Source organism: Pipistrellus hanaki (assembly GCF_964339955.1).
Source record: "Pipistrellus hanaki genome assembly, chromosome: 1".
Taxonomy (NCBI): Eukaryota; Metazoa; Chordata; class Mammalia; order Chiroptera; family Vespertilionidae; genus Pipistrellus; species Pipistrellus hanaki.
The window spans coordinates 22,157,074-22,301,252 of NC_140503.1; the positions used below are offsets into that span (position 1 = coordinate 22,157,074).

At 43.8% G+C, this 144,179-nt stretch overlaps 4 protein-coding genes and 1 pseudogene across 20 annotated transcripts in view; 3 read left to right on the forward strand and 2 right to left on the reverse strand.

Moving 5' to 3' along the window:
• Positions 1–4,808: 4,808 nt before the first annotated feature.
• Positions 4,809–40,497, reverse strand: LOC311627129 (acyl-coenzyme A thioesterase 1-like). Of its 8 annotated transcripts, none has more exons than XM_084893394.1 (4): positions 35,457–35,764; positions 9,214–9,619; positions 8,589–8,791; positions 4,809–5,463 (listed from the first exon to the last, which is right to left on the reverse strand). In XM_084893394.1, exons 1-4 carry the CDS (start codon positions 35,628–35,630, stop codon positions 4,861–4,863), a joined length of 1,386 nt encoding a protein of 461 aa, XP_084749520.1. In that variant the 5' UTR covers positions 35,631–35,764; the 3' UTR covers positions 4,809–4,860. The 8 variants fall into 8 exon arrangements, with proteins under 8 accessions (XP_084749520.1, XP_084749521.1, XP_084749516.1 ...); XM_084893395.1 differs by lacking the exon at positions 35,457–35,764 and adding an exon at positions 19,757–20,526 and having other exon boundaries at positions 9,214–9,385; XM_084893390.1 differs by lacking the exons at positions 4,809–5,463; positions 8,589–8,791; positions 9,214–9,619; positions 35,457–35,764 and adding exons at positions 15,769–16,867; positions 17,893–18,095; positions 19,585–20,354; positions 20,534–20,618.
• On the forward strand, positions 26,648–92,578 carry HEATR4 (HEAT repeat containing 4). Of its 2 annotated transcripts, none has more exons than XM_084892655.1 (17): positions 26,648–26,747; positions 50,854–51,793; positions 53,717–53,904; positions 54,884–55,024; positions 60,739–60,939; positions 62,049–62,192; positions 65,374–65,553; positions 66,779–66,939; positions 68,915–69,019; positions 70,360–70,478; positions 71,395–71,575; positions 72,111–72,180; positions 73,035–73,224; positions 73,865–73,943; positions 74,719–74,878; positions 76,934–76,989; positions 92,249–92,578. In XM_084892655.1, exons 2-17 carry the CDS (start codon positions 50,919–50,921, stop codon positions 92,405–92,407), a joined length of 3,009 nt encoding a protein of 1,002 aa, XP_084748781.1. In that variant the 5' UTR covers positions 26,648–26,747; positions 50,854–50,918; the 3' UTR covers positions 92,408–92,578. The 2 variants fall into 2 exon arrangements, with proteins under 2 accessions (XP_084748781.1, XP_084748780.1); XM_084892654.1 differs by lacking the exon at positions 26,648–26,747 and adding an exon at positions 40,492–40,584.
• On the reverse strand, positions 76,631–78,986 carry RIOX1 (ribosomal oxygenase 1). The gene has a single exon (XM_084892966.1). It carries the CDS (start codon positions 78,907–78,909, stop codon positions 77,155–77,157), a length of 1,755 nt encoding a protein of 584 aa, XP_084749092.1. The 5' UTR covers positions 78,910–78,986; the 3' UTR covers positions 76,631–77,154.
• LOC311627347 (large ribosomal subunit protein eL21-like) lies at positions 89,365–89,976 on the forward strand (annotated as a pseudogene). Its single transcript has one exon. The product of its transcript is annotated as a large ribosomal subunit protein eL21-like (transcript).
• Positions 92,579–113,157: 20,579 nt separating the features above from the next.
• NUMB (NUMB endocytic adaptor protein) overlaps positions 113,158–144,179 on the forward strand; it is a 119,056-nt gene continuing 88,034 nt past the window's right edge. For 4 of the 8 annotated variants that reach the window (XM_084892823.1, XM_084892827.1, XM_084892826.1 and 1 more), the window contains exons 1-2: positions 113,182–113,288; positions 140,193–140,321. The gene's annotated coding sequence lies outside the window, so the exon portion shown is untranslated. Of the gene's footprint in view, positions 113,289–113,470; positions 113,525–140,192; positions 140,322–144,179 lie in introns of those variants that run through there. The other 4 variants (XM_084892825.1, XM_084892830.1, XM_084892828.1 and 1 more) reach the window with 3 other exon arrangements.

The following is a 144,179-nucleotide window of genomic DNA, read 5'->3' on the forward strand; positions in this document are numbered from 1 at the left end:
CTAGAAACATCGATGAGAGAGAGTCATCGATCAGCTGCCTCCTGCACACCCCCCACTGGGGATATGCCCGCAACCAAGGTACATGCCCTTGACCGGAATCGAACCCGGGACCCCTCAGTCCCCAAGCCGACGCTCTATCCATTGAGCCAAACCGGTTTCGGCAGAAAAGGTTTTTTTTTAAAAGTACAAATACAGAGATAAACTGTAGAGAATCTAAGTATTTCTTAGTAACTGATTGCCATTTTTAAAGCAGTATTTTAGGATTTCCAACTTTTCTTTCTTTTTTTCTTTTTTTTTTTTAAAAAATATATTTTATTGATTTTTTACAGAGAGGAAGAGAGAGGAATAGAGAGTTGGAAACATCAATGAGAGAGAATCATCGATCAGCTGCCTCTTGCACACCCCCTACTGGGGATGTGCTCGCAACCAAGGTACTACATGTGCTTGACGGGAATCGAACCCGGGACCTTTCAGTCCGCAGACCAACGCTCTACCACTGAGCCAAACCGGTTTCGGCTCCAACTTTTCTTAAAGATCCTAGAATGGGTAGAAACTAGAAAAATATCAAAATCTGATTAACAACAGAAAGGATTCTATGAGTTCGGTCTACCACCGATTAACCTCCAAGTTATCTTGTTAGAATTTATTCCGGCCTCTGTTGTGAGCAAGTTATCGTAGGCCAATTAATTGTTCCCCATGGTAAAACCAGGGACCTATCTTTATTTTGTTCAAAATAGTTGTAAAACCTCTGGGACGGATATAGCAGCCTAATTATATCAGGGTTTTTTTTGTGTGTTTTTGTTTGTTTGTTTGTTTTTAAATCCTTGGAAGGGTGGGGTAAGTGGCAGATTGAAAACCGGTTTTTAGCAATTAACCTTGAGTTCAAGCTCAAACATGGAGAAACGTGGATAGTACCAAAGCTTCAGGCTCTGATGAACTTGGAGTGTTTTTACTTCTGTTTAAAGCTTGCAGAGGCCATGAGAGGTCGGATCTTCGCAGATTTGACCCGGGGACTGGGGTACCTGCCAGACGGAGCGTCAGGGCTCCAGGATGTAGCCCAGCAGGGCAGGCAATGGCACGAGGGAATGGGGCAGGGCCAAAGGGGCAGCGTGGTCGAGAGGACTCAGCGAAGGACTGCAAAAAGGGGCGACCTCTGCAGGTCCTGGACGCCGGAGAGAGGTACAAGTTCTATGCGAACCTACCCCTCTACCGAACGAGAATGAGAAGCTGATAGCTGACAGACAATGCCGCCAGTTACCTTCTCTGAAATCCCTCCTGGCTACCAGGTGACACTGTTCCCTAAACCTAAAGGAGGCAATGTGTACTAAGCTCCAAGGTGGAGCATGGACCTAGGAACCCTTCCAGGGCTTGCCAGGCAGGGTACATGCTGGGGTTGCGGGCTCCATCCCCAGTGGGGGGTGGGGGGGGGGGCATGCAGGAGGCAGCTGATTGATGTTTCTCTCCATCCCTCTCCCTTCCTCTCTCTGAAATCAATAAAAATGTATTTTTTAAAATCAGCATTGGCTCAGTGGTTAGTGTCGGCCCTCGCACTGAAGGGTCATGGGTTTGATTCCCGGTCAAGGGCACATACCTGAGTTGCAGGTTTGATCCCCGGCCCAGATCCGGGCACATGTGGGAGGCAACCGATCAACATGCCTCTCTCACATAGAAGTTTCTCTCTTCTCCCAACCTCCTTTCCACTCTCAATGGGGGGAAAAATAACCTCAGATGAGGCCTAAAAATAATAATAATAAAATAAAAATCAGAGATATCTTTTTTAAAATATATATTTTATTGATTTTTTACAGAGAGGAACAGAGAGCTAGAAAGATCGATGAGAGAGAAACATCGACCAGCTGCCTCCTGCACACCCCCTACTGGGGATGTGCCCGCAACCAAGGTACATGCCCTTGACTGGAATCGAACCAGGGACCTTTCAGTCTGCAGGCCGACGCTCTATCCACTGAGCCAAACCGGTTTCGGTAGCAGAGATATCTTGCTATAAAGATGCCCCCTAAGGAACGAGGGATCCCAGCACCACATCAGAATCCCCAGCAAAGCATTCCAGTGATGGGAAAAGAAGTCCCCAGAACTTCTGACTAAAAACCAGTGGGGATTGTGGCTAAGACAGAGGGCTCTGGAGTTCCAGGCATTCTTCTTTTTTAAAAATGAATATATTTTTATTGATTTTAGGGAGGAAGGGAGAGGGAGAGGGAGAGAAGCATCAATAATGAGAGAGAATTATTGATTGGCTTCCTCCTGCATGTCCCCCTCACTGGAGATAGAGCCTGCAACTAGGGCATGTGCCCTGATGGGGAATCGGGAATTGAACCATGACCTCTTGGTTCATAGGTCTGATGCTCAACCACTGAGCCACTCAGGCTGGGTCCAGGCGTTCCTCTTAAAGGGCTGGCACATGGACCTTCTTGGACTCCCTCCCTCTGAGCTCCAATGCTGGGGCAGCAGCTCAAAAGAGCCAGGGTCATAAGGGGAAGAAATGAATTGTCTGGCTTCAAGGCAAAGGCTGAGGGCAGCTTTCTCCTGGACAGACGTGTTGGCAGAGGCCATTGTTCTTTGCTGAGCCCTCCCCACGGACCCGACAGGCAAGCCATACCTGAGACTCCATCAACTTGGCTTACACTGATAGCCCCACCCTGATGATTCTCTGAGACCCTGTCCCACCCAATTTCCATTGGCTTTTCCGTGCAAATGGCCTCTTTTGCCTCATACAACAACCCTGTTTAAGGCTCTCTGTCTTTAGAGAATACATATATATGTGGCTGACAACCCCCCACACCCCCGTTTTAGAAAAACAGCTCAAGATACTTTTACTTCTGCCCCCCACAACCATCATTATAGTGCCCATGAACTTTGGATTTTGTGCATCTCTGCATGTGCCATCTGAAAAAACGAATGCCTTTCACAAGCTTTTATCTTTCCAGTAGATGCCTGAAACCATGGATTGTACCAAACCCTATATATTCAGTACTGTTTTTTCCTATATGTATACATACCTATGATAAAATGTACCAATTCGGCACAGTAAAAAATTAATAATGAACTAGAACAATTATAACAATACTAGAGGCCTGGCTCACGAAATTGGTGCTCGGGTACCGTCCCTAGGCCTGGCCTGCGATCAGGGCCATCTTCCCTGGCTGCCCGCAGCTGCCCCATCCCCCGCTATCACCCACCCCCGTTCCCTGTTCACCATCAGGTGATCGGAGCCTGACGGCTGGGGGAAGGGAGCAAGAGGTCGGCTGTTCCCACCCACTCACCTGCCCTGTCCCCACCATGGGTTGCCCTCTGTGTGTGGGGTGATGGGTGGGGTGGGGGCCTTGGCCTGGTGCCACCTGCATCCCCCGCCACCCACCCCATCCCGTCACCCACCCCGTTCCCCATTTGCCATGGGTGATCAGAGCCTGCCGGCCAGGAAAAGGGACCCAGCGGTGGTCAGTGCACTTCATAGTGACTGATCAAGCCGTTGTTCTGGTCCTTCTGCTGTTAGGTCAATTTGCACGTTGCCCTTTTATTATATAGGATAGGGGCTCAGTGTGCCAGTGGGGGCCAGCCAGCCTGGCCTGATGGAGGTCCTGGATAGGGGTGGGGGTCCCCGCTGGGAGTAGGGGCCGGCTGGGGCGAGGAGCCACAGTCGTTCTGGTCTCTGGTTGTTGCACCGTTTCAGTCGTAGGGCTTTTATTATATAGGATACCATAACAAAAGTTATGTGAACGCACTGCTCTCTTTCTCAGAATACCTTATGGGACTGAACTCACCCTTCCTGTGAAGATGTGCGATCACATTGTCTATGTGATGAGATGAAGTGAGGTACTCAGAATAGCATGCCACTTAAACATTGAGTTGTTCATTTCCGGGATTTTTCTTTTAGTATTTTTTAAAAAATATATTTTATTGATTTTTTACAAAGAGGAAGGGAGAGGGATAGAAAGCTAGAAACATTGATCAGCTGCCTTTTGCACACCCCCTACTGGGGATGTGCCCGCAACCAAGGTACATGCCCTTGACCGGAATTGAACCCGGGACCTCTCAGTCTCCAGACAGACGCTCTTCCACTGAGCCAAACCGGTTTCAGCATCTTTTAGTATTTTCTGACCACTGTTGATCACAGGTAACTGAAACTGCAGATAAGGGGATACTACTGTATCCATGTCCCAACTGCAATTCAAAAACAAGTCTTGAGCACACGTTCGGGAATGTGTACTGGTAAGAATTAAGCAGAGTCATTCCTTAAGGAACGTGAGTGGGCAGGTTCCCAAAGCTCAGGTAAGGTCAGTTAGGGCCCAAGGCAATACGGAATCTGTCCTTAGAACAAGAACACAAGGCCACATCTAGGCCAGCCACTGAAAGCTGGGCAAGCACTTCTTACGTTTTTCCTGCTTCAGGTTAAGACTGTCCTTACAGATAAGATCAGGGTTAAGCCTATACACTGGATACAGTTCAAGGGGACAGGAAGAAAACAGGGTTGCAAAGGTTGAGAATCCAATAGGACCCGACAAGGAAGCCAAGATGTTTGCTTTGTTACAAAAAGACTCCTAGGTGCTCTGGAAAACCCAATACGTGTTGCATTAATAGGATTTTAAAAATATATATATATTTGATTTTTCACAGAGAGGAAGAGAGAGGGATAGAGAGTTAGAAATATTGATGAGAGAGAATCATCAATCAGCTACCTCTTGCATACCCCCTACTGGGGATGTGCCCGCAACCAAGGTACATGCCCTTGACTGGAATCAAACCTGGGACCTTTCAGTTCGCAGGCTGACGCTCTATCCATTGAGTCACACTGGTTTCAGCTTGAATAGGATTTTTATTAACAGTATCTCACCTTTGATTGTAATGTTACATTTTGCTGTTGACAGATTTTTTTCCATCGAGATGCTTATGGAAGAAAGTTTGAATTTGCTGCCAGGCATCTACCTGTGCCCTTGAATGCGCTTTTGGCTGGCCTCCGTAGTATATTGCTAGGCCCAATACTGCATGCACAGAGGCTGTGCTAGGAGGAAAATAAGGTGGGTCGATGCAGTGGCCAGTTCCTGGGTAGTGGATTATCTGGGGTCTGTCCTTCCCGTGGGCTTGTAACCGTTCAGAGGCTATATCAGCATAGTAGTCACTCCTCCAGCTGTAATCATCCAAGCCAACAATAAACAGGAAGGGTCCCTGGGCCTTTTCCAACGGAATAAGACTCTGGCGGTAGGGTTTTTCCAGTGGATCATTCCAAATATCCATGAAATCTAAAAGGCCTGACTCGGTGGTTGTATGCTTTCCTAGGTCACTGCCGAGGTCGGGAATAACCATGTCCTTGTAACGCAGGGGAGCTATGGTGTTGGCCACACAGGAATTGATAACCACCGTGGCTGTGATGCCCTTCAAGAAAGAGGCCATGGAGAGACACAGGTCACCTCCTTTGGAGAATCCAAGAAGCCCAAGACTAGGGCCTTTCACCTGATGAGGAGAGAGAGAGAGAATAAGCTTAGAATTCATAAGTAGAGGACATAAACAGTGACTTTATATTCTCTAGACAGTTTTCTCAAATGTCATTTGCTTTCCTTGTCCCGACCCGCGGGGCAACAACGGGGGCCCGCAGGAACCACCTAAGAGAATGAAACAAACAAGGAACGCGAAAGAATGGAGGCAAGACAAGGTTCTGATCAAGCCTCGAAGTTTATTCTTTGAAATGGCTGTATATATACAGCAGAAACAAAGGGGGGCAGGGTTGCCTATGCAGAGGGGTCTTTGGCAGTGTATAATTGGTTTAGACATTGAGTGACAAGGTGGTAAGGTATCTGGCAACACAGGATTGGCTAACTGCCAGGGCGGCTTAACATCCGAAGGCTGGGCTAGCTATGGGGGAGGATCAGGAACGGGAAGTTGCAGAGATGCTAAGCGACAGGTTAATCTTAGCTTCTGGCCAAACCCTCAGGGCACCGCATAACTTCTGCTAGAAGGAACTTAATTCTATTTCCTTAAGACTGAGTTGCTTGTCTCAACTCTGATGGCTCCCAACATTTCCTTCCTTATGCAACAACCTACTGCAGTGTCCAAAAGTGTCTTCTAATAAGCAGATTAATTGATCTCCTAGTACACAGGCCTTCCACTAATATTTATGGGGTCTGGGTTAGGAATATACACAAAGAGCCATACACGCTATACCTAAATATTTAAAAGTTAGATATCAAGTGAACAAACTATTAAATAAAATATATTCTTTTCTCCTACCTTGATAATATGCCTCCATAACAATTTACAAGGTTTGAATTTAAAATCTTGGAACTCATTTTTATATTGGAACATGACATAGGGGAGAGCCAGGCCTGGCCCCAATCCCTGGGCCCTGGCCCACCACCCTTCTCTTCCACCCCTAGCTCTCTCATGCAACTCGAGGGGTCTTTCACACGTGTGTGAACAACCCAACCAATATGTTTAAAGCTCTATCAGTGGATAGAGCGTCAGCCTGCAGACTGAAGGGTCACAGGTTCTATTTTAGTCAAAGGCACATACCTTGGTTGCAAGCTCGATCTCGGGCCCTGGTTTGGGGGGAATACAGGAGGCAACCAGTCCATGTGTCTCTTTCACATTGATGTTTCTCTCTCTCTCTGTCTTTCCCCCTCCCTTCCACTCTCTCTAAAAATCAATGAAAACTATCCTCGGGTGAGGATTAATAAAATGAAAACAATTTAAAGCCTGGTTGGTGTGGTTCAGTGACTGAGTACTGACCTATGAACCAGGAGGTCACGGTTCAATTTCCAGTCAGGGCACATGCCCTGGTTGTGGGCTCTATCCCCAGTGTGGGGCCAGGCAAGCAGGAGGCAGCCATTCAATGGTTTTCTCTCATCATTGATGTTTCTATCTCTCTCCCTCTCTCTTGGGGGGTTGGGGGGGATGGAGAGAGGAAGACCCCAAGGAGAGGCACTGGGCCTGGAAGCAGGAACAATGCTGTTTGGCAGATGATTATGGGGTTCAAGATCCCAAAGGCATAGTGAGCGAGGGGCCACATAGGATCCTGGTGGACACATTCCCTTGGTCCCTTGGTCACTTACCCTGTCGGCAGAGATGCAGCCAAAGAAAGGCCAGAGTGTGGTCATCTAACACAAAGGGTCCAAGGAAGAAGCCCCTTTTGCCTATGTTTGAGGGCAGAACTAATAGTACATACTGTTCTCTTCTTTTTTCTGGGCCCTTATGTCCCCTAGGTAACCAGTCATCACAGTTCAAGATCATCTAGGACTCAGGGGTCTTCAAACTACGGCCCGCGGGCCACATGCGGCCCGCAGAGGAGTCTGATCCGGCCCGCCAGGTTTTTTGGGCAGTGAGCGCAGCCGAGGTGTTACAGTAGGAATTAGTAGTTCATATAGTCCGGCCCTCCAGCTCTCTGAGGGACCGTGATCTGGCCACCACTTTAAAAAGTTTGAGGACCCCTGATTCTAGGTTTTAGCCGCTCTGCTAAAAGACCAGCCCATGAATTTTAGCAGAGTTAAATCATCCTACAGACCTTGTAGAACACCTTATTCCGTAACATAAAAATGTGTGGGTCTCTAAGTTTAGATAGTAGCAAAGAGTATGTATCCCATTCATTATCACTACCAACATATTTTAATTCATTTTTTCCACTACCAGATAAGAACTTTCTCTACAAAACCCTAATACCATGATCACACTTAACAAAATGAATAATGATTCCTTAATATCATCAAAGACACAGTCCCCATTCAAATGTCACCAATTGTCTCAAAGATGTCTCTCTAGTCAAACTTTTCCCTCTACACATTTACATTAATCTTAGACACGAGAAAAACTGAATCCCAGAGAGGGCAATTGCCTTATTCAGGATCATAAGGTTACTTGGTAGTAGATATAAAACCAGAATTCAAGGTTAGTCACTTTTTAGTCCAGTTCTTTGAATTGTGGTCAAGAATTAAAGGGAACGCCCAGGTGAGGGCGGGGTGGGAGGGAGGATCAGTTGATTGGAGCATTGAAGGTTGCAGGTTCCATTCCTGGTCCGGGCACATGACCAGTTTGCAGGTTTGATCCCTGATCTGTGAGTGTACAGGAGGCAACTGATGTTTGTTTCTCTCTCACATGAATGTTTCCCTCTCTCCCTTCCTCTCTCTAAAATCAATAAATATATCCTTGGGAGAGGATTTAAAAAAAAAAAAAAAAAGAGCCGGGACCGGTTTGGCTCAGTGGATAGAGCGTCGGCCTGCGGACTGAAAGGTCCCAGGTTCGATTCCGGTCAAGGGCATGTACCTTGGTTGCGGGCACATCCCCAGTAGGGGGTGTGCAAGAGGCAGCTGATCGATGATTCTCTCTCATCGATGTTTCTAACTCTCTGTCCCTCTCAATTCCTCTCTGTGTAAAATCAATAAAATATATTTTTTTTAAAAAAGAATTAAAGGAAACTAGACAGTCAACTTTTAAGGAATTAGAGAGAGATGGGTAGACATTGAAATAATAATCCTTTTCATAAAAATTTGGAAGGAGCCTTTGTGTCTCATGCCATACGTGGGGCCTTTGGAACCAGCCCTGAGTGCGTTCTGCCTCTCCCCTGCACACACAGGAGCAGCAGCACCCACCTTTGGATGCTGCAGCATGAAGTCCACGGCTTCTTCAAAGTACTCCAAGTGCACAGCGTTCAGACTTTCAGGGAGGTCCTCAAATCTGAAATAAGCCAGAGCAAGCACAGCAAAGCCATGTCCTGCCAGGAGGCTGGCCCTGTATTCACAAAGGCCACCACCACTTCCAAACAGATCAATGACCCCGGGGAAGGGCCCTGCACCTAGAAGGTACCACAAATCGAGAGGAGCTTTAGAGTCTCAAAAGACATCCTTGGGCTTCAGATTTTGGCAATCAGGAAAGAGACGTTTTTGAAACAAGGAAAGTTGAGATTGTGGGGGAGGTTGGTGGAAGAAGGATCCTTTTTAATCTAACTTCAATATATTATATTTAATATAAATAGCTGGTCCTTCACCTGAGGACATGCCTGAGTGCCAGGGCCTCAGGAAGTGCCATTGAACTTGAAGAAAACCTTCCACCCAGAATCCACACTAGACTCTGGAGCGCGGGGGACCAATTTCGGTTAAGGGCCACAATCACGTGGTTCCCAGGCCAGGCCAGAGGCCGGCAAGGTCTCGCACTCCACCCACCTCTAGCCCGGAACATCCCAGGACAGACTGACAGCCACGGAAGCTGGGGGCTCACCTGGCGGCAGGAAGAGCGCGCCGCGCACCCGGCCCGCGCGCACCGGCTCCCGCCGCACCCCGGGCGCAAGGAAGTGGCGCTCGTGCACCGTCCGGCCCAGCAGCCGCCCGCCCTCGGGCTCGTGGCCGTCGAGCACCTCCAGCTCCACGGCGAAGGGCGTCTCCACGTCCCGCTTCACCAGCCGACCCCACGGCTTCTCCGCCTCCAGGGCCCAGAAGAGCCCCATGGGTTCCAGTCCCGCGAAGCTGCCGCCCAGCGCGGGCGCGCGCGCCAGGTCCAGCTCGCCGCCGGCGCCGGCGCGGTAGCGCGCGTGGGCCCGGAAGCGCGCGCCCTTCTCGTCGCGCAGGGACGTCCGCAGCGTGACCGGCTGCCCCGGCGCCAGGCCGCGCACCACGATGCGCACGGGCTCGTCCCAGCAGCTCCGGCCCGCGGGCTCCACCGTCACGGCTGCAGCCATCTCGGCCTCGGAGGGAAAGGGGCCGCCTGGCTCCGTGGAGTCGAGGGCGGGGCCTGGCGTCCCTTCGCCTCCCCGGGGACCAGCCGCTATTGGATGGACCCTTTGCGCTCACTCAGTGCGCGCCCCTGGGCCGCCTTGTGGACACCCTCTCAGCGGCCGTGCGGAGTCTTCCAGAATCTGTGCACATTCACCAGGGCCGGAATAGGATAAAGTATCTGCTAAGAGTTAATTACTAACCCTGCAATCCGACGTGGTGAGTGTTGCAACAGAGGTACAAAGACTGCAGAAAGTTACAGATTGGGAAAGAGCCCGGGCTTTTAAAACAGCTTCTCGGACGTGTGCGAGTTGACCCTTGGACCAGGGGCGGGGTGCGGTTAGGGAAGTCAGCCTCCGGCACGGTCTAAATCTGTGTAACTGGTAATTAAGGGGATCAGTGGAGAAGCAGAGTCCTAATCCCTCCCTTCTCCCTCCGTCCTGGACCGAGCCTTTCCCCCAGCGCCCAGGGTCCCTAAAGCGGGATGTTCATGGGGTGAGTTTGACCCTGCTACTTTTAATAGTGTGGGGTTTCTCATCTAGGTACATAATTAAGCCCGAGAATCCAGTTTCCTTATCTGTAAAAGTTTTATTATTATTATTATTATTATTATTATTATTATTAGATGATCACAGTTCTGGTCAATACAGGGTTGAGTTGTATCAGATTACTGGCAGGAAAAAAGTGGCACTTCCAAACTGGGTAATTTGAGGAGTGCTTCATAAAGGGACTGTTTGCAAAGAAATGCGCAAGGTAAAAAAAAAAAAAAAGGTCTGAAGGCTCATAGAGGGAGGCAGGCACCCATGGTAAGGGGGCAGTGAGTTTTCCAAACAGCCTCTTGTTCTTTGGCTGAACCTACCATACAGCTCTGCCTGGGTATGAAGCAGGGCGGAGAACAGTAGGTGGAGCCATGGAAGATGCCCAGCAAATGGAGGCTCAATAAATTTTACAAACTGAACAAAAAGATATCGGATGAGGACCCCAATCTCAGAGTTCCGAACGAGAGCTTTCCCCAGTCCACCTCCTTAAGTAATTGCTGTAACATTTTTTTTCCCATTTAAATTCTTTATTGTTGAAAGTATTACACATGTTTCCTTACCGCCCCATTGAACTCTTCCCGGCGCTCCCTGAAACAGGTTTTAAACACCTGTTGTTTAAAGTGTTTCAGGCTAGCCGAAACCGGTTTGGCTCCGTGGATACAGCGTCAGTCTGCGGATTGAAAGGTCCCAGGTTTGATTCCGGTCAAGGGCATGTACCTTGGTTGCGGGCACATCCCCAGTGTGAGGTGTGCAGGAGGCAGCTGGTTGATGTCTCTCTCTCATCGATGTTTCTAGCTCTCTATCTCTCTCCTTTCCCATCCTCTCTGCAAAAAATCAATATATATATATATATATATATATATATATATATATATATATATATATATATATATATATATATTTTTTTTTTTTTAACTAAAGTGTTTCAGGTTGGCCCTAGCTGGTTTGGCTCCGTGATAGAGCATCAAACTGAGGACTGAAAGGTCCTGGCTTCAATTCCTGTCACGTTTCCGGCTCAGTCCCCGTGCAGGAGGCAATCCATCAATGATTCTCATCATTGATATTCCTGTCTCTCTCCCTCTCCCTACCTCTGAAATATATATATATATATATATATATATATATATATATATATATATATATATATATATATATATACATATATATATATATGTATATATATATATGTATTTTAAAAATAAAAAGTGTTTCAGGTTGTCCTCAATATAGAAACACAGCTTCCAAAACTTTTATGTGGGCCGCTGCAGTCAGCAGCACAATAACTGTAGATAACATGATAATATATGTATATATAAATATACATATATACCTAAAGATTCCACCAAAAAACTATTAAAACTGATAATTCAGTAAAGTATCAGGAGGCATAATAAATACCCAGGTGCATTTTTATATACCAATAATGAACTATCAGAAAAAAATGCAATGGGATACATTTTTTTATTGATTGATTTTAGAGAGAAGAAGTGAGGGGGGAAGATTTGTTGTTTCACATTTTTATGCATTTATTAGTTGGTTCTTTTATGTTCCTTGGTTAAGGGTTGACCCCGAGGCATTGGCATACCACGGCAATATTCTAATCAACTGAGATACCCAGTCAGGGACTTAGAATAAATGTAACCAATGATATAAAAGACCTGTACTAGGGAAATTATAAGACACTGAAGAAAGAAATTGAAAAAGATACAAATAAGTGGAAGCAGCCCTAGCCAGGTAGCTAAGTGAAATAAGCCAGTCAGAGAAAGACAAATGCCATAAAATTTCACTTGTATGTGGAATCTAATGAACAAAATAAACAAAATAGAAACAGACTCATAGAATAAAAAAAAAACCAGACTGACAGCAAAAGAGATTAAGCAAAACAACAACTACAAACACACACACACACACACACACACACAAAAAAAAAAAACAAAACCAACCCTCATAGATACTGATACTTTCCCCCATCTTTAACAACTTGCATAAATGTGGCAATCTATTATTTGATGAGTTAATATTGGTACACTATTATTAACGAAAGTCCATATTTTATGTTAGGGATCACTCTTTGTGTTGTACATTCTATGGTTGTTGTTTTTTTTATAATATTCTTTTTAAAAATATATATTTTATTGATTTTTTACAGAGAGGAAGGGAGAGAGATAGAGAGCTAGAAACATCGATGAGAGAGAAACATCGACTAGCTGCCTCTTGCACACCCCCTACCACGGATGTGCCCGCAACCAATGTACATCCCCTTGACTGGAATCGAACCTGGGACCTTTCAGTCCACAGACTGACGCTCTACCACTGAGCCAAACTGGCTTCGGCCATTCTGTGGGTTTTAACAAATGTGTAATGATGTATTGTAGGGAGCAGCTATAAGGTTAAGCCTTGGACTGACCTGGTGGCAAAGCCACAAACAAGTCCTAGCTTAGAGGGCACAGCCCTTTTAGCATAAATGAGCTTGACCTTTGCAGTTTGACGCTCTGTTGACTAATGAGTTTGCCTACCACTGCCCTAGATCCATCCTGGTTAGCTAATGGGCTATGGGAGGTGCAGCAAGTGCTGCCAAAACAAGTGAAATTCACAAGAACATTGTAACTATGTTGACAACTGCCTTGTTTACCTCTGGCTATAAAATAAAGCATTAGCATGCCTCTGGATCTGTTCTCTGAGGCCTCAGCCAGGCACAGGAGATCCATCTAGACCCAGCTTATTTTCTTTGTCTGTCTTTTCTACATCCTTTGCCGCCCTCCCTCAGGCTTGCCGAACCCTTGTCTATGCTGACACTGCACAATGTATACACACCATTACGATATACACAGAATAGTTTCACTCTGAAAATTCCTGTAATGTTCCATCTATTCCTCCCTCCCTTCCTTCCTCCTCCCCAAGCTTTTGGAAACCACTGATCTTTTTGCTGTCTCCACAGTTTTTGCCTTTCCCGGAATATCACCTAGTTGGAATCCTATAGTATATAGACTTTTCAGATTGACTTCTTTCATTAGCGATATGCACTTAAGTTTCTTTCATGTCTTTTTGCTGCTTGATAGCTCATTTTTATTAATGAACTAGATGCCCCTTGCAGGAAGATTCCTGTAATAGGGCTTCCTGCTTTGGTCTCTGCTGCCCCGCCTGCTTCCCTGCCTTCGCCGCCGCCCCACTTGCTTGCTTCTTCGCAGCTTCGCTCCCTTTGCAGCGCTTGGCTTCTTTCTACGCTGTCTTCAGTCTTCACTTTGGCCTGGATATGCAAATTAACTGCTATCTTGGTAGGGTTAATTTGCATACTCACCCTAATTGGCTAGTGGGCATGGCTTGTGGGTGTATCGAAGGTACGGTCGATTTGCATATTTTTCTTTTTTAAAACAATATTTTTATTGATTTTTTTACAGAGAGGAAGGAAGAGGGATAGAGAGTTAGAAACATCAATGAGAGAGAAACATTGATTAGCTGCCTCCTGCACACCGCATACATGCCCTTGACCGGAATCGAACCTGGGGCCTTTCAGTCCGCAGGCTGATGCTCTTCCACTTAGCCAAACTGGTTTTGGCTGCATGTTTCTCTTTTATTAGAGAGGATGATATTTCATTGTATGGATGTACCACCATTTGTTTATTTATTTATCTATTAAAAGCTATCTTGATTGCTTCCAAGTTTTGGCAATCATGAATAAAGCTGCTATAAACATCTGTGTGCAGGTCTTTGTGTGGTCATGGATTTTCAACTCCTTTGGGTCAATACAAAGAAATACAATTTCTGGATTATATGATGATAGTATACCAAACTGTCTTCCAAAGTGGTTATACCATTTTGTGTTCCTACTAACAACAAATGAGTTTCTGTTGCTTTTAGAGAGTGGGAGGGGGAGAGACAGAGAAACATAGATGTGTAAGAGAGACATCGATTGGTTGTCTCCTACACACACCCTGACCAGGGCTGGAGATGGAGCCTGCAACTGAGATACATGCCCTTGACCAGATCGATCCCCAGACCCACCAGTCCGAAGGCCTAAACAACCAACTAGGGCTTCATGACCTTATTTGCTATGAGAGGTCCAATCTTATGCCTATTAAAAAAAAAATCTTTTTTTTATTGATTTCAGAGAGGAAGGGAGAAAGAGAGATAGAAACATCAAGGATGAGAGAGAATCATTGCATGCCCACAATGGGGATCAAGCCTGCAACCCTGCCATGTGCCCTGACCAGGAATTGAACCATGACCTCCTGGTTCTTAGGTCAGCACTCGACCTCTGAGCCCTGCCACTCAGACTTGTGCCAGGTTTTTAATTGGGTTGTTTGTTTTTCTATTGTTGAGTTTTAAGTTATTTGTGTATTCTGGATACCAGTCCTTAATGAATATGTGTTTTGCAGAGATTTTTTTCATAGTCTATGGTTGTCTTTTCAATCTCTTAATAATATACTTTAAAAAACCAATTTGAGACAGGTACATTGATACTATGTACTAGATGCTAGAGACCTTTATATCTGTAGGGATCTCACATGTAGAGGGGAAACTGACCCATGAGTGGTCAGTACAAACCTGTTATAGTAGCTGCTATACACAGGTACATAGACTGGGAACCAGGGACAGAATGGCCAACAGCACATGTTGTGGGTCAGAGAGAGATTTACAGAGGGACAGCTTATGTAAAGGCAAGAAGTTTGACATGATGCAAGTGTGCTGTTTTAAGAGGGGAACAGTGAGGGATGTGGCTAAGAGGAGCAGGAGGCAGATTATTGAGATTTTAATTAGATAAGCATACATGATCAGAATTGTATTTTAGGAAAATTACTTTGGCATCAGAGTGAAGATGACTTGGGAAAAGATTAAACTGTAAGACCAGGTAGGAGTTAAAAAGAGTGCCCAAACTGAAGCATGGCTTTGCTTTAGATATGGAGGAGACAATCTAAGGAAATAAGTAGTAAAATCGGGTTTCACTGATGGGTATAGGAAATAGGGGGAAAAATGGTAAACAATAATCACCTGCCTTTTTTGCTTCTCCTGAATACATTTTGCTATACGTGTGGAGTAATATATTGTCTCCAGTAGTAATATTAATTTCACTTATACTAAGTCAAATCAGCTAGGGCTATCAACACTTCTTGATTCCACTTTTGGGAATATAGCTGAAGAAACCCAAACACTAATTTGAAAAAATACATGCACTCTTTGTTCATTGAAGCATTACTTACAATAGCCAAGATATAGAAGCAACTCTCCATCAGTAGAGGAGTGGATTAGAAAGCCATGGTACATATATACAATGGAATATTACTCAGCCATAAAAAAGAATGAAATATTACCTTTTGCAACAGCACAGATGGACTTGGAGAGTATCATGCAAGTGAAATAAGTCAGTCAGAGAAAGACAAATACTATGTGATCTCACTTATGTATGTACTCCAGGGCCCTGGCTGGGGAGGAGCCTGCAACCGAGAATTGAACATACCCTTGACCGGAATTGAATCCTTTTGGTCCACAAGCTGACACTCAATCCACTGAAGCAAACTGGCTAGGGCTTTGTTGTATATCTTTAATTGAATCTTCTATAACAGGCATGTGCTACATTAGTAAAATTAGTGAAAAAAATAACATTAAAAAAAGTTACTACCTTGGTTGTGGGCACATCCCCAGTGGGGAGTGTACAGGAGGCAGCTGATTGATATTTCTACCTCTCTATCCCTTTTCCTTCCTCTCTCTAAAAATCAATAAAATTTATTTATTTATTTATTTATGGATTGATTATGGTATTACATAATTGTCCTCATCCCCCCCATTCCCATCCCAAACCCCTCCCCACATACGCCCCCACCCTTCTGTTGTCCATGGCCACTGGTTAGGATTATATGCATGTACACAAGTTTGGTTGATCTCTCCCCTTTACCCCTAAATATTACACAGTAATACCAATGATAGGAAGTTGATATTCTTCAAGGAATAACTTATTCCCTTAACGATTATTAAACACTAGACTTGGACTTGTATCTCTCATGTCAACAACAAACCAATGCATTACAATTTGGGGGAAGCTCCCTTCTGGGTGCCTCCAAGATGTGTGCGGAAAAAGGCCAGAATTTGCTTCCAAGCATCTATCTGGGCCTTGGAATGAGCTCTGGGCTCCCCACCCCAAACCACAGGCTTGTTCAGTAACCTGTGCAGGGAAGCTGGGCACATGGGAAAGTAAGGAGGCTCAATGTAGTGCCCCGTGCCAGGGTAAGCGATGATCCGAGGCTTTTCCTTCCCATGGGTCTGCAACCGTTCAGAGGCTATTTGGGCATACAACTCACTCCTCCAGTTACGGTCATCCTGCCCAACGATGAAGAGGATAGGCCCCTGGGCCTTCTCTATTGGAATCATGCTGGGGTGCTCACACCCTCCCACAATGTCGTTCCGTATGTCCACAATGTCCAGGAGGCCTGAGAAGTCTGTCTTGATTCTCCTCAGGTCATGGCCCAGTGGGGGGATGCAAGTATCCTTGTAGCATATGGCTTTGCTTCCACTGAACCCAGATCCATTGATGGAAACTGTAGCTGAGATGTTCTTCAAAAATGAGGCCATACAGAGACAGATGTCAGCCCCTAAAGAAATGCCCAGAAGGCCAATGCCTGGGCCTCTTACCTGGAAGAAAAGAAGGGAGAAGAGTCAAGAACCTACCCAATAGAAAAGTGTTTTTCTAAATGCTGCCAGATGTGCCGCTAGATTTAATAGGTGAACTGGGCACAAGAGAATCAAACTGACAGAGGAGTTTCTTCCCACAGAGTAAAGAAAATCTGGCTGGACACACGGCAAACACACCTAAAACTCACTGGCAAGTTTGGGAATTGGTTATACACATTCCAGAGAATCGACTGTCCATTAGAGCAGCGTTTCCCAAACTTTTGACATATGTGTACCCCTTCTATAATTTTCGTAACGCTGAGTATCCCTCGTACTCATGAGAATGTAGAATTAGGCGCAGCTAAGCACGGTGCAGTGCATATCCCCACCAAACTCCGGTGCAACCGTGTACCCCCACCAAACTCTTCCCGTACCCCTGAGGGTATGCGTACCACACTTTGGGAAACACTGCATTAGAGAATGCTGAGTCATGGAGCCTGTCGAGTGTAGGTGGGCATGGACACTGTCTCAACAAGCCTGGGTATCTAAGTTCTGGATACAAGTATCTAAGTTCTAGATTCAAGAAGTGAATCATTTATCAGATCCCATCAAAATATATCAGCAAATGATTAACTTTATACAAACAAAGTGAGATTTCAGAGTCTAATTAACTTATTCTTAGCTTCTGAAATGGGTGGGCCAATTCTGATAAAAATCTGAGAACATACAAATCTGTTTTCAGAAAAGGATGAAAAAAAAAAAGTATGCAAAACTAACAAACCAGAAGCTCCATAACAAAAGGAATTTTAATATTACTAAGTACTTCCTTTAAATAAAATCTCACATGTATTTTATGGTTAATTCTGCATGCTGAATCCGACAGGGAAAGTGGAACAAGGCACATAACGTCAAGGAAGTCTCCAAGAGAAATCTCTGTGAGAGAAGAGTAGAGCACCATCTGCACCTGGCACAAATGCGTGCAAAGTGATGCCTTCTGGAGATAGTATATGGAGAGAGGATGATACAATAAAGGACATTAGGAGAACCTGGGGATGTTGAAGCATGTAGCACAGGGCTTCTTCAAAGTAGTCTGTATTTCTGCTGTCGAATTCCTTGGGGAGATCTTCAAAGCCATAATAAGCTAGAGCCAATGTGGCAAAGCCATGGCCAGCCAGAAGGCTGGCTCGATATTCCAGCAGGCCCCCTCCAACACCAAAGAGATCAATGATTCCGGGGAAAGGTCCAGGTCCTAGAGGAGGGAATATTATAAAATGAAGGTATTAATCAAGACTCCAGAGACTAAACATACAAAATGAAAAGGCATTTGGGGGGCCACAGGAGCGTGGCTACAGAAACCAAGTTCTCCCTTATTCTCAGGACCCCTTGCTTTTTATTAACACAAATTGTCCTAAGGCAAGGTAGATATACACATCTAAAGCTAGGGTTTAGTATGCAGAATCCATTGCCAGATTGGAAAATTGCCTACAGCTGTTCAAGTGCTTGGCCAGGAGGAGGCAATAGCATGTAGATTAAGATGCCTTTAGCTGTCTGGCAGCTATCAATCAATTTATGCATCCCTTTCAGGTTTGGGGAAATGCCCTCAGCCATCTCCAGATGATTCAACCTTGCTGACATTCTGGAATTGGCTTCTGGTAGTACCTTCTCATTGATGAGTTTACCCTTCATATGATTCTATGGTAAATTATCTGCAAGAGAAGGAGACATAGAATTAAGAATCTTAAACCCTAGCAGGTTTGGCTCAGTGGATAGAGCACCTGAGTTGCAGGGTCAATTCCTGGGGATCAAGCAGGAGGCAGCTAATCAATGATTCTCTCTCATCATTGATGTTTTTATCTCTCCCTCTCCCTGCCTCTCTCTGAAATCAATGAAAATATATTGAGAGAGAGAGAGAGAGAGAGAGAGAGAGAGAGAGAGAGAGAGAGAATATCTTAAAACAAAGTTTTGGCCCTGACTGGTTTGGCTCAGCCTTTGGACTCAAGGGTCCCAGGTTCGATTCTGATCAAGGGCATGTGCCGGCACATCCCCTGTAGGGGGTACAGAAGGTGGCTGATTGATGTTTCTCTCTCATGGATGTTTCTGACTATCCCTCTCCCTTCCTCTCTGTAAAAAAATAAAATAAAGTGTTAAAAAAAACAACACCCTAAAAACAAAAAAGCAACAACAGTTTTGTGTTGTATTGCATCAACCCTTGGCTTTTTTGTTTATATTCATATTTCAGCTGCCTATTTAGATCGAGGAAAGAAAAATATCTAGAGATGACTTTAGGCGAAGAAGGCAGGAAAGTCTGAAGTCTGTTCTGTGGTAGAGAGGAATGTGAAGTGGAGGACAGGCCCAGGGTACCCAGGCCACTAGGGAAGGGTGGCATGGCAATAGCTTCCTTGACCATCTATTATGCCGGAGACCTGTGGGGCTGATGCTGAGAGACCTGTAGAGTAAGTTCATAGCAAAGTGGACAACATACCTACCGACCTTGGTCCGTTTTCTAGTGTGTGTTTTTTTAATCTGCATAACAGTACTCACCTCATTGAAATATCATACCAATGAAATGAGATTATGCAAACGAAGTGCATAGCATAGAGCCTAACAAATCCAAATGCTCTGTTTTGGTTGTGCGACCACTTATTAAGTCAAATGCCAACTTCTCTGACCTGCCTCGGAGCCAAACTCTCCTCACGCAGCACAGAAACGAAGTGCCAAGCGCACCTCCAAGGGCTCACCTGGCGGCAGGAAGAGCGTGCCGCGCACCCGGCCCGCGCGCACCGGCTCCCGCCGCACCCCGGGCGCAAGGAAGTGGCGCTCGTGCACCGTCCGGCCCAGCAGCCGCCCGCCCTCGGGCTCGTGGCCGTCGAGCACCTCCAGTTCCACGGCGAAGGGCGTCTGCACGTCCCGCTTCAGGAACCGCCAAAAAGGCTTCTCGGGCTCCAGGGCCCAGAAGAGCCCCATGGGCTCCAGCCCCGCGAAGCTGCCGCCCAGCGCGGGCGCGCGCGCCAGGTCCAGCTCGCTGCCGGCGCCGGCGCGGTAGCGCGCGTGGGCCCGGAAGCGCGCGCCCTTCTCGTCGCGCAGGGACGCCCGCAGCGTGACCGGCTGCCCCGGCGCCAGGCCGCGCACCACGATGCGCACGGGCTCGTCCCAGCAGCTCCGGCCCGCGGGCTCCACCGTCACCGTCACCGCGGCCGCCATTGTGGCCGCGCGCGCCGCGCTGTCCGGACGACGAGCCGGAGCACCGGCCGGGGAGCACCCGGAACCCGGAGACGCCCGCGGGGGCGCGCCGCGCGGTCGGACGGGATCGGGTCTCAGGCTCCGGGGGCTGTCGTCGGTGGAGGAGTCCGGTCTCTTCGGAGCCGGGCACCGGGGACTGCGACTCCTCCGAGGCAGGAGCACCGGGCCCGGCGGCTCTCCTGTGCGGGGCCGGGGGCGCAGGGTGGGCCCGAGGGCCGGGTTTGGCGTCCGACCCGAGGGCCGCTTCTCAGCCTCACAGCGCTCCCACCTGTGGAAGTGAAAGTGGTTGGGTAATAGATTCTCGGGGAAAGGGGAACTGAATGAGTTCAGGCAGAATTCCAAGAAGTCCAGCTCCTCCCACAGGGAAGGGTAACTAAAAAAAGAACTCCCAGTGGATTCTAAAAAACGCACAGACCCGTCCCATGAATTCCCATCCCCTGAACATACCCACATTACCAAGCATCCAGATCCGGGAACACCGTGACCGGCGCCCCAGAAGCCACTTTCACCGCCCCTTCCCGGAGGAACTCTCTCCTGGCTCCACAAAATGTTGTGGGGTTTTGTTTTTTTTTTTTGTTTTTTTTTTTTGTTTTGTTTTGTTTTTTTTCCCCTGATCGCTATTTATGGGAATGATTCCTTCAGTGTGGTTTTTTTTTTTTTTTAGTGTCCTTTCGTTTCTTCCTTTTTATTTTTTTTAATTAATCCTTGTTCGAGGATATTTTTTCCCATTGATTTTCAGAGTGAGTGGGAGCGAGGAAGGGGGAGGAAGAGAGAAACACCAATGTGAGAAATTCCCATGGGGGCACCCCTGACTGGGGCGAGGGATGGAACTGCAACCCATGTACACTCCCTTAACCAACAATGGAACTCTGGACCCTTCTGAGAGTGGACAAGGCTCTAACCACTGAGCCACCAAAGCTGCTTTGGTGTCTGCTTTTGCTCAGTGAGGACACCACCATCTGCTCTCTGTCTGCTCTGCCTTTGGCGATATCAGAAGGAGGTGGCTGTTAAAGTAATTGGGCTCTGTGCTTTTGTTCCTGTTTAGTGAGAGTGAGAATTCCAAGTGTGTGACCTAAATCACGTACTCTCCACGGAGTGGGATGTTGTAATGGACATTACTGAATACCTTTGCATCAGGGTGGGGTTGGCTTACCCTGAAGCCCTAGGGCAGTGGTCAGCAAACTCATTAGTCAGCAGAGCCAAAGATCAACAGTACAACGATAGAAATTTCTTTTGAGAGCCAAATTTCTTTTAAACTTCTTCTAACGCCACTTCTTCAAAATAGAGTCGCCCAGGCCGTGGTATATTTTTAAAAAATATATTTTATTGATTTTTTACAGAGAGGAAGAGGGATAGAGAGTTAGAAACATTGATCAGCTACCTCTTGCACACCCCCCACATGCCCTGCCCTTGACCGGAATTGAACCCAGGACCTTTCAGTCTGTAGGCCAATGTTCTATCCACTGAGCCAAACTGGTTTCAGCTGGGCTGTGGTATTTTGTGGGAGAGCCACACTCAAGGGGCCAAAGAGCTGTATGTGGCTCACGAGCCGCAGTTTGCTGACCACGGGCCTACCTGAATGAAAGTCAGGTCCTCTAGTAAAAGGGAGATGGGTAATGGATGCTGGGTAAGAACTTGACAATATCCTTAAGAGCATTGGAGGAGACGCATTGTATTGGTGGCCTTTTAGAAATGAGGGCAAGAAAGGAAAATTTTTTAAAGGTAGAGAAAGAAAATAGGTTAACAGAAGTTATGACTATTAATGGGACTCATGATGGAATTTTGAGGTTGACTTTTAGAAGATTGTTGTGTATTTAAATTTGAACAAGGAATTTGACATTAAAAAATACATTTCAGAAACATGAAATTAAGCACATAGCAAGACAAAAATTCTCCATCAGTTTTTCTTCAATTTTCAAAATCAGGTGGGGATGATAGACACTGTGGAAACAAATCAGATGAAGGAGGGAAAGATTCCTCCAAATGTGTCATTATGGGATATTGATAATTTTGAGCTAAAGGCACTTGAAAAACAACAGGTTCAAGAAGGGCACATATTCCATCCCTTTTCCCATTAAAAGCAGAAAATGGAATTCAGTCTTATCACCAGAAATTCTGTACAAGATCTTCTATGCTAATAAAAGGGTAATATGCTCATTAGACCAGGAGACCTTCTGGACAAAGCCATGGTGGCAGAGCTGAGGCAGAGACAGTTAGGAATAATCAGGCCATGGTGGGAGGTGAGGGAAGCAGTTGGGGGCAAGCAGGTCAGTAGGCAGAATGGTTAGGAGCAATCAGGCAGGCAGGTGAGCAGTTAGGAGCCAGCGGTCCCGGATTACCAGAGGGATGTCTGACTGCAGGGATTGGACATCCTAAACCCGCAGTCGGATGTCCCCTGAGGGGTTCCAGAATGGAGAGGGCGCAGGCTGGACTGAGGAATACCCCCCACCCTGCATGAATTTCGTGCCGGGCCACTAGTATTAAAATAATTTCCTTTAGTCATCTCATGTATTTTACCACTCTGTTCAATCTAGTATGTAAGTACTTAGGTTTTGCCAACTCTTTGGGTCTTTATTTTCTTGTGGAGACTTTCTGTACATGTAACAATAAAATTGGTATGCTTTTTTCCTGTTAATCTGTTTTTATGTAAATTTAGTTCTCAGGCCCAACCAGAAACCCCAAGAGGACAGAAGTGAAGTTTCTGCATAGCAGTGATTTTTGTGATATTGGAATAGTAACAAGTATTAAAATAGAGAAAAAATGTGTGTTGTGAAAATGGTGGGGAAGAAGTCCATGTCATGTTCCTAGAGCCTATTTCTGACCAATCTCTCCAGTATGGAAGAAATAAGATTGTCAGTTAGCTCAATCAGCAGTCTGTCTTGACGCTCTGAAGAGCTGATGCAACGAAGAGATATCCAAGAGTGATGGGCAGTTGATTGTGAGGCTGACGAAATCATCTATTTTTTTCTACACCAGGTGGGGTATAATTGAATCTATAATAAAAGCATAATATGTTAATTATACTGGATGACCTTTTGGATGAAGCCGCGGCTGCCGGGTCCTGGGTGCTGACTGGTGGCTGGAGGGAAGCCCGGGTCCCGGGTGCCAGAGGGAAGCCCGTGCCGGCCGCCAGGGGAAGGAAGTCCTACTATTGCACGAATTTCATCCATCAGGCCTCTAGTCTATAAAAGGCTAAGTGACCGGCCAACCGATGGGGCCACAATGCTCTGCAATAGTGGTTCTCGGGTGACACACCCACAACCAGAGAGGAGAGAGCCAAATTTCTCGTGGGCGTGCGATTCCACCTTCAGCTGTGGGTTACATTGTTGCTGGTGCACTATCGCCAGAATCTGGTTTCTAATTAATTTCCTTTCAATGTGTATGAATCCGTGCACTGGTCCACTAGTTTATTTATACTAGTCAGGAAGTGAAGTAAATTCAATATCTGTGATAATATCACCACAAAACTAAGACAAAAAAATAAGAACAAAATATTAGACACTGGTGAACTTCAACTCTAAGTAAAAAACAATGAAATTTTTTTTTATGAATAAAACAAAGAGATTACACTGGTTGGATAGTTTACACATCCTTGAAACGCCAATGAGCTGGTTCAACTTGGCCACTATCCTCCACAGTTCCCAATTAGTTATCCTGCGGAGAGCATGGATGGGCTTTAAGGAAATTCACGACGATATACCTGAAGAACACACAGGGTGTGTGAATGTGAACAAACTTACACAAATGTGCATTCCACTGGGTGGATGAGAAGAGGCAGAAATTGATGGACCAATGGCTTTGTGCTCACATGAAATGAAGATCCACAGAGCTAAGGGAAGCAGTTTAACAAAGAGAAAAGAAGCCGGATTTGGGGATGTGAGCCCCAGCTCTACATATATTTTACTACGTGAAGAACTTCTCTGAGACTCTGTTTCTGCATTGGTGAAATGAGGATGACACCTGTTTTACAGGTTGGTGAGGATTACATGACAAGCACACAGTAAGTAGTATATAAGAAAGAGCTGACAAAACAAAAAGCATTGTACTGTTTTTGAGTTTCAGGAGGAAAAAATGTCAAGAATTGCTTTATTGAAAAATGTAATTGAGGGAATAACACCATAATCACAAGGTGAAGCATTGTTTATTTTAAATACAGTAAGCTTTAAAAAAAAAGTGTTGTAAGTCTATTGTGGAACTATTTATATCAAGTGTTATATGTATTAAATCAGTTTATTTTCACACTAATCATTGTTAAAATCCCTTATGTAATTCATCCAAATAATGTTTTGCCAGCTTTCAAAATAACTAAATCTTAAAGGCCCTTATGTGTAACCAGAAACATAACTTAAAATTTATTTACACTAGGACAATACCTATTCATCTAAGAAGATATCAAAGAACTGGAAATATATTTGCTATGAAAATTTTTAGTAGTTTTACAGCTAAGTAGTAGTTTAACTAGTAATTTACAGCTAAGATGTTCACTTCCACTTTTTTTGTTTATTTAAATACATTTTTTATTGATTTTAGAGAGAGAGGAGGGAAATGGAGAACAAGAGAAATATTCATAAGAAAGAAACCTCAATCATCTGGCTCCTGCATGCCTCCTCCTGGAGACTGAGCATGAAACCTGGGTATGTGCCCTCTCTGGGAATCTAATCTGTGCCCACTTGGTGCATGGGACAACGTTCAACCAACTGAACCACACTGGCCCTGTTTACTTCCATTCTTTTTGTTGTTAATCCTCACCTGAGGATATTTTCTTTTCTTTAAAAAAAAATAAATAAATTATATATATATATATATATATATATATATATATATATATACACACACACACATATATATATATGTATATATATATATATATTTTTTAAAATTGACTTTTTACAGAGAGGAAGGGAGAAGGATAGAGAGTTAGAAACATCAATGAAAGAGAAACATCGATCAGCTAGCTCCCTCCTGCACACTGCCTACTGAGGATATGCCTGCACCCGAGGTACATGCCCTTGACCAGAATTGTACCTGGGACCCTTCAGTCCGCAGGCCAATGTTCTATCCACTGAGCAAAACTGGTTAGGGCCCAAGGATATTTTCCAATGATTTTTAGAGAGAGTAGAAGTGAGGGGGAGAGACAGAAACATCAATGTGAGAGAGACACATGGACTGGTTGCTTTCTGTAGGGCCAGGGATCGAGCCTGCACCCAAGGTATGTGCCCTTAACTGTAATTGAACCCTCCAGCTGACACTCTAACCACTGAGCCAGACTGCCTGGTAATATTTTTGGTATTATATGCTTTTCTTGTATGGTAGATAATCATTTATTTATTACTAGAGGCCTATTGCATGAATTCAGATCCCTTGGCCTGGCCTGTGGGATCGGGCCGAAACCAGCTCTCTGACACCCCTTGAGGGATCCTGGATTTCTAGAGGTGACAGGCCAGGCTGAGGGACCCCACCAGTGCATGATCAGGGTCAGGGAGGGATTGTGGGAGGACTATAGAGCATGTCCACCCATCTTGCTCAGTCCTGATTGGCTGGACCCCAGCAGCAAACTAATTTAACAGTTGGAGTGTCTGCCCCCTGGTGATCAGTGCATGTCATAGCAAGCAGTTGAGCAGTCTTAGCATATCATTAGCATATTAGGCTTTTATTGTATAGGATTAAACAAATTCAATAAGTAATAGTAAATAATTAAGTAATTACTGAGCATCAATTATGTATGGGTCACTATTAATCAGCGTTCTCACTTTTCCTTTCAGAACTAAAGCCTTGTGATTTGGGAGAGACTGAAAGGTATGCCTTGTCCATCTGTTATGTCTTCTTTTCCTCCTAAACAACTGAAAAGGCATGTCGTTCATAAAAATCTTGAAAAACTCATTGGTAAGTTCGTTTTAACAGTAAGGAAGGAAAAACTAAGTGCTTATTAAAAAGAAAAAAACAAACACAATACATTTACACACTAATTGCAACTGCTGTTCCCAGGGTACAGTAACATCGGAGACGCCACACAAATGAAAGATCACAGTGTTGGCGGGATCACCCTAGGTGTTTGTGGAAAAAAGCCTGGAGTTGCTTCCAAGCATCCACTTGGGCTACGGCATGAGCCCGGGGCTCTCCTCCCCAAACGACATTTTTGCCCACCAGGGCGTGCGGGGACGCCCGGCACAGGGGGAAGTAAGGAGGCTCAATGTAGTGCCCCGCTTGTGGGTAACAGATGACCTGCGGCTTCTCCTTGCCGTGGGCCTGCAAGAGTTTGGAGGCCTCGTTGGCAAAGAATTCACTCTTCCAGTTGTGGTCATCCAGGCCTACCAGGAACAGGAAGGCGCTCTCGGCCCTTTCCACAGGGATGAGGCTCTTCCGGTCAGGTCCTTCCAAAGGGTTGTTCAGGGCATCCAAAATGTCTGCAAAGCCGTCTTTGGTCACCTTGACGCGAGCGAGGTCGAAACCTAGCGGGTTCAAGGTCTCATCCTTGTAGTGTAGGGCCCCCCCGACATTGGCCACGGAGCCGTTGATGACGACTGCCGCCGTGATGCCCTTCAGGAACGAGGCCATGGAGAGGCAGAGATCGCCTCCTTTGGAGATCCCGAGCAGCCCAACTCCTGGGCCCTTCACCTGAGAGGAGGACAGAGAGATAGTCACGAGTCCGCAGGCCAGTCCGGTGAGTAGTGCGTGGAGTTGGAAGTCAGTTGGAACTGACCCTCATCTGGGTTCTGCCATTTACCAAGGCTCGCAACCCAGGATATTTCCTTACTCCTCCTTTCCACAGTGTCTCCGTCACCATTGTTGGTGACGTTGGCCTCTGGGTTCCTTGACCTCCATACCTCCAAGGACCTTTTTTTCCTACCCTGCTTCAGCCACCCATTCCCGTTGTCAGAACCTCTACCAAGCCATCATCAGTAAACACCTCCATCTCCAAAATCTCAGCTGCAAGCGCTCTACTCTCTAATCACCATCTTAAATACTTCTGTTCAGCCATTTTATGCCACCTGCTCCCATTTCTTTGAGACCTTGACTACCATCATTTTTTTTTTTCTTCTATCAGTATCTCTCATGCTCATTTCCTACCCCTTCCAGTTTAGATTCCAAACTTCATTGTTATTATCCCTCCCTTGTAAGCACTCTTAGCGAATACCTTTCTTCCTTTGGCCTTACTTGCCTAGAAAAGTGATAACCTTGGTTAAATCCACCTTCACTTCCTCTAGGCCTGCATTTGTACAAATAAACACTGAAGGGGGGAAATACACATTTGTGCTGGCAAATCTTTAATTCCATGACCACAAATTTCAAGTGTGCATTCAGACTGCCTATCACTTCTGCCACACTTCACACTGTGTTTGCTTTTCACTTCTCCCATGACAATGTCATAGCTTCTCCTATTTGCTCAAGCCTCTTGAATCCTCTCTGTTCTGCCAGAAACCAATCACTGTTTCCTGATGTGGACAGGAGGCCGGGAAGGCTGGTCAACAACCTTAATTGCTCTAACCGCTCACCCTTTAGTTGAGACATTGTTAACTGAAGCAGCCTCCACCTCTGTTTGTCCTATGTAAGTTTCTGTTATTTCCTGCCTAAGCGCTCTGGGTGTTTTCCCCATAGCCTCAACACAAGAGATAGCAGGGCCAGAGCTGCGTGTAGTCCTCCCGCTAGAGGTGGGCTCCCGCCTGGCCCCCAATATCACCAAATTAATATTTTTCTAGTCTCTTTTGTGTGTGGCCTTCTCCAGAACCCGAACCCTGAACCATGTGGGACGTGAAAGGGGCTCCTGCACTGTTCCCTTTCAGTTTCAGCTCTTTGTACTTAACGGAGAAAATAGAAGCTGTCCAATAGGAACTCGTCCTCATTCACCCCTGCCAAGTATTCATAGTTCCGAATGAATTGAAGCTCTCTGCCTTCCTTTCTGGTTCCAAAAGGATCTCTGTTTTATCAAAAGCCACCCCTCTGCTTGGTTTGGGATCCCATCCACTCTCACTCTCATAGCCTTTGCTCCTGCAACTGCTTCTCTCTTTCTCCTCCTTCATAATTTTCTTCTCTCCTGGCTCATTCCCATCAGCGTACTACATGCTACAGTAACCTTACATTTTAATTCCAATTCCTTGTCTCCCAAAGCTACTCTGCCATAGTTTTCTCTCTTTCACAGCAAAACTGTGGGAAAAGTTGTTTGGAGTTGTTCTCTTTCTTGTCTTCTAAACTCTACTTAGCCTCCTCCAGGGTAATTTGGATTTGCACTATTCTACAAGGACTGATACTGTCATAGTTTCCAAAATCCTGTATTATAAATAGCTATTTGATTGACTTCTCAACAGCAGTCTTTTTTTTTTTTTTTTTTTTTTTCTTCTCAAGGCTTCTACAACAGCATTTTTGATGGTTTCAAACATTTATCCATCATGAAAGTGCTAGGAATTAAATGATATTATTATTATCCCTGTTTTTCAAAGGAGGAAACATAAACCCCAAAGCTAGTATTGGACAAAATCAAAACTCAAATTTAACTTTTCTCTATCCACATCTTATTCTGATTCCACTTTTTCTAAGAGCTCCTATACTTCCATTTATCATGAGCTCTAAGTGAATTGCAAATTAATCTTCTGTCCCTCTGATCCATTAAATTGGCGCCATCTGGAGGCAGTGATTCCTTTCCCCCTTTCCCACTTCCTGTGTCAAACCTAGGGTTCTCAAAGGTGTTGGGGCTTATTATGAAATGCTATAAACCACTGGAACTTAAAATCCCATAATGCCGACTAAGAACTTCTTTACTTGTAGGAAATTTGTCACAGTAAAATATGAATGCATAGAAACTGTATATGGGAAGTGACTATAAAAGTTGGTATGTTGGGGTTAAGGAGCGGCTGTCATGAATTAGTCAAGTTTTTGAGGACCAAGGGCATTTATGAAGAGGAGGCCTGCTATGTAGACCACAAAACTTAGAGAAATTCCAACCTGAGGGTGATTAAGCAGGTAGTTCACAGCTTCTTCAAAGTACTCCAGGTGGAGGGTTTCTACGCTCTTGGGGAGGTCTTCATAGCCATAATAAGCCAGAGCCATCACAGCAAAACCTTTCCCAGCCAGGAGACTAGCTCGATATTCTGGAAGGCCACCTCCCACTCCAAAAATGTCCACAATCCCAGGAAAGGGTCCAGGTCCTTTGAAAGAAACAAAACACAAAATTAAACTATTCCTTAAACACTTTTTAACAAAATTAATTTTAGAGAGACAAGAAAAGAGAGATAGAAATATCTATTGGGTGCCACTTGCACACTACATACAAGCCCACAACCTGAGCACATGCCATGACCTGTGATCTGGTGCGTGGAAGAACGCTCAACCGAGCCACACCAGCCAGGCTATTAATGAAACTGTATAGCAAGCATGTCAAACTCAAAGGTTAACACGGGCCAAATAAACAGGGTTTAAGTTTATGTGGGCCACAAAAAAAAAAAAAAAAAAAAGCTTCAGTTTTCATAGAAACGTAGGTTTATTTCAATAGAGACATGCTAAATACAAAGGGCAGAAATAAATGAGTAATCGTTAACAAAATAACAATATTTTAATAAAAACTAATATTTTTCTTGAACATTTACTTACCAAACACTGAATAATTGCATAAATTAGTAAGCATAATACAAATAAATCTATTTTTCTTGTTCTGCAAAAGCAAAATATTTCTTGTTGTGCACGCCAAACAAGTCAGTACAAGAATAATGGCATGGCAATCAGCTGCTAAAATATTCACTGCCAGTATTAGTGGAGAGAAATGGTGCACCTGTGCGTAAGGCACGTAAGGGAAATGAATGCAACACGATTGTAGTAATCAATCAGTCATTAGCGGACGTTGTAGTTCATTATTAATAATTATGCATAACTGGGTATTGTAAGAATTAAGTTATGAAATGTGTATTAAAATGTTTCTTACATATTATTATTGACTGTGCTACAAAAATAGTCATTGTGATCCCTGGGCTACGAGTTTGACATGCTGGCTCTACAGTGATGTCAAAAGCCAATTGTTGCCTACTTGGTAACGTCAAAGTTTTCTTCATAATCAGAAATGCGGAAAGACCCCTGGTCTTTAGAGATCCAGACAATGGCATAGACTAAAGCCCCACAGGTTTTCATGAAGATTATGAATTACTTTGTGGTTAAAAATAATTTACGGACAATGAAAACAGCAAAATCATTGCCCTCCCCCCCCAAAATTGACAATGCCAAATGCTAGTGAGAGTGCAGGGCAATTGGAACCCTCACACATTGCTGGTAAAAAGGCAAAATTGTACAGCCACTTTGGAAAAACAGTTGGGCAGTTTTGTATAAAGTTAAACATAAACTTACCATATGATCTAGCAATCTCACTCCTAGGTATATTTACCAAGGAGAAATGAAGATTTGTATCCACACAAAAACTTGTATGCAAGGGTTTGTAGTGACGTTATTCATAATCTTCAAAGATTTGAAACCCACATGTCCTTCAAGTGGTGAGTGTATAAACAACCAGATAATGGAGTACTACTAAAAAACAAGATACAGCCGAAACCGGTTTGGCTCAATGGATAGAGCGTCGGCTTGGGGACTGAAAGGTCCCAGGTTCGATTCCGGTCAAGGGCATGTACCTTGGTTGCGGGCACATCCCCAGTAGGGGGTGTGCAAGAGGCAGCTGATCGATGATTCTCTCTCGTCGATGTTTCTAACTCTCTATCCCTCTCTCTTCCTCTCTGTGAAAAATCAATAAAATATATTAAAAAAAATAAAAAAAATAAAAAAAAAAAATAAAAAACAAGATACATCAAGCAACACAAATGAATCGCAAATGCATTATGCTAGACAAAAGGCTACATACCCTGTATGAATTTGATTGTTTCATTCAATTTATCATTTTTATTGTTGTTGGACAGTTGTTTTTGCTCTTAAAAACAATACCTCTTGGTGCACACGAACCAGGAGTAGAATGATACAGTCAACTTTCTAAGTAAAACATTGTTTTCTTGCCCTGGCTGGTTTGGCTCAGTGGATGGAGCGTCAGCCTGCGGACTGAGGGGTCTCAGGTTCGATCCAGTCAAGGCCATGTACCTGGGCATATCCCCAGTAGGGGGTGTGCAGGAGGCAGCTGATCTATGTTTCTAACTCTCTATCCTTCTCCCTTCCTCTCTGTAAAAAATCAATTATATATATAATTGTTTTCTTGCCCAGCCAGCGTGGCTCAGTGGTTGAGCATTGACCTATGAACCAGGAGGTCATGGTTCGATTCCTGGTCAGGGTATATACCCAGATTTTGGGCTCAACCCCCAGTGTGGGGCATGCAGAAGACAGCCAATCAATGATTTTCTCTTACCATTGATGTTTCTATCTCTCCCTTCCACTCTGAAAGCAATAAAAAAATATTTTAAAAGAGTTTTTAAATTATTTCCAGCCCTGGTCAGTGTTGTTCAGTGATTAGTATTGGCTTGTGGACTGAAGGGTCTCAGATTTGAATGCCAGTCAAGGGCACGTACCTGTATTGCAGGTTCAATCTCTGGCCCCAGTTGGGGAATGTGCGGAAAGCAGCCAATTGATGTGTCTTGTTCGCATGGATATTTCTCTCTCTCCCTCCTGATTTGCCCACTTGCTTAAAAAAAAATCAGCCCTAACTTATTTGGCTCAGTGGATAGAGCATTGGCCTACAGACTGAAGGGTCCCAGGTTTAATTCTGGTTAAGGGCATGTACCTTGGTGCTGGGCACATCCCCAGTGGGGAGTGTACAGGAGGCAGCTGATTGATATTTCTACCTCTCTATCCCTTTTCCTTCCTCTCTGTAAAAAGTCAATAAAATAGATTTTATTTATTTATTTATTGATTGATTGATTAATTGATTATGGCATCACATAATTGTCCTCATCCCCCCCATTCCCATCCCAAACCCCTCCCCACATATGCCCCCACCCCCCTGTTGTCCATGGCCACTGGTTAGGCTTATATGCATGCACACAAGTTTGGTTGATCTCTCCCCTTTACCCCCACCCTCCCCTACCTTCCCTCTGAGATTTGAGAGTCTGATCGCTGCTTCTCTTTCTCTGGGTCTATTTTTGTTCATCAGTTTATGTTGTTCATTATTTCCTCTAGATGTGTGAGATCATGTGACCCTTGAAAGAACCGAAACTGAGACAAGCCATAATGGTTATGCTGAGAGAGAAATGAATCAGTCTGTAGTGAGTTCCTTTCTGAGCCAACAAAATATATTTTAAAAAATCAATGGAAAAATATCCTCAGGTGAGGATTAACAACAACAAATCCCCCCCCCCCCCCCAGGAATAGATGAATATATTCCTTTTAGCAGTGTGAACTCCTTTTCCTCTACATACTTGTTAACAATTGGTAATACAGTATTAGCCGAAACTGGTTTGGCTCAGTGGATAGAGCATCAGTCTGCGGACTGAAAGGTCCCAGGTTCGATTCTGGTCAAGGGCATGTACGTTGGTTGCGGGCACATCCCCAATGGGGGGGTGTGCAGGAGGCAGCTGGTCGATGTTTCTAACTCTCTGTCTCTCTCCCTTCCTCTCTGTGAAAAATCAATAAAAAAATATATTAAAAAAAACAAAAACAAAAAACAATTGGTAATATTAGACTTTTAAATTTTGAGGGTTTGAAATGTGTAGTTTTATTTTGCATTTCCCTGATTCCTAATAGTATAAGTATCTTTTAAAGAAATCCTCACCAAGGACATGTTTGACTTTAGAGAGGAAGAGAGAGAGAAAACAAGAAGTGATGTGAGAAAGAAATATTATAATAGTTGTTTGCCTCCCATTCTCTCCCCAACTGGGATCAAACCCTCAACCTAGGAATATGTCCTGATTGAGAATAGAATCTGCAACCATTTGGTGTACCAGACGACACACCATTTGGTGTACTGAGCCACTTGATAAGGTCAGGATAAGCGTCTTTTTATTTTCTCATTGGCCAATTGCTTTTTATGTAATGGAGAAATTATCCAATAACTTCAAAAGATTTCCAGTTAATAGCAAGAGGCCTTCCTCCTTCATGCTAATTTTCTTAAACCTTAATATATATATACTGTGGGAGCCTGGCCTGTATGGCTCAGTGAACCTAGGAACCAAGACGTCATCAGTTCAATTTCCGGTCAGGGCATATGCCCAGGTTTTGGACTCCCCACTTGAGGCTGTGCAGGAGGCAGCCAATTGGTGATGTTTCTCTCTCATTGATGTTTCTATTTCTCTCTCCCTCTCTCTAAAAATCAATAAAAACATATTTTAAATATATATATAAATATATATATATATATATATATATATATATATATATATATATATAGTGGGAATTATAAGCAAAATTGTAAAATTGAGAAACCTTTAGGAAATTAAAAACTTGAAACTTCCTATAAATGTTTTTTTTTTTTTAAATATATTTTATTGATTTCTTACAGAGAGGAAGGAGAGGGATAGAGAGTCAGAAACATCGATGAGAGAGAAACATCGATCAGCTGCCTCCTGCACACCCCCCACCAGGGATGTGCCCGCAACCAAGGTACATGCCCTTGACCATAATCAAACCTGGGACCCTTCAGTCCGCAGACCGACGCTCTATCCACTGAGCCAAACTGGTTTTGGCAGTTTTTGTGGTTTTTTGTTTGTTTGTTTTGTTTTGTTTGTTTTAATTACAACTGACTGGAAAATATTGTGCTAAGTGAAGCTAAGTGAAATAAGCCAATCTGAGAAAGACAAATATCACATGATCTCACTTATTTGTGGAATCTAATGAATAAAATGAATTGACCAATAAAATAAGACCCAAAGCATGGAGGCATGGAACAGACTGACATACCTCAATGTGTGACTAGGACGAGAAGAGATAAACCAAAGAACTTATATTCTTACTAGAGTCCAGTGCATGGATTCATGCACCATGGGGTCCCTCAGCCTGGCCTGTGGGGATCGGGCCAAAACTGGCTTTCTGACATCTCCCCAGGGGTCCTGGATTGTGAGAGGGTGCAGACCAGGCCAAGGGACCCCACCAGTGCACTCTCGGGCTGGGGAGAGACCACAGGAGGGCTCCCGGGGGTGTCCAGCCCGGCTTGCCCAGTCCCCATGGACTGGACCTCAGCAGCAAGCTAACCTATGAGTGGGAGGGTTTTCCCTCTGGTGGTCGGTGTACTACGGTGGAACACTTAGCATATTAGGCTTTTATTATATAGAACTAGAGGCCTGGTGCATGCCATTTGTAAGGAGCAGACCTAAGCCAGCAGGCAGACATCCTCCAGGGGGTTCTTAGTGCTGCAGCAGAGGTGAGAGAGGCTCCCACCACTGCCCCTGGACTCACCAGCTGTGAGCCCAGCTTCCGGCTGAGCAGTGCTCCCCCTGTGGGAGCACACTGTCCACTGGGGACAGCTCCTGCATTGAGTATCTGCCCCTGGTGGTCAGTGTGCATCATAGCATCTGCTTGTTCTGCTGTTTGGTCAATTTGCATATTAGGGTCTTATCATATAGGCTAGGATAGGATATGCATAGTCCATGGACAGGGGCAATAGGGTAGTGAAGACCTGGGGGGTGGATAGCGGCTGGGAGAGGGGGATAAAGGGAGGGAAATGGGAGATATCTGTAATAGTATCAACAATAAAAAAATAACTTTAAAAATTACAACTGTTTTTTCCTTTTCTTTAGATCCCTCCAGTTGGGGGATGGAACTTGCAACACAAGTATATGCCCTGGCCAGGAGTCCTACTGGCAGCCCTTCGGTTCACAGGCCCATGCTCAACCAGCTGGGCCACTCAGGAGGGGCAGGGTATCTTTTAACTGATCTCTCAGCTTTGAAACTGGCAGAGCCACCTCCCAGCCAGCCTTACATTCCGTTCACGTCTCCTTGACATTTTAAGGCCCCAAAGACCTCCTGAACATTGGGAGCTACCTCCATCCTCTCAGTGGAAGCGGAGGAAGTAAAACATATATATATATATGCAGAAAAAATGGGAGCGATGTCACTCACCTGGCGGCAGGAAGAGCGTGCCGCGCACCCGGCCCGCGCGCACCGGCTCCCGCCGCACCCCGGGCGCCAGAAAGTGGCGCTCGTGCACCGTCCGGCCGAGGAGCCGTCCTCCGTCAGGCTCGTGGCCGTCGAGCACCTCCAGCTCCACGGCGAAGGGCGTCTGCACGTCCCGCTTCACCAGCCGCAGGAAGGGCTTCTCGGGCTCCAGGGCCCAGAAGAGCCCCATGGGCTCCAGCCCCGCGAAGCTGCCGCCCAGCGCGGGCGCGCGCGCCAGGTCCAGCTCGCCGCCGGCGCTGGCGCGGTAGCGCGCGTGGGCCTGGAAGCGCGCGCCCTTCTCGTCGCTCAGGGACGTCCGCAGCGTGACCGGCTGCTCCGGCGCCAGGCCGCGCACCACGATGCTCAAAGGCTCGTCCCAGCAGCTGCGGCCCGCGGGCTCCAAGGTCACCGATGCCGCCATCCTGGCAGGGGCCCAAGAGAAGGGTCCTTGAGCGCCCAACTTTGGAGTTCTGCGCGGTGCCCAGCACCTCAGGCCCCATCGGCAGAGTCCAGACACTCGCAGGACCGCGAGAGAAGAGTCCATCGTTTTTTTGCGACTTAATTTCAGACCTCGGACCAACTGAATGTGGGGATCTGGAGAGAGTTAGAACCGGTGCTTGACAGCCTCTACTGGCAGGCTGTCCATCTGCAGGCTGAGAGCCTAATAGGCCAGGGCAGCCTGCTGCGTGGAACCTGGCCCTGCCAATCAGCAGCCCAGTCTGTTTTTTGTTGTTGTTAATCGTCTTGGGGGGGCGGGGGGCGGGGGAATGTTCCCATTGATTTTTAGAGAGAGTGGAAGGGAGGGGGAGAGACAGAGACGCATCAATTGGTTGCCTCCCTCATAAGCCTGACCAGGGCCATGTAGTACATGTAATAGACAGGAATCGAACTTGGAACCCTTCAGTCCCAGGTCAACGATCTATCCACTGAGCCAAAATGGCTAGGCTGTAGCCTATGTTTGAAAGCAAGAGAGATCAAACACACAAGAACATGCTCAAAAACTCCTGGCTGGAAAACCTCCACCCTTTTGGGGGAAGAATTTCCTAGTTCAAAACACACACACACACACACACACACACACACACACACACACAAAGAGAGAGAGAGAGAGAGAGAGAGAGAGAGAGAGAGAGAGAGAGAGAGAGAGAGAATTTCCTCGTTCTGCCTCTCAAACGCCCTTGGGCCTGGGCAGAGGATTGTGCCAGGGTTGCCACTGAAGGAGCCGGGCATAAAGCCATCTCCAGTCCCCACTCTTAATGGCTAAATAGTGCAGGGCTGGAATCGAGTTTTAGCACTTTGTTGATAATGATCATAGGTCTTTTAAAATGTGCAGCAGGGTATTTTGCTTGTATTATCTGTGCATCTGATTACCTTCCACACCTTGTCACATCTAAGGGGCCTGGCATATTACTGTGTGAGTAACAACAGCCAAACGAGGTAATAATTATTGTTATATACTGGATTCTCATGTTATTTCTAGGCGAATGGTATCTCCTCCTCATCCTGGATTTTCCTACTTTTTCATGAATTATAGATTTTTACTCTGTGGTGGATTTTTTCATCAAATTTCAGTTCAGGCCTCTTCCAATGCTTTGTACTTGATTTTACATTTATAATTTCACTAGAGGCCCAGTGCATGAAATTTGTGCACGGGAGAGGGGTTGGTCCCCTCAGCCAAGCCAGTATCCTCTCCAATCTGGGACCCCTCTCACAATCCTGGACCGTTGGCTCCTAATTGCTCACCTGCCTGCCTGCCTGGTCACCCCTCATTGCCTCTGCCTGCCAGCCTGATCACCCCTAACTGCCACATCTGTCGACCTGGTTGCCCCTAACTGACCCCTCCCTGCTGGCCTGGTCACCTCTTACTGCCCCCCCTGCTGGCCTGGTCACTCCAACTGCTCCCCTCTGCCGGCCTGGTTGGCCCTAACTGCCACCCCCTCTGCCACCTAATCACCCCTCACTACCCTCCTGCCAGCCTAATTGCCCCCAACTTCCCCACCCCTGCTGGCCTGGTAGCCCCACACAGCCTACTGTTCAGTCGTTTGGTTGTCCCTCACTAACCCCCCTGCCGGCCTGGTTGTAGGCAGCCATCTTGTGAGGTGTGATGGTCAATTTGCATATTACTTCTTCAATATATAGGATATCCTTTTTAGTAGAGAAATCTGCAAACTGCATATTCTTTAAGCACCCTATTGACCTCAAGCAAATTACTAACCTAAATTGTCAGGAGGCAAAAATACAGAAAAGCATTTATTTGGGGTTTAAAGGAGCTGCAAATCTGGGGACACTGATTCAGGTAGCAACCCAAAGTGTCTGCCAGAGAAGTCAGGGGATTTTTATTTTATTATTATTTTAAATATATATCTTTATTGATTTCAGAGGGGAAGGGAGAGGGAAGGAGAGACAGAAACATCAATGATTAGAGAGAATCATTGATTGGTTGACTCCTGCACATCCCCTACTGGGGATAAAGCCCACAACCCAGGCATGTGCCCTTGGCTGGAATCGAACCTGGGATCCTACAGTCTGCAGGCTGACGCTCTATCCACTGAGTCAAACCAGCTAGGGCAGTCAGGAGATTTTTAAAGGCAAAAAGGGAGTTTGCATAAATCATTCATAAAGAATTTAAATTGGTGCTGGGGACAGAAAACTAACCTTGGCTACACAAAATTAATTGCTAAAGCTATCTCGAAGTAAAAAGTGCATCTCTGCGAGGAGTTGCAGGTGTTCTTACAGCATCCTAGAATATTTATAGTTTTGCCTATTTCCAAAGTTCATGTTCTGTCCAGTAAGGATGTGCATAAGACACCCCCCCCCTTTTTTTTTAATGGCCTCTAGGCTCCATTTTATTTATTTTTTATTTTTTAATATATTTTATTGATTTTGTACAGAGAGGAAGGGAGAGAGATAGTTAGAAACATGGATGAGAGAGAGTCATCGATCAGCTGCCTCTTGCACACCCCCTACTGGGGATATGCCCGCAACCAAGGTATATGCCCTTGACCGGAATCTAACCCGGGACCCTTCAGTCCCCAAGCCGACACTCTATCCATTGAGCCAAACCGGTTTCGGCTAGGCTCCATTTTAAAGCTCCTTAACACAAGTGACTTCATTTTATTTCACTTTTGACAAAATAGCCAGATATTTCTCCAGCAAAATAGCTTTAATCGGGAACAACAGAAATTTGTAATTTGAGACATGCGATCGAAAGGAAAACCACTGTGAGTCCAGAGACACCAAGGAGAGAAAAGCTCTCTCATGGACGTGGGAAGGCAAAGGGTGTTGCTTAAGGCCTCTGCCTCCCTGGAGAGCACTGTGACGATTGCTCAATCAGAACATGGTTTAATTTTATTTTTTATTAACAGTGCCGAGTGGGTTTTAGTCAAGCAAGCTGTAGCCACCCACAGGAAAGACTGTCACACATGGTTTAGATTAGGTTAACACCTCGTCTTGAGACTATTGTCCAGACGATCCAAATTCAACATACCTGGCTAATCCCGAATCCCTTTCTACCTGCTCAGTTAAATTTTCCTTGTTAATCCCAAATCACAATCATCTCTTTGCCTCCAAAGTCACAGCTCCCTTGAAACCACCCCCCTGGTCCTATTCCGCTGCCTTGGAAAGGGTAAGAGCACTGGCCTCTGTAGCAGTAAGAATTGGGCTTGAACCCTCGCTTACTTGAGTAAATTTTTTAATGTAAGCCTCATTTTTTTTTTTTTTTCATATTTAAAACAGAGATAATGGCCGAAACCAGTTTGGCTCAGTGGATAGATCGTCAGCCTGCAGACTGAAAGGTCCCAGGTTCGATTCCGGTCAAGGGCATGTACCTTGGTTGTGGGCATATCCCCAGTAGGGGGTGTGCAAGAGGCAGCTGATCGATGATTCTCTCTCATTGATGTTTCTAACTCTCTATCCCTCTCTCTTCCTCTCTGTAAAAAATCTATTTCTTTACAATAGATTTTTAAAAATATATTTTAAAAATAAAAATAAAACAGAGATAATGGCAGTATCTATGTCACTGCATTTTTGTGAGTACCTGCCATTAGTTAGACATGCAGCCCTACCCGGTTTGGCGCAATGGATAGAACTCAGCCTGTGGGATGAAGGGTCCTGGGTTCAATTCTAGTCAAGGGCACATGCCCCGGTTTTGGGCTAACCCCCAGTAGGGAGCGTACAGGAGGCAGCCGATCAATGATGCTCTCTCATCACGATGTTTCTACCTCTTTATCCTTCTCCCTTCCTTTCTGAAATAAAAAAATATACTTTAAAAAGTAGTAAGGCATGTCATACTCCAGCAAAGGGCACCTCTTTTCTCCGAACCCTTACCCTGTAAGCCACTCCAGAGCAAGAAGCCTGCCTGCAGTGTCTGTATCTTTATTCTTCCTGCCTGCAGTGTCTGTATCTTTTTTCTTCCTATCGCATAGAGTTGTACCAAACAAGGTAACATATCTGAAATACTGAGCACAATGCCCAGCATAAAATGCTCAGTCAACATTAAAGGTTACTTCATACTTTTGTTCCTTTGCAACGACTAACACAGAACCTCATCTAGGTGACAAACCAGGGTGTGATTGCCAAGCCTTCCCTCGCTGGCACACCTCGGTTTCCTCATTCCCATTAGGGTAGGGGTGTCGAACTCAATCAGAGAAGGGGCCAAAATCTAAAATCCAGCCTAAATCGCGGGCCGAATGGTTTACTGAACAGTCATAAACTGACAATGTCATAAACTGACAGCGGAGTGCAGTGATGACAGCGCGGTGCGGGCCACATTGCAAGGCCTGGCGGGCTGGATCTGGCCCGCGGGCCTTGTGTTTGACACATGTGCATTAGGGTGATGACACACAGCTGGCAGCCTGTGGATGCTCAGTAAATATTAGGCCAGCTCCCTTTCCCGTCTTCTATTTACCCCTGAAGGTCCTGGTTCCTTCAGATGGTCTGCAAGCTGGCAGCTCCTCAGGATGAGAACCTGGAAGATGTCAGTCTTTTCATCTGTAACGCTGACATTATTTTAGGTGCTCTTCTTGCCCCCGCTTTGCCCATCACTTTACCCTCTCCTCCTGCCGCCTCCCAGGGCTCTGAGGTCCTGAGGAGTCCGCTGGACCACACCCATCAGAGCACAGGCCCCGCCTGGTCCCTCTGTCTTCCTGCCTTCCGCCCCATTTCCTCTCCGCCCTCCCCAAACGCCAGACTCCACTATGGCCTTTGAGTTCCCAATGCTGTTCCTTTCTCAGTCTCTGGCTCGCCTTTCCGCACCTCCCGGCTCCCCAACTGCCGCCCCCCCTCCACACACACCCTCCGGCTCCCTCCCCGCACTCACCTGCACTTTCCCAGCGCCTCCACCGCCTGCCAGTGCTGGGTGCAGCCCTGCAGCCAGGCCGCCTGGGGCTGCGCACCTCCCGCCGCGGGGAGGCCTCGCCAGCTGGACCGGCTGCACCAGCCGCCTCCGGGAACAGCCACAACAGCCTCCGCCAACGTTCCGTCCTCGCGCCAACTCTCTGGTTATTATTATTTTTAAAATTATACTTATTATTTAAGTATATTTTCATTGATCTGAGAGAAGAGGGAGAGAAACATCTGTCTGTTGCCTCCTGCATGCACCCTGACAGGGGACCCAAACCACTCACTGGGCATTGAGCAGGGAATGGGACAACACTCAACCAACTGAGCACACCGGCCAGGGCTTTTTTGTTTGTTTGTGTTTTGAGAGTATTAAAGCTGCGGACACTGGAACAAGGAAGCGCCCAGGGTAGAGGAAGTAACAGGAGAGAGGCTAGGCGGGATGTGAGCCTCAGGCGGGCTGCTTAGGCTCACTGAAATGGCAGAGGAAAGGGTGTCTTTGGGAGAGGTCCAGAGGGGTTAGCTCTGGAGGAGCTGCTGCTGCTGCCCATTGCTCCCCTGTTTGCAGTTCCCTGTTTGCCAGCCCCCCCAGAGTTTAGGAGAGGCATGCCTGCGGAGGAAGAGGAGGTGGAAGGGAAAGACAAGGATGGAGTGTGCACCAAACACAGTTAATTTTGATAGAGGCATCAGCCTGAAGGGTCCTGGGTTCGATCCTAGTCAAGGGCACATGCCTGAGTTTCGGGTTCGATCCAAGTACAGGGGCGTGCAGGAGGCAGCCAATCCGTGATTCTCTCTCATCATTAATGTTTCTGTTTTTCTCTTCCCTCTCCCTTCCTCTCTGAAATTATATATATGTGTGTGTATATATATATATATATATAATTTTAAAGAAGCCACTCACAATCTCTACATATTAAAAAAAAAAAAAAAAGTTCATGTTATGGCCCTGGACTGTTTGCTCACTAGTTAGAGCATCGGTCTGCCAGGGATCTTAGGTTCAATTCCTGTTCAAGGTCATGTACTTCTTTTTTCTTTTTAAATATATTTTATTGATTTTTTACAGAGAGGAAGAGAGAGGGATAGAGAGTTAGAAACATCAATGAGAGAGAATCATCGATCAGCTGCCTCTTGCACACCCCCTACTGGGGATGTGCCTGCAACCAAGGTACATGCCCTTGACAGGAATCGAACCTGGGACCTTTCAGTCCACAGGCTGATGCTCTATCCACTGAGCCAAACCGGTCTCGGCAAGGTCATGTACTTCTGATGAAGGTTCTGCAGCCCCAGAAAAGCTGTGTGTGGGAGATAACCAATCAATATGCCTCTCTCAAGTCCATGTTTCTCTCTCTCTCTCTCTCTCTCTCTCTCTCTCTCTCTCTCTCTCACTCTCTCTCTCTCTCTCCTCCCTCCCTTCCACTCTAGAAATCAATGAGAAAAATATCCCCTGGTGAGGATTAAAAAACAAAACAAAACAAGACACGAAGAGTCTCCTTATAAAAAGAGTACAATTTGTTGATAATCTAGCCAGGATCTGGGGAGCAGGGGAGGTGGAACTGAACTGTGAAAGGAAGCAGATTAAGTGGGGACAGACATGAAAGGGGAATGGAAAAGGCCCCAAGACTGAAGCATGCCAGAGCTGGGTTCATGTGTTCCCTGCTTTGCCAAGACTCTATAGGACTTAAGAACTCCTGTGGGGGAAAATATTGAGCTGCACAGAAAGATTTATCTTTCTTCCCTCCCTCCCTCCCTCCCTCCCTCCCTCCCTCCCTCCCTCCCTCCCTCCCTCCCTCCTTTTCTTCCTCCCAATCCTACCTAAGGATATTTTTCCATTGAGTTTTAGAGAGAATGGAAGGGGAAACACTGACGTGAGAGACACACCGATTGATTGCCTCCGCACGGTCCCAGCCAGGGCCAGGACCAGCCTGCACACATGGTCCATGCCCCTGACCAGAACTGTACTCAGGACCCTTCAGTTCGCAGGCCGTCGCTCTTTCCACTGAGCCAAACTGGCTAGGGCTAAAGATTGATTTTTTTTCTTTTCTTTTCCATACTCTACCCACTGAGCCAAACCAGCCAGGGTGTAAAGATTTATTTTTCAAAGAACGACGAAGAAGCCCACTTTGTCAGCAACCAACGAAATTTCCAGAAGCTCAGCTCACAAAGAAGGAAGCTTAGTAAATAACTGAAAACACCCCTGATTGAGCCCCAAGGTTCTGTGAGCAGACTCATGAATTCTAACGCGGTGGCTGCCGAGTAACCAATGTAAACAGCTTGGAACATAGGAAACTAAGGAAGGCTTAACAGCAAAATCCTGCTTCCCTTGGAAGACTTGTGGGAGGCTATTTTGAAGGTAATTTCAACACACTGCTGCTTTCCTGGTGTCTGAAAGGAGTTTACTGGCTCAGCTGACTGAGGAGAGGCGGTCTGAAGCGGATGGAAAGGTTTGGGATTAGGTGTCAAAGGATCAGGATTGCTCCAGGGGCTCACCAGTCCTGTGATCTGAGTCACATCTCTTCTCTAAGACTAAGAACAGGTCACCTTTGTGGCAGTTCCCACAGCAGACAGCAGTATAGTTGTGTGATTACATGGCTAGGAATGGGAATGAGAAGGCAGGGGGGGAAAAGTGGAGGAAACTTTCTGATGAGAAAAAGGCAGCAGGGAAAGGATTTAAAACAAGTCCCCTCTCCCGCTCTCCCTACCAGCCAAACTTCCTTCATACACCCCACAGATACCTCTTTTTTTAAAAAATTTCTTTATTGATTAAGGTATCACATATTTGTCCTCAACCCCCCATTCCAATCCCCCACCCTCCCCACTCATGCCCCCACCCCCCTATTGTCCTTGACCACTGGTTAGGCTCATAGGTGTGCACATAAGTCCTTTGGTTGATCTCTCCCTTTTGTCCCCACCCTCCCTTTGAGGTCTAACAGTCTGACCCATCGCTCCTTATCTCTGGGTCTGTTCTTTTTTTTCTTTTTAAAAAATATATTTTATTGATTTTTTACAGAGAGGAGGAAAGAGGGATAGCGAGCTAGAAATGTTGATGAGAGAGAAACATCGACCAGCTGCCTCTTGCACACCCCCTACCGGGGATGTGCCCGCAACCAACGTACATGCCCTTGACCGGAATCGAACCTGGGACCTTTCAGTCCACAGACCGACGCTCTACCACTGAGCCAAACCGGTTTCGGCATCTCTGGGTCTGTTCTTGTTCATCAGTCTATGTTGTTCACACAGATACCTCTTGGTGCTGTGATTTCTTTAATGTGTTGTAATTCCGCCCCCCCCCCCCCATCTTGATGCAGAGGGTCCTTTAACAATAGCTAGGATGGGTGGGAAGAGATCAACTAGAGAACTTGTATGCATATATATGCATCACCGATGGACACAGACAGCAGGCCTGGGTGTGGGTGGGATAGAAGGAATCAATGGAGTAAAAAGGGGGCATATGTAATACTGTCAACAATAAAGGTTAAAAATAAAAAACAAACACTATGAGAAGCTGACTGCCCTCTGGGTGCTACTTCAGAATTTGAGAATCTGTGGGTGGAGGTGAGATTGTATTACCTTTTTAAAGCTTTCAGACATGAACTGTGCTAAGGTTTATCTCTTTTTAATCTTTCCTTCTGTGGCAGTTTCTACTGCTTTAATAACAGAAGGAAGAAAGCAAAATATTGCTCTTTTTCCACATACTATTCAGTCCATTTCAACAATTTCTGCAGAATAACAGTGCCGGACCCAGGAGGTGAGGGTAGGGAACAGGGAAGGCGAAGAGAGAGTGGAACTAAATTTGGAACTTCTGAGATATCACACATTTTGAGCCTGGATTCTTGTATCAGGTTTTAACTGAAGGCATGTAGTTTAACCCTCCCGAACCCACACCTGCCTGTCCACCCAAGTTCCTAAAAGTGCAGAGAGAACGCTGGGGATTGCTGCCTACCAGAGTGCAGGGCCTCGTCTGCACTTATGCCAGGTTGGAATAACTGTAGTATGCCATTTATTCCACTCCGTATGCTGGCAATGCTCAAAGGCACCTGAGACCTGCTACTCTGCTTTGGGTTCTTCAGGCTGTTTGATGGAGGAGAGGACTGTGCCTCACAGTGTTGGTCCAGATAACATTTAAGTTTGGATAATATAAATATGGAGTCTCCAAACTCTATTCATAGGCATTTTCTTCCCTCTCTATGCTTCATCTTCTCCTCCTTCTCCTCCTTTCCCTCCTCTTCCTCCTCTTCTCCCTCTTCCTTCTTCTTTAATCCTCACCGGAGGATATGTTCATTGATTTGAGAGAGAGAGAGAGAGAGAGAGAGAGAGAGAGAGAGAGAGAAACACTGATTGGTTGCCTCCTGTATGCACTTTGACCAGGGATCGTACCCACAACCTTTTTGGTGTGCTAGACATTGGTCCAACCAGCTGAACCACCCAGATGGGGCTGTGCACCTTCTCTTTTAATTGCCTGCAGCTCAATACCACTAAACTGTTCCCTACGTGCCCAGTGCATCTAGTTGTGAGACCCTAGAGACTGGCCTTCTAAGGATAATAGTCCCAAGGCAACTTGGTTGGGAAGTGCAGAACCTGGCCTTCCAATTATCTTCTGACCAAATCCATCCAGGACAAGCCTCTTTGGATCAAACCTTATGACACTTTGTCCTGTCTCCATTCCTTTTCAAAATATATCTATCATGTGCTTTCTTCTTTTTATAATATTACAATAGTGACCTGGTGCACGGATTCATACTTTTTGAAAAGAAATTAATTAGAAGGTGGTCGGCAGGACGGGACTGGGCAAGATGGGCCAGACATGCCCTGGAGCCAACCTTCCGCGGTCCCTCCCCGGCATCTGCAGAGTGAGTGGGATCCCTCTGGCAGGTGGGGGTCCCTCGGCCTGGCCTGCAGGGATCGGACTGAAATCGGCTATTTAACATCCCCAAAGTTTTGCTGTTACACATGGTGTGGAACGCACCAGATTCAGGGTGAACAGTGCCCCAGCAACAACATAACCCACAGCCGATGGTGAAATTGCATGGCCCCATGAGGAATTGGGCTCCCTCCTCTCTGGTTTTGGGGTGCATCACCCGAGAACTGCCACTGCCAAGTCACTGCACTTTGGCAGCTCCTGCATTGAGTGTCTGCCCCCTGGTGGTCAGTGCACATCATGGCGACTGGTCAGATGGTTGGACACTTAGCATATTAGCCTTTTATATAGAGAGATGATAACTATTCTTTGACAATCCTATATAATAAAAGACTAATACGCAAATTGTCCCCTTGGGAGTTCCACTGACAGGGAGTTTGACTGCTCACTATGATGTGCACTGACCACCAGGGGGTGGCGTGAAACAAAGGAAAGTCCAGGCTGGCAGCCAGCAGCTGGCAGCTGGGGGAAGGAAGGCTCCAGGCAGCACTGATGGCTGGCAGGCCTAGGAACCCTACCTGTGCACAAATTTCATGCACCAGGCCTCTAGTTTATAATAATTAATAATGATAACATGGTATTCTTTCTGGAATGTTGGCATTGTTGCCAAAGATTCTTTATGTCACAGGCTAATGGGCATATATCTAGGGATAACCCCCAATCATTCCATGTAGATAGTCATCTTGGGGTGAAACCAGTCCCCATCCTGTTTTTTATTTTTTATTTTTTTCACATCCTGCTTTTTAAGTGTTTAGGATCAAAATGCCCCCTGCCTTAGGAGAAAGTTATTGATATACTGATACGTTAAGAATTGTAAAATATTCCATTAGGCACTCCACAGGGCAGGAGAACACTAATATTGTTTTTATATAACAGTTTATTTTTAACTACTAAAAGTAGGCACTATTTCAGGAAAATTATCACCTTGTGACCATCTCTACCCCTGCCCTAACTTTTCTAGCTTAACTTTTAAATAACACCGGTGGTCTTGATCTAGCATCTAGAAGGGTTCAGCAATTTGGAGAGGGGGCTGTGCATAGATTAAATAAGAGTCCATGACGAAAGATAATTTTGAAAGGCTTTGGGGGTCAGAGTACCTAGCTAAAGAAACTAAGTTCTCCTTGTCTCCAGACCCCTTGCTTTTTATTAACACAAATTGTCCTAAGGCAAGGTGGAGATATACACTTCAAAGAGTAGGGTTTTGTACAGAAGCATTGTCAGATTGGGGAATTGCCTTCAGCTGTTCAGGTGTTTGGCCAACAGGAGGCAATAACATGTAGATTTAGATGCCCTGCATGAAGTGCCTGGCTAGCTCAGTCAGTAGAGCATGAGACTCTTAAGATGCCCTGCACTGTCTGGCAGCAAGCAATTTATATATCCTTTTCAGGTTTGAGGAAATACCATCCCAGCAGGTGATAATATATGTGGCTCAGCCCTTGTTGAATCCTCAAATTCCATCAACCTTTCGATGAAACTGGCTTCCAGCATTTAAATACTTAAAAATACTGGGGCCATGTTGCCTTCATGGTTGTGAAGAGATAGAACCACCAAATTCCATCTTATGTGCAAAAAATTCTAAAGCCATAGCATATCAATCATGTGGGACTTGATTTGAGTGAGGTTATCAGTTTTGACCTAGTGACATCTAGATGAAAGCTAGCCCTTAACAACAACAACAACAAAAATCCACTGAGAGATGAGATTTAATACACGAGCCAGTGGGATAAATCAAGCCCTAAGGAGAGAAGGTACTGTGGTGAGTGTTATAAAGGAAAGAGAAATAAGTCAGATCTGAGCTAAAGGGCACCTTGTACACAGGGCAAACAAAGCAGGATAATTGTGTCATTGTACATGAGGCCTACCCGCCCTCAGGGAATGGCAAGGCCAGCACAGTGAGTGGAGCTTGAACCAAGGCCAGTGTTGCCCAGAGGTTAAGTGCTCTGGAGCTGGAAAATGGCAGCTGGTTTGAAGCATCACTGCTCTACTTATGACCTGTGTAATCTGAAATAACTACCTACCTCTCTGAGGAAATGAAGACTATAATATCTTCCCTGTGTAAATCCCTTAGCAAAGTACTCTCTAATTGTAAATTATCATGATTAGTCCAAGTAAGTGCTTCAGAAGGAAAATTTTTTTCAAAGCACTAAACCCAGGCAGTGGTTATCTATAGTGTTTTCCATGCTAGCTAAAACCAGTAATTAAGGAAGAGCTAAGGTAGTTTATACAGCCGAAACCGGTTTGGCTCAGTGGATAGAGCATCGGCCTGGGGACTGAAAGGTCCCAGGTTCGATTTCGGTCAAGGGCATGTACCTTGGTTGCGGGCACATCCCCAGTAGGGGGTGTGCAGGAGGCAGCTGATCGATGATTCTCTCTCATTGATGTTTCTAACTCTCTCTTCCTCTCTGTAAAAAATCAATAAAAATAAATAAATAAATAAATAAATAAAGTGGTTTATACACTTGACAAAATATTTTGCAGCTATTAGAAATTCTAACAATGGCCGAAGCCGGTTTGGCTCAGTGGTAGAGCGTCGGTCTGCGGACTGAAAGGTCCCAGGTTCAATTCCGGTCAAGGGCGTGTGCATTGGTTGTGGGCGCATTCCTGGTGGGGGGTGTGCAGGAGGCAGCTGATCGATGTTTCTCTCTCATCGACGTTTCTAGCTCTCTATCTCTCTCCCTTCCTCTCTGTAAAAAATCAATAAAATATATTAAAAAAAAAAAAAAAAAAAAAGAAATTCTAACAATGATGACCATGAAACAATATGAAAAAGTACCAGGTGATTTTGAAGGCTAGCAAAGACAGGACAATAGAGAGCCATATATTTAATAATGTGAAGTGTCACAGTATTAAAACTTAAAACAACTGGCATGGACTAGAAATAATTTATAAATTTTCATATGACATGGAGGCCCAGATAGGTCAAGGAGGTTATAGAGCAGGCAGAAATTGAGCTGAGAAAATAGATAGAATTTGTGTTAAATATGGAAGAAAGGATATCTATATATATAAAAGGCTTAGTTTCTGACCATACGTCTGTGCGACCATCCACTGCTGGCCAGAATATATCATATGACATGCCCCTGATAATCTATATCTATAAAAGGCTATATGCTATGTGTCCATCTGCGTAATAACGTCACGTAGCAGCACCTGACTTCCTCTCCCTTGTGACCAGTGACCAGCCTCCTTGCAGTTTCTCCAGCCCAGGAACACGACTTGCTTTCTAGCCAGGTAGAAACATTTTACACTAACTAAATGTCTGTGATGTGTTTTCCTGGGCCTCATCTCCATTGATCCTCACAGAAGTCCTGGAGTAGGTAGATAGGAGACTTGGTGGAATCCTATTTTCTTTTCATTAGCCAGAAAATGGAGAATTAGAAAGCTTAGAAACTTGACCTGACTGAAAAGAAGTAAGAAATGGTGGAACTTGAAAATTACTTCAGGTTTTCTCACTGTGCAGAATATAGTTAAACACTTCTGCGGTTAAATATTTTATCTGCTGTTCTCCCTGTGTGGCCTACAATAATAATCTGCTTCATGTTGTTATTTACTGCTGTGTTGCTGACAACTACCTGAAAGAGAAGTTGGGGTGCTTCACTGGGCTGGAAGAAGTTTGGCTAAATCAGAAAGCAGGTCTCTTGCTGAAACCAGTTTGGATCAGGGAATAGAGCATCAGATTGTGGACTCAAAGGTCCCAGGTTCAATTCTGGTCAAGGGCATGTACTTGGTTGTGGGCACATCCCCAGTAGGTGGTATGCAAGAGGCAGCTGATCGATGTTTCTCTCTCATCAATGCTTCTAACTATCTATCCTAAGGTGACCAGATGTCCTGCTTTTGGCGGGACAGTCCCGATTTTTAACAATTCTTTCCAAAAATCAGGACTGTTTTAAAACGCCGAGGGACGCAGGACAAATTGTTAAAAATTGGGACTGTCCAGCCAAAAGCAGAACGTCTGGTCACCTTAATCTATTTTTCTCTCTTCCTCTCTGGAAAAAAATCAATAAAATATATATTTTAAAAAATAAGAGAAAGCAGGTCTAACTAAGCAAGTTTATTTTCTCTCTATATATAAAATGTTAAGTTGACTCACACATGTGTGATACATAGAAAGCTCTCACTGGTGCCAATAGCATCCATGTGTTTCGACCTGTCATTGTTGATCGTGAATTTGGTTGACACTTCTATTGTAGAGAAAGGGTGAATAACAATATTAAAATATTTCTTCTAATTTCCTTTTAATGTGCATGAATCCGTGCACTGGGCCACTAGTCTATCTATATAAAAGGCTGTTACCATCCATTCATCCGTTCGACCATCCGACCATCTGGTAGATATAACATGCACTGGCAATTTAAAAATAAACCTTGACTCACTCATGTGTAATACGTATAAAGCTCTCCCTGGCACCAATCTAGACAGAGTAGGAATATTCCTACCTGAACCCATTTTTGGACATGGTCAGTTACATGTTGCTTTCTCTCAAGTTCAAAGAGCATGTGACATTAGAGTTAAAGTTGTAAATACTTCATCACAAGGGAAATTAGTCAAGCACTCTGAAAGTGTTTTTACTCTTAATGTGGTACACAGGGAGATATTAGAATAAGTTAATCAATTTATCAATAATTATTTTTATCAATATTGTTTTTATATCATGTCTTTGCTGTTGTTATATCATGTTATTATTGCTTATTAATCAATTTATATATTATTTTTATATACATTTTACTAATTTCCTTTCACCTCTGCCACTTCTATTATAGGAAAAGGGCAAATAGCAATATTAAAATATTTCTTCTAATTGATTTCCTTTCAATGTGCACGAATCTGTGCACTGGGCCACTAGTTTCATACAGAAGGCACAGACGGAAGCTCGACTATGTGAAGGGAGGAATAGCTGGAGGAGAGCTAGGCTACATGTCAGGACAAGATCATTAACGGGCGATTGCACTCATGGAGAACTCCGAGTGCCAGGTTGAGTTGTCTGAACTTTATGCTCTAAGCCACATGTGTCAAACACAAGGCCCGTGGGCCAAATCCAGCCCGCCAGGCCTTGCAATGTGGCCCGCACCGCGCTGTCATCACTGCACTCCGCTGTCAGTTTATGACATTGTCAGTTTATGACTGTTCAGTAAACCATTCGGCCCGCGATTTAGGCTGGATTTTAGATTTTGGCCCCTTCTCTGATTGAGTTCGACACCCTACAAGTCTAAGCCTTTGAACAGAGAGAAAGCAGGTCTGAGGGGAAACTGGAAGCATGGAATACTGTTGAGAGGCAGTGATCCCCAATAAGAAGATGGGGGCGCTGAGCTTTGGGTTCAAGTGTGAGATTGGAAGCAAGGGTCTGATGCCAGGAGTACTTAGAATGTTGTACCTTTTCTTTCTCTCATCCTTCTAATTCACACGACTTTCCCTCCTCCCATCTATCTCCCAAGTTCTTCTCTTTCTGTATTGCTGTGGGTTACCCATGTCTATGACCTGGAGCTCTCCTCACCAGGTCCTCTCATCCCTTCCGCAGGTCACGCCTCCAGGCCCTGCCTCTGGACCAGGCGGTGCGGGGCAGGCAGCATTGGCTGGGAAACAATGGCCAGGAACCAACAGGAAAAGACCTTTCTTCCTCAAGTTCTCCACCAGTCACCCCCGCTACAGCTGGGATGGGGCCTGCCTTTCTCCCACGGGAAACCTAAAGGCCAGGAGGAGTGCGCCTCCCTCTCCAGCGTGCCTCCCGCCTTCCACTTCAGCCCGCAGCACTGCGCAGACCTCAAGAACCAGTATTTTAAAAAGGCGGCTTCCCACCTCACCTTCTCTCAGGAGGTGGTGTGGCAGCGAGGGCTAGCCAGCGTTCCTTACAACCAGTACAACTTCGACCACCTCTACCGCGCAGGCGGCATCGTCCAGCCTCCCCCCGTCGGGAAGGCCGGGCCTGAGAAACCGGTCAGGCTCAGGTTCTGGGATTCTTCAAGCCCCTCAGCAAGGGTGACCTCCCCGGCTGAGAAACCAAGAAGCCCTACCTTCTTTAGGAAGAAGAAAAAGATGTCGGTGAGCACAGGCCGGGAGAAGTCTTGCCTGCCCATTCCTCATCCCTGCCAGGTGCCAGAGCTCCTGAGCCCACCGCCTACGCCAGACCTGAACCTGGAGAGGGAGGCCTGGCTCCCGCCGCACGAGAAGGAGGCCAGGGCCTGGGAGGCCATCGTGCTGGGGAAACTGAACAAGCGCACGGCCCGGTGGATCCAGAACAAGCGTCCCCTGAGGCCCGGGATGTCCCCCAACAAGTGGCAGAGCTTCCTGCGCCACCAGTACGACTGGAGCCACATCCGGGACGAGCTCAGCTCTGCCAGCGACCTGGAGCTCTTGAGAGAACTGGAGGAGGCGGAGATGGCAGACTTCGAGGAGCCGAGGGTCAGCCTGCCCACCGTGGAGAAGAAGGAGCCAGAGCTGCTGCTTCCCGTTTATTACAGGTAGACCGGCCGGGCCCCGGACACGCCTTGAAGAATCCCGGGCTTCCCTTCACGGGATCCTGGGTGGGCTTACCCTCTCCCACCAACCTCCTGTGACTTCCCCGCCAGCCTGCGCTGTAGATCTGCACACCGTCAGCGTTTCAGCCTCAGCACTGCCCACATTCTAGGTTGCAGGGGGGTGGCCGTGTGTATTGTGAGATGTGTAACGGCATTCCTGTGGATGCCACCACTGGTAACTCTCCAGTTGTGACAACCAACGATGTCTCCAGACATGGGCCCGTGGGACAAAACTGCTCCTTGTTGAGAACCGGTGCCGTTATAGGGATCGGCTCTCAGCCTTTGGCTTTCTGCTGATCCAGTTACTACCCAGGCGCTCCCGGGAACGCATGCACGGGGAGCGTGAGGAAGGCAGAGCCCTCCTGGCTCTGAGGTTTGGTCCTGCCTCACGCTGAATGAGAGGCCAGCATGTCACGGACTCAAACACTGGCTGGCCGCAGGGCAGAGAAGTAGACAGCCCGAGCGGAGAGGGTCACGTGCCCGTCTCTCCTTCTCATGGATAGCCAGAGGGAAGGCTGGAGCTGTTCTAAGAGCTCCGATTCCCAAAAGTGAACCAAACATAAGCGGAAGCCCATTTATGTATTCATGCGTTAGTGAAATATAAGTTGCATCCTCACTACTTTACTTTGCAGAGTGCTGGGAATGCAACGTCAATGGGATAGACATGAACCTGTCCTTTAAGGTGCTTACAGCCTGTCCTGCGGACAGTAAGTAACCACACCTAATAAAGTGGGCAGCTGAAGGAGGTGGGTTCCCTTCCCCAAGTCCATGTGACCGCGGAGGGCACCCGCACTGAGGAAGGGTGATGCTGGCAGGATGGGCAGTGACGGTGCTTTCCAGTGGCTGCAGAAGGAGTGGCTCCACCAGGGAAGGGGGAAGGGGGCTGCAGGCAGGCCCTTCTGGCAGCTCCATATTCAATTGGCACCTCGGGGCCAAGGCCAATAGTTAAATAAAGGTGTTCTTTATTTTATTTTTTTTAAAATATATTTTACTGATTTTTTTACAGAGAGGAAGGGAGAGGGATAGAGAGTTAGAAACATCGATGAGAGAGAGACATCGATCAGCTGCCTCCTGCACACCCCCTATTGGGGATGTGCCCGCAACCAAGGTACATGCCCTGACCGGAATCGAACCTGGGACCTTTCAGTCCGCAAGCTGACGCTCTACCACTGAGCCAAACCGGTTTCAGCTGTTAAATGGATTTTTGAAGCTGGGAGTTGGAATAGGAACCTGCTCCGTCTGCTCTGAGCATCGATCTGGTATTGCAGTACCTCCAGGAATGGTAAACAAACAAACAAACAAAAAATGCTCATGTGTGTATGCTTTGAGCTTAAAAAGGAAAGAGAGCCTGGCTGGTGTTGCTCAGTGGTTTGAGTGTCATCTCATGCACCAAGAGGTTATGGTTTGCTTCCCAGTCAGGGCACATTCCTGGGTTGCAGGCTCGATCCCCAGTAGGGGGCATGCAGATGGCAGCCAATTGATGTTCCTATCTCTTTTTTCCTCTCCCTTCCTCTCTCTCTCTCTCTCTCTCTCTAAAAATCAATAGAAACTTTTTTTTCCTTTTAATTTCAGAGAGGAAGGGAGAGGAAGAGAGAGATAGAAACATCAATGATGAGAATCATCGATCGGCTACCTCCGCACGGCCCCCATTGGGGAGTTGGGGATCGTGTCCACAACCCCGGCATGTGCCCTAGAATCGAACCACAGGCCGACACTCTATCCACTGAGCCACACCAGGCAGGCCAGAAACATATTAAAAAAAAATAAATAGGAAAGAGAGTGAGCTGTGGATCTGATAGAAAGGAGGAAGTCCATCTCCTACTACCTTTCCCCTCCTTTTCTCCTTCCCTCTCTCACTCCGGCCAGATTGCCCAATTATTCGCCTCAAGAGCAAGCTGTTGAAACAACGTCTGACAACAAGACCGCCGAGTACATCAATGAAGAGAAGATCATCTGCCAGTCCCCAACACAGAGCTACATCCGGCAGGTGACCCTCCGAGCTGGGAAGCATGCTTACTCCACCGACAACACCTTTGCACAGGAGATTTACTTTGGTAATGGAGCCGGGCCCTCTGGTGGGGGCTGAGGAGGCCTGGAGCTGGGAGGGAGCTGGGGGGTGACAGTCATGGGTGCAGATGAGGTCCTGGATGACCCTGGTGTTCCTGGTAACATCTCCATAACATTCCCTGGTCCCTCTCAGACGAGCTATTTGCGTGTGGGCTTTTGTTTGTTTGTTTGTTTTTGTTTTTTGTTTTGTTTTTGTGAGGAGTGTGTGGGGAGAGGAAGGGGAGATGTCCAGACAAGCAGCTAGCCAAGGTCTTCCCTGAGAAAATGGTCCTCCCTCTTCCTCCTTTCTCTAGCTCTCTAAGGAGGCCGTGGAGGGTGGGACTGTAAAGCAAGCAAGGTTTGGCTTTGGGATCAATCTACCTCTTCTCTGTACACCCATCTCCCTCCTCTCACTGTGAGACCTTCCCCCACTGAGGAGCTATATTGGAGAAAAAAATATATCACAGGCTTTGGAGTCAGGCAGATCCGAGGTTAAGTCCTGGATTAATCCTTTCCTCCTAACCTTCAGCAAATGATAGTCTCTCTGAGCCTCATGTGCCTCGTGTGTAAAACAACATTAACAAAAATGCACTTCATGTAATCCGGAGACAGGAAAGCATTTTGTAATGCTCCTTGCCCAATGCCCAGCCAAGCTGTTCATCCTTCCTACTCCCACCTTGTTCCTCAATTGATCTAGACTCAACGCATTCCTAAAGTGCTTAAGAAAAAGCATTCATGACCAAGAAGAGATGACGTAGGTGGCCCTTCATCAGCATCTAGCTTTTCCTAGTGAGACAGGCTCTGCCTTCCTTCCAGGCCTCACCGAGCATGGCAGCCAGGCGTCCCTGGGGCTTGGGGGAGGGTAAGACGAAACTGGATCTGGTCCAGGTGACTAAAGCCCGGAAGGGTGAGATGGGAGGTGCTGGGAACTCATTATTTCTTTTTTGTTTTTTGTATTTGACTCATCATTTCTTTATCTGTTCATAGATAAAGTCCAGATCGTCCACAAGATTGGTGCACAGAGAGACCTAATTTTCCTGGAGAACCTCAACCGGTACCAGAAGCAGCTAACCAAGGTCTTCCCTGAAACCCCAGAAAGGTGGTCTTCCCAGCCAGTTCCTGAAGCACGTAAGCAGGAAGCTGGTGATGGGCATAAAGATGGCAGTGTGGCCATTTCCTTTCTTTTAAAAATTCTCACCAAGGATATGTTCTTATTGATCTGAGAGAGGGAGAGAGAGAGAGAGAGAGAGAGAGAGAGAGAGAGAGAGAGAGAGAGAGACATTAATGGGTTGCTCCTCTTCCCCCAACTCCCTGTTTGTGTCCCACCCAGGGTTTGAGCCTGGCGTAGGGGACAATGCTCCAAACAACTGAGCCACACTGCCTCAGGCACCATTTCTTTAAGATCCCTGTTTCAAAGGGCAGGGCACCACCAGCATCGAGGAGAGTCTCTTCCTACCAACTAAAAACCATCTCCCTGCCCTGGCCATTGGCTGGGCATCACCACCCCGTGCCCGGAAGGGATGACGGTTAGATTCTCCGTCAGGGCGCATGCCCAGCCAATCAATTTGCTTTCACATTGATGTTTCTCTCTTTCTCTCAATAAAAAATCTTTTCTTAAAAATCTTCTCATAAAATAGTAACTATAGCTCGGAAGAGGTTTTGTGAAGCATCCATTCAGTTGAAGTAAAATAAAACTTAGGTGTAATGAGTGCCAGTAATTAACAGTAAGGCAGATCCCATCTTAATGTTTCCGGGGCATGTTTATCAGACCCCTGATTGAGTACTCTGCTCTTTTCCGTTGGGCTGGCTCTACCCTCCCACTCCATTCTCAGGCCAATACCTGCCTCTCAGGCCATAGCATCATCCTCTACCAGTACATCATTCTTGATTATGTAAGACAGATAAGGGAAGGAAAAGAGCCAAGAAATGAGCTAACAAAACAAAAAGTGTCCATCCCCCTAGAGACTATGTATCCATTTCCCATGATTCTTTTCTTTGCAGTGTCACGGTTGAGGTGGGCCCCTCATGTGCAGAAACTAGTAGCACCAGTGACCCGTTCTTTTTCCCCCGCCAGCCCCTAAACCTCTGTCTCTAGTGCTGCCTGGCTAGCTATCAGTCATTAGAGTAGAGATGCTACTGATGGTGGTATGCATAGCTTCCCCAATACCCACACCCCCTCCTTCCTTGTTGAGGAGCACTATTATAAAGCAGTGAAGAAAGCACCCCTGCAGAGCCTTGGGTTAGATTTTGGCAAGTCACCTTCTGGAGTTTTAATTGCTTCTTTAAAATTAAGACACTAGCTCTAGCCAGTTTGGCTCAGTGGATAGAGTGTCAGCCTACGGACTGAAGGGTCCCAGGTTCCATTCTGATCAAGGGCACATGCCCAGGTTGCGGGCTCAATCCCCAGTGAGGGTATGCAGAAGGCAGCCGATTGATGTTTCTATCTTTCTCTCCCTCTTCTTTCTTCTCTGAAATGAATAAAAATATATTTAAAAAATAAAAATAAAATAAAACTTCTCTTTAAAAAAAATAAAAATAAAACTGAGACACTAGCCCTAGCCAGTTTGGCTCAGTGGATAGAGTGTCAGCCTATGGATGGAAGGGTCCCAGGTTTAATTCTGGTCAAGGGCACATGCTGGGGTTATGGGCTCAGTTCCCAGAAGGGGACATGCAGAGGCAGCCAATCAATGATTCTCTCTCGTCATTGATGTTTCTATCTCTCTCTCCCCTCTTTTCCTCTCTGATATATATATATATATATATATATATATATATATATATATATATACACTAAGCCACTAATAATTCCTATAGCAAGGCACTTTTGTGATACTTTTTGATTCTTAGGTGACTTTGTGAATATGTTTTATAAACCATTAAGTGCTGTGCAAACTCAAGGCACTATTGTTAGTATACTACCTTCCCCACAAGCCAGCTCTGTTCCGCATGTCCTCTGCTCTGAGAAAAGGCAGACCCACAGAGACTAAGTTGATCAGTGGTTGCTGGGTGATAGTTGCACAACTCTGCAAATATATTAAAATAACACTGAATTATATATACTTTAAGAGGATGGAATTTACAGGATGTAAATTCTACCTTAATGAAGCTATTATTATTATTATTTTAAAATATATTTTATTGATTTTTTACAGAGAGGAAGGGAAAGGGTTAGAGAGTTAGAAACATCGATGAGCCAAAACCAGTTTGGCTCAGTGGATAGAGCGTCAGTCAGCCTGTGGACTGAAAGGTCCCAGGTTCGATTCCGGTCAAGGGCATGTACCTTGGTTGCGGGCACATTCCCAATAGGGGGTGTGCAGGAGGCAGCTGGTCGATGTTTCTAACTCTATCCCTCTCCCTTCCTCTCTGTAAAAAATCAATAAAATATATTTTAAAAAAAGAAAAGAAAAAGAAAGAAACATTGATGAGAGAGAAACATCAATCAGCTGCCTCCTGCACACTGCACACTCCCCACTAGGGATGTGCCCACAACCAAGGTACATGGTCTTGATCGGAATCAAACCTGGGACCCTTCAGTCCACAGGCTGACACTCTATCCACTGAGCCAAAAAACGGTTAGGGCTTATTATTATTATTTTTTTAATCCTCTGAGGATCCTGCTGCATTCACAGAAACTTCACGACCTATCTCGCTTGCTTCTTAGCCACCTTATCCCCAACAGAGCTGGATACCCACCTTTCCCCTCAGAACACAGAACATTTAATGAGCTGGTGCTGTAGGTTTTTGACATCAAATCTCTTTTTAAAACAGTATTAGAAATTGATCTGAGGAAAGTAAAGTCAGAATAATATATATATATATATATATATATATATATATATATATATATATATATATCTTCTTACAACTATTTTATTCACCATCTCATCTCAGGAAATACTGGATATGAAATAACCTGGAAATAATAAAAAAAACTTCCTGAGGTTAGATGTGTGTAGATTCCCCCCTTCCCCCTTTTGATTGAATTGAAAAACTTAGATGGTGATTCCCTTAAAATTATTAGAATTCTTAAGATATAAACTGTACAACCCTAGCCGGTTTGCTCAGTGGATACAGAATCGGCCTCAGGACTGAAGGGTACCAGGTTCGATTCAGGTCAAGGCCACATGCCTGGGTGGCGGGCTGGATTCCCAGTAGGGGGTGTGCAGGAGGCAGCTGATCAGTGTGATTCTCTCATTATTGCTGTTTCTATCCCTCCCTCTCCCTTCCTCTTTGAAATCAATAAACATATCTATAATAATAAAAGCAAAATATGCTAATTAGACCAGACAGCTGAACGATTTTCTGGACATCCTTCTGGATGAAGCCGGGCCTGTGAGGGCCGAGGCAGCCACCATGGCTGCGAGGGCCAAGCCCTTTGCACGAGTTTTGTGCATTGGGCCTCTAGTATTTTTTTTAAAAGAAAGAAAGAAAGTGTACAGTGGACCGAAAACTCTCTTAGTGTGCCTAGATCATCATGGTTCCTGTATACCAAGCACAGGTTTACAGTGCGCGTCACAAAGACACCATCTGTTTCTGCCAAGTAGGTGTACTGCGCCTTTTCTCCCATAGACAATCCGAGGGTTGTTTCCGTGTATGCTCCCTTTAGGTGACTTCGGAGGCGGAAGGTGGCTAGTGGGTGTATTTCTACCTGCCTAGAACTCAAGGGCTGGCAGTAAAATAAATGTTGGTAGTTGTACATGTTTATTCTCTTAGAGTTTAACTGGCAGAGATTTAAGACGCTCTGACCACATCGGTTTTAACTCCCTGGGCAGGGGCATACAGGAGGAGCGGCTACTCACTTCCAGGAAAAGGTTTTAAGAAGGCTGAGAGAAGTGGGGGTATGTCATGTGGCGAAGGATCTATTCCCTGGGAGCTGACCTGTCTGGAGCTGGTTCTGTGGCTTCTGGCTGAGCACACCCTACACTGCAGAGGAAGGAAGCCCTGAACTCAGGGTGACTGAGTTCCCCCAGCGTGATCAGCTGGGTGAGCGCCATTTTTAGGGTATGGCCTATACGAGCATCTGAGCTAAACTGCCCTGGAGTCTCACAGGTCTCTTTTTACGTTAGAAGAAAGAAGTGGCATTGCCCTCCTTACTCAAAGAAAAGAATTGATTCAGAGCACATCTAAACACGTTGGAGTTGGAATGAACTCTGGAAAAACAGAAACTGCTGACAGTGACAGGTTAGAACATGAAACTGAGAAGCAATGTGGCAAATAATGAAATTAGTAGTCTGGAAAGGTTTTGTTTTCCTTTTAAAATATATTTTTATTGATTTCAGAGAGAAAGGGAGAGGGAGAGATAGAAACATCAATAATGAGAGAGAATCATTGGTTGGCTGCCACCTGCACACCCTGACTGGGGATCGAGCCTGCAATCCAGATATGTGCTCTGACTTGGAATCAAACCGTGATTTCTTGGTTCATAGGTTGATGCTCAACCACTGAGCTATGTTGGCTGGGCCAGAAATGTTTTTATCTGTTTTGCCTTCTCTACACAACTACTCCTCTGAGAAAGACGCTTTCTGAATCTCATATCATGGATCACGTAAAGTCTAGAAAAATATAACAGCTATAACTATTTTTATATATCAGCTATACTTATATAATACTAGAGGCCCGGTGCACAAAATTCATGCACTCAGGGCGGGAGGGGGATATCCCTGAGTCCAGCTTGGGCCCTCTCTCAGTCCGGGAGCCCTTGGGGGATGTCCGACTACTGGGGGGCAGGCCTAAGCCGTCAGTCGGACATCCTTAGCACTGCCAAGGAAGTGGGAGAGGCTCCTGCCACCACTACTGCCCTCGCCAGTTGTGAGCCTGGCTTCTGGCTGAGCAGTGCCTGCATTGAGCGCCTGCCCCCCGGTGGTCAGTGCACATCATAGCAACTGGTTATTCCACCATTTGGTCAATGTGCATATTAGCCTTTTATTATATAGGATTTTCTTCTGTTCTCAAAGTTCCAACTGTTATTTGTCATAATTAGGAAAAATTCTGAGATGCTAAAATCTTTAAAGTGTAGCAGCTTGCAGGACCATTCTTACTCCCAAATTAAAAGCATTAAAAGAACACTTAGCCAAAACTGGTTTGGCTCAGTGGATCGAGCATCAGCCTGCGGACTGGAAGGTCCCAAGTTTGATTCCAGTCAAGGGCATGTACCTTGGTTGTGAGCACATCCCCGGTAGGGGGTGTGCAAGAGACAGCTGATCGATGATTCTCTCTCATCGATGTTTCTAACTCTCTCTCTCTCTCCCTTCCTCTCTGTAAAAAATCAATAAAAAACATTTTTTAAAAAAGAACACTTAAACTAGGAATTAATGGCCCATTGTACTCTAAATTGTAATATATCAAATATCGAATTTTAGGAGCAAAGCCTTTTATATCTATAATTATAAAATCCCAGTGGCCCTAATGCCATAACGACCAAAGACCGGCGTGGGTGGGTGGGTGGGCGGCGAGGAGCGTGCAGGTGGGCGGAGCTGCGCACAGCGAGGCACAGGCGGGTTGGCAGGGCTGTAATCGCTGCGGGTGGGCGGGAATGCACAGGTAGACAGGGCCCTGCAATTTTGTGCTCTGGGCTTCTATTATAAACATATGTATGTGCCTAAAGATTTATTAGACTTACAGAAAGGTTTGTAAATAGCTCAGCTTTCCTCCCCCACCAGCGTGGCTTTCTCACGTCTGCAGTCACAGCTCCCTGTGGGATTTGCACTCAGTTCCCTTTATCTAACCACAAGGACGTTTGCTCTTGAGGATATTGTTTTGCCTTGGTCTCAGTCAGGAGTAGGAGTGAGATGCTGCTGGAACACAGGGCCGAGGGCAGCACCTCACACTGGCACCCCGCACAGCTTGTAGGCCCGTGAAAGGAGCCCCGCGCTGGGCCGCTTTGCCCACCCCGGCCAAGGATCTGCTGATGCAGGGGGGTGAGGACGTGACCAGTAAGACCAAGAAAATGAAGGTGCAGGCGGACTTCCTGAAGGAGGATGTGCCCTGGAAACTGCTGGTCCTGCTGAGGATGCTGCAGGAATGGAGGGCGGCCTGGGCTCTGAGTGAGTGGACGGCCGGGGGCGGGGCGGGGACATGAAGAGGTGTCAGTATGCATTTGTTGGGGAGGAGGCTCTCACCTTGGACTAGTGCTCCTCAGTCTTTGAAAATCCATCCCTGTCCAAGAAATGGAAATGTAGTGATCAAAAACCCCCAAGAAACGCTTATAGCTATTTTATTCGCACGGTAGTTGTCTGTGGTATAAACCACCTCCTCCAAAACTCATTCTTGGAGTTGGGGTTATCCTATATCTACTTTGCCCTCAGAGATATGGGAGCAGACGTCTGAGTGCCTGGGGCAGAGCAGCGCCTAGCAAGGACTGTTGAAAGCTATAAGATCTGAGGACGCAAGGGCTGCTGTCTTTCAGAACCTGAGAAACTAATTTAGCTAGGGCAGGAAGAAGAGAGGTGGCCCATTTCATAAACCGGATCAGATAAGCGTAAAAGAGTTGAAAAAGAGATGCTAAGTAAAAGCCACTTATCAGGGAGCAACCACAAATGGGGGGGAGCACTGAGATCAAAGCTTGATACCCACAAAGAGAGCTGTTAGCGATCACATGAGAATGACCTTGAAAGGAAACCTCATGATTCCATGCCAGGCATTTTGCTCAACGTTGTCTAGTTAACTCAGGTACTATTCAGCCACTCAACGTGGTAGATCCCAGTATCATTCCCATTTCACAGATGGAAAATCTCAGGCTCAGACAGGTTACGTAATGTATCCAAGGTCACACAGCTAATAACTGTGATTCCAAAACAGGTATGTCTGATAACAAAGTGCCCTTAACCGCCATGTTTTATGGCCCCTTTTATTTTCCAGACGGTTAACAACGAAGCTGTTTAAGCAGAGAGAGACAGGCTATAGGATGAGATTGGGGGTGGGGGGAAGGTGTTTGGGACTGAACCAGAGAGTATATGGATCCTCAGAGAAATAACTTCCCTAAGGATCCCATCTCTGAGGCCCTTTATTTTTCTGCGCTAGTGTTTTGCTTGAATTGTCCTGGGGGAGGGGGAAAGAGCGAGGGGGGAGAGGGCTTCTTGTCACCTGCCTGCAGCAGTCCAGCGTCTAACCCTGGCCAGGTGGTTCTCTTCTCATTCCCCTCCCTGTGTCACAGTCATCGAGTGGCGCCACAAGACGATAGAGGGTCTGCTGCGGAGCTTGGTGGACATGCACGATGACATTCGGATCCAAGCCATCGCCACGTGTGCCACGGCAGCTTTAGAACGGCCCCGGATTGCCAGGGCGCAGGAGGACCCAGGTGAGAGCCGCGGGACTGCTCGCGGACACGGTCTGCGGGTTTCCCCTGCTCTCCGGAAGCAGATGCGCCCGCGGAACCCTTTGTAAGCCACAGTGGCGTGAAGCGAAGCGTCATCTCCCCCTTTCTGCCAGTTCGAACGTGCCGCCTCGTTTTCCTGGAAGTCGTTAGGATGGTAACGGCATGTTTTAAGTGCGAAAATCCTCTTCAGTTTTCTTTCCAAAACAGGTTTAACAAGACACAGGACCCAACGTTGGAAACTACACTGAGTGGCCAGATTATGATGGTTGTTATAAGAGATACTCACTCCAGTGACCATACAGTGTCTGTCCTATATAATAAAAGGCTAATATGCAAATTGTCCCCTCGACCAGGAGTTCAACCAGCAGGCAGGCTGGCCAACTGCCCATGACCCCTCCCTGTGGCCAGGCTGGCCGGACCCCACCCATGCAGGAATTCATGCACCGGGCCTCTAATATATATACACTGAGTGGCCAGATTATTATGTGTTCAGAGATCATCATAATCTGACCACTCAGTTTATAAATGCCATTGAAAGGACATAAAACCAATGGACACTGGTCCCTCAAGTCCCCTCTCAGATATCACCTTTTATGCGAAGCCTGGGCTGACACTTTTTCTTCTCTGCTGCAGGTTAGCATCCTAATATCATTCCAGTCCTAATATGTATCTGTCATAATTTGTCTGTGTGCTTTTCTGCTATCACTAGCAGGCAAGGGACTCTTTCAGGGCAGGGACTATTTTGGCTCTACAAAACTGCCAGGTTTTTAAAGTTTCATTCCATTTATATCCTGTCTATTGAGTTCCAGATATGGATTTTTTTTTTCTTTCTTCAAATTTCTTGCTTCCTCTCCTGGAAGGCTCTTCTCTCTTCATCTGATTAATTTCTATACTTGCCCTTCAACTTTCAGCTAAGGTGTCACCTCCTCTGAGGAGTCTTCCCTGCCCCATCACCCAGACTTGGTTTGGTGTCCCTGCTAGTCATGTGTCCACACACATACATTTTTTATTATAATTGCTTATTTCCTTGGGTATTAAATGGGATGGTATATTCTCAGTGCCTGTCACATAGAGAAAACCTTCAATAAACAGCAACATATATCATAATCTTATCCCCAAATTTTCCACATACATACAAACATCTTTTTAAAAATATGTATTTTATTGATTTTTCAGAGAGGAAGGGAGAAGGATAGTTAGAAACATCGATCAGCTGCCTCCTGCACACCCCACACTGGGGGTGTGTCCGCAACCAAGGTACATGCCCTTGACCGGAATCGAACCTGGGACTTTTCAGTCCGCAGGCCAATGCTCTATCCACTAAGCCAAACTGGTTTCGGCCATACAAACATCTTTTTTTTTTTTTTTTTTTTTAATATATTTTTATTGATTTTGTACAGAGAGGAAGGGAGAGAGATAGTTAGAAACATCGATGAGAGAGAGTCATCGATCAGCTGCCTCTTGCACACCCCCTACTGGGGATGTGCCCGCAACCAAGGTACATGCCCTTGACCGGAATCGAACCCGGGACCCTTCAGTTCCCAAGCTGACGCTCTATCCATTGAGCCAAACCGGTTTCGGCCATACAAACATCTTTATCTCCCGCCAGAACTATGCCTTTCATGTGATCCCTTTCACGTGTCCTAGGTGTCCAGATTTTGTTTTTGTTTCCTCCCCACACCTTCCCAAAGAAAATGATCTTCTCATTATTTCTTGAAATAACCCGTTGTTTCTACCGTTTCCCCGAAAATAAGACAGTGTCTTATATTAATTTTTTCTCCCAAAGTTGCGCTAGGTCTTATTTTCAGGGGATGTCTTATCTTTCCATGCGCTAGGTCTTATTTTCGAAGGATGTCTTATTTTTGGGGAAACAGTATTCCCCTGAACTATGTATTTTCCATCTAGGTCATTCTTAACAGTTGGCATACCGGATTGTAGCGGTAGTACAAAGGACAGATTAGAAGTCCTAAAACCTTAGTCACAGGTCCAGCTTTTCCGAGTTTCAAATTCCTTATCTATAAAGTGAGGGTAGTTGTGAACAAAAGGTTAATAAAATCCTTCCCCTTATACTTGAGAATTTGAGTTTTAATTAAATGCATACCTGTCACTCTGCTAACCTGATAAGGACAGGAACTATCTTTATAGGCAATGTTGCTTATGATAGAAATGAACCCTGACTGATTAGTTACATTTGGACTGGGAAGAACTATAAATGAAATGTAAATCTGTCAAGGGGCACCATTCTTTAGGTTTCCATGAATGCTGGGGCTTATATAACAGCATTCCCTTGCAGGGGTCTTCAAACTACGGCCCGCGGGCCACATGCAGCCCCCAGGGGAGTCTGATCCTGCCCGCCAGGTTTTTTGGGCAGTGAGCGCAGCCAAGGTGTTACAGTAGGGATTAGTAGTTCATATAGTCCGGCCCTCCAGCTCTCTGAGGGACCGTGATCTGGCCCCCACTTTAAAAAGTTTGAGGACCCCTGCCCTTTAGGGACCCCAAGACTGTATCTACAGAGTTGTTATAAGAGATACTCCAGTGAAACGTAAGACCATAGACCTGAGGTGTCTCCAGAGGGATCCGTGGAATGCTATACAAACCACCTCACAGACTCTGGCACACTGTTGGCACACTGAGCTCCCATCCTATACCCTTGGGAAGTCTGGCACTATGTGACTTATAATAGTTTTGTGAGTCTGTTTGTTAAACATACACATATTTCAGATCTGCCGTAAATTCTGCCTTGTCCACTTCAATAAAGGTTGGAAGAACGAATGAGATGAATAGAAAACACCATATAGATGGCAAAGCACTACCTAAATGTAATTGCTATTATTATTATTAAAAATAATATGAAAGTACAAAATGTAATGTAAAAACACAAAAATATATAGGGTAAACAGGTTGATTTTTATCACTAAAACTAATGGCAAGTGACCATAGCCTAGCTGGAAACATTCTTCTTTGGCTTGAATATAGCTTCTTCCAGGCCAGATGATAAAGGGTGGAACTGGCATACCCAGCACAGAAGTGAGTCATAAAATCCTGCCCATTGTAGGGGCCCAGCTAACCTCTAATTGTATTACCTGCAACGGGTATGTGGCTCTGGGAAGGAAGCTGTGTTTCAGAGAAATGCAAAGGGGCTAGCACTCTCTTTTGATCACAGACAAGAAGACTGTGGAAGCCCCATCAATCCAGGACTTGCCAGAGGTCCTACTCCCGCCTCTGGAGGCTGCTCTTGGTGACCAGAATTTCAATGTGCAGATGGCGGCAGCAGTGTGCCAATATGCCATACAGTCACATAATCCCCTTGCCCGGGAGATCATGCATACTGCCCTTATGAAAGGTGAGGAACTCTCTGTTTCTTCTGACCTGGGAATATGGGGTAAAGAGAAGAGATATCTTACCATTAGAGCTACTCCATTTGTCCTCTCCACTGTCATGTCTGTGATGGCTACTGTATTGGATTTCAGTTCGTCTTAGAACATAGAAAACGTAGTTCTTCCTAGGTACTTTGACAAAGTAGGTACACTGCCACCTAGTGGTGTTTCATAGATGCGTTTGACCAGAAACCATGCCCTTTCACACAACTGGATTTTGTTTTAATTGAAAATGTGATGTAACAATATTTAAGAATACCTTCTGAAAATTAAAAATCACTTGAACACATCATGCTTCCATTTGTGCACATTAACTTATAGGTATTGTCCACATGCATCGTGGAGTAGTAATACAGCAAAAAGTAGTAATACAGGGAAGAGATCTCTACTACGTAACAGAAACCTTCATCTGTAGAAAAGTAGGAGTGGTAGAGGAGGCAGTACCTTAGAACTTGAAATTCATTGCAGCTGGGGAAAACTTAACTTTTGAGGTTAAGATTTTTCAGTCTTGCCGAAACCGGTTTGGCTCAATGGATAGAGCGTCGGCTTGGGGATTGAAAGGTCCCGGGTTCGATTCCAGTGAAGGGCATGTACTTTGGTTGCGGGCATATCCCCACTAGGGGGTGTGCAAGAAGCAGCTGATCGATGACTCTCTCTCATCGATGTTTCTAACTCTCTATCTCTCTTCCTTCCTCTCTGTACAAAATCAATTATATATATATATATATATATATATATATATATATATATATATATATATATAAAAGATTTTTCAGTCTAGCCCTGACCGGTTTGGCTCAGTGGATAGAGCATCGGCCTGTGGACTGAAGGGTCCCAGGTTCGATTCCAGTCAAGGGCATGTATTGAGGTTGCGGGCACATCTCCAGAAAGGGGTGGCAGGAGGCAGCTGATTAATGTTTCTCTCTCATCAATGTGTCTAGTTCTTTATCCCTCTCCCTTTCTCTCTGTAAATAAATAAATAAATAAATAATCAATAAAATATATATTTTAAAAAAAAGATTTTTCAGTCTATATTTAAAACCTTGATATGATCCATTTAATATGGTTTAAATATGGAATTGGATTTCTAGACTGAGAGGGGGCACAGGGGAGTGAGATATGAGGCAGGTAACATATCTGGGTGCAGGGTAGTCAGAACCTTTCTGGACTCTGTTCACCCCACTGTGGCAGGTAATAACGTGGACAGCTGGGCTGCAGCTCAGTGCTTGGCTCTGGAGGGTGTGGACATTTACCCTGTGATTAAGAGGATCCTCTATCAGCTGTTTAACAAGAAGAATGAGGACACTGAGCACCAGGCTTGCCTGCTCCTGAGTCATCTCAGTGGGAAGATGGTACGTATGCATTACAAGGTCAGAAAAAGAAACCAAGTTTGGGAACAGCTGGGTCTCAGTGCATGTAAAGAATTGAAAATGCAGGTGTGGTTGGGTAGGGAGATCTCAAGCATAGGTAAAACCAGGCTTGGAGTGGTTGAACTGGGGTGTAGAGGTGTATACAAGGAAAAGTGATGACAGCTTAGCGCCGTGGTCGGCAAACTGCAGCTCGCGAGCCACATGCGGCTCTTTGGCCCCTTGAGTGTGGCTCTTCCACAAAATACCACGGCCTGGGCAAGTCTATTTTGAAGACGTGGTGTTAGAAGAAGTTTAAGTTAAAAAAATTTGGCTCTCAAAAGAAATTTCAATAGCTGTACTGTTGATATTTGGCTCTGCTAACTAATGAGTTTGCTGACCACTAGAGAAAGGTGAAAAAGTAGACTGCAGATGGTTTCTGTGTATGCCACAAGAGTTGTAACATGTAGAATTTTGCCATAAATTTACCCTTGAAACCACACAGATCTAGAATTGCTTACTTTCAGCAGAAACATGAAACACAAAGATTGAGGCACATACAAATCATTTTAGGAGTAAAGGTAGTTAAAGTCAGGAAGAGGAATGCCGAGGCCTGGTAGCTCAGTTGGTTGGAACATCGTTCCATACGCCAAAGTTGTGGGTTTGATCCCTGGTCAGGGCACAAACAGGGACCAACCAGTGAGTGCGTGAATATGTGGAACATGTTCCCATCTCTCTCTCCGAAACATCTAAGAAAGCAAGCCCCAGTTTTCTGTTCAGATGACAAAAATCTGTATTTTGTTTCCTGATTCATAATCCCAGATGTCAGTTGGCTTAGATCAGTGATTTTCTTTTTTTTTTCTTTTTTTTATATATATATATTTTATTGATTTTGTACAGAGAGTAAGGGAGAGAGATAGAGAGTTAGAAACATCGATGAGAGAGAGTCGTAGATCAGCTGCCTCTTGCACACCCCCTACTGGGGATATGCCCGCAACCAAGGTACATGCCCTTGACCGGAATCGAACCCGGGACCCTTCAGTCCCCAAGCCGACGCTCTATCCATTGAGCCAAACCGGTCTCGGCTAGATCAGTGATTTTCAACTGGTGTGCCAAGAATTTTTATTACTTTAAGATTGTTTATTGATTTTTAGAGAGAGGAAGAGGGAGAGAAACATTGATGTGAGAGGAAACATCGATCAGCTGCCTCCTCCACTCCCCCTACTGCAGATGGAGACTGAAACCCAAGCATATGCCCTGACTGGGAATTGAACCAGCAACCGTTTGGTGCATGGGATGAAGCCCAACCAACTGAGCCACCCTGGCCAGAGCTATTTTGTTATTTTAAAAATCCTCACCCAAGAATATGTTTTTTATTGATTTTATTTTTATTTTTTTATTTTTTATTTTTTTGCTGTTTTCCACTTACTTTTATTTATTTATTTATTTATTTATTTATTTATTTATTGTTTTTTATTGATTTTAGAGAGAGGGAAGGAGGGAGTGATGAAGAGAGTGAGAGAGAGAAGGAAACATCAGTGTGAGAGAGGAAACATTGATCAGTTGCTCCTGTATGTGCTCCGACTGGGAATAAAACTTGAACCTGCAACCTTTTGGTGTTTAGGATGACACTCCAATTGACTGAGCCACCTGGCCTGGACCGCTTAGATTGTCAAAGAAAAAAAGGACTATTGCCAACACAACAACAGTTGTCCAATGTGAATGAATCAAAATTATACCTATTTTTTTTTTGTCAGATCGGCAAAAAATGTATTCTTGGTGTGCTACAGAACTTTAGTAATTAGTTTACATGTGCCATGAGATGAAAAAGGTTGAAAGAACGCTCCACATTTTATAACCTCTTCTTTGCTAGGGATGTATTTGTGACATGCTGGATGCCATGTTAGGGTGGAAATTCTTCAAGGCTCTAGGACCTGTAAAGATGATCATGAGCACCCATGCAAGTCTTTCATTTCCTCAGACCCTGATACACACCATGCTTGCTGTGGAGCTGAATAGCCATCAATGGAAGGATCGGGTTGTGGCCTGCCGGACTCTTTCACGAGTTAGTGGAAATGTCTGTTTGGTAAGTCTCCTCTTTCTGTTTCCAGGACAGAAAGTCTATGCTAGAGAACCTTCCACCTTTTGCTGCTATCTAGTATCCCATTCTTACCAAATAGATCTCTGTCCTCACATAGCTATCATTTATTTATTTGTTTACTTACTTACTAGTGGCCTGGTACATGAATTCATGCACAGGTGGGGTAGCTTGGCCTGGCCAGTGATTGGGACCATCGGGGCCAGCAGGCCAGGGGGAGGGTCCACAGAAGGCTGGCTCTGGGAGCACAATCACCACAAGGAGGCAGCTCCTGTGTTTAGTGTCTACTCCCTGGTGGTCAGTGTGTGTCATAGCGACCAGTCCACTGTTTGTTCAGTGAACCGGTCATAACAGTTGCTTAGGCTTTTATATATATAGATTTATTTATTATTAATTTTAGAGAGAGGAAGGTAGGCAGAAAGAGAGCCAATTTATTGTTCCACTTATTTATGCATTCATTGGTTCTTTTAAAAAATATATCTTTTTATTGATTTGAGAGACAAATCACTCAGGATTAAAAGTAAAAAGACATGCAGAGCAAGCAGGGGCAGGGTAAAGATGAGGACTTTACATCAGGTTGCTGGAATGAAGGAAGGTCGTATGCCCTTCAGTTCACCCATTCAGTAAGCGAGCAGATTCTGACCACATCCCACATGCGAGCACTGGGCATGCAAAGACAACGTCTTCACTTGGTTATAAATAGCTCTAACAGAATCAGTTTTAAGATAGTATGGGGTTTTGCCATATGCTTACAGAGCGTTCACTGAAGAGATGCCTTTTGAGCTAAATCAGAAAAGCAGAGTAGAAAAAACATCAGGTACCAGGTAGGGGTGAAAAACAGATGTTTCTATCAGGGAGAATAGCTCAGGCAAATTCACAAAATCAACTACAACTGTAATAATCTTTGTCCCTTCCCCTCTGAGAGAAGTATCAATATACAGAAGCATCAACTATTCTGGTTTGTCTAGGTACAGTGGTCAGCAAACTGCGGCTCCCAAGCCGAGGTTTGCCGCTCTGTTGACTAATGAGTTTGCCGACCACTGGCATAGGGGCTTAATCACAAGGAACAACAATAGTCTGTAATTATTGGAATCGAGAGTCTAGGTCAGTGGTTGGCAAACAGACCTGGATCTGAGTCCTGGCTCTAGCACTCAACTTGTTAACACTGGGCAAGTACATCTAAGCCTGCATTCTGTCATCTGTCAATGGTAATATCTGCTTTATTGGATTGTTTGAGAAGATTAAGTGATGGATAAAATCTCTAAGCACATGTCAAGTACAAAACTGATATTCAATAGATAGTAGCTAATCATCACACCTATTTATAGGATATGAAACATAAGTTGATCCAGCTGATGTGGAATGACTGGAATAAGGAAGTAAGACAAGCAGCTGCCAAAACTCTGGGGCAAATGCATCTTGGGAAAGAGCTGCATGATACAATCAGGTAAATGAGGCAACATGAAGAAACAAACTTTTCTACTCTGAAAAAATGTTCAGAGGCCCTGGAATTCAGCCAGCCAGCCTTTGGGGAGCGGCTCTGTATGCTTAGCATTGTACTAGGTGCCATCGTAGGATTTTTTTTTTTTAAAAAATAAAAGGTTAACAGTCATTATAGATACTAACAATGTGGCTAAGGAAAGCATCATTAATTGAGTGCCTACTAGGTGTTAGGCACTATTTTGGATGATTAAAAGAATTCAAAAGTATGACATGATTCTGATTATACAGGTAAGAAACACAAATACCTAATAAGGTCAAGTTTCATGAAGGACAGCTAAGACTACATAGGCAAAGGAGAGAAGGAAAGACATTTGGGAGCCAAATGTAGAAATGAGCATGGCACCAGTGAAGGCAGCAAAGAGAACTGTAGCAAGCAAGAGGTGAATGTTTGAAAGTTTCTTTGATTTAGGCATTCAACAAAATTAGGTAATAGGGACTCAAGTAAATAAGAGAGTTGAGTCTCTACCCAGTGAAACTTAACCTAATAGGGGAAAAGGCTGATTAGGAAAGGGTGGAAATGGATAATGGAGAGCCTAAAGAGGTTGGATTTTATCCTGAGGGCAGTGGGGGAAAGGAGCATCAAAAGCTTGAGGAGGGGCCAAAACCGGTTTGGCTCAGTGGTAGAGCGTCCATCTGCGGACTGAGGGGTCCCAGGTTCGATTCCGGTCAGGGGCATGTACATTGGTTGCGGGCACATCCCCGGTGGGGGGTGTGCAGGAGGCAGCTGGTCGATGTTTCTCTCTCATCGACGCTTCTAGCTCTCTATCTCTCTCCCTTCCACTCTGTAAAAAAATCATTAAAAAAAAAAAAAAAAAAAAAAAGGCTTGAGGAGGGGAAATAAAAGCACCTGTACTTTCCAGAATCAAGCTGAGTCTAGGAAATTCCCAAGAGCGTGTGGAAGCCCTGTCACTGATTGGTGGACTCAAGCTCATGACCGCCAAGCTTTTCCCAGGCTTCCTAAACTGCTTCTCTGATGACTTCATGGCAGTTAGGCGAGCAGCCTGTTTGGCAGCAGGTGCCCTGCAGATCCGTAACCCAATGGTGAGTCAAGGAAACACAATGCCATCTTCCCTGATCGACCCGAAGAGAGCACTGCCCTGAGCTCCCCTTGCTGTGCAAAGTACACTCACCATTCTGTGGGGACACAGAATGAGAGATCTGAACCGGAAAGGTGAGGGGATATACAGGCCACATCAATCAGTTAGGACCACAGTCAGCTCCCAGCCAGCCCAGGCATCCTTGAATCTTCTTCTCACCTTATTTATGGGCTTTAAGATCAACTCCAGTGAATGAAGTTGTAATCCCACGTTATTAGGGGAAAACATGATGGAGGTATTCAAAAGAAGCCTGAATCACCATATAGATCTGGGAGCTGAGAAAAACAAAAGACAGATGAGATAATTCAGCTAACATATAATGTATGCAGGGTAATACTTCAGACTCCAGCTCATTTGTCACTAAGGTATGTCACTTTTCAGACAAGAGGGGTCCCTTTCTCTGGTTCATTTTTGCTCTGGTCTTCTCCACGCAACGTTGCCTTTTATCCATCCCAGGTCTTTTTTCTTTCCCTTCCCAGGTTTTTAAATGCCTCCGGAATCTGATACAGAAAGATCCTTACTGGAAAATCAAGGCCTTTGCCCTTCGAGGTATGACAGAGAAAATGGCCCCAGCTCCTCCACCTCAAATCTCTCTCCACATGGTAGAAAAATTAACCCCAGGATTTCCCTAATAAGGGGTGGAGTGTAGGGGAGGAGATGATCACACCTGCCCAGAAGTTCCTTGCCTGAGAAATTAAAAGATTATTTTTTTGCTTTTAAATTTTTAGTTAAGGATCCTGAGTCTGGGTCAATGTCAAACTTGTTAAGGCAAAAGGCTGACAGTAGGTGTCCACTTGGAATACAAGGTTGGATACACTTGCTTTCTCCGGAGATTTCAACTACAGGACTCTCTACAAGTGAGACCACATTCAAGACTGCTGTAGACCTAAAACCCTGCCCTCAACATTTCCTGGTTTCTTTTTAAGGATCTTCTACGTGGCTTGAGTTTTTGGCAGGTACCTAGCAGAATCAGCCCTAGGTGCCTGTGAAGTTATCGTGCCCACTTTCTTCAGATTGGCCAGCTGACAGGCCTGTTAAGGGCTAGACTCTACGAAGTGTCGTCACCAGGCGTACAACTAAAGCTTGCCTTGACTACACTAGTTTTCTGAGTTATGTCCCGAATCTCATCCTTACATTTACCTATTTATGATAGATTGTGTATTCTCATATCCTAAAGGACAAGGATGGGATAGAAACCCCTCCTAGGAATCTTTTGGAGATAATGTCCTGCTCAAACGCATCTCCAAAATTCTAAAGGTGATTATCATCCATAAGGGAAGAAATAAACAAAGCGAATAGTTGGTGGCTGCCTACACATTTATTAAGACCATTTCTGATGTTAAGATATAGCCAGATTAGTTCAAGTGACAGTGGAAGACGCTGCTGCCCTCTGATCCCTGCAGCTTTGGGACAGATTGGCCAAGTGAGTCCCCAGCTGACAGACCTCCTGCTATGGGCGGTACACTATGAAACGGCTGCAGGTGTACGTCTGGAAGCTTGCCGTAGCATCCTAGCCCTCAACCTTCAAGGGGACCGGGTCAGGAACACCTTCCTAGACGTGCTGCTCCTAGAAAAACATGATGCTGTTGTAAAGTAAGCACTAAACCTCTGGCTCCTTCCCCTACCCCTTGCACTGCCCACCCTTGTTAACAGAACACAGCCTTGTGGCTGCCCAATGGCTGTAAAAGCATGGGCTCACCTGTCATTCACCTACTTACCAAAACGGGTAACTGAAAAAATGATTTTATGTGAGATTGAAAGTCAAGCTCATATAGTTCACACACCTATTCTCTATCCTAGGTTGTTTTAATAATTTATTCAACTACTGTACAACAGGCTTTAAAGTAAAAAAGTCTGGGTTTGAATATCAACTCATCCCTGCACAAGCTATGTGAGTCCAAGAAAATGACTTAAACTCTCCGAGCCCTTTTTCTTCTTCTTATATCAAATGCAGACAATAGTCTATCTTACAGATTTGTGGTGATTAATGTTCACTACCTGTCATAAAGACATTCAATAAATGGTATTTATTAGTACCTTCAAATATATCATCTCAAAAACTACATAACATCCTTAAAAGTTAGACATCATACCACTTGAGGATAAGGCACAGCACAAGATGCATCGTTAGGATTGAAATTTAGGATTCTTGACTGATTCCAAGTCCTATATTTTCCACCTCCATGCTTTCTTAAAGGGCAGAAACAATCTAAGAAGTCCTCTTATTTTGCAGGTCAATTCTCCAGGCAATGAAGATACTCAAGTTAGAAGGTAAAGGATACCAAGAAATGGTTCAGCGGGTCAAGAACAAGGTAGATAAATGCACCTGTGTTTTCAAGGGAAAATTCAGGGCTTGCAAGAATTCTTCAGACCCTTTTTGCCCTGAAAGCATGTGGACACACCACTTTCCCCATCACGGAAGCACTTTCTGCAATCCTAGACAGACACCACATCATTTGAAGACACAAAACATCTGTGCAAAATAAGATTATAAAATCCTCTTAGTATAAAGATAAAACCAAAATCCTATTATTTCTATCAGTAGTTCTCAAAATCAGGGTTTGTTGTTGTTTCTAAAATAGTTTCCTTCCTTTCCTCTTTTCTCCTAGCCATCTCCTAAACCCAAGTTTTGTGTGTGTGGTTTTTTTGTGTGTGTGTTTTTTTTTGCCGATAGGGTCTGGAGCTGGCCTCCTAGGTTTTCTTTTTCCTTCTAAACTTTCCTAACCTGGACGCTGTCACTAAAAGAACACTCTAGCTGAAGAGATGGTTCTAATTTTTCAAAGCTGTTAGAGGAGTTGAAGAAATAGAGTGAAATTTTAAAAATGTAAGTTTCTTTCTTCATATATAATTCACAAAACCAATCTCACACCAAGCAGGCACTTCTTAGCAGACTGCTTCATCATGCCCAAAAAGCTAAAGTTAATTTTTCATTAACAAATGTAAAAATGTCCCACCAATATCACAAAAGAACAATGCTCTCAGGCATTTATGTACCACCTAATACTAACAAGCATGAGCAATAATCATCACTAATGCTTTTTGATGATTTGTAACCTAGTTGTTTTCTTCAATATTGTTTTGATCTAGATTCAAACACTGAACCAAAAGGACTTGCTGACGCAGAAAATATTCAAGATAGAGAAGGACATAAAAAAAGTAAAGGGAGAAGCAAAACATATTTACTTGCAACCCAAAGAAGGGCAAAAACCAATGAAACTCCATACTTTTCTTCAAGAAACTTTTCGTGGTAAGTTTTCCAGAAGTGAGTCTAATGCTTTTAGGATCTGGATGTTTTTATATTTTTTAAAAGATATTTTTATTCATTTCAGAGAGGGAGTAGAGGTAAAAGCATCAATGATGAGACTCATTGATTGGCTATCCCCTGCACACCTCCTCTTAGGGATCTAGTCTGCAAGCTAGGAATGTGCCCTGAATCAAACTGTGACCTCCTGGTTCACAGGTCGACCACATTCAACCACTTAAGCTCTATAGCTGGGCAGGATCTGGATGTTTTGGGCCTTAGTTGTGTCCTGTAGGATGAGAGCCAGGAAAGGCTACCTACCTCCTTTCCTTATTGGGCTTCTTCTGCATCCTTCTGTTACTTTTTTCCCTCCCCTTGCACACCCACACCCCCCCACCACACACTTTTATTTACTATTTTATCCCTTCTATTTTTATTTTTTCTTAAGTATGTATTTTATTGATTTTTTTACAGAGAGGAAGGGAGAGGGATAGAGTTAGAAACATCAATCAGCTGCCTCCTATACACCCCCTACTGGGGATGTGGCCGCAACCATGTGGCCGTACATACCCTTGACCGGGAATTGAACGTGGGACCTTACAGTCTGCAGGCCGACGCTCTATCCACTGAGCCAAACCAGTCTGTTTTATCCCTTTTAAAAATGAAAGAGGGCGCTCTATTTGAACTGATTTGAAAGTGGGGGGGTGAGGAGGAATGACATTAGAAAAACAAGTACAGCCGAAACCGGTTTGGCTCAATGGATAGAGCGTCGGCTTGGGGACTGAAAGGTCCCGGGTTCGATTCCGGTCAAGGGCATGTACCTTGGTTGCGGGCATATCCCCAGTAGGGGGTGTGCAAGAGGCAGCTGATCGATGACTCTCTCTCATCAATGTTTCTAACTCTCTATCTCTCTCCCTTCCTCTCTGTACAAAAAATCAATAAAAAATTAAAAAAAATAAAATAAAAAGCTTATTTAAAAAAAAAAGAAAAAAAAAAAGAAAAACAAGTACAAAACAAAATGAAAATGAATGTAGAGCACCCCAAAAAAGCTGTTTAGGCTTAACCTTTAATAGTGGTTACCTCTGCAAAGTGGGGTTGGAGAGAGAGCTATCATGAACGTACATCTATGGTTTTCCAACTTTAAAAGACTTTATAAGGTTCTCAACTTTGCATCATAACTGGTGATAGGATCTAAAACGTTCCAGATAAAATCTAAATGAGGTGCGGACTTACAAAATCTGTGCCCAGGTGTAGTAGCAGCCTCAGGTCATTCGGCCAGCTGCCTACCAGCCACCACCCCAAACCCAGGTCTTCTGGTTCCAAGATCAAGGCTCTCTCTGGTACACCAGGCTCTTTTCCACCAACATGAGAATAGTCACTTGCCAGAAAAAAATGAGAGTGGAAAGTAACTTCAACACCAGGCCTCCCTCAGGGCCAGCTCACTACAAGCTGTTTTACTAAGGCCTATGATATCATAACTAGGATTCAGTGCCAGTCACTGATGCAAACAAGCACTGAGCAAAAACATATTCTTAAGAAGATAATATATCATAATTTTTATAATATGATTGTGCTGTTTGGGGTTCAAGTAGCATGATTAAAATGAATAAATTACCCCCAAAGTTATAGAATTGGACCCAGTCCTACAACTACCAGAGTTACCTTTCACCTAGGCCCTAGGCCATTATCGATTTTCCCCATTTTCCTCCCCGCTCTCCAACATTCCTTCTATCCATGCCACATAATCTAGCCTTAGAAAAGGGAAACATTCTTTGGCACTTTAATAACTTTTAACATTCATACAAACTCACAATAACAAACAGGATACTAACTCCAACCCTCCCCCAACCTGATGAATGAGAACCCAAATTAAGGATGCACACCAATTCCAAATAAAAATTTCTAATGTCTCAAGCAGAGTGACAGCACGTGCTACACAGTACACTGAAGCCTGAGGATGATGATTAAGTTAGTATTCTGAAATGAACAGGGATCGAGGTTACTTCGGTAGAAAGAGCTTTTTTTTCCACCTTCAACTTCTGCTTTTATTTTTGTGCCTAGATGTGGTGGTTCCTACAAAAGCATCTGAGTTTCCTAACACTGCAGCAGTCCTAAAGGTAAACACATAAGCACACAATGATGGTCATCAAGGTAAGAACATGAATCCCCCCCCCCCCCCCACTCCAGAACAAGGTGGTGGTGGTAGGAAAGAATCATCAATCACCACTGCCTTGTTTTCAGCAATCAACAAGAAACTATGATATCATAGTTTGATAACTAGTTCAGGTAAGAGGCATCTTGGTGAGCAGCAACCCCTTATCATATAACATGGTCGCCAAGGAAAGCTGGTCCTCCACACTGTCACAGGGCAGGTCTCCCACTCTCACAAACTCTGGGTAGGAGCGGAGCAAGAGTTCCATGGCATCAGCTTGCTGGGGTAAAATCTCCAAGCACTTGGGCTCTTCCAGGTGATAAACGCGGGAGTTTTCCACTGTATAATACAGAAACAAATGGTCTCCCTCACCCAGCAGCCGAGCTATCCCATCTTGAAGCATGTGCACTTCTGTTTCTGTGGTCAACTGGGCGCCCACGTTTACCGGCTCTCCCGCCTCCCAGCGAATGGGGAGCCCATGAACACTCAGTGCCCTCTCCCTGTCGGTTAACACAGGAGGCAGGGAATCGTGGATGAAGTCTTTGGCTCGCTGGTCAGCCACAGCATCGACTGGAGCAAAGTGTCCCAAGCGGGCAACCAAGACCCGCACCTTCTCCATGAAAGCAGTTCTTCGGGGATCCTTAGAATCCGAATGCTGGGCCCCCATGTAATCCATGAAATCTCTGGGCAGTCCCCTACGGAACTCCACGTTTTCCTCCATTGCAGCCTGCAATGCCAGAGGCAGTACGGCCTCCAGGAAGTCACCCCAGGTATTGCGCTGGTACGTGGACAAGGTGAGGTGGAGGGAGTGCACCCCATCCTGGCATTGGGCTTGGTGAATGAAGCCCCGAGGAAAATAGAGCAGATCTCCAGGCTCCAGCACGGTCTGCAGCACCGGCTCCCCAAGGTCATCCTGGGTGAAGTTGGGGCTGGATGTCAGGGCCAGCTCCTCGGCCGGGACCCGGGGTCGGTAGACGCGCCAGAGCTTCCTTCCTTCCAGCTGCAGCACAAAAGCCTCGATGTCGTCGTAGTGGGGAGCAAAGCCCTGCGAGTTGGGGGGCGTGAGGTACACGTTGGAGCCCGCCATGCTTCCAAACTGCTCCTGGAGCACCGACAGAAACTGCCACACGGTGACGGAGAAGGCCTGCGGGCAGAGGAGGCGCAGGGAGCAGCCGGCCTGGTACAGGGCCCACGCGGCGGCGGGCAGGGCCCGGCCCGGCGGGTTCAGGGTCTCGCGCCGCCCGTGCACGTAGCGCGCGGCGTCCAGGTGCTGCCCGAACTGCACGTCCTCGTGGCGCAGCATGGCGTCGATGTCGGCGGTGGAGAAGAGGCCCTGGTAGTAGGTGTGGTCCTGCCGCCGCACCAGCACGGCCTCCCGCTCCCACAGGCGCCGGTAGAAGTGGTCGGGCGGCATGGGCGCGATGAGCCACTCGAAGAGGCGGGCTGCGCGCCGCCGGCTGCTGGGGATGCGGTTCAGCTCGGCCAGGACGCGCTGCAGCGGAGAGCTCCCGGCCGGCTCCCCGCCGCCGGCGCCGCCCCCCTGCGGCCCGGGCAGCGCGGCGGGGGCTGCGGGCGGGGGCGCGGCCGCCAGGCGCGAGGGCGGCTCCCGCCGGGCCGCATCCCGGGTGGCCGTCGCCCCTCCTGGCGGCGGGTCCCGGGGACCGTCCGCGGTCGATTCCGCCCGCGAGTCCCCCGAGTCTTCGCTGGGCAGCGACTGGGCCCTCAGCGCCGCCATGCGGGACGCGGCGCTTCTCCGGAGCTGCCTTCGGATTTTCCTGGGCCTCAAGGGCAGGACCAGCACCGACCCGCTGAGGGACTGCGGCTGGCGCCGGCGTCTCAGCCGCCCGCGCCTCAGCAAACCTGCGCTGGCCCGGAGCCCGTCCATAGCCGAATCCTCCTCCTCCTCCTCCTCCTCCTCCTCGGAGCCCGGAGCCGGTGAGGAAGGGGCGCGCGTGGCCGCCGCCGCGGTGCACTGTGGGAAGGGGGCGGGGCCCCAGCCCTCTCACGTTGGCCACGCCCACCGTCCTTCCACTCAGCGCCTTCTTGTTCACTGTATGCTCAGCAGTACCTTAATTTATTTATTTTTTACAATTCTGTAATGCAGTGTTTCCCAATATAGATTCCTGAATCCCAACTAAGAAGTGCTAAACTGGAATTTTTGGGAGGAAATTCTAATTTAGTACTTCTTAGTTGGGATTCAGGAATCTGTATTTTTTAAAAATATATATTTTATTGATTTTTTACAGAGAGGAAGAGAGAGGGATAGAGAGTTCGAAACATCGATCAGCTGCCTCCTGTACACCCCCTACTGGGGATGTGCCCGCAACCAAGGTACATGCCCTTGACCGGAATCGAACCCGGGACCCTTCAGTCTGCAGGCCTTCGCTCTATCCACTGAGCCAAACTGGTTTCGGCCAGGAATCTGTATTTTAACAACTTCACCAGGTGATTCTCATCATGAGAGAAGTTTGGGAAACACTGCTGTAATGCATCAACTGTATATTGTACTGTGTGTTCACCAAGCCAAGTAAAATCTCCTTCCTTCTCTATTTATTCCCCTTTATGCTCTTCTAGCTCCCCCCCTCCCCCTTCCCACCTCTTTTCCCCTCTCCTCTGGTAATCACCATATGGTTGTCAGGATTTCCTTTTTGTTTTTTGGGTGTTTTTGTGTGTTTTTTTGCTTGATTCCACCACCCTTTTCACCCAGGTCCCAACCCCAGCCGGAACCCCCTTCACCACTGACAGCTATCAGTCTGTTCTCTGTCGTGATGAGTCTATTTCTATTTTGTTAGTCTATTTTGTTCATTAGACTCCACATATAAGTGAAATCATGTATTTTTCTCTGACTTGCGTATTTTACTTAGCAAAACAGTAGTTTAATTGAAATGCGTGGCTTCACACTAGAATCGCGGAATCTCTGCCAAATTAACAGGGATTTCATATTTAGAGGGCAATTATTTTAAGTATTTTTGTTTGTTTGTTTGTTTGTTTGTTTTTGTAATCCTCACCGGAGGATATTTTTCCCATTGATTTTTTTAATCTATTTATTTTTATTTTTTTAGAGAGTGGAGGGAAGGGAGGGAAAGAGAAATACCAACCTAAGAGAGACAAATCCATTGGTTGCCTCCAGGTTTGGTTGGCTCCTGGCTTGATTCCCCTCTGCACACTCCCTGACAGGGGCTGGGGGATTAGCCTGCAAACCAGGTACCTGCCCTTGACCTGGAATCAAAGCCCAGACCCTTTGGTCTGTGGATAGATGCTCAGGGCTAGAAGACTATTTACTTATTTATAATTTTTTAAAAAAATTTTATTTTATTGATTTAGAAAGGGAAGAAGAGGAGAGAGAAACATCAAGTGAGACAGACATGGATCGGTTGCCTCTCGTACCTGTTGGAGGATCATACCCATAGCCTGTGCATGTGCTCTGACCAGCAATTAACCAGAGACTTTCTGGTGCGTGGGACAATGCTCCTACCAACTGAGCCACTCCGATCAGGGCTAGAGGGCAATTTAAAAATCAAATTGCTAGGGACTTCAGTAGAAAGATGTCCACTTAACTCCTTATTCTTCCTAGTCTCTGCATATTGCATGTCCCAGGAGTCCTCATTTCTGAACAGCATGTACCAGAGCAGTTTTTCAGAGAAAGTGCATAAATCTTGTTTTCAGGAAATGCCCTCAGGCAAACTGGGATTTTTGTTTAAACCTTGGGTGGTGGTTCTGGTCCTTACTCTGTAGATGATGTGATTGATTGAAGCCCTCTGTCAGTTCCTCCACCCAACTTCTTTGTACTTTCTCCATTACAAATTCTCCCAGTTGTTGCCTTCTCTCTGGAAAAGGAGCTAGGATTTGCATTCTTCTTTTTTTTTCTTTTTAAATACATATTTTTTTAAATTATTGATTTAGAGAGAGAGGAAAGGAGAAGGAAAGAAAGAGAAACATCTATGACAGAAAAATGGGCTGCCTCCTGCACGCCCCCTACTGGGGAGGGAGCCCCAACCTGGGCCATTGGAAATCCAAGAGCCATCTCTTGGTACCTGAAATGAGGCTCAAACAATTGAACCACACTGTCCAGCTCTCTATTTGCATTCTTGTTATCTGCCCTTCCCACTTGCTCTCAGATTTTGTTTCATTAGCTACAACTTCTCTCTCCAGAATCTTCAATCTCATCTCTGAATCTTAAATCAACCTTTAAAAAAATTATTTATTATTTAAAGTATTGCATAAGTCTCCTTTTTCTCCCACTGACCTCTCCCTGGCTGCTTCCACCCCCAGCACAGGCCTTCACCCCCCTACTATCTGAGTCCATTGGTTATGCTCATATACATGCATCCAAGTCCTTTGGTTGATCTCTTACTCCCTCACGCCCTGACTTCACTCATAGGTTGGACAGTTTGTTCTATGCTTCGATGACTCTGGTTCTATTTTTGTTCATCAGTTTATGTTGATCATTATATCCTACATATGAGTGTCATCATGTGATATTTATCTTTATCTGACTTGCTTATTTTGCTTGGCGTAATGCTCTCCAGTTCCATCCATGCTGTTGCAAATGGTAAGAATCCCTTCTTTACAGCAGTGTAGTATTCCATTGTGTAGATATACTACATTTTTCTAATCTGCTGATTGTCACTTAGGCTGTTTCCAAATCTTAGCTATTGTAAACTGTACTGCTGTGAACATAGGAGTGCATATATCCTTTCTGATTGGTGTTTTTGGTTTCTTGGGATATATTCCTAGAAGTGGGATCACTGGATGAAATGGGAGTTCCATTTTTAATTTTTTGAGGAATGGCCATACTGTTCTCCACAGTCTACATTCCCACCAGCAGTGCACGAGGGTTCCTTTTTCTCCGCATCCTCACCAGCACTTGTCATTTGTTGATTTGTTGATGATAGCCATTCTGACAGGTATGAGATGGTACCTCACTGTCATTTTGATTTGCATCTCTTGGATGAGTAGTGACTTTGAGCATGCTTTCATATGTCTCTTGACCTTCTCTATCTCCTCTTTTAAAAAGTGTCTATTTAGGCCCTTTGCCTATTTTTTAAATTGGATTGTTTATCTTCCTTTTGTTAAGTAGTAAATTAAGATACGTAGGAATAAATTTAACCAAGGAGGTAAAGGACCTATACTCAGAAAATTACAGAACACTGAAAAAAGAGATAAAAGAAGACATAAGTAAATGGAGAAATATACTGTGCTCATGGGTTGGTAGAATCAACGTCATTAAAATGTCCATACTACACAAATCAATCTATGGATTCAATGCAATCCCCATTAAAATACCAATGGCATATTTCAAAGACCTAGAACAAACTCTCCAAAAATTTGTCTGGAATAAAAAAAGGCCTCAAATAGCTGCAGCAATCTTATGAAAGAAGAACAAAGTTGAAGGGATCACAATACCAAGCTATATTACAAAACCACTGTTTTCAAAACTGCCTGGTACTGGCACAAGGACATATAGACCAATGAATCCAGAACAGAGAATCCAGAAATCGAACCAAGCCATTATGCTCAATTGATATTTGACAAAGGAGGCAAGAGCATACAATGGAGTCAAACCCAGTCTCTTCAATAAATGGTGCTGGGAAAAATGAAACTAGATCACCAACTTACACCATACATAAAAATAAACTCAATATGGTTAAAGGACTTAAATGTAAAACAGGAAACCATAAAAATCTTAGAAGAAGCTATAGGCAGCAAAGTAGCAGACATTTGTGGTAGCAATATCTTGACCGATACAGCTCTTAGGGAAATGGAAACTAAGGAGAAAATAAACAAATGGGATGACATCAAAATAAAAAGCTTTTGCACAGCAAATGAAATCATCAACAAAACTACAAGAAAGCCCACCACATGGGAGAACATATTTGCCAATGTTATCTCCGATAAGGGTTTAATCTCCAGCATTTACAGGGAACTCATACAACTTAAATCAACCTCTTAAATGTGGATCTCTTGTTTCCAGGCACTGTGGTTTAATTGTTAAGAACAACATTGTCACTATCTCCATGTAACTACTGTTGTTTTGTACATAAAGTTTTTCATTTTAATTTTGTTTTAAGATAAATTCCTAGGAATGGAATTTCTGAATCAAAGAGCAAGATAATTTTTGTGATTATTAGTAGGTTTTACTGCATCCCCTCCAAAGTTTACAATCTTGCAAGCAGTTATGAGCAGATTAGACTACATGGCCTCCAGAGCATTTTCTGTAGTTCTGGTTGATCTTTTTATCTTTTAAAAAAATATTTTTTAATTGATTTCAGAGAGCAAGGGAGAGACAGAGAGAGAATCTAACTCTGAGCTAATGCTCAACCACTGAGCCACATCAGCTGGGCTCTGTTTGATCTTTCAGTTCTCTTCCTCACTCACATTTCTCTCAAATCCTTGGCAAACCTTTTAGGTTTTATCCCTACCATATGCCACGACCACCCTTTTTATTTCTCACATGGTCAATTGAGGGCCATTTTGCCTCCAGAAGGAACACTTTTCTTGTGGGATTGAGAGGGGGAAGGTAATCTTATAACATCTAGTGCAGCTATTTTCATCCTTTTTCATCACATTGGTAGTAGACTAAGGAGGCAGAAGAAAGCAAAGCGAGGAAATCTCTAGGATTTGATTTGATAAAGCAAAATGGAGAAACACTTCTTTTACATTGATGGGTACAGGATAATTAATAATTAACATTCACAGATCATAGAGATAGTATTTGGGAACAAGAAAATAATAAGGGGTTCTGTGGTGTACTGATCTGGTGCCAGCAGTTTTGCCATCCAGGAGTAGGAAAAGAAAATTACGCTGGCCCGGCCAGTGAGCTCAGTGGTTGAGCTTTGACCCATGCACCAAGAGGTCCCTGGTTTGATTCCAGGTCAGAGCACATGACCAGGTTGCAGACTCAATCCCCAGCAGGGAGCATGCAGGAGGCAACCAATCCATATTGTTGTTTCTCATCTATGTTTTTCTCTCTCTCCTTCCTCCTCCCCCCTCTCAAAAATCAATAAAAACATATTTAACAATAAAATAAAATTACAATGTGTTTTTAAAATATATTTTAATTGATTTCAGAGAGGAAGGGAGAAGAAGAGAAATAGAAACATCAATGATGAGAGAGAATCATTGATTGGCTGCCTTCTGTAAGCCCTGTACCAGGGATCCAGCCTGCAACTGGGGTATTGCCCAGACTAGGAATTAAACCGTGATCTCCTGGTTCATAGGTTAATGCTCAACTACTGAGCCACACCAACTGGGCCAATTTTGTTTTTAAATGAAAGAAAATTACTCTGTCCTTTCAAAAGTATGTTATCCTAGATGCATAAGAAATATGGATTTAAAAATGCACTTAGGGTGAAGGTTGATCTTTGCTAAGGAAGCTTTAGGCCTGGAACATGACATGCCCAGTTAGGAATTTATGATTAGAACATCCTGTGTGGTTACTTTTGGTCACTGAGCTTGTTAGGCCTGCCATGTGCCTCCCACCTAATCCTCTGCTTGTCAAGTTTATGTAGCCCCTTTTTACTCACAATTACAAGTAGCTTCCAACTAGTCTCTAACTTTAGTCTCTCCCTAGTCAATTTGTAACATAGGTAACTACAACGTCAATTTTCTCAAGTTGTGGCCCCAGGGTGCCATTGCCCTACTCAAAACCCATCTGTGTTCCCCATCGATCAATCCAAGCCCTTCCGCTAGATACCAAAGCCACATGGCGAGACAGCCTTCTCACAACTCTGCTAGCAATACTTCCACAAGTTAGACTATTGGCTGTTCCTTGCCTATGTTCTCCTCCATACATTTACTCATCCTGTTCCCCTAAGGGCTGTCTCCCAGTCCTCTTTTGTCATGACCCTTATTTAAGTCTCTTTCACATTCCATCTTCTCACCAAAGTCTCTCCCATCTCTAATCACAAGAGAACTGTGACCCTTTCACATGAATGTAGCACATTGTGCCTGTCCTGATATAGAGTGTACTTGTCATATTCTCTCCTAAACTCCCTAGACTGTAAAATCCTTCAAGGAAAGATTTACTTTGCTTTTTGCTCTTACTGCTTTTCACACACTGCTTTTCACACAGCAGGTGCTCAGGAAGTGTTCACTGGGAAGCAGACCACCCAGAATTGAGTCCCTCTCCACTCATTCTCCATGGCATTAGCTCCGTCAAGTGACTCTCTCAGGCCTCAGGAACCCCATCTGTAAAATGAGAATAAAAATTGAATCTACCTCTTCTTCTTCTTCTTTTTTTTTAAACTTGTATTTTAGCCAGTTGATAGATGGGAAGTACTATTTTAATACAATTTTATTAATTTTTTAACCTACTTTTTTTTTTAGGGTTATTGTAAAGATAAAATAATGCATGTAAGGCACTTAGCACAGAGTCTGGTTTAAAGCCAAACGCTTAAAAAATGGCAGCTATCATAATAATTTGTTATTATGGCACAAAACCCCACATTACCTATATGATGGCTGGTGTCACTAGCCTACTTCAGAGGATTCAGGAGTTGGGAAGGCAGAGAAGTTCCTGAGTTGGGCAGGATGACAGAGTGGGATAGGGAGGTGAGATTATTTTTGCATATGCCTTGTGGAAGTTGAGTCAGTGGGGACGATATCAGACAAAACCACTGTGTGAGGCACTGCTCTGTACGAAGTTACCTGGCCGAGAGCCAGAGTAGGGGCTGGTACCAACTGCTCTCCTCCCACATCCTGTGGCCTGGTCTAGGGCTGCAGGGCCTGAAGGAAGGGACAGCGGAGGGGCCGTGTGTGCTGATGAGGCTCTGACATCAGATCCCTCGGGGAAATGCTGAAGAGGGCAGGTCACATTTGTCAGTAGGAGCTTTAACTGCCTTCTGAAAGAGATTGGTCTTCAATATACAATGGACGCATTCTGCAGTGAATGAGGGGGACGAGCTGTGCTTGTTTGCTCTCAAAGCCAGGGACAGTCTGCTCCGCTAGAGGAAGGCTGTAAGTTTGTCTTTCCCGCATCCTGTACACATATCTCTTCCTCCTAGCCTTTCCTGTGACCTCATACTTTAAGTTCTTCAGCAGTTTGTGATTTCCTGGAAGAATGTTGTCGCTGCCTGGTCTCTTGGTTTCCATAGTGACTGGGAGGTACCTTTTGGATCCTGACTTATCTTTAATTCCATCACTCTTCCTGTGGCTCTACTTAGTTCTCACTACAAAAGCAGCTATTAATAACCATTTTTAGAAATATAATTTAAGGACATGGAATAATGTTCCTAATATATCATGAGTGGGGGGGAAAAACAGACAAAATAAATATTACAGTAGGATCCCAGTTGGGGTACTTTGTGTGTCGATTTGTATGTATATATATCTATTCATTCATGTATAGATCCATTCATATTACTGGGAAAAAAATTAGGAGTCTTTACATTGCAATATTCAACCGTGTTTATCTTTAGATGGTGGGATTCCCGGTAATTTTTATTTTCTTTGTTTTTATGTTATGAACTTTCTACATTGAACATGTGTCACTTGTGCCACTACTCTTTCCCTAATGCATCTTATTTTTTCCAATCTCTAATCATTGCTTGCCTAGCTCTTCTGTTTTTTTTTAAAATATATTTTATTGATTTTTTTTTTACAGAGAGGAAGGGAGAGAGAGAGAGAGCTAGAAAGTCAATGAGAGAGAAACATCGACCAGCTGCCTCCTGCACACCCCACACCAGGAATGTGCCCGCAACCAAGGTACATGCCCTTGACCGGAATCGAACCTGGGATCCTTCAGTCCGCAGGTAGACGCTCTATCCACTGAGCCAAATCGATTTTGGCTCTGTTTTTTTTGTTTGTTTGTTTGTTTTAATCAATATAATTCCCTTTTTTAAAAAATCAAAGGAACTTGGAGTTAAGATTACCACAAATCTTATTATGTCTATGGTTTTTCATTTTCCAGAATGTCATGTAATTAAAATCATACATTATGTGTAGCCTTTACAGGCTGGTTCTGTCACTTAGCAACCAGTATGCATTTAAAGAGTATAATAGGGAGAATCCAAGATGGCTGCTCGGGTAGGCACCTAGCCGCAGCCGCACGCAACAATTTCAATAAAATACAACTAAAATATAAAATGGACATTACCCAGAACTACAGGAAAGTCAACTGACTGGAAATTCTACAACGAGAAGCAAGGAGAAAACCAGAAGGAAGCGCGGAGGAGCTGTAAAAGCCCAAGGTACGGAGACACGCGGCGCGCGCGCGCGCGGAGAGGACGGAGCCGGAGAGGAGGGAGGCCGAGTGCCTGGCTGGCGTTCCCTAGCGGGAAGGAGATAAACACTCCGACTGTGCTGGGCCCCCAACTGCTCTGAACCCCCATTCTAGGCCAGACCCTGGGGACCCAGGCTCATCCAGAGGGAGCTGGGCTGTAAGGCAGTACTCGGGGAAGCAGCGAAAGGAGGTCCCAGAGGCGCGCACACAGCGCGCAGAGAAGGGCCGGCCGGCTGTGCCGTAGGACTGCCCTGGCGGGAAGGAGACAGGCTCCAGACTGCTCTGAACGCCACCTCCAACTCCACTTCCAACTGAACTGAAACCCAGTTTCGGGCCCATTGCGGGAGAGCTTACACTGTTTGGTAGCAGGCGAAAATCGAGGGCACCTTTCTCTCAGAGGCGCTTGCAACAAGTACTGAAGGACCCTGAGTCTCAGGAGTCGCATAGGGCGGGGCTGACGGAAGCCAAGGCTGTAGGCTCCACCCTGAAACCCCGCTCCATCAGGAAAGCTGCCTGCGAAAATGCCTAAACCAAATAGATCACAAACGAAAGAAATGGAGGACAAAAAGAGACTGGATATGGAGTTCAAAACCACACTTATAGGGTTTTTCAAGAGACTCCTAGAAAAGGCCGATAAAATAAATGAGACCTATGAGGATATGAAAAGGGATCAACAAGAAATGCTAAGGGATCAACAAGAAATAAAGAATACATTGTCTGAAATAAAAAATATTCTACAGAGTCCTAAAAACAGAATAGAAGATCGCAAGAATCAAGTCAAAGATTTGGAACATAAAGAGCCAGAAGACACTCCTCCACAGAAGCTAGAAGGCAAGAGAATCCAGAAAATTGAAGATAATGTAAGAAACCTCTGGGACAACTTCAAGCGAACCAACATCAGAATTATGGGGGTTCCAGAAGATGAGAGAGAGCAAGATATCGAAAACATACTGAAAGAAATAGTGACAGAAAACTTCCCCCACCTGGGGAAAGAATTGGACTTACAAGTCCAGGAAGCACACAGAACTCCAAATAAGAGGAATCCAAAGAGGACCACACCAAGACAAATCATAATTAAGATTCCAAGAGCAAAGGACAAAGAGAGAATATTAAAAGCAGCAAGAACTAAGCAGGTGGTTACCTATAAAGGAGCACCTATACGATTGTCAGCTGATTTCTCAACAGAAACCATGCAGGCCAGACGGGAATGGCAAGAAATATTCAGGGTGATGAATAGCAAGAACCTACAGCCAAAAATACTCTACCCAGCAAAGCTATCACTCAGAATCGAAGGTCAGATAAAGAGCTTCACTAATAAAAAAAAAGCTAAAGGAGTTCATCACCACCAAACCAGAATTATATGAATTGCTGAAGGGGGTTCTTTCAGAAGAGAAAGTAAACAAAGATAAAAATTATGAACAACAAATACGTAACTATCAACAAGTGAATCTAAAAACCAAGGAAATTAAAAAAAAAATCTGATGAACAATATTAACTGTTGAATATAATAGAATCAGAGGTATGGAAGGGGAGTGAACTGATGATTCTTGGGGAAAAGGGGAGAGGGGAATGTGGGAAGAGACTGAACATAAACTGTGCACCTATGGATGAGGACAATGGGGAGTGGGGAAAGGGCAGAGGGTGGGGTGGGAAGGGGAGGGAAAGGAACACTTGTAATAATATGAACAATAAAAATTTATTAAAATAAATAAATAAAATAAAATAAAATAAAATAAAAAAAAATAAAAAAGATAGAGCAACCCCGAAAAAAAAAAAATAAAAATAAAAAATAAAGAGTATAATAAAAATAATTGATAGCCGAAACCGGTTTGGCTCAATGGATAGAGCATTGGCTTGGGGACTGAAAGGTCCCGGGTTCGATTCCGGTCAAGGGCATGTACCTTGGTTGCGGGCATATCCCCAGTAGGGGGTGTGCAAGAGGCAGCTGATCGATGACTCTCTCTCATCTATGTTTCTAACTCTCTATCTCTATCCCTTCCTATCTGTACAAAATCAATAAAATATTATATATATTTAAAAAAATTGATAAATAGAGGAATACATTGTGAAAGTCAAAATTAAAATAAAATGGTCCATTACAATTGATTTATTCATTTTTGAAAGCAATGAAAAACAAGATAATAAATAATGGTTTGGCTCTTATTATTAATAATACAACATAATAGCATGTGTAGCTGAATTATGTTATTTGTGAAATAAGAAATAAGAACCACCATCTTTCAATAATTTGCCAAAATGACTAACCCAAAGGGGAAGAGGAGAGGCACCCGCTATAGGTTCTCTGGGCCTTTCAGAAAACACGGAGCTGTTCCTCTGGCCTCACACATGTGAATCTACAAGGAAGGTGATACTGCAGACATCAAAGGAATGGGCACTGTTCAAAAAGGAATGCCCTACAGATGTCACCATGCAAAACGGGAGGAGTCTACAGTTACCCAGCCTGCGGTGGGCGTTGTTGTAAACAAACAAGGGCAAGATTCTTGCCCAGAGGATTAATGTACACATTGAGCATATAAAGCACTCGAAGAGCTGAGATAGCTTCCTGAAACGTGTGAAGGACAATGATCAGAAAAAGAAGGAAGCCAAAGTGAAAGGTTCTGGGTTCAGCTGAAGCGCCAGCCTGCTCCATCCAGAAAAGCACTTTGTCAGAAGCAGTGGAAAGGAGCCTGAGCTGCTGGGATCTATATTCCTTATGAATCCATGGCATGACAAGTGCAAATAAATAAATAAATAACCTCTGTACTGTTTAAGAGGCATGGCATTCTTCTTGCAAATGTGTGAGTGGGCATATATCAAAATCTTGGCCCTAGCTGTTTTGGCTCATTGGATAGAGCATCGGCCTGTGAACTGAAAGGTCCTGGGTTCTATTCCGGTCAAGGGCACATGCCTGGGTTGTGGGCTCGATCCCCAGTAGGGGGCATCCAGGAGGCAGCTGATTAATGATTCTCTCTCATCATTGATGTTTCTATCTCCCTCTCCCTTTCTTCCTAAAATCAATAAAAATATATATGTATTTTTAAAAAATCTGGTATTAGTCTTTTGAGATTAATTAAAGAATAATCAAGTATAAAAATCACAAATAATCCCATTAAATCTTTAGGTGTCATAATAAAAAAAATTTCCTATTTATTTAACAAAAAAAGGAAGATACAGCCCTAGCTGGTTTGGCTCAGTGGATTGAGCATCAGCCTGTGAACTGAAGGGTCCCGGGTTCGATTCCAGACAAGGGCACATGCCCAGGTTTCGGGCTCAATCTCCAATGTGGGACATGCAGGAGGCAGCCAATCCATGATTCTCTCTCATCATTGATGTTTCTCTCTCTCTCCTCTCTCCCTCTCTCTCTCCCTCTCTCTCTCTCTCTCTCTCTCTCTCTCTCTCTCTCTCTCCCCCCCCTTCCTCTCTGAAATCAATAAAAAATATTTTTAAAAAGGAAGATACATATACACAAAGACAAATTCACCTATAGTACCACTATACGTTTATTTCCTACAAGTGCACAATCTAATATATTCCGTTTTGCTTGATTCCTAATTAAAACAAAACAAGACAAAACACAGATGGTGCATTTATAAGGCTGCATTATCAGGAGAAACCTTTTTTGACTAGGCACCAAGTGAAAACAATCCTTTTATAATTTCATACATTTTATCATTAGAAGAATTTTCTATAAACTAGCTTCTGGCCCTGTACACTACAAACCTTGTTTTTCCTCCATTACCAACATGCTTCAGTGTTGGGCACCATAGGGCATATTCTTATCGACCTAGGGTCCTGTGCCTTCATGTCACATCACCGGTTTTGTGGGCACTGTGGGCAGTAGTAGATTTTCTGTGAGGCAAACCTATGTCAGGACGACTGGCAATAAGCTAACCAGTGACACACTGGAACAGTCAGGAGGACGCCTGCCCCGGGGCCTCATGGAGTAAGGACTCTATGGGACCACACCCTACCTCATAGACTACACACACTGGGTTCCAGGATTCTGGAATTCCCTGCCCATTTTTAGGGCTGTGTGGACTCGTATCTTCCCAAGGGTAGTCAGCATGGCAAGTGTGTGTACCGTTAGACTCAAGGCGGGGCCAACAGCAGTTGTTTGCTGTTTGTGAACATAACTTGGACATGCAGTCCGAAGCTTTTACATGTGCATGTGTGAGGTCCTCACACTGTGAAATGGAGCTGAGGACAGAAAGAGATGGGTGGACTGCAAGGCAGCTTCCCTGCACTGCTAAGTTTTGATAAGGAACTCCAAAGCATCTAAACATTTCAAATGCAGGCCTGCTCTCCTGTCAAGGTAGGTGATAGAACGTACTTTTTACTCAGCAGTTTGTTAGCTTGACTTATAACATTTAACTATTTAGACATATGGTAAATGGGCTTCTGTTCGTACTTTTGTCCTAACCTGAGAATTCATTTAGCAATGAGGATATTCTCTTATTATTCCATGGGGTAATGCAGAAATCTGATGGATATCAGAACTATTTAGGTTCCTGGGGATACTTTAATCTAGCTTTAACCTAGGCACAATCTCAACCCTGGCCATTGCTACATTGGTTTATAGGGTTGAAATAGAGCAGGGCTGGGTCCCCAGGGGCTATTCACCCTGAGTGAATCCACCTCCTCAACACATCCAGGGAATAAGACTTTTTAGTCATAGCTACAAGAGTATCTCAAAGTTGCTGCTATTTCTGCATAATAATAAAGACTTAGAAAACAGAGGCTAATAACTTCAAAGATCGCCACACAGATATATACTCAAGCCTTATTGTGAGGACAATTCACGTGTGTTCTCCCCATAAGACTCCTGACTGGGTCAAAGGAGGCAGGTCTTAAACACATAGATTCTATTTTCATATTTATTTATTATAGTAGTTTATAGAGCTATTTTGATAATCCATGGCTGAAGAGGCATCCTCTTTGGGTCTACATTCATATGAGACCACATGTTTTGCATATGCACTCATGTGTTAATATTTCCCTGCAGACTGTGAAATCTCGCATACCAAATCCCTGGTTACAGAGTCCAGCCGTCGGCCTAAACACAAGAAGGAGAAAGCTCTCACCATTTGCCAAAGATCTGCGCACCACCTGGGAAAAAAGGATTGCAATGGGACCATTTGGATCTCCCAGCTCAGATTTCTAGCTGAGACAAGGTTTTTCCAGGGTCATAACCCTCTTCCTTTGGAAGGAAAGGTGATTATTTCTAGGATGGCCCCTTCTCTTGCTCCAAGACACAGGTAGCAGTGAACCCAGTCATATTCTTTCATTGATGTTGTATAATCTGTCATTATGCTTATAAAAAATATCTATTGAATAGTAGACTTGTTTTTTTATTAAGTACTAGAGGTCCAGTACATGAAATTCATGCACAGGTAGGGTCCCTAGGCCTGGCCAGTGATCAGGACTAATAGGGGCCTTCCAGCTCCTGGCCAGGGCCTTCTTTCATTCTGTGCCACCCCCTGGTGGTCAGTGCGTCATAGTGAATGATCAAACACTCAGTCTTTTGGTCCAACTCCTGAGGGGACACTTTGCATAAAGCTATTTATTTATTTATTTATTTATTTATTTATTTATTTATGTTTTTGATATATTTCTTTATTGATTTCAGAGAGAAAGGGAGAAGGAGAGAGAAATAGAAACATCAATGATGAGAGAGAATCATTGATATACTGCCTCCTGCATGCCCCCTACTGGGGATCGAGCCCACAACCCAGGCATGTGCCCTTGGCTGGAATCGAACCTAGGACCCTTTATTTTATTTTATTTTATTTTATTTTTTAAAATATATTTTATTGATTTTGTACAGAGAGGAAGGGAGAGAGATAGAGAGTTTGAAACATCGATGAGAGCGTCATCGATCAGCTGCCTCTTGCACACCCCCTACTGGGGATATGCCCGCAACCAAGGTACATGCCCTTGACCGGAATCGAACCCGGGACCTTTCAGTCCCCAAGCCGACGCTCTATCCATTGAGCCAAACCGGTTTTGGCAGAACCTAGGACCCTTTAGTCTGCACACTGATGCTTTATCCACTGAGCCAAGCCAGCTAGGGCTAGCCTTTTATATAGAGAGATAGAGCATATTTTTCCATATCCCAGAAAAGTCATATTGAATATAGGTCAGAACTTGAAGTTTTACTAGAGTAGCTATATAAAGAGCTTTCTGAAACCCAAACTATAATCCTATCTTTTTCTGGGAAAGAAATAGGTGATTTTTAAAAATTTAATTTAATTTCCCCCCACACATGTCTAGTCTTATTCTGGAGCAGATTCTTTAAATGTAGCTCATGGTGAATGAGGAAGCCATGTCGTTTGACTATCACAAGCACTGGACAAGCCAGCACAGTCATTTCCCACTCTGCTGTGTGGGTGGATGTGGATACTTTTAGATCCTTGCAAAGCATTGCTGCAGTTTCACAAGGCCAATTAGCAATTCTCATGAGCCTAAATGTACTGAATGCTTAAGTGATTTAAGCATCATGAAAAATTGGAAACTATGTCTGTGTCGTAAGGTGGGACTCTGTAAGTCTTACAGTGTAAGAGCACATGATATTCCAAAAATTGCCACAGAAGAGGAAAGTCCCAAAATTCAAAGTAGTGTGAATCCAGCTTTTTTTCCTAAATATTGATTGTTGTTTACATCCTAAAAAGCTTTGGGGCATCAAATGATTAAAATAAGGCAATATGAATCTTTCCCTTTCTCTTCCCCTAATCACATCCTTTCTTTCAGCAGCACTGTTAACATCAAAAGTATGAAAAGCAATATTCTGAACTCCTACTGTCTATGGAACATGCGAGACCGGTTTGGCTCAGTGGATAGAGCGTCAGCCTGCGGACTGAAGGGTCCCAGGTTCGATTCTGGTCAAGGGCATGTACCTTGGTTGCGGGCACATCCCCAGTGAGGGGGTGTGCAAGAGGCAACTGATCGATGATTCTCTCATCAATGTTTCTAGCTATCTATCCCTCTCCCTTACTCTCTGTGAAAAATCAATAAAATATATTTTTAAAAAAACAACCAACTATGGAACACGATTGGGAAAGTGCTGGAGGCTAAGACCAGCAGGTCATAATTATGCAAGAAGTCCTTCAGAAGGCTGATGGACCTTGGGCTTTTAGCTTGTAGGGCTTTTCAGACCAAGGGCTAGAGGCTATGCTTTGATTGTTCTGTCGAGACAATGGTGGCCAAAGGCAGTTCCCCTGACCTGATAACCTTTAACTGTTTACCAAACTTTACCTTTGATATGTCTGTTTGCTTTGCTAAAGAGAAAAAGTATGTTCTAGGAAATAAAAGCAAAAGGGACAGAAAATTCTGGGAGCTTCTCCACTAAAGGAAGTGATCTGCCTGTCTTTCCCCCATGCCTTTCAATTTCAAATATATTTCCTGTCTAGTCTCTTCATTTTTGTTGCAGCCCCTTCTCCATATTCCTGAACCCTTGCTGCGAAAAACTGTGGCAGGAAAGAACATTGTGGGATATCAGTTAATTACATAACAGAAAACCTTCCCTTTTTCGGGCTCATGTAATCCATATATATTTTTTTAATCATTTCAGTTTTTTAAAATATATTTTATTAATTTTTTACAGAAAGGAAGGGAAAGGGAGAGAGAGTTAGAAACATTGATACAAGAGAAACATCAATCAGCTGCCTCCTGCACACCCGCTACTGGGGATGTGCCCTTGACCAGAATTGAACCTGGGACCCTTGAGTCCACAGGCCTACGCTCTATCCACTGAGCCAAACAGATTAGGGCTGTAACCCATATTTTTATTTATTAGTTTATACCTCCCACCCAAGTGAAATAGTAATCTCAAAAGCACTATCACATATTTCAAAGTTATTCCCACATCTATCAAACCTGAGTCTTCTGGGATCTGGCTACCACAAGTCCTTTGAGACAATAAGTAATTCTGTATGAGTACTTTCTCGGCCCCTCTGTCTTTGACTTTGTCATTTCAATGTGAATGGACTTTATTGTCCACTCTGCATTGCTGACAAGAACAAGTAAGCAGAACTGAATCCTCCAGTCAGTCAGCAAGGCCAAACAGAGGGTCTTTTAGGACATCAGCACTGTGAGAAAAATAGCAGGCACAGAAGAAATAGCCCTTGTCTTTGAGGAGTTTACAAGAGGTTTTCTAAGACACACATATAAGAACCTTTCCAAGACAGTATGCTCCATCTAGTAGGAATTGTGTGGCTCACAGAAGCTGTGCTGTGGGAGTCCCTGTGAAGGGGGCATTTGAGTACTGGCATAGAAGTGGAGGCACAGAACTTGCTTGGATCTCAGAGATTGCACAAGGCTTCGGTAGGCAGAGAGGAGGAGCAAAGTCCTTCCAGGTGAGGGGAAGGACAGGAGAAAAGGCTGGAGGAAAGAATGAGCTTGGCAGAGGTCCATGACACTTCCCCCTTCCCTCCAGTTTCCAAATTGGATCAGTTGTGATTTAGCAATGGAGAAGCTGGACATCCATTATCCTTACCTAATCCATTCATGTTAACAAAATCTGATAATGACAAAATACCCCAGGAGGTCCACAGATCCTTTCTAAAAGGCCTTGCCTGTCTTTCCTGACTAAAGCATTTGTAGGAGATTTTCTTCTCACAAAGAATGTCTCAGTTGTCTCCTCCTTATTTCTCCTCTTTTCATCTTTCTTTCTTCTGCCACAGATATCCATCACCTTCACTGTAAGCTTCTGTTTGGCCCAGCGTGTGAGAGAAACACCGTGCTGACCTTCTCTTGGTCAAGACTTAAAGTACATTTTCATTTTCAACTGGGATTCATGTCTTTACTGGTTGACATACTTCATCTGAGTTAACATCATTAGTGAACCAACTACATCAACAGAATTCTTTCTGATCAGACCAACAACTAAGTGGTGGGGTGTGGGTCAGAAGAAAAGCATCTGTGTTAGAATTTATTCTCTCCCCTACCACAACCTCCTCTTGGTCCTCACTAATAATCCTCTCAACTACCCCACCATTTTAAAAACATTTTATTTTTTAACTAGAGGCCTGGTGCACAAAAATTTGTGCACTTGCGGGGAACGGTCCCTTAGCCTGGCCTGCACCCTCTCGCAGTCTGGGACCCCTTGGGGGATGTCTGACTGATGGCTTAGGCCCACTCCCCAGGTGATCGGGCCTAAGCTGGCAGTCAGACATCCCTCTGGCAGCCCAGAAGCCCTTGGGGAATGTCTGACTAATGGCTTAGGCCTGCTCCCCATTAGTTGGACATCCTTAGTGCTGCTGTGGAGGAGGGAGAGGCTCCCACCACCGCGGCTGTGCTGCCAGCCATAAGCCAGCTTCTGGCTGAGCAGTGCTCCCCCTATGAGCACCAGGGCACAGCTCCTGCATTGAGCGTATGCCCCCTGGTGGTCAGTGCACATCATAGCAACCGGTTGTTCCCAGTCGTTCCGCTGACTTTTAGGAGTTTGTTGTCTAGTTGGATAAAATGGGCTTGTTCACTGGAGGCAGCATCAGAGCCTCTCAGAGGTCAAAGCTGAGCTAGACACTGCCTATTTTGAGACTCCAACTATTTTTTTTAAATGAAGTGCCCAGCTGAATTTTTATAAATGATGGTAGTTTTTTTTATGTATACACTTAACATTGCTTTTAACACAAAAAACTGACTAATTTTTGAAATGATGTAAAAAAATCTAAATTGATATCATAGCAGCATTATTCATAATAGCCAGGAAGTGGAAGTAACCCAAATTTCCATCAACTGATGGATGGATAGATAAAATTTGGTATATCCATCCAATGAAATACTTTTTGTCAATAAGAAATGAAATACTGCCGAAACCGGTTTGGCTCAGTGGATAGAGCGTCGGTCTGCGGACTGAAAGGTCCTGGGTTCGATTCCAGTCAAGGGCATGTACCTTGGTTGCGGGCACATCCCCGGTAGGGGGTGTGCAAGAGGCAGCTGGTCAATGTTTCTCTCTCATCGATGTTTCTAGCTCTCTAGCTCTCTCCCTTCCTCTCTGTAAAAAATCAATAAAATATATTTTTAAAAAAAAGAAAAGAAAAGAAATGAAGTACTGCTGAAACCGGTTTGGCTCAGTGGATAGAGCATCAGCCTGTGGACTGAAGGGTCCCAAGTTTGATTCCGGTCAAGGGCATGTACCTTGGTTGTGGGCACATCCTCAGTGGGGGGTATGCAGGAAGCAGCTGATGGATGTTTCTCTCTCATTGATGTTTCTAACTCTCTGTCCCACTTCCTTCCTCTCTGTAAAAAAAAAAAAATCAATAAAATATTTTTAAAAAAAAGAAATGAAGTACTGACACATGCTACAACACGGTTGAACCTGGACAACATTATGCTAAGTGAAGAAAGCCAGTTACAAAAGACTACATTTTGTATGATTTCATTTATATAAAATGTCCAGAATAGACAAAATTATAGAGACAGAAAGTAGATTAGTGGTTGCTTGGGGCTGGAAGGACCGGAGAGAAGGAGAATAGGAATTGACTGGTAATGAGGTTTCTTAGGGGGAATAAATATGTTCTAAAATTAGATTGTGGTGGTGGTGGTACAACCCTGTGGATGTACAAAACACCCTGCATTTTACATATTAAAAGGGTGAATTGTATAGTATGTTAACTACATCTCAGTAAATCTGATTTTTATTTTTTTTTATTTATTTATTTATTTATTTATTTATTTATTTATTTAAATGATTGACATTTTATTTTGGCATTAGTTACTGCTTTTTAAAAATATATATTTTATTGATTTTTATAGAGAGGAAGGGAGAGAGATAGAGAGCTAGAAACATCGACCAACGTACATGCCCCTGACTGGAATCGAACCCAGGACCTTTCAGTCTACAGACCGACGCTCTACCACTGAGCCAAACCGGTTTCGGCAGAAAATCTGCTTTTTAAAAGTCTACATTGAAAGCCTTTCATGACTATGTGTAGGGCACCAGGCAGTGTGGTGTGTGTGGTGGACAGAACACGGGTTTGGAAGTCAAATACACCTAAATCCAAATATTCTGTTACGTATCAATTGTGTTACCATACTTAAATTACTTAAATTCTCAGATTTCTTTTATTCACTGTAAAATGAAGAAAATAATTCCTACTTCATATGATTGTTTTCGAATAACATTATTGAATAGTAATTAACACAGGCACTATTCTAGGCTTCGCGGGTACAGGAAGGACTAGTCAGCCAAGAATCTCTACACTATAGCTCATTTAAAAAAAAAAAAAAAGCAGATCTTTAAAAATCTCTCCAATGTTAAATATTGGAGATTAATTTTAAAATAACAAAACCCTGTAAGCCAACACTGCGTGTGGCCCAAACTTGGACTGGCAGTTTGTGACCCCCTGGTGTAGGTTTTCCAGATGGTGGATTTCTAGCATATTGCCTGCTTGGCTGAACCTTGGCCCCCTCAGCCTGCTCTCATTTGCTGCTCAGCACTAATCGAATCATTCCTCATAAAATTCAGGGAAATCATCATAGCAAGTAATTAAGCCAAGCAGAGGTCTGGATCCCATCCCTCTCCATACGATGCTGCAGCCTTCCTCACTGACCCCGTGAGGCCCCATTCACTTCCCATGTCCTGGCTGAGCTGGAAGTTTGTACAGGATGGGTTTGGAAGAATTTTGTGCTTCTCACGCCTTTCAAGATCATCTGTCCTCTGAGGACCTCTGTGGGAGGCCAATTCGGGGCACAGTCTCAGATGTTAGAATTTAAACACATTCATTTTCCTTTACTGGCTCATATCTATCACCTCAACCGGTTTTGGCAAAAAACGTAAGTGTGCAGTAGCAGTGTAGGCAGCTCTTTTCTGGAACTCCATAATGGATGATTCACTTAATCTGTTTTAATTCCCTCACATATCCATGATTTCAGAAAAGGAAAGCAAGTTTTAAATTTATCATTCATATATATATATATATATATATATATATATATATATATAAATTGATTTCAGAGATGGAGGAAGAGGGAGAAAGAGATAGAAACATCGATGATGAGAGAGAATCATTGATCAGCTGCCTCCTGCACAGCACCCACTGGGGATTGAGCCCACAACCCTGGCATGTGCCTGGCCCGTGAATCAAACCAGAGACCTCCTGGTTCATAGGCTGACTCTCAACCACTGAGCCACACCAGCTGGGCTAAATCTATCTTGTAGCTAGCTATTCAGTTCCGAGTCAAAGAACTTCATATTGCTCACTTACCCATGGACAGAGCAGTAGAGGTTAAAGCTCTGAGAAGAGGGTGGCTAGAGAGAGGGTTCATTGGACCATTCTATCCCATCAGCAGCAGACTCCTTTGAAGTGCTTCATCCCATAGAGTCCTGGAATCCCCTCCAGCCTCTGGGTCTGAGTCTCCCACAGTGAAGCACACCAGAACTCTGAAAGCCTCTGTACACGCTCTGTGATGTAGTAGAAAGATGGTAAACTCAAGTCCAGATTTCCTTCTGCTGTGAATAACTACATAACTCTACACATTACTTTATCAGTTTGAGTCTTATGTTCATCATTTGTAACATGAGAAAAAAAATTGTCTTATGGGTCAACTGCAGTGGTTCTTAACCTGGTTGCATATTAAAATTGTTTTCTTAAAAATGTTGCAGCCTGTGCCACACCTTTTGCAAATTAAGTCAGAATCTCTGAGGGTGAAATACAGACATCAGTTGTTTTTAGAAGCTTCAGACGTCATTCTAATATGCAGTCGGGATTGAAAACAACTGTTACTTGTGTAAAATAGGTACTCTTTTTAATTTTTTTATTTTATTTTTCCCATCACCATTTATTTTCCCGATACTCACTTCCACCTTCACTCCCATCATCCTATGCAATGACACTGTTGTCCATGTCCATGAGTCCTTTCTCCCTCCCTCCCTCTCTCTCTCTCTCTCTCTCTCTCTCTCTTTCTATCTCTCTCTCTCTATCTTTTTACATTTTTGCTAAATCCCTCTACCACCACCCACACACCCTCCACACACATACACCAGAGCTGTCTGCCTGCTCTCTATTTATGAGTCTGTCTCTATTTTGCTTTTTAGATCAGTTTTTGTTCTCATTAAATTCCACATATGAGAGGGACCACATGGTACTTACCTTTCTCTTACTGGCTTATTTCATTTATCATAAATAGATACTCTTTAGTTCTTAGTTATTCCCCAATTTGTTTCAAATCATCAAGAGACCCAACGTTAGGTACATGTTCTAAGATTGCACCACTAGGTGTCAGTTTTACCATACAGTTTGGTTTTTAGGAGCTTCTGGTTCCCGGGTTCTCAGGCTAACAACTCTGTACTATCACCACAACTGTTACGCCAGCCACAGTCCTAATGCCTCTTAAAACATGTGATTTCTGATCCTATATAAATTAGGCAAGGTGGTTGGTTACTCTCCCAGTTATGAGGAAACAGAGGGTCAGAAAGATTCTGTGCCTTGTACAGGATACACAGGAAGCGGCGCAACTGAGATTCAAGCTGCATTTTTTCATTCATTCATTCATTCATTCATTCATTCATTCATTCATTCAAAAAAGCCAAGCACTTACTATGCACAAGGTACTGTATCTGGTATTAGGTATCCAAAAGTGAATAAGGTATAGTTCTCATCCTCTGGCAGTTCATTTTTATCCTTCTCTTATACATCCATTGGAAAAGAGAAGGCGGGCATCTCATGGCCTCAGGTCAGCTATGTCCTCCAAAGAACTGGTCAAACACTGTGTTCCTAAGAGGGTAGAAGAATCACCTGTAAGTAGAGTTTCCTGGGAGGGTTGTTCCACTATACCAGATACTATAATAAAATTTAAAAATGTTAGGAGCCTATTAAGAACCTAGGTGGCCAGGGACATTAACTGGTCTGTTTTACCACTATCATTTTTACTTATATTCTCAGCAACAAACTATTACCTGTCTAATTTCTAGTCAATGAATACTGACGGAATGAAGAAATGCCTTGCGCTCTGCTAAAAGAGCCGTGAGGGAAATATTCTAAGAAGTCTGTACCTTATTCTGGGAAGCAATTCTGAGTATTCCCTTCCAAAGGGCAGTACCTTGTTCTCTAAAGCCCCAACTGAGTCATCCCGAGGCGGGAAGGCCTCACAGATCTCAGAGAAGGTTCTCAATGAGCCAGGGGTCAGAGGATTATGTTACGACTAGAGGTGGTCGGTGGATCCAGAGTCTAATGGCCTTTCTGGAGTTTGTTCCATGTCACAAGGATACCAGCTGTTCCTGTTTCTGAGTTGCCGTCTACTAACCAAACAGTTTGACAATTAGGACCAAAGGGATTAGTGGGCTGCGTCAAACCTATAGTCTCTTACCTTGGAGAAAAACATATTTAAGTAGTGGCTCTTATACCTGGTTATGAATCAGAATCACTTGAGGGAGCGAGTTAAGTGGAACATCTCAAACTAGGAGAGGGACCTTTGATTCTGATGTGGGACCAGGGTTGAAAAATGGCCAGTTCATTCATGTATGGCCTGGCAACTCATAAATTTGCTCTGATGTTTTCTATATTCTAACTCCTTGGATAAGAGTCCCATGCATTCATTAACTGCACTTTGAAGTAGTTTCGCTTTTAATATCAGCCCTAAGCTTATCTCTACTGGAAGTTCCTAAATGACATTTAAGCCCCAGGATTTGGAGATTTGAGAGAATAGCCCATGTTGATCATACCCACGATCTTTGTGATACTATAGAGTTAGCTCAGCTCTCTCCCTAACGCATGCCTAGATGTCACGTGTCCATTCTTAAGATTTTTCTTGGTTTACAAGCAGCTCTGGCTTTATCAAGTGATTCATTCTGCCTCAGCTAGACAACCTTTGCCCAGTTTGTGCAACAGCAAAAAATATAATATCTGTTTCTGTGAGGATTATGCCATGGATGGCTGTTACTTAGATTATTCAGGCCAGGCAAACATTTGTTGTGAACTTAGGTTAAAGTCCTGTTATGAGTCTAGTCAGCCAACTAGCTTTGAAGAGACCAGGAAAGGAAATATACTGTCATTTAAGTGCTCAATGACTAACATATCCCTTCGGAGTGGCAATCTGGAGGGTCTGCAGAACAGAAACCAGAGGTGGGAGTGGGACAGGTGTGTTTACAGTACAGGTTACAAGGGAGTGAATAGAGAAGGAGAATACCAGGGTCACATATCTGCCAAATGAAAAGGCAAGGGGTCTGTCTGGTCTAACCACTTCCTTAAAAAAGAAAGAAAAAAAAAAAGGTTAAGTGGTTAGAGATGGATATTCACAGTTGAGGTAATCATTTTGGAATCTCCAAGTGTCCCTTGATGACTCAAAGTTTCTAAGGAGCCTTACGCACACGTAAAAGAAAGAGAGCAGAAAGCGGGCTTGGGAAAGAGACCCAGAGGGAAGGGTGTTTTCAGATCACAGCCTGTACATCCTTCTAGGCAACTTTTACTTGGCCAGGATCCAGAATCTGCCTGCACAAGAAAATTGTTGGAGCTTGGTTGGGAATTTCTACCAACCACTGATGGTATTTCTGGTTGTCTTCCTTTTGGACCTCAATAATGACCCTGTTCTCAACTGAGGTTAGTAGAAAACAAATCTCCAGGGACTGATCCACCCAAGATGAAAATACTGTGGCCTCTGATTTCAGTGATGCTCTGGCTCTGATATGATCAGCACTCAGAATAATAATAGCTCTTCCTGGAATTCTTCTCATCTAGAGATTTCAAAGCCTCTCACAAATATGTACCCATCCCATAGGTAGCAGATGAAGCAACATCTCTGACATCCATTTTTTGCTTGGGGTCCTCCCATAAATGGATGACTAAGCTGGAAATAGAGTATGAATCTCATGCTTCAAGGTCTCACCTTCAACACCCACTCCTTTTCACTACCAAATATTAAGCAGTTTGCAGGCTCCCACAGGGCACAGTTCTTTGTAGTGCAGGGGCCTGTGTATCAGATCTGCCTGCTTCTTTGCTGTCATCACCTCCCACTGACTACATTTCTGGTTCCCTGATGTCCTGGCAACTGGGCTGTGTCCTGGCTATCTGGGATGTGAGAATTATTGAAGAATCTCCAGAGATTCTTTATGTCTTGCCAGCCTTCAACCTCCCCCCACGATCTCAGGGCTGTATCCTCTGACATTCTTTTTTTTAATTTTTAATTTAATTTTTAAAATATATTTTATTGATTTTTTACAGAGAGGAAGAGAGAAGGATAGAGAGTTAGAAACATCGATGAGAGAGAATCATCGATCAGCTGCCTCTTGCATACCCCCTACTGGGGATGTGTCCGCAACTAAGGTACATGCCCTTGACTGGAATCAAACCCGGGACCTTTCAGTCAGCAGGCTGACATTCTATCCATTGAGCCAAACCGGTTTCGGCCCTCTGACATTCTCTCTCCATTTCTATCTTCAGTCCTCACCTCCTTTCAGTAGACAAGAGGAAGCCACAGACTAAGAGCTTCTGAGATAGGAAAGAATAATCTTTCATTTTCTCTCTGATTGCCCTCTTGTTCTCAGAAGGGGGGTTGAGGCCATGAACTTTAAACTCCAATGAGAGGAGGAAATTAGCAGGATAAGCCTTTGCTTCCATCATCCATCCTGAAAGAGTTGCATTTTATTTTGTTATTATTATTTTTTTTTAATCAGGAGGAGGGATGACCCTTGATGGGGAAATCTGTCTCAGAGCCTGAGGGCCACCATTGGCCCAGGCTTTTAATTTAATTTTCAGACTAGAATGGTTTCACTGAGTCCGAGGAAACTGAGCTTTCCCTGTTCCCAGTGTGGGTAACTGAACAGAATTTCCCCAAAGGAATGACCCTGTCTAGGGGAGTCCCACAGAGATTGGCAGTGGGATGCCAAGTTCAGAGTATAGGGATGGCCCCATACACCCTGGCGGAGGGCTTTATTTAGTCATACTTCACCACTGTGCTTTTACTTACTAATTACTATAACCACTAGTGGTCATTATATGATAATTAGCACATTTTTTTTTTATATATAACTCCAAGAGCACCACCCCAAAATAAATGATGGTGTGGGATGGCAAGATTGCTCCTAGAGACAACTCCTGAGTCACTCATTCACGAATTATTCAGTGAACTACTGCAGGCCAGGCCCTGTGCTCTGCAGCTGTGAGCAGGACAGAGGTAGTTCTTGGTATCACAATGCTAACATGCTGTAGGAGGGACAGGCAATAAGCAAGTTGACACATGGAGCAGGTGGCGGGTGGCGGGCGGGGTGGGGGGCGAGGGGTGTATCTAACATAGAAGCACAGTTTGTATGACAGGAATTCCCAGCCCAGTGGTGTCTGGGAGAGGGGGTGTCAGGAGGCGCCCCTGCAGTAGTAACTTTGAAGGTGAGATCTATATGATTGTGGTAGGCAGTTAGTTAGACAGACAGGAGCAGAGTAAGGACAATGAGTTAGGCACAGAAGGTCATCAGGGTGGAAAGTCCTGGTACCTAGCAAAGGACAACTGTAGCGTGGGACCTTGACCCAAGGGTGACATTTTCTCCCCTAGCATATGGCTGGTCATGCAGTTTGAACCCCCTGACTTTTCCTCCTTGGAGATAACATCTAGGCCTCAGGGGTATTTTAGCTCCAGGCCCAGAAAAGCAACAGAACCACATCAGGGACCCCATGGCTGCCCTCAGGACCAGCTGCATTGAATAATGACCCCCTGCCATGGCCTGGACCAATCAGTGGAGACCTAGACCCTGAAAGGACAGCCCTGGAAAGCTGCTGACATTTCTATTAAGATCTTCCCCTTGCCAAAACCGGTTTGGCTCTGTGGTAGAGCATCCGTCTGCGGACTGAAAGGTCCCAGGTTTGATTCCGGTCAAGGGCACGTACATTGGTTGCGGGCACATCCCCAGTAGGGGGTCTGCAAGAGGCAGCTGGTTGATGTTTCTCTCTCATCGACCTTTCTAGCTCTCTATCTCTCTTCCTTCCTCTCTGTAAGAAATCAATAAAATATATTAAAAAAAAAAAAAAAAAGATCTTCCCCTGGCACCTCCCCTAAAGTCTCCCTCCACCCTTAAAACCCTTAGAATGAGGACCCAGTGCGCTCTCCCTCCCAGGAGCAAGCCTGCACCTTTCCCTTCGCTCTTCTCCCTCTCCCCTCTGCTCCCCCACCTCAAACACACATTACCATTGCCTTCCTCACTCCCAAGCTCTTTCCTAGCTAGAACCCAAGTCCTGAGGTTTGGTCTGATCCCACCAGTCAGGCACCTGGTGCCATTCCTGTGCCTGCAACAGGATGAGTAGGAGTGGAAACCTATTCATTTTGCATAATTTTCCCAGAGCATGTTAAACCCAGAGCCGCCTCCTCGGAACCCTCCAGAGGAACTCCCAGGTTGTGCCAATACAGTGTCCCTGACTGCGTCTGTGCAGCCTGACGCTGCCTTGGAAACATGTGAAGTTTTACACAACCGGAAGATGTCATTCATGTCCCCCACTAAGGAAAGTATTTCAGGGAGGAAGGCGACGCTGGTGAAGTACTCGTGAAAATCAGGTTTTCTTTTTCTACACCCAGGCCCAGCCCTCTGTGCCCTTGGGATGGCTGAGTCTGGGACAGGAAATACGTTTGTCTCCGCTTGAGCAACAACATCCTTCTTATCAGCTGCTGCACTGAGAAGACAGTGATGTCCTTTTGCAGGAAACTAACAGGAAAAGAAAGAAAGCTTACCACTAAATACACTTCCTGGAGGCTAACTGACAAGGTCCCTGCCCTGGCCCCCTGTAGGAAAAGGCTGAGTAAACAAATACAGCACACCATCCCTATTGTGCAGGCAGACTTCCTGGGGGCATGTCCTTGTCTCCTCAGCCCCTCTTTCCCATCTAAAACCAGCCCTGCTGCAGAGAACAGACAGATGTCCCCTCTGGCTCCGGAGGGGTATTGTGACTCACAAGGCTCCTCTTTCTCAAACACCGAGAAAACAGAGTTAAAAGAAGAAGAGGCAAGAGTCACAAGAAGAGGAACTCGATATTGCTACACACCTCTCTCTTAACCGCACACAACGTTCCTTTCAACTTCTGCTTTGAATCTTTCTGTGAAAAAATCTGGTAACGTCTGGGAATGTGTCAGGAGAAGGGGTCAGGGCTGGTGCATCTCAGAAAACCAGCGGGCTTGTTGGAACCACACCTGCCCGGGTGACGTGATTTGGGGGCAGAGGTGTAAACTGACGTCATCTCTGAGTATTTCTTGAACACTAAGGGTGTAGCACCACAGCAGAAAACACTCAAGAAGATGACTCTAGATCAGGAAACAGTTCTAGTCTAAAGGATCCTAAGTCATTTCCTTGTAAGGATAGTTGTTTTTCTGTGTGGAACACTGGAGAAGAGAACATGTACAAACATGGGGTGGGGGGTGGGGAGGGAAGGGAGAGGTGAGAGAAATACATAATCTGAATAGATATCCCTTGTCTGAAAAGATGAGATAAGATGAAGTGTGCATTCTCTCTTTTTTTTTATAAAAACTTAAAAAAAATATTTTTGTTATTGATTTCTTTTTTTTTTTAAATATATTTTATTGATTTTTTACAGAGAGGAAGGGAGAGAGATAGAGAGTTAGAAACATCGATGAGAGAGAGTCATCCATCAGCTGCCTCTTGCACATCCCCTACTGGGGATATGCCCGCAACCAAGGTACATGCCCTTGACCGGAATCGAACCCGGGACCCTTCAGTCCCCAAGCCGACGCTCTATCCATTGAGCCAAACTGGTCTTGGCTGTTATTGATTTCTTACAGAGAGAAAGGGAGAGAGACAGAGAGTCAGAAACATTGATGAGAGAGAAACATCCATCAGCTGCCTCCTGCACACCCCCCACTGGGGATGTGCCTGCAACCAAGGTACGTGCCCTTGACCGGAATTGAGCACCGGACCTTTCAGTCCACAGGCCGATGCTCCATCCACTGAGCCAAACCGGTTTCAGCTGAACTGTGCTCTTGAACCTTTGTCTTCCTACACTGTTTTTGGTTTAAAGATCCACATTTTAGGAGTCCCCCCCCACACCCCCCCATCTTTCTCACATAGTAATCTTGGATGATCTCTGAGAAATGACTCAAAGCCAAAATAATGGGGTTTCCTTGATTATAGTTCCTCATTTTCTCTGGCCACAGGCCAGCCCTCAACAACCTACTCCCTTACAAGGAAGCCAGCTAGAACCCACCCTGTTGGCTCACCCCAGCCTCTTAGTGATCTCTTTCAGGTTGCAAACCGAACTCTCCTTTTTCAACTTTCCAATTGCAACACTCATCTCCTCAGGTTCTCCCACTGCTTCCTCTTCATGGGTAGATCCCTCTTTCTCTGTCCTCAGTTGAGGAATGACTCTGACTGCACAGTGACAAGCTTTTTTTTTTTCTTAGTATAGGGCAGACAGGAAATGAAACGGGATCATGGCTTTGTTGCTCATATTTTATGAACCCTAAATCTGAAATTGTGGTCTGGCAAGTGTAGAGTACACATGAATAAATGAGACAAAATATTTGAAAGTAAGACCATCCTGGGAAAGTTATCATAATCTTAACCCATCCTTCCAGTAGCTTGGAGTGGCAACCAGAAATCATATTCTCATATAACATTCACTAATGGCTACTGAGTACTTACTGTGTGTTAGGTCCTTCTTAAATTATGTAGACAATTTCATTTACTTCTCATAAAAAAGTTTCCTTCTATTAACTAGAAGGGAGAGAAAACCAGTCATCATTTACTCTATAATAACATTAATAATAATAATAATAATAATAATAATAGCCTTAACCGGTTTAGCTCAGTGGATAGAGCATCAGCCTGCGGACTGAAAGGTCCCAGGTTCGATTCTGGTCAAGGGTATGTACTTTGGTTGCAGGCACATCACAGTAGCGGGTGTGCAGGAGGCAGCTGATCGATGTTTCTCGCCCATTGATGTTTCTGATTCTCTATTCCTCTCCCTTCCTCTCTGTAAAAAAGTCAATAAAATATATTTTTAAAAATAATAATAGTTATTATATATGCCAGTTATATAATATATGCCAGGGCCAGGCCCTGAATTGAATATTTTCTTTCACTTAATCTTAAAATAAAATCTGTAAGTAGGTATTATTATTATTATTACCACCACCACCACCACCACCATCATCATCATCATCAGGCAGTCTGCTCCAAAGATTATTCTCCCTCCTAGTATGTACATTGTGCCATGTATAATTCCCTCTCCTGAGTGTGGGTGTATCTAATGACTTGTTTCTAACTAATAGAATGTGACAAAAGTGATGGGATGTCACTTCTGTGATTAGATTACAAAAGACTATGACTTTTGTCTTGCCAGCAGTGTTTCTCTTGCCGGCCCTTTCTCTGGCCCTCGTGCTTGCCTGCTCTGATGAAGTAAGCTGCTGTGTTTCAGGATGCTCATGGAGAGACCCACCAGACACGGCACCGAGGGAAGCCTGGGGCCAATTGCTCCAGAAATGAAGAAAAAAAAGTATTTTTTTAAAGTTTTGGGGTAATTTATTATGCAGCAGAAGAGAACTAAAAACATCCCATTTTGCAGATGAAGAATTTAACGCTTAGGGAGAGGAATCAACTTTTCCAAAGTCACACAGCTAGGAAATGGCAGAGCCTAGATTTGAACACATTTAGGTTCAAGAGTCTGAGTTCAAGTCTACTTTTTTAGTGAGATTTCAAGTGATTGGGAAATGCGTTCTAGAAGGCATTCTGTTTTCTGAAATCCTTGGAGGATAGCCATGTTTCCAGGAAACTGTGTGTGTGTGTGTGTGTGTGTGTGTGTGTGTAAAACAGGGATGGACAAAAGTTCAAATGATGCTACGTGCTTTGAGTGACCTACTCCCTATTGCAAAAGAATGGCTGGTCCACCCATAGATCTGGTGATAGTAACCAAGGGCTCCACTCAGTAGCACAAAGGCAGCTGGGAGCTGCAGCCCATCCATTTTAGAAGCACCCTTGCCATCTTACTTATAACATGCAAGATGAGTAGAAGGTATGGTGTGCTGTTTGAAAATCACACGAGCCTTAGAATTGGAAAGCAAGTGATTCTGCCTGAAAGAACACTCTCTTCTATTAATCTTTTTTTCCCCCCTTCTTCCCATCCTTGAACTTTGAAACCACGTTGCTCTTTGTTCCAGCATGGAAAGCAGCTTGGCACTTCCCTGGGCTGGAAGGTCCCCAATTTGGGATGGTAAATACATCTTCTTCCAGATAGATTCCCTTTGTTCGCCCAGAGCTTCACGCCAGAGGTCACCTTTATGAAATCAAATGAAGATATACCCGTTGGCTGGCTGCATGAAGTATCTTTCCTTGTCAGTTTTGCCCTGGTGCCAGAACAGCAGGCTTTGAACTCAGGGTGGATTTCCAGGTAGCAGGAGAGCAATGGTCCCACAGGGGAGCGTTCTGGCATGGTTCTCCTTTCAACCAGAGGCAAAGGCTGATATAATTGTGCAACCTGGAGTAAAGTCCACAGCCAGGGGGGTGGGGTGAGACTCTAGCTGGCTCAGCACTCTGGCCTCTTGATTTTCTTTTTAGCTTTATTTACCCTCTTTACTGCTGGTCTTCTTTCTCTCTCTCTCTCATATCTCTCAGTTTTCCCTCTCCCTCCCCGCAAACACTCAGGGCCTCCTCTCCTTCCTCTCTAATCCTGTTCATCCTTGTCAGGCTCCTAACTCAGGGATCCCTAACTCTAGCTCAGGGAACCACCTCTTATCAAACATCTTGGCTTGCCTCCAACTGCTGGCAGCAGGCAGCTCTGTCCCTTTCTGCAATCTGACTGAGTTTCTTCTTCACTAGTTGTCCTTCTAATCATTTTGAAATTGTGTGTGTGTGTGTGTGTGTGTTGTGTGTAGGAGGGCCGGGGGAGATAAAAATATAAACAAAATAAACAAACAAAAAATTGAGCTTTTTCCTAGCGAGATTGCTCCGCTGGACTAAAATAGAAATGAAAGGAGACTTGGATTCTACTTCCTTGAAAAGTGATATGATGAAAAGAAGGCAGGAATAGCAAAGAAAATAGAGCAAAAAAATAGCATCAGCATATACTAAAGCCCAAGGCAAACCATACAACTCCTTAGATATTGGGACATCAATTCTTAGTCCTTCATTTTCCACTTAAGCAGGATTTATAAAGGCTGTTTTTGCCTTTACTATACCTGCCATCCTGGTCTTGCTCAAGTGGCTCTGGACAGATACCATCTGCACCACCTCCACAGCCGGCCACACAACACAAAGCTGCAGACTCCCTGACTCCAGTGTCCTTGCCTTCTGAGAGGGGGGCCTTGGGAGAGATGGAGAAACACATAACACAGGGAAGAAAAGAGAAGTTGGATGGAGTCGTTACGTTATAAGGTTACACTGTGCATGCAAATTTAAGACATGGGTTATAAGCAACCACCTTTCCAGTATACTGCATGGGCTTTAAGAACACAATAGCTTTCTGTTGGATCGAAGATATTCTTTAAAACCTTCCCTTCTTCAAGGCTTTATCTCTTCTTACTGGATTGCACATGTTTATTTTATATTTCTTTTTCTTAACTGATGTTCACAAGGAATGGGAGAGGTATAGTGTATGTGCATGTGTAAGCAAAACATATCTATAACATCTTTAAAAAAATTTTTATTTTTATTTTTTACAGAGAGGAAGGGAGAGGGATAGAAAGTCAGAAACATCGATGAGAGAGAAACATCGATCAGCTGCCCCCTATACCCACTGGGGACGTGCCCGCAACCAACGCACATGCCCCTGACCGGAATCAAACCTGGGACCCTTCAGTCTTCAGGCCACTGAGGCAAACTGGTCTCGGCTATAACATCTTTTTTTTTTTTTAGTTTATAAAATAGCTGACCTTTGTAGCATTTTCCTAGTTTTGAGATAGTAATTTTTGAGCTCCTGAACTTAGATGACAAATCCTCTTAGTGAGGCTGGCCTAATTCTATGTTCTCTATGGCACCTAGTCACTATGGATGTGCAAGAGCCATTATTACCCAAAATACCATCATAATGACCATGCCCTCCTGTGACGTTACTGTTTCCTATCTACCAGGACGTTAATTGTCTTCCATCTTGTTCTAAAATTGGTAGGTAGGACACATTGTCAAGACCAGAGAGAAGAGAGCTGCTGATAATATATTAAAAGGCTGTGTTCAAGACATACTGATACCTCTCTCTCATTGGAGCATCTTTACCTTTGCATGGCACTTCATTTGTTATGGGATGTTAGTTGAAGCTTGCCTTATGTCTTGGATTCCATCTTATCATGGCCAATGTCTGATCTTTCCTTCAATTGAGTGATTCAGGCAAGGCTGAAGTTATTTTGGCTTTTCCACTTTCCTTTACAGGCTTTTTATGAGTCACCGAATTGAAGGGGATGTTATTTCTAAATTGGAAGGTGAGGATGAGACAAGGGAGAGGAAAGTTCCAAAAAATAACTAGGAAAAGACATCTTGTTGTAATGTATAGTTTCTGGAGGAATAACGTACGCTTAGGTTGGTGATAGAGGTATGTAGTTTATAGGCTAGAAAATGGACATTATTTTTTCTAGATAATGTATCATGCCATTTTAGACTCCTTTTAGCTTGATCTGCAAAGGACAGGAGTAAATAGAAGGGATATGGGACAAGGAGTTAGCAGAAAGAATAAAGGGGCAAACGACACACATTTTCAAAAAGTCCAGATTCTTGGTCCCACACAAGTTTCCAACTATAACGTAATGCTTATAAGCGGACAACCTCCTGGATCCATCCTAATCCATCCCTGAGTGAATCTGTCACGGCCCATGGGTTTGTGTATTATAGGTGGAGTTGTGAGGAAAGTACATTTAAATCTGTTTTAGAAACTGAAAGAGTAATCAGGACAGCATTTTGTTATTCAGGAGCAGGAAAAGTGGGTGGAAGGAAAAAGAAAAGCTAATGGCGCATATATTTCTGGGAGCACAAGAATTTTTATAGCAACACCAGATTTCTCAAAAGTGCCTACTGTGATTTGTACCCAAATGAATAAAAAATGCAATCATTTATTCTTGTGCATTGTGCCAATGTGAGAAAAGATCTGCAATTCATTCAATGGTCCTAATTTAGACTGCTAGGAAGAGGAGCGGGTTAGGAAAAAAAAAAAAAAAAAGGCAAGCTTTTTAAGTATCTGACACACATCTAGTAGGGCTATTTAAGAACTGCTGAACATTAAAATCAAGTTAGGGGGTGAGGAGGAGGGAATTGGGAAGAGAGGAATTCTCATTTCCAGAGAGAGCATCACAAGGGTAAAATGTGGCCCATTTAGTACCAACTTGCTGATGGCTGCGTGGTCACTTGGCAGTAATCAGCCAGGGGTGAATCTGGAACCTGGAGAACTTTCAACGCGGCTTCTTATCAACGACGTTTATAACTGCGACTGACATGGACTGACTGCTGCTAAGTAAACGGCAGAGCTCTGCCTTTTAACATGGAGACTTCTGGGAAGAACTTCAAAGAAACTGGGCGCGTTGGGACCTCAAGAGAAGGAGAGATTTATCCTCGCAGTGCTTTTTCTCTCCCAAGGAGTGGGAAGCACCTCTTCCACACAACCTCTGATGGTGGTGTTTTCTCAGTGCCACCCTACGAAGAGGCACGCCGCGATCAGCCGGAGACAGGGAGGAGTTCACGGAGTAAACTCTACAACAAAAGAGTTAACCCTTCCCGGGTCACCCCGGGCGCGAGCTCCGGCCCCTTCCTGAAGGCTTTCTACTGCGCAACCAAACTGTGCTTGCGCCAATCGCGGCCGTCACCTCGCTTACCCGTTGACTTAACAGACGCTTTGGCCAGCCTATCATCACCTCGATCTGTCCAACCACCAGCCAATCACAGCTGCAGCTTGGCCCAGCACGCCCCAGGTCCGGGCGGGAGCTAAGACCGGGTCCAGGAAAAGGGGCGGTGAGGAAGCTTTGACGGACAACTAAACGAAGCCAATGAGAGCAGAGATCCTCTGCGTCACCATCCAATAGAGAGGTAGGAAGTATAAATCGGGGCGGGCCTGTTGTCATGGGGGAGGTGGTGGCGCTTGGTGGCTGCTGGCGGCGGTCGAGGTAGAGGCAGTGGCGCTGGAGTTGGCTAGGGGCGGCGGCAGGTGAGTGCGGGGAACGCCGGCCTGAAGTCGGGGGGCCGTCGCGGGGCGGGAACTCGAGCGCGGAGGCGGAGGAGGACGCCAGAGGAAGGGGCGCTGGGCTGCGGGTCGGGCCGGGGCCAGGGCGGAGGCGGGGGCGGCGGCGGCGGCGGCGGCGGCGGCGGCGGAGGAGTTCGCGCTGACCGGGCTGGTGGGAGGATGGCCCGGCTCCCGGCGGCGGCGGAGTCCGCGGCGGCCAGGTAGGTTGGGGCCATTCCCCGGCGGGTCAGGCCGGGACGTCCCGCGGGACGTGGTGCTGGCTCGGGTCGGGAACACGGACCGCGGCCGGTGTGTGTGTGTGTGTGTGGGGGGGGGTGTTAGGTCCCTGGGGAGACGGGAGCCCCCGGGGTCCCAGACAGGGTGGTGACCGGCAATGACCCCGGTCCGAGGACGGGGTGGTTCGGGAATACCCGGGACAGTTTGGGTTCGAGGGAGCAGAGGAACCCTAGAAGTCCGCGAGCGGCCGGAGTGCGGGTGTGGGAGGGGGGGCAGGAGGCCGAAAGGGATGCGGGGGGAGGAAGTCGGGAAACTGGGAGGGGCCCGGGTTCGAAGGAGATGGGAGCCCGAGGGTGCCGGGGGTCCGTGATGACAGGGAGCGACCCGAGTCCTGGCGAGGGCGTTGCGGAGCGGCAGGGAGGTGGGGGTGGGGACCCTCCGGAGCATCGGGAGGAGGGACTCCGGGGAGTTAGGGACCTACGGGTCTTAGGGGGGGTCGGTCCGCTGGAGACCTTGAACCGCTCGGGGCGGAACCGGAGCGCCCTGCCCCCCCATCGCTGGTCTGGGATGCGAGACTTCAGACTGAACTGGGAACGCCTGAGCCTGAGGATCCCGGGCGACACCAGGGGAAGAAAAATCCTCGAGAAACTCGGGCTTGAGACGGGGGTGAGAGGTCCAGCCGGGGAGTGGTTCTTTCAGTTAGGAGTCTGGCTAAAGGACAGGCAGGTGGGCGGGGAGAAGTGATTTCCTGGTGGGAAGGGAGTCTAAGGAGATAGATAGGGCGGAGTAGGAGCGAGCCAGAAAGTTGCTCCGGAGGAGAGCCGTGGTCTGGGGCAAACACGGCTCTCCTCCGGAGCAACTTTTTGCTTATCTTATTTAAAATACACTTACAGTAGAGGCTTAACAGCAAAGTAAATAGTTTATTAAGTAGTTTATCAAACGAATGATGTCAATTGATTGAAAATTATTTGTAGTTTTATTTCAGATTTTTTGTTTTGTGTCACTGAGGGCTAAGACCCGCAGTACGGTAGATACGAGAAATGAACAGCGAGGTCATGCATAAGCTCCGAGAACTTCAGACATAGGAGAAACTTCAGCCTCCTCACACGAAGGTGCCTTGAAGAACCAGGGAAAGGGTCCGGAAAGCAAGGCGTTAAGTGGCTTGCATTCCAGGGTTTTAGAAAAGAAATGTGTCTTTAGGTCCAGGATGACAGCAATACTATTAGAAAATGGGGACATGGATGGGATGGGGGAATTTGAAAGAAGAAGAGGGAGGACTGTAAAGGAGGAGGACAGGGGACTTGAACCGAGAGAGGAGAGACATGCAGAGGAGAGGCATTCCCTTGCCAAATCATAAGTAAGTTTGGATTCTGGTTCCGCCACTTAACCTCTGGTTAAGACAACTTAACCTCTCTGTGCAGAAGTTTTCCCAGCTGTATAACAGGGATAATAGTAATTTCTACTTTATAGGTTTGTATTTTTCACACGAGTTAATATTTGCAGAACCTTTAGAATAGTGACTGGCACAGCGTGAGCATGTGTACTGGATGTTTAAATAGAGGATGCAGACAGGCCAGAGTTCTTTAATGAGGCGGCTCTCAACCTTGAGCTCGCACCCGGATCACCTGGAGGGCTTGGTAAACTCCTCACTGCTGGCCCCAGGCATTTCTGACTCAGTAGGTCTGGGTGGGGCTTGAGAATTTACAATTACTTCAGGTGATGTTTATGTTGATCCACTTTAAGAATCACTGTTTTGTTTGTTTATTTTTAATTCTAATAGGATATTTTTCCATTGTTTGTTTGTTTGTTTGTTTATTTTTATTTTAAAGAGAGTGGAAAGAATTGGGAGAGACAGGAGGAGAGAGAGAAATTTAGATGTGAGGTCAGCTAGTTGCCTGCAACCCAGGTAAGTTTCCCTGGCTGGAATGGAACCTGGACTCTTCAGTCAGTGGGCTAACGCTCCATCCAGTGAGCCAAACTGGCCAGGGCAAGAGCCACTGCTTTGAATGATAACAGTAATATTGTGGCAACCTTAAAATACCTGTCTACCCTGCTAGGGACAGAGGCATATTGCAGAAAAGATCTTAATGTAAGGGGCCCTCTATTTTAAGCCTGTTTTTCAAACTGTGGATCATGATTTACTAGTAAGTTATCGAATCAGTTTTTAGTGGCTTACCACTATCCCCTGGAGGGGGTGTGCAGGAGTGAGCCAATGGATGTTTTGCTCTCACACGGGTGTTTCTCTCTCTCTTTTCTCTCTGAGAGAGAGAGAGAGAGAGAGAGAGAGAGAGAGAGAGAGAGAGAAAGAAAAGAAAATGAAATAGATGAAAAGAATTGACTAGGCTTGCCCTTGGTAAGGAAAAGTATTGTTTTGGGAAATTTGTCTTATACATTTATGTACTACCGTGTTTCCCCAAAAATAAGACATCCTCCAAAAGTAAGACCTAGCGCATGGAAAGATAAGACATCCCCTGAAAATAAGACCTAGCGCAACTTTGGGAGAAAAAAATAATATAAGACTGTCTTATTTTCGGGGAAACAGGGTAGGTCACAATGTAAAATGTATTTCTGACAGTCAAAAGACTGAAAAACTGTTTTGAGCCATACAGTGTAGCAAAGCAGCTCCTCAGCTGGGGTATCTAGGGACTGGGTTTATTACTTATTTCTTTGTCTTCTTTTTGTGCTAATTCTTTCTCAGATGGTGATAAATTCTATGACATTTTTTCAGTTTCTAATTTTACTTCTTCTGTGCTTGCCTTATCACATATTGTGTTGTACCTCTTTCTAGAGATTGAGACTCTTTGGCACTGGGAGTTAAGGGAGGTTGAGGCAGAGAAAGGAAACAGTGGTGTTTTTCAGATGTGGCACACTTTGTTTCACTTGTGCCTCCTTGTCTACCCTTTCTTTTTTACCACCCTATTGTAAAGTATTGTTTGTAAAAAACCCTAAATACATACAGACATATTGATAGTAAATGATTAACACTGAAATGGACTGGTTTGAGAACAGTATATGAATAGAAAATAAGTAAAAACCAAGTATGACACATTTCAAAAGAGAAAAGCGAAAGGGTGTTTGTTTTTTAGAGTAAAAGTATCTTAAAACTGTTCATGGTCTTACACTAATACAAAACATAATAGAAAAGCACCTTAAAAATATTTTTGTTTTTTAAAAAAATATTTTTATTGATATCAGAGAGAGATCACCAGTAATAAAAGAGAATTATTGATTGGCTGCCTCCTGCACGTCCCCACTGGGATTCGAGCCCACAATCCGGGCATGTGCCCTGACTGGGAATTGAACTATGACCTCCTGGTTCATAGGTCAATGCTCAACCACTAACCTGCACCTAGCTGGGCTAGAAAAGCATTTTTAAAGGAATCAGATATACTTCACTTGTGTATTTTAGATTTTTGGAGAGATGAAATAGTGATGAAGCATGCAACAGACATGTATTTCAGAGGGAAGGGGGCAGTGGGAAGAGATTAACCAAAGAATTTGTACGCATACCAGAGGCCCAGTGCAGGACATTCGTGCAGAGTGTGTGTGTGTGTGTGTGTGTGTGTGTGTGTGTGTGTGTGTAGGGGGGGGCGGAGTGTGGGGGTGTCCCTCAGCCCAGCCTGCACCCTCTCGCAGTCTCAGAACTCTCAGGGGATGTGTGACTGAGGGCTAAGGCCTGCTTCCCACAGGCAGTCACACATCTTTAGTGCTGCCATGGAGTCGAGAGAGGCTCCCACCACCACCATTGTGTGTGAGCCCAGCTTCTGGCTCAGGGGTGTTCCCCCTGTGGGAGAGCACTGACCACCAGGGGGGCAGCTCTTGGGTTAAGCATCTGCCCCCTGGTGGTCAGTGCAAGTCATAGTGACTGGTCGTTTCGCTATTCGGTCGATTTGGGTATTACCCTTTTATTGTGTAGGATAGGATTATATAGGATAGGCTATGCATAACACATGGACACAGACAACAGTATGGTGAAGGCCTGGGGAGGAAGTGGGGGAAGGGTGGAGGCGGTCAATAGGAGAAAAAAGGGAGACATTTGTAATACTTTAAACAATAAAGATCAATTTAAAAAAAAATAGTAATACTGGAAGTAAAATACATTTACAATAGAGGCTTAACAGCAAAGTAAATAGTTTATTAAGTAGGAACTTTTGTTCTGATATTTTTTCTCCCTTGGGAATGAACTGGCTGTGGCATATGCTGTTAATGTAATTTGTTTGAAGGACCTAAATGTAGCCCACGATATTTACTTTAAGGTATATTGAGAATATATATGTATGTTTTGTGCTGTTCTTGGTTTGATTTTTCTATAAAAACTAGGTAGTTTGTTATTTGGAAAGTTTATGTAGATCTGTTTTTATGGGTATAAGAACAAAGAAAGCAACATTGAAAATAGATTGTTGTGGCCCTTTTTAAAATTTTTAATCTAGTGGATTTATATAACCCTTTCATTAATGCTTTGTGAAACTGAATATTGAGGAAGCTTTGCAGTAGGATGTTTAGATAATTTTTTTCTCAAAAATTATTTGTAGTTTTATTTTAGATTTTTGTTAAAATTTTTATTTTTGTTTGGAAGACTACAAAACATAATCATTGCATGTTTGAGTTTAAAATCATAAGCAGTCTTTTCACAAACAAATTTACTAATTTTGAGGAACAAAGATTCCAAGGATGAAAGCTTTTGAATTCCTTGCATTGAGTTAAATGTAGCATCCCTACCACCAAAATGATTATTCTTTAAATCAGCGGTCACCAACCTTTCAGACCTCACAGACCATCAGTGGGCCACAGACCACTGGCTGGCGGTTGCTGCTTTAAGTCATTATACAGTTGATGAGTACATTTGTATACATCATTTCGTTCTTTACTAACTGATGGAGGAGTGCAAAATCTTTTTAAAAAATATATTTTATTGATTTTTTACAGATAGGAAGGGAGAAGGATAGAGAGAAACATCATGAGAGAGAAACATCGATCAGCTGCCTCCTACACACCCCCTACTGGGGATGTGCCCACAACCAAGGTACATGCCCTTGACTGGAATCGAACCTGGGACCCTTCAGTCCACAGGCTGACACTCTACCCCGTTTACCCGAAAATAAGACAGTGTCTTATATTAATTTTTTCTCCCAAATTTGCGCTGGGTCTTATTTTCAGGGGATGTGTTATCTTTCCACGCGCTAGGTCTTATTTTCGGAGGATGTTTTATTTTCGGGGAAACACGGTATCCACTGAGCCAAATCAGTCAGGGCAGGAATGCAAAATCTTAATAATCAAGTGTGGGAAAATGTAAATGTTCATCCTTATAATTTTAAGCAATGACTTGTTTGATTGCTTCTTCTTTCTTTTTCTTTATTGATTTTGAGAGAGAGAGAGAGAGAGAGAGAGAGAGAGACAGACCAACTTCTTGTTCATTTATGTGTTCATTGGTTGCTTCTTGTATGTGTCTTGACTCCATCAAACCTGCAACCAGGCATATCTGGACAATGCTCTAACCAAATGAGCTACCTGGCTACTTACTTTTCCTTTATTTTTTTCTTACATATTTTTATTGCTTTTTAGAGAAAGAGTGAGAGAGAAACATTGTGGTGAGAGCTTAACATGTTTGTCTGCTTTCTGCATGCCCCCCATTCAGGGATCATGCCCACAACCTGGGCATGTGCTCTGACTGGGAATCAAACTGGCAATCATTTGGTGCATGGGACAAGGCCCAACCAACTGAGCTACACTGGGCTACTTACTTGCTTCTTCATAAATGGACTTTAGTCAGTTGGCTTATCCATAATTTAATCATACTTATCTAGGAATAGCTTTGCTTGCTCAACTCATTTTACAGTGAGATTTCTCAATTTGTAGTGGTTTTTCAATGCCAAAGAATCTGTGTGCTCCTGATGGTACAATTTAAATAATTTTAAATGAGACTAAATTTAACATATCAAAGATTATTCATGTAAACGATTTTCAAAAGTAGAATTCAATTAACACTAGTTAATTAAATATATTTTCTATTTCAGTAAAGTTTTGTCTTTTATAAATAGCTTTTAATCTGCTTTCCCCACTTCTTACTATATGGGTAGCCCCTTAGCTACTATATAATAAATCCTAATTGAAATGTTGGTACTTAAAACCTAGTACTTTCAAAGTCCAAAACACCTATATTTGGTTTTTAGTTTGCTGGGAGAATTCCTTTTATAGAAAAGGTCCCAGTGAACTTATCACCTTAAACTAAAGTCTTATTTAATAGAGTATATGAAAAGCCACATTTTATTTTGGGTTTAATATATTTTGACTTCTTCATAATAGATCTTGAATTCTGCTGACTTCTGAATTCTGATGTTTCTTTGATAGGGCTAGGGAGAAAGGAAACAATTGTTTTATTTTTAAAATTTGCTTATCTCATTAAAAAAAAAACCTTAACATATTAAGTCTTTTATTTGCAAAGAAAATGTTTCAGTAGAATATTGAAAATTTCATTATTAAAGGTAGAAATACTCTAATGCTTTAGGATGTTTGTTCAGGTGTGAAACACAGATACTGTTACATATCTTATTGCCGTGTATGCATTATCTCATTGCCATATATTTTGGAGAATATAAAGTATGCATTTAGAAATCTTGGTGCAAAAGGAGGGTTGAAAGTGAGGGAGAATGAGAACACTGATGATGTGCTTACGCGGGAGTCTGGAGCATCTGCAGGAAGCGTGTCTAGAGGAGTGAGCTGTTCTTGGCTGTTTTCCTGGAGTGACATATGTAAAGGAGGATGATCCTGTTTGCAATATTCTCCCATGGACATATTTTTTTGTTCTGTGTAGTTTCCATGGCTTGCTTTAACTCTTCCTTTGTTTTCTTCCACTCAGGAAAGCATGTCAAAATGCAAGTGAATAGACTGACAATTGCTAGTCCTAGAAGATGGGGGAGCCTGGGTAAGATATTGTAGATTTAGAAGAAGATTGGGCCATGGCTGGTGTGCTTAGTGGTTAGAACATCAGCTTGTGCACTGAGAGTTTCGGGTTGGATTCCTGGTCAAGGGCATGTACCTGGGTTGCAGGTTCCATCCCCTCCCTTGGTCAGAGCACAAGTGGGAGGCAACCTTCAATGCCGACACATTGATGTTTCTCTTCTCCTCCTCTCCCGCCTCCCTTCCACTCTGTCTCTTAAAAAATAAAAATAAAAAAATAGAAGGTTGGACACTAGTCTTTCCTTCTGTAGCTCTTGGAATTAGGTCCCCAGCAATCATAACTAGACCAAGCCTTCTTACTGGTCCTTTCCAATGGAGTTCAGGATTAAGCAGTAGAAAGAGATTCCTAGTCGTCTTAAATGAATTAACCAAGGTGCTGCTATATCAATAATTAATGTTCAGCGACTTCCTCTTTTCTTCCCACCAAAACTCTATTTCTCTCCACTTGCTTGCTGATGATACCTTATATTCTTCTAATCAGGATTGAAGTCTTGAGTTTTCTGATCAGATAGCAAAATCTGTAGTATTAAGGTGTATATTATCATTTGATCAGATTTTTTTCCAGTTTAGTTAGGGAGAAAGAGGGATTGAAAGTTGTAGAACATTGCTTAGCTCCTGAATATAAGCAAAGGGAAGCTAGGAGCACAGAAAAACAACACTCATAACTTTATTTAAGATTGACTTTGGCTACCTTTGACCTTAGAAAAGTAAGTTAGTGACGTCTTTGTCTTGGTCAGCTATGCAAAAGCACACCTCAGGTACCTTTCAATTGTGTCACGGGGTGCTGTTTTGCATAATTTATGAAGGTTCACTTAATTACTTTAATATAACCAACTTTGTTCTAAGGAATTTTAGCTGTCAGTCTTTTTTTTTTTTTTTTTAAATCTTTATTGTTGAAAGTATTACATATGTCTCCTTTCCCCCCCCATTGACCTCTTCTAGCTTGCCGCTATCCCTAGCCCCAGGCCTTCACCACCTTATGTCAGTATTCTTTAATTCAGATATACTTTTTTCAACCTGGAATCTCACAGAACCATAGAATAGCCTGATTATGACAGAAGTATATTAACAACTACCATATTATTAAATTGGAAAAGACATACTTTGTGTTCTGAGGAAGCATGATAGAATGGACAAAGTCCAGGTTTTATAATTGTATGATGATTTTTTTTTAATTCTGGCTCTATTATTAATTGAGCAGTTTATTCAACCTTTCTTCGCCTCAGTTTTGTCATCTATAAAATGGAGCTTAAATTATCCTCTTTACTAGTCTGATGGTGAGAATTGAATGAAAAGCATTTTGCATAGTGCCTTGCCCATAGTGGGTGCTCAACTTGAAGCAATGTTAATAATAATTATAACAATATTAGGCCTATTATAGACTTCTCTTTCTAGGAAGGTCTATTATTCCAGATCTATGATTAGTGGCAGTTAAGAAAACCAGAGTTGACTTTAAAGTTTTACATGTAGTATTTTAAGCATTTACATCAATTTGTTGTTTCACTTATATATGCATTCATTGGTTGCTGCTTGTATGTGCCTTGAATGGGATTGAACCCTCAACTTTGATGTAATGGGATTATGCTCTAAGCAGCTGAGCTATCTGGCCAGGGCCTGTATTTTAAGCATTTATTATTTTGTTTTTGTGGTTTGTTTAGTTGGTGGATTAGATTTAAAAATGTGGCAAATGAGGCTAAAATTTTTTGTGTTGTCATTGGCTGTGTCTCTAGCATTACCTGATCCTCTTCCAAATATGTGTGCTCTTTTAAAAAGTAATTTATTTATTTTATTATTATTGTTTAATCCTTACTCGAGGATATTTTCCCATTGATTTTTAGAGAGAGTATAAGAAATAAGGAAAGACAGATATATCCATGTGAAAGAAACATTAATTGGTTGCCTCTTGCATGAGCCCAGACCGGGGCCTAGGCTGAGGAGGAACCTGCAACTGAGGTACCTGCCCTTGACCAGAATTGAACCTGGGATTCTTCGGTCCACAGGCTGACTCCCTGTCCACTGAGCCAAACTGGCTATGGGTGTATGCATTTTTTTTTTTTTGAGTGGATGTTAATTTTTATGTGGACCCGGGGATGGAATATATTAAAAGATGTGACTTAATTTACATAAATGACAAACAAAAAGTTGTTTCATGTCCCTTTCCATTTAGTTTTGCCCTCCTTCCCTGTAACTACTTTCTAATTCTGTCCTTGAATTTCATACAGTAATCAAGTAGAACAATTATGACAATAAAAGTTATTTGACCATGGTCTCTCTCTCAAAAGTTATGTGACTATGGTCTCTCTCAAAATAGTGTACTGTACTAGTGTCACCCTGCTTGTGTTGATGTGAGATGATAAAATGCCTGCATGAAATGTAGGGAAGTGCATGACCTCTTGACTATACATCATATTGACCTTAAAAGTAAAACAGCAAAAATCGGTTTATTTGGGCATAGCAAAGAATTGCAATTTGGGACAAGCAAACTATAGTAAAAGCCATAGGCATGTCCAACAAACACAGGGCCATTATTTTATAGAGAAAAAGGAGGAAATTGGGAAGGGTTGTTTCAAATGAAAATTAATTGGATAGAAGCAGGAGCTCAGGGTGATGGGGGCTTCTCATTGATTGAGAATTGTGGTAGTCAATTTCTGTGGGAAATGCAATGTACATTTTTTCTGTTGGGGCTTGTAACTGTGATTCTTTCCTGTTGGGAGATCTGCAGTTAACAATTCTTTTTGTAGTGGACCTCTAGTGAAACTGAATGAGAGGTCCCCCTTTTGGCCCCTTGTACTAGATTCTTACTCATTACTTTAGTAGTTATGAGATTTCATTTTATTAATTTTCAGTCAGAAGGATCATCATCTGCTTTGTTTATATATATACTAGCGACCTGTTGCAGGGATATTTCTGCAAGACTTCCGGCAGGCTTCCCTCCCACTACTCCCACCACTCCCATCTCTCCCGCTGTGGCGGGCAGGGCGGGGCAGGTGCACCCCGCCCATCCCGCCTGCCCCAGAGTGCCCACAGCCACCACCGAGTGCCCACAGCCACCACCGCCACCGTCGCCATGGCTGCGCACGCTTCCACCACTGCTGCACGTCTTGCCGGCTATCTTGTGGTGGCTGTCTTTGACCACATGGGGGTGGCCATCTTGTGTGAGGGCATGATGGTCAATTTGCATATTACCTCTTTATTATATAGGACTAGAGGCCGAGTGCACAAAATTCATACACTGATAAGGTCCCTAGTGGCTGCCGGCTGCCAGCTGGGTACTCCCTCCCTTCCCCAACTGCCTGCCACTGCCCCCTGGTGCTGCCAGATGGGGCCTCCCTTCCTTCCCCTGGCTGGCCCTGTCCCCTGGCCAAACTCCCAATTGAGGGGACAATTTGCATACTATGCTTTTATTATATAGGATTGCCAAATGGTTCTCCATTTGCAATGTTCTTCAGTTGTTCCATATCTTCTCTACTACTTTCTTGGGTTGTTAGTCTCTTTGATTTTTAGCCATTCTAGTGGATATAAAGTGATTTCTTAGAATGGTATTAATGTATATTTTCCAGATGACTAAAGATGTTGAGCATTTATTCTTTGTTGTTAAAATCTTTTACAAAGGCAAATTTGCAGATTGATAGTAAATCCTATGTAATAAAAACCTAATATGACAGGTTGCTATGATGTGCACTGACTACCAGGAGCAGATGCCCAATGCAGCAGCTCTCCCTAGCCTGCAGGCCCCAACTGTTGGTGGTGGGGGATGGGGTCAGTGAGTGGGCAGCACCAGGACCGCCCAGGTGGGTGCAAGTAAGTGGGTGCTTCGATCACCCTACTGGTTGCCCACAGATTGGACCTGATCTCTGGCCAGGCCTAGGGACCCTACCTGTGCACGAATTTCATGCACTGGGCCTCTAGTATCTTAATAAAAGAATCACTTAATTACTATATATAGACTTGGTTTTTTTATTTTCTTATTTTTATTTATTTATTTAATATTTTTATTGATTTTTTACAGAGAGGAAGAGAGAAGGATAGAGAGTTAGAAACATCGATGAGAGAGAAACATCGATCAGCTACCTCTTGCACACCCCCCACTGGGGATGTACCTGCAACCAAGGTACATGCCCTTGACCGGAATTGAACCTGGGACCCTTCAGTCCACAGACCGACGCTCTATCCACTGAGCCAAACCAATTTCGGCTGGACTTGGTTTTTTTAATCTGACTTGTAAGATCAGAGGTTAATTTGTAATTAAAAGTAAAATGAAAAACATTTATTTCTAGTATAAGATTTTTTAGAAGTTTTATATCATAGTGAAAATTTATATAGTTTTTTGGAGTTAAATAAACATTTGCTGTTGATTAATGTTTGTAAGAACTTTATTTGACTGATAAGTAAATGATTCAAGAGGAAGACTCTAGACTGTATTTTTGTAGTATTCCTTTTTGAATTTGGTATGTTGAATCATTGATTCAAGAACATTAAAATTGCATGATTTGGCTGGTAAACTATTCTGTGTTAGAGCCACACGTGAGAACTGATAGTCTAGGAAGGGTATCAGGTAATAATAATACCAGTGGCAGCTAACACTATATCCAGGCTTGTTCTAAGCAATTTAAATACATGAATTTAATCACCTGAATGAAGGTAGGTACTATTATTGTCTTTATTTTCCAGTTGAGGAATCTGAGATACAGAAGTTAAACAGTTTGCCCAAAATCATAGAGCTTGTCGTCTCCTGGGATTCAAACCTAGATAGTCTGCCTCCAGAACGCATACTTTTATCACTCAGTGCTAACGTTATTAAATTAAATGCAGTCAGTTTTGCATTTTTATAGTTTAAGATTTCTATGTTTGTAAATAAACTCTCTACCAGTTTCTTTTTCCTTCACTATCAGTACTCCTGTAATATATCTCAGGGGTTGATTTATAGAAGGAAAGTTTTATCTGACTTAACAGATGGTGGACAACCTAGTAACCTGATATTGAGTGCTTTCCTAGAGAAGATGTAATTTCTCTCTTTACTTTAGTTGAGTGTTGGAATTGGAGCAGTTACTTTCAGACAGTCAACAGTGTTTGTTTAACTGGTCTTTGTGAAAATCTCTAAATGTAAATGTTTAACATCCTCTGGAAACAAACTGAGTGAGATTTGAGGTTGATGGAATTCGTGTCTGAAAAATGTTGGACCTAATACCAGCACTGCCTAAATCACATATGTCAAACACAAGGCCCGCGGGCCAAATCCAGCCCGCCAGGCCTTGCAATGTGGCCCGCACCGCGCTGTCATCACTGCACTCTGCTGTCAGTTTATGACATTGTCAGTTTATGACTGTTCAGTAAACCATTCGGCCTGCGATTTACGCTGAATTTTAGATTTTGGCCCCTTCTCAAATTGAGTTCGACACCCCTAGCCTAAATACTTGATATTCATAGGTATTTATGATGTGTTGGCGCAGATTCACAGTTCTTAAAATTATTTTCTATTTATTTTGGAATCCCCTGCATACTGAAACCATGGAACTCATCTTTGTCATTAGTTTGGGTTTAGATAAGATTAATCTTTGAGGGAGGGCTAGGTTTTTCTTTTTTAAAAATCTATTTTTATTAATTTCAGAGAGGAAATGAGAGGGGGGAGAGAGAGAGAAACATCAATGATGAGACAGAATCATGGATCAGCTACCTCCTGCATACCTCACACTGGGGATCGAGCACGCAACCTAGGCATGTTTCTTGACTGGGAATCGAACCATGATCTCCTGGTTCATAGGTTGACGCTTAACAACTGAGTCATGCTAGCTGGGTGGCTAGATTTTTGGGGGCCAATTTTCTTGAAAGATTTGGGAATGGGAAGAAATAAAAGTATATATTGGCTTTGCCTTCACAATACCTTTTGTGGCTTCCTCCACTTCTGGTTTGGTGTCATTGTATCATGGGTGATGTAAAGAAGTTGGGGTGGGTGGGAAGCATTTTGTATGTTTTAAATGAGAGATTATAAATTCTTTAATGAACAAAGTATGAAATATGAGTTTAATTTCTGTGCTTCTACATTATGATTTGGGTGTTTTAACATCTCTGGGTCTTTATTTCTTCTTTTATAAAGTGACTAGAGGCCCAGTGCATGAAATTCATGCACTGAGGGGAGTGTCCTTTAGCCCAGCCTGCACCCTCTCCAATCTGGGACCCCTCAGGGGATGTCCAACTGCCAGTTTAGGCTCGATCCCACAGGTATTGCTGGCTTCCAACTGTTTGCCTGCCTGCCTGCCTGCCCCTAACTGCTTCTGCCTGCCAGCCTGATCAGCTTGAGAATTGTGGCTGCAAAGAGTAATTGAGAAATGGGGAAGGAGGTAGAGCATAGTTGAGGAGGGGATGATAGAATACTTTAAAAAATTTATAGTGGAAGATAATGGTACATATTTACATGATAATGGGACTGATCTTATAAAAGAGGAAAGATTGATGATACAGGAGAAAGTGAATTATGGAAGGAAAGAAAATTTCAAGTACAAGACAATAAAAAGAGCAGACTCCGGTTGCCCTTCAATAATAATCATAGATGCTTACTCATTTTAAAATAGGGGGAAAAGATGACTAGATTAGTTTGGGTGGGATATTATAGATTTGGTTGTGGAAAGAATAGGGAACTTTCCGCTGATGACTTCTATTTTCTTAGTGAAAGTGTCTTAAAAGTGGTGGGAGAAATAGAGGAGGGGTGAAATGTTTAAGGATTGGGGGAAATATATAAAACAGCCACTACAGGGAGCTTTTAAGGTAATATTGCTGTGGTTGAGGTTGTTAATTGTGAATTTATGGCAGTAATTGGTCTCCTTGGATATGTGATCTTCAATATTCTACTGGTCTGCTGCAGTCTTGAAGGTTAGTTGGAGGTGCTAGGAGAGAGGGAGAGGAAAGAGACATGGGGAATATTGGATTGATTGTAAGCAGTGAGTATATTGATGAACTGTGAAATCTAAACTGGATAAAAAAGAGTGAGTAGAAAAATCAAATCTTTTATTATATGTATTTCTTCTTTCTGATTCCTTTTCATTTATGTCCAAAATGACCAGAATTTATACACACACAACCATTTGGAATCTCCCATTCTTGTGTTTGATTTTAGTGGTTTAAAAAATCATTGAATTTATTGGAGTGACCTCCTAATATATAAAAACCCTAGGTTGTAACAACCAATAATGACCAGAGGCTGACCAACTGGAAATCAGTGCTGGTCCCGCCCCCACGCAAGTGGTAAGGGACAATCAAGCAGGCAGGCAGAGGGGTTAGAGGTGATTTGGTAGGCAGACCAGCAGTTAGGGAAGATCAGATAGGCAGATGGCCCCTTGCTGGCCTGGCCCCACTCCCAAGCAGGTAGTTAGGGGCAATCAGGCAGACAGGCAGAGTGGTTAGTGGTGATCAAATAGGCAGACCAGTGGTTAGGGGTGATCAGATAGGCAGACGGCCCCTTGAAGGGCTGGCCCTGCCCCCCCAGCTAAGAAAGAGGGAGGCCCAGGCCAGCCAAGCCACTGAACCCCAGCCTGTCGCCTGCAGAGGGAGGCCACTGGTGGCAGGGGATGGGGGCAGTGCTGCACAAGGGTGGGGCCAGCTGCCCACAGCCCAGGGAAGGAAAGCCCCGATAGGTCCTGATCTCAGGCCAGGCCTATGGACCCTACCCAAGGGGTCCCAGATTGTGAGAGGGTGCAGGCTGGGCTGAGGGACACCCCTGAGTGCACAAATTTTCGTGCACTGGGCCTCTCTCTATATATATAGACTAAGTGACTGAACAACCGGTTGACCAGTCACTAATGCGCACTGACCACCAGGGGGAAGACGCTCAACGCAGGAGCTACCCCCTGGTGGTCAGTGCACTCCCACAGCAGGAGCGCCACTCAGCTGACTGGGATGATTGGTGCCAGGATGAGCTGGGGCAGCTCCTCACTGGCCACCTGCTGCTTTGCACACTACTACATCCCTCGGGGATGTTGGGTGCAGGTTTCAGCCTGATGGCCCACAGGCCACGCCCAGGGACCCCACTGGTGCATGAATTTATGCCAAATGGATTGAAACACACACACACACACACACACACACACACACACACACACACAGTGACCTATAGAGCTTGTGAGTGTGATCTCAAACATAACATTATTTTAAAGACTAATAATTTTCAAGTCCAACTTCCATTGTTAACTTCTTTCTATAAATAGGATACAGGAAAATAATTTCCTCTGAAAATATCTGGATCCATTTAGGATCTTTCTATGAAATTTGTGATAAGATCTGAACTTAGAAAAAATAACTGTTATTCACTGTTAAACAGTCTTTTTGGAAAACAGTGTGGCAAGCTCTCATAAATAGTTAAACATACACTTATTATAATGATCTAATAGCCCCACTGCTAAGGATTTACTTAAGTGAAATGAAAAACTATAGTCACACATAGATGTATGCTAATGCCCCAAATTGGAAGCAACCCCAAATATACTTCAACTGGTGAAATGATAAACTTTGGTACATCCATCCAGGGAAATACTATTTGTCAGTGCATATAACAACATGGATGGATATCAAATGCATTATGATAAGTGAAAGAAGCCAGACTCAAAAAGCTACACCCATTTGGCTTGAATGTGGGTTTTTAAAATAATATATTGGAATAAGCAAAACTAAAAGGACAGATAACTGACTGGTGATTGTCAAGTTGTGCGGGAATGGTTTGACTACAAGGGATGAGGACATTTTTGGGGGTGTTTTCTGTTGTTTATATCTGATTTATATCTTGATTGTCGTGGTGGCTACATGACTATGTATTTTTCAAACTCAGAGGTGCAACTTTTAAAAGTGAATTTTAGTATATATAAATTATCCTCAATTAAAGTTCTGGCACATATGTAACCATATTAAAAAGTGCTTTAGAGAACTATGGCCTGAAAATGTTTTGTTTTTAGATTCTGCTTATGATTTTTTTTTTAAATGGTGCATAAGCATCATTAGCATTTGTAAAGTTCTTTGAAGCTCAGAAAATTTGTAACTGCTGAGTTTGTCTACACCCAGCAAACATTCCTATCATGTTTAAAAGAATGTTACAGGATATATCCTCCTTACATAAGGGAATCAGAAGCTAACACTTTTGAACCTTTCCTGCCTTCCCATTAAATCAATAATGATAATCTGAAATATTATTTTTAAATGCAACAAAGTTACAAAAACATGTTTCTAACTAGTAGCCTCTGACAGCTCCAATACTAAGCAGTTAGTTTCCCGTAGTTAAAGAAAGTGTCTTTATAACTAAAGTTACTGACCATGTCTAAGCAAACTTTGTGATGTCAGATCTTTCAAATCTAGCCTTCCTATTATCAACCAGACACAGGACTTTCCTACCACTAGGAAGGGAGTGGTTTCCAGCTTTGGGATGACACAATTGAAAGGTTCTGAAAAGGAATTAAAAATAGTCTCTAGGAAAAATAACTCAGAATAAAAAGTGTGCTTCATTAAACCAAGCATAAAATTAGTAATCTATCACTTAGGATTTAAGTGATAGACCTACCTCTGCCACTAACTAGCTGTGTGACTAGCTAACCTAACCTAGGCTTCTGGCTCTTTGTCTATAAAACAAGGACACTTTATAAAGTCTCTTGTGCTCTGCCTCTGGACCAGGAGCCGAGGAGGCCCCAGGCTTCAGTGTCTCCTTTTTGCATTTATTTTCCCTATCACCGAGAAGTATTTAAATTATTTTTTTTGAGCCAGCTATGTTTACATATATATTTGATACATTTATATATTGATTGTTATTTGGGTGAATGTCCTACACTATCTTGACTAGAAGCCTTTTTAATCTTTCAAAGCCATGGTTTCGCATATTGAAAATTGGAATTATAGTTCTGACCTCTTAGTGTTTCTTTGTGTTGATGAAATATACACACTTGTATTATATTATTAGAATAATATATAGTAAGTGATATATATACACACATAAGTATGTACGTATATACACACATAGACCTATATATAGCAGCTATTATATTTTCAAGTGAGTCATACACTTTCTTGTTGGTTTCTGTGTGTGTGTGTGTGTGTGTGTGTGTGTGTGTGTGTTCCAGAACTCTTGTCAATCACTTTGAAATTTCTGTAAATGTGTCTGGGGATTGGCATGTCTTGAGGCTTTAGGGTAAGGGTAAGACATTTAAATCTAATATTAACCTATACCCCTCCCAACTTTCGATTGTAGGTGTTTTTTTTTTTTAGAATAATTTTTTTTCTTCTTCAGTATAACAACAGGCTGAAATGCTTTGTTTGTATTTGTGGTCATGTTTTAGAAATATTCAGGTAGTTGATATTCTTTTAAGCTCTATTGCAAGTAGTTTCCATTAGCTACTAATAAAAAAAAAATTAGTGCAATGTGTCTAGAGATGTGGATGTTGTAATGGAGTGAATTTTAAGTAAGGAAAAGGAATATAAGACTGTATATAAGGGAGGAAATAGGTGTTGTTTGAGGTAGAGATTTTGACTTAAACAACCATAGTTATGACAGAGGTAAAAATCATCTTTGGGAAAGAGGAACAAAAAAAGAGGAATAAAATAATAAAAGATAGACTTTCAGTTTGTATGTTTAGGTTATAACTAACATGCTTGCATATTTTAATTTCTGAAGCCTTCACTCTACTCTAGTGAGTTAAACTTAACCCATGAATTCAGAAGCATAACATTTTTTTCTTTTAAAATAGAAATGTCAATTAAGTTATTTTTTCTTCTTGAATTTTGGGGTTGAATTAGTGTCTTGTAGATTATCCTCTACTAATTTCTAGGGAAGCCTGAGTATATTATTCTGCCTGTCAGAGATGTGTCTAAGAAGATTAGGCTTGCTGATATATGATCTTAATTTCCTTATTTCTTCAGCTGAAATAATAAGCATATACCTTTTTTCTCCTACATCAAGTTCTAAGAATGCCTTTGCATTTATTTTTGTCTTATATTGTAAATTGTGCATATAGGTGTTGGAACCATGGAAATATATTATTAAGAGTCATAGCACAGTATCTTTTAAAATTTTAAAGTTAATATACCTGTCATAAATGAGAGCTAATTCAGTATGCCAGCCCATTTTGTAGCCATTCTCAAGATGAACTTAAGTGTTTCTGCAAGGATTGATCTAGTGACAATGTTAGAGATTAATCAAGATTTTTATAGAACAAAAAAATAGATATAGAAGCAGAGAAGCATCTAACAGACTCAAATTACAGCGGGAAGGCTGGGGAGGGTTGGGGGGTGGGAGATAAGAGATCAACCCAAGGACTTGTATACATGCATCTAAGCCTAACCAATGGACGCAAGACACTGGGAGAGGGGGGAGGAGATGGGGAAGGCGGGGTGGGGGGGTTGGGGGGGTGGGGATGGGGGGTGGGGAAGGTCCTTGGGGGAAAAAAGGAGACAAATGTATTACTATTTGTAACACTTTAAACAATAAAATAAAATAAAATATTTTATAAAGTTCTTAATGGTTATGCATGTCTCCCCTAAATAAAAGGCCATTTTTTGTGTGCCCCCAAAATTCATGTGTTTAAATCCTAACTCCCAGTGTGATGGTATTAGGAAGTGGGGCCTTTAGGAGATAATTAGGTCAAGAAGGTGGATCCCTCATGAGCGGGATTAGTGCTCTTTGGAAAGAACCCCTGAGTGCTCTGTTGCCCCCTTATGCCATGTGAGGACACAGAGAAGATGACGAGCTATGAATTAAGAAGAGGGCACCAAATCTGTGGACACCCTAATCTTGGAATTCCCAGTCTCTGGAATGATAGGACATAAAGGTTTATTTACTATTTAAACTACTCAGCCAGGTAATTTGTAAATAGCAACTTGTACAGACTAAGTCAAGAAGTAAAAACATTGTGCTCATGCTTTCAAGAGCTAGAGATTGTAGAATATAATAGCATGGTTTTAGAGATTTAAAAATAGGAGTTCAGGTCGGGCTCTACATTTGTTATTTGAACTTGGGCAGGTTTCTTACTACCTCTAAGTCTAAGTTATTCAGGAAGTAAGATGTGTCATTTTTTTTAAAAATATATTTTTTATTGATTTTTTACAGAGAGGAAGGGAGAGAGAGAGAGAGCTAGAAACGTTGATGAGAGAGAAACACCAACCAACTGCCTCTTGCACACCCCCCACCGGGGATGTGCCCGCAACCAAGGTACATGCCCTTGACCGGAATCGAACCTGGGACCTTTCAGTCCGCAGACCGACGCTCTACCACTGAGCCAATCCGGTTTCAGCAAGATGTGTCATTTTATGGTATCTGGTTGATGGTCATTGGTGCCAGTTCAACACCAACAGGAATACCCAATTTGGATGCATTGAAGAAGGAAACTTTATTCAGTGCAAAACAACTCAATTGTGATACAACAGCAAAGCTCCAAGGCTGCCCTGGAGCCAGGCCCCTCTCCTGCAGACAGCTCTGCTCCTCTCTGGTGCTCCCCTCTGCTCTGCTCAGTGCCAGTTTGCTTTGCTTTGTGTGAGGATCCGTGGTCTGCTCTGTTCTGCTCTGGTGAGACTTTTATGTTTTAGCTCAGCCAGGGATATGCAATCTTCAGTCTTTAGTGAAAGGGAAAATGCACTTCCAAACGGAAAGATTTTAAAAGAGACTTTAACTCTTGTCAGATCTGCTGTGGGATTCTGTAATGTTTAAGTAGAAGATGTTGGATCAGTATAGTTTGATGGGAAGAACACAGGATTTGAAATCAGGTTTTGAAGTCTTGTGTCAGTTTACTAACTATATGACTTTAACCTTTTTGAGAGTGTTCTCCTTATTATATGAAAAGAATAATGATATTTATCTCATAGAATTGCTATAAGCATAGTAATTAAAGTTGGCAATGAACCAATTAAAATTAAAATGCCTTGTAAACTATAACATACTTTTTGAGAGTTATTAATTGGGATATTTGTTATATTTAGTAAAACAACATATGAGTTGCTATCATATGGGTTAAAAGATTGCCCACCTTTGGTTTGATGTATCACTTTTATTTAGGGTGATTATCCTTAGGTTTTTGTCTGCCTTTTTGTTTTCCTTAATAATGAATTTTTTCACGGAATGAGGATTCCTCCTTTGCCAAAGTTAGAAATCTATTTTTACAGTCAGCTTTATGGTGTGGTGACTACACTGGGATCTAGCCTTTCTTGACGTCACTGGTCTTAAGGGTCAGTACCTCCCCTATGAGGTGTTTGGGTCTTTGAGATGCACTTTTGGTTGCCACAGTGATTTGGGCGGGTGGCTGCCGCACCGGCTGTGAGTGAGCAGGAGCCAGGAATACCATACATACCACAAGGTACGAGAGAGTTCCGCGTGATTTCGAACATTCCGCCAGACTCCTTGTAGGTGAAAAACTTGTGCTTATCTGATCCTAATTCTGTTTTACATTTAAACACAAAGTATTTTTTGCATGATTTTAATAGATACTGGATTTTCCAGGAATTGCGTAAACAACTTGTACTTTATTTGTTTTGTTCAGAAATTTAACAATGGTTGTTAACTTTTTCAGAAAAATCATATTACCAATGCATTGTCCCTCATGATATCTGATTTTCCAGTACAAATTATTGTGTTAGTTTACATTTGTAGCTGTCACTTGCATGGCATTTAAAAATATATATATATATATATTATTATTATTATTATTATTATTATTATTGATTTTTTACAGAGAGAAAGGGAGAGGGACAGAGCTAGAAACTACCTCTAAGTCTAAGTTATTCAGAAAGTAAGATGTGTCATTTTATGGTATCTGGTTGATGGTCATTGGTGCCAGTTCAACACCAACAGGAATACCCAATTTGGATGCATTGAAGAAGGAAACTTTATTCAGTGCAAAACAGCTCAATATTTTTCCATTGATTTTTAAAAATATATATATATTTTATTGATTTTTCACAGAGAGGAAGGGAGAGGGATAGAGAATTAGAAACATCGATGAGAGAGATCGATCAGCTGCCTCTTGCACACCTCCCACTGGGGATGTGCCCGCAACTAAGGTATATGCCCTTTACCAGAATCGAACCCGGGACCTTTCAGTCCGCAGGCTGACGCTCTATCCACTGAGCCAAACCGGTTTTGGCTATAAATTGTCTTTAAAATACCGTATTGTTGAAAGTATTACATATGTTTCCTTTCCCCCCATTGACCCCCCTCCAGCTCCACCTCCCCCATCCTTCGCCCTCCGCTCCAGGCCCTTACCACCCCACTATCTTCGTCCATTGGTTACGCATATATGCATATGAGGTCTGTGGTTGATTACCTCCTACTCACCCATCCTCCCCTGTCTTCCCTCCGAGATTCTGCACTCTGTTCCATGCTTCCATGTCTCTGGATCCATTCTGATCATCAGTTTATTTTGTTGATTAGATTCCACATGAATGAGGTCATGTGATACTTGCCTTTCTCTGACTGACATATTTCACTTAGTATGATACTCTCCAGGTCCCTCTTTGCTGTCTCAAAGGGTAAGAGATTTTTAAAAATATATATACATTTTATTGATTTTTTACAGGGAGGAAGGGAGAGGGAGAGAGAGTTAGAAACATTGATGAGAGAGAATCATCGACCAGCTGTCTCTTGTACACCCCTTACTGGGGATGTGCCCACAACCAAGGTACATGCCCTTGACCGGAATCGAACCCGGGACCTCTCAGTCAGCAGACCGGCTCTCTATCCACTGAGCCAAACCGGTTTCAGCTTGAGCTAGGATTAAAAGCACTTATTTCTTCTTGTTTTGAAGAAATTAATCACATAAAAAAACTTTATTTTTTTTAATGTACAGATCCTTTCCAGCTCTGTATATTTTAGGCTACCGTAAGCTCTACGTGCACAGCTTTTCTGGATAGTTGAGTTTGCTAGCTACTTGAGTGAGAATGTATATATAGAGGAAATATCATTGTCATTTTACCTAAAATGTATTAATAACTAGGGGCCCGGTGCATGAAATTTGTGCACTGGGGGTTGGTGGTGTCCCTCAGCCCAACCTGCCCCCTCTTACATACTGGGAACCCTCAGGGGATGTCCTACCGATGGCTTAGGCCCGAGCTCCAAGGGGGGCGGGCCTAAGCCACAGTCTGGCCTCCCTTTGTCGGAGGTAACCTGGCTGATCAGGGGAAGGCACCAGCCTCATCACTCTGCTGCTGCAGCCACTGCCAGCCACCACAGCCACCAAGGTGTTTTCATCAACGTGGACTCCAGTCTCTTCATCAAGAAAAAATGACAAATTCCTTTAGGCATTTTCAAGATGTGTCTTTCATAGGATATGCATTTCTTTCTTTCTTCCTTCCTTTCTTCCTTCCTTTCTTCCTTCCTTCCTTCCTTCCTTCCTTCCTTCCTTCCTTCCTTCCTTCCTTTCTTCCTCTCTTCCTCTCTTCCTCTCTTCCTCTCTTCCTCTCTTCCTCCCTCCCTCCCTCCCTCCCCCCCCTCCCTCCCCCCCTCACCGGAGGATATGTTTCCATTGATTTTTAGAGAATGTGGAAGAGAAAGGGAAAGATAGAAAACAACATCAAAGTGAGAGGAACACTTTGATTGGTTGCCTCTTGCATGAGCCCTGACCTGGGCCCCGGCCAGGGATAAGCCTGTAACCTAGGCACGTGCCCTTGATCAGAATCGAACCCAGACCCTGCGTTCGGCAGGCCATGGCTTTCTCCACTGAGTCAAACCGGCTAGGGCAGGATATGACATTTCTTAGCCCTCTAACAGGACCTTCGTTTTTTACTCCAGAAGTGTGGTGGAAAAACTCTCGATCACCTTTTTGGATTCTTATTACCCAAGTTACTAAGAATATTACCAGTGGCATACAAGAAACTTAGCCAATGTGCAGTCAGAAAAGGTGTTTCCTCTATAGTTCACACCAATCGAGGGCTGGGCTCTGCCCAGGCCTAAAGCCTCTTGGGCAGGAGCAGAGCCCCAGCTCCCTGCGATTGATTGCTGGGGGTCCGCTCTTCCTCCAGGCCTTTGGGTCTTGAGCAGGAACAGAGCCCAGCTCCCTGCAATCGATCCAAGGGGGTCCACTCCTGCACCAGGCCGAAGCGGACCCCCAGCTCCCTATGATTGATTGCAGGGGTCTGCTCCGGCACCAAGCCAAAAGCCTGTGATGGATCGCAGGCGGTCCGCTTCTGCCCAGGCCTTACCTCACAGTGACCTGGGTGCCAGGATGCTCCTGGAACATGGGCCCTGGGCGCCTATGTATGCAAATTAACCGTCATATTTTTGTGTTAATTTGCATAGTCACTCTTGATTGGCTATAGGCGTAGCAAAAGTACAGTCAATTTACATGTTTGTCTTTTATTAGGTAAGATGATATAATGATAAGATAAAAGTATTGAGCCTTATAAACTCAATAGTGAATCTGCCTTGTGAAGAGTTGGAGGAGTTTAGGGATCATCTGGTATCTATTTTGTTCCCTCTACAAATATTTGCCTGGCACTGATTTGGTCTTGAAGGTAAAATGAAGTGCCTCACTTCATGGAGCCTATAGTCTTTTATGAAAAGAAGGTTGGAAAGAAAGTGCGTAACCTTTTTCTTTTCAATTATAAGAAAAAGTTTATTTAGAAATTTACAGAGGTCGTAGAAGTGAGCCAGATGAGCTGTGTAGGCTCAGGAAACAAGGTGCAGAAGCAAAAGAAGGAGCAAACTCCTTGGAGTTTAAGAGAAAAGCACAGGTAATGCTTCGGGGGTTGGGGGGTTGGGGGGTAGAGGGGTATGGAAAAGGTGTGGGCACACTCCTGAGAAACTATGTAATCTTATTTAAAGACTCCTCAAGCGCTCTCATGTTAATGGCGGGCGGCTGCTGCTAAGCGGGACGCAGACAACCGCTGCCCGCAGCGGGAAACTCTCCCTGCCTCTCCCTGTCCGCTCACCGCCAGTACTTGCCAGCATGTCCGTGGTGCCGCTCTGTCGCTCACATACCAGCTCGCAACGTTTCTATGTAACGTTGACATAAGAACCTAGATAATGGTGTAAACATATGTGATAATGTTTAATTTGCTTTTGTTTCTACTCATATGTTTTTGTACATTAAAGAAAGTGGAATTAAAAAAATCCTCATTACATTTTGGTCGTTATTAATATGCACAAAAGAAAAAGGTTCTGATTTCTTAAATGCCAGATTGGTAAGGAGGAACTGTAAAGTAGGAGGAGGGGAGCCTGAATGAGTGAACTAGGTAGGACAGTGCCTCTCAAACTTTTCGTTGTGTATGAATCACCTGAGGAGCTTGTTAAAATTCAAATTCTCATTCAGAAGGTCTAAGATAAGGCCTAAATTCTGCATTTCTTACAAACTCTCACACTTTATGAGTAGCAAGGAATGAGTGCTGCCATTTTGAGAAGAGTAATTTGGAGTTACTCATCCAAAATGAATAGCACATCACACTTGGCCTTGGTGAAATGAAATTGTAAGAGCTGTTAATGTTCATTCATATTCTGGGGGGGGGGGGGGGGGTAGGTTATAAACACCCATTTTTTGAATGGCATCCAGAACTGAACTTGGCTGATTGATGGGTCTGAAATCTTTGAAAAGTTGGTAGGAGGTGAAAGAGACAAGAATCATCAGATACAATGAAAGTAACTATTTACTCAGATAAAATTTAAGTGTTGACTAGGAAGACTCATTTATAATTGAGATTTCCTTCTCTCTTTGTGCTTACTCTAACATAGCAATTCTAGTTTTAAAAAGTTGAAGTGAATGCTGTTTTTTTTAAAAATAAATAATTTTTCAATAGGCATATTTTCTGTGGAAATTATATCAAATTTCTTTGTTTTTAGGTCTGCATAAGTCTTAAATGTTGTGTGTAAGTTTGTCTTTGATTTGTTGCTCTTGTGGCAGCTACTTGGAGCATAAACAATCTGGGAGTTAATTTATGTTCATAGTATTAGCAGAGATTTATTTTTTTTTTATTTTTAGCAGAAGACTTTCAATCTTGGAGGTAGTGTAAAATGTTCTAACATTTATCCATAGGGGGAAATTTGGCAAACCAAATCTTTGAAACAGTAGCCTTTTATTTAGTTCTGTGTTTCCAGCTTTTTAGAAATTTATATTTTCTTTCTGGTCTTATTTCAGTAATGCTCTATATTCATAGTTCCTCTTCAATATGGCACCTCGCCTGCTTCAATCTGAAAATATTGGAAAATTACTAACATTCATAATTTATTTTGGCTCCATGTTTTAGTATCATTGAAATGCTGGTTTCCTTGAAAATAGTTACAATATGATAAGGAGATTTTTAAATTTATTGTACTGTAATGGAGGAAGAAATATGTGAAATGTAATCATGGACAAAATATAAATATTGCTTTAATTATATTGGCTCATTATAATGAAATACATGTGTTTTCCCTAGTAACATACCCAATTCGATTTCTGGCATATTTGAAAAGCATTTACTACACCTACACCTATTATTGTTCCCTATGGTTGTGTGTGTGTGTGTGTGTGTGTGTGTGTGTGTATTTAGTTCTCTTTGAATACAACTGTTAAAACTGAAAGTAAAAACATCAAAAGCATTATAGTCTGTTCTAGAATTAGGCCAATGAAGAAATGAAGTGAAACACATTGGCTAAAAATATATTTTGCAAATTACATCTGAAATTGTTTTGTGAGAGCATCTATCTATTAGAAATGAAATTTAGCTTTTCTTAATCTGTGGTTTTTAAAAAAACATTATTATCTGAAAGTAAATGTCCATACAAAATAAGTTTCTAATGTCTTCCAGTTTTTAGCTCATTTTTCCTTAGGATCATATAAGCCTTTTCTATATATACTGAGTAGTGAATGAATATTCAGAATGTTAGAAGTAGAAGGAATTTTAGAGCTCATGTAAATCATACAGATAACTAGAATTTCTAAAAGGAATTTTAGATTGTTTGCATGGGGCTATAGGCTTTTTATTCTAGCTTTTCGGTTATTTAAAAAACAGCTACTGCCCGGCTGGAGTGGCTCGGTGGTTGAGCGTCGACCTATGAACCAGGAGGTCAAGGTTCAATTCCTGGTCAGGGCACATGCCTGGGTTGTGGGCTAGATCCCCAGTGGGGGGCATGCAGGAGGCAGCTGGTCAATGATTCTCTGTCATCATTGATGTTTCTCTCTCCCCATCCCTCCCTCCCTTTCCCTTCCTTCTCCTTTCTGAAATCAATAAAAATATATTAAAACAAACAAACAAACAAAAACAGCTATTCATTTTAACACCAAAAGAGTACCAGGGACAATCTCACAGTAAGCACAGTTGTAACTTTACACCCATGTTTGGTCATGGATGGCACCTGTTCAAGGATTAGATTTCAGAAACCATTATTTAATGCAACCCTCTCCTTTCAGGGATGATGTTTCTGAACCCAGGGAAATATCAAAGTTCTTATAGCAATGCAGAATGATAACTGAGTTTAGAAACAGGTCTTCTGAGTTCCAGCTCAAAGTTTTGGTCATGTCTCCTTAATCTTCATCACATGATGAGACTTCGGCACAGATAATTTGTTTTAACAAATTTCATATAGCTAGTAAGAAGTAGAGCTGGAAGTTGAATACACGTCACCCAACTCCATTTTTAGTGAAGCCTGTGCATTCACTTCCATGTAATCTTAACCCACTCTATCAGCCTCTGTTTAGTTGTAGAGATGGAATTGTAAGTGATTGAAAGGAGATGTTTATATTAAGCATTTTCTTTCTTTGAAAATTTCAGATTTGGGCCTTAAGCAACTTCTAGGGAAGAGAACCAGCGCCTCTGTTCTTGCAACCAAAGATCTTGATCCATATCCAGAGATTGGAATATTGGTGGACCAGCCATCCTCAGACACCTGACTTAGGACAGGTAAGTGAAAGAGAGAGTAAGGGTAAGAAAAATAGAATGGGTGCTAATGTTCTCCCTTTCTGTTTAGATGGAAACATTTGACCATCTTTAAAAATTTAATCATTTATCTTGGTAAAAACAAAACAGTTGGAATCTAAATTGGTGGGGCAAAACATTTTCTTGGTTGTAAAATACATGTTAAAATGTTAACAGTGGTAAAACTGCATGGATGGCGTGGCTCAGTGGTTGAGCATCGGCCTATGAACCTGGAGGTCACGGGTTTGATTCCTGGTCAGGGCATATGCCAGGGTTGCGGGCTTGATCCCTAGTGTGGGGCATGCAGGAGGCAGCCGATCAATGATTCTCTCTCATCATTGATGTTTCTATTTCTCTCACCCTCTCCCTTCCTTTCTGAAATAAATAAACTCAATAAAAATATAAAAGAAACAACAGTGGTGAAACTTAGAGTAATTAAATATTTTCTTGTGCATTTTATTTTTTTACATGCAATAAACATTAATATTTCAAAAAAAGGATTTTTAGTATAATTTTACATGCAGTAAATGTTAATATTTCAAGAAAAACGATTTTAAATATAAAGTTACATGTAATAAACAATAATATTTCAAGAAAAATGATTTTAAATATGTTACATACAATACAAATTAATATTTCAAGAAAAAAAAGTTTTAAATAAAATAATATTACCAAACTGTAGTCTCTATGCATTCTCCAAAGTGTATTCATGAGCATGTGTTAGTTATCTATTGTTGCATAACAAACCACTCCAACTTAGTGGTTTAAAACATGCCAGTTATCTGTTTTGCTCATGTATCTGCCATTTGTGCAAGGCTCACTTGGTGGGGACAGCTTGTCTCTGTCAACATGTGGTGTGAGGTGGAGTAGCTGGAAGGGTAGGGGTGGCTCAGGGGCTGGGAACTGGAATCATTTGAAGTTTTGCTCACTCAAGTGTTTGGTGGTTAATGCTGGCTGTTGGCACGGACCTCAGCCTGGGCTGTCAGCCAGAACACCTACACATGACCTCTCCTTTTGGCTGATTGATTTCCTCCCAGCATGGTGGCTGGATTCCCAGATAAGAGAGCAAGGCAAATTCGCATGGCATATTTGACTTAGTTTTGAAAGTCACCTAGTGTTTCTCTGCTCTCTTCTATTGGTTGAGGTAGTCATAAAGGCCCACCCAGGTTCAGAGGAGGGTGGTAGACGTAGATCCCACCATTTGAAGAGAGGAGTATGAACATCACATTATAAGAAGTGCTATGGGATGCCATTGTAGCCATCTTTGGAAAATATATTCTGCCACAGTTTGTATTGCTTTTTTCTTTTTAGAAAACCTTTTTCTTTTTCTTAAATATACTTGAGGCCAGGTGCACTAAATTCGTGCACGGGGGTGGGGGCATCCCTCAGCCCAGCTTGTACCCTCTCCAGTCTACTTGGGTATTTTGTTTTGTTTTGTTTTAATAATTTTGAGATTTGGGAAACTGTTTTCCAATACATATAATGGATTTGAGAAACTAGTGCCAATATTTGGTTGTCTTATTGATCACACCATTGATATCAGTTGCCTATGACAGTTTTGAATATAGCTGGCACTTCATTTCTGGGTGTAATGGGATAATATTTTTAGATAATCCTCTAAGCATTACATGGGGGTGTTTGTCCATTCACTATATTTGGGAAGTAAACTCTAGGGAACGTCTCATTATCTATTAGATCAGAAGTCTCCCATTCCTAGGTGATTTAAGTCATATTAGCCTAATTAAGCAGAGTTGGCTCAATACTCTTTCCCCAGTACTCACAGGTAGATAGATATTTTGCAGTGGGAAATGACTGAACCAGATATTGTGATAATAAAGGTAACCTCAGAAACTTGTTCTCAACTGTGAATAATCAGAATTGACTGAATTCATGAAACAATATATTTTAGTTCAAAAGGTACAACAATTGGAAAAGCTATTTTGTTTGTGTTTTGTTTTATTGCATTTGAAAAACAAAGTGAGATATTTTCCAGTAGACATAGATTGGGATTAATGATTATAGGTAGTGTGAAATATTGTATCTTAACAACAAAACATGAACATATGACATATTTAAGTGATTAATTTGCCTTTTTTGTTTAAAGCATTTTTTTAGCCCAGTTTTGGTTTTAAGAAATCTGAGTAGATAAATTGTTGATAACATCTTTGTCAGGTTTGTTCACTGCTTTATCTTGTCTCCATTCTACAAGACCTATGTTTGAGGGGATAAAAACTCCTTGAGTGAATGAGATCTGTTTTCTGACTGAAACTAAAACAAACAATAAAAACTCAAAAAAACAGCCCTCGCCGGTTTTGCTCAGTGGATAGAGCGTCGACCTGCAGACTCAAGGTTCCCAGGTTCGATTCCAGTCAAGGGCACATGCCCAGGTTGCGGGCTCGATCCCCAGGGGGAGTGTGCAGGAGGCAGCCAAGGATGATTCTCGCTCATCATTGATATTTCTATCTCTCTCTTCCTTCCTCCCTGAAGTTTATAAAAATATATTTTTAAAAAACTACCAAAACAAAACTCCAAAAACACCCTGTAGAAATTACAAACATAGTGGTGTGAACCTGTGGCACTTCATTCAGTCCCTGGAAGGGGGTAAATGATAAGGTTCTCTCGTAAAGATGAATTACTTGGGCCCGGCCAGTGTTGCTCAGTGTTTGGCATCTATTAACTGCAGAAATTGGACTATTATTGTTGGAAACAAAGATTTTAAATTTTGTTGTTACGATGAGCTTTGAGTTATGCAAAGTGAACCTTAGCTTAAATGGTATTGTGCTGCAAGTCTAAGTTCTTTTTTGTTCAACACTGTTTTAAGATAAAAACATAAGTGTAAATCTAGTTTATAACTACTGACTATTGCATAATATTTCATTGCATATGCATTTTTACATTTTACTTATGCATTTTTCTAACGGATTTCTGGGTTTGGCTTGGAAACTGCTAACACAAATAGTACTGTTATAAACCTCCTTGTACATGTCCCCTGTTAACTTATGCAAAGGTTTCTCGGTAGTATATATTGTGGAAAAGGAATCGTATATACTCAATTTCAGTAAATATTTCCAAATTGTTTTCCAGAATGGTTATCCATTTTATGCTCCCAATGGCAATGTATTAGGGTTCCAATTTCCTTTAATCCTCACCAGCATTTGGTTTATCTGTTTAGTCTTGTCAATCTGTTGGGTATACTAGGCAAGTATTTTATCTTAATTGACATTTCTGTGATTGAGAGAGAGGCTTAGTATCTCTTTACTTTTATTTTATTTTAAAATTATCTTTATTGTTGAAAGTAATACAGATGTACCTCCCCTTCCCCCCCCCCCCCAATTGGCCCTTTCTAGCCCAGCCCCTCTCTCCTTGCCCCAGGCCTTCACCACACTATTGTCTGTGTCCATGGGTTAAGCATATCCTATATAATAAAAGCCTAATATGCTAAGTGTCCAGTCAACTGGTTGTCTGTTCAACTAATCAAAGAGTAATATGCTAATGATATGCTAAGGCTGCTCAACCGCTCACTATGACATGCACTGACCACCAGGGGGAAGGTAGTTGACCAGTCACTATGACGTGCATAACTTAAGAAAGTTTATTAATGTGTACGGGGTAGACACTGACTGGTAGGTTCGCTTGCTGCTGAGGTCTGGCCGATCAGGACTGAGTGAGATGGGACAGATACGCCCTGGAGCCCTCCTGTGGTCTCTCCCCAGCTGTCTAACCTCCCACATCCCTTCCTGGCTCTGATCATGCACCGGTGGGGTCCCTTGGCCTGGCCTATACCCTCTTGCAATCTGGGACCCCTAGGCGGATGTCGGAGAGCTGGTTTCAACCTAATCCCGC

What these genes read in the sequence shown, in the direction of transcription:
- HEATR4 (XM_084892655.1), top strand. Translation starts at nt 50,919, where the DNA reads ATGGCCAGGAACCAACAGGAAAAGACCTTTCTTCCTCAAGTTCTCCAC. An exon ending in TGCAGATCCGTAACCCAATG is followed by an intron (nt 71,576 to 72,110) that starts GTGAGTCAAGGA and finishes TTCCCTTCCCAG; the next exon opens with GTTTTTAAATGCCTCCGGAA. An exon ending in TCTTCAAGAAACTTTTCGTG is followed by an intron (nt 74,879 to 76,933) that starts GTAAGTTTTCCA and finishes TTTTGTGCCTAG; the next exon opens with ATGTGGTGGTTCCTACAAAA.
- LOC311627129 (XM_084893394.1), bottom strand. Translation starts at nt 35,630, where the DNA reads ATGGACTCTTCTCTCGCGGTCCTGCGAGTGTCTGGACTCTGCCGATGG. An exon ending in CGCGCTCTTCCTGCCGCCAG is followed by an intron (nt 8,792 to 9,213) that starts GTGAGCCCCCAG and finishes GGTACCTTCTAG; the next exon opens with GTGCAGGGCCCTTCCCCGGG. An exon ending in TCATGCTGCAGCATCCAAAG is followed by an intron (nt 5,464 to 8,588) that starts GTGGGTGCTGCT and finishes TCTCCTCATCAG; the next exon opens with GTGAAAGGCCCTAGTCTTGG.
- RIOX1 (XM_084892966.1), bottom strand. Translation starts at nt 78,909, where the DNA reads ATGGACGGGCTCCGGGCCAGCGCAGGTTTGCTGAGGCGCGGGCGGCTG.